General features: G+C 41.3%; 2 protein-coding genes and 2 pseudogenes across 2 annotated transcripts; 2 read left to right on the forward strand and 2 right to left on the reverse strand.

Moving 5' to 3' along the window:
* Positions 1-27,647: 27,647 nt before the first annotated feature.
* On the reverse strand, positions 27,648-91,290 carry Rala (v-ral simian leukemia viral oncogene A (ras related)). Its single transcript, NM_019491.5, has 5 exons — positions 91,090-91,290; positions 44,026-44,175; positions 40,195-40,403; positions 35,580-35,754; positions 27,648-29,574 (listed from the first exon to the last, which is right to left on the reverse strand). Exons 2-5 carry the CDS (start codon positions 44,137-44,139, stop codon positions 29,452-29,454), a joined length of 621 nt encoding a protein of 206 aa, NP_062364.3. The 5' UTR covers positions 44,140-44,175; positions 91,090-91,290; the 3' UTR covers positions 27,648-29,451.
* On the forward strand, positions 41,941-42,444 carry Gm18362 (predicted gene, 18362; annotated as a pseudogene).
* On the forward strand, positions 96,974-98,179 carry Gm5628 (predicted gene 5628; annotated as a pseudogene).
* Positions 133,713-140,424, reverse strand: Yae1d1 (Yae1 domain containing 1). The gene is made up of 3 exons (NM_025904.3): positions 140,254-140,424; positions 138,701-138,822; positions 133,713-136,855 (listed from the first exon to the last, which is right to left on the reverse strand). Exons 1-3 carry the CDS (start codon positions 140,377-140,379, stop codon positions 136,453-136,455), a joined length of 651 nt encoding a protein of 216 aa, NP_080180.1. The 5' UTR covers positions 140,380-140,424; the 3' UTR covers positions 133,713-136,452.
* Between the last annotated feature and the right edge of the window lie 3,755 nt (positions 140,425-144,179).

Genomic DNA, 144,179 nt, shown 5'->3' on the forward strand with positions numbered 1-144,179 from the left:
TTTAATAAGGAATGGGGGAAAAGACATCCTGAGGCCGCTAAATCTGCAATCAGAGCAAATCACCCACCGTGAAACTGTGAAGGGAAAGGAAGTCAGTGCTGCCTTGCGGATCACAGCTCAAACTGTGAAAGCTGTGGTACCCTGTGACAGACAGCTAAGATGGCGACTGCTGAATAGTCTTCTATAGAGAAGAGAGAATACAGGGTCTGCTGGAGTTGATTGAAGTGGAAACTTTTGGTTGTGTCATGTGACACAGACTCATGGTGTTTTGTGGAAGCACACTCACACGATGTTTTGCTGAGGCAATACTGCAAGAGGACACGGGATGTTTGGTGAGGGTCTAAGTAGGACTCAACGGACAATGACGGGGTCCTTGCATAGCTAGCGTTGCAACTTTTCATCGTTCTCAAGTCTTCACAGACCTTCACTTTGTTGAGAGACACATGGCAGAAAACTCCTGGCATTCCCACTGTTTCTGGTCACTCCTGCTGACTCCTGATGATTTGGCGAGGGCCTGGATGTTTCTGCTGGATTGTGCTGCCATTGCTGATTCATGTTTGGTGACGAACTTTTGAACTAGACTGTTGTTATCCTGACATTACTGAACTATACTGCTGACAAGCTGAGATTAAAATTGCCTTCCCAAAACTACTTCTAAACAGGTCCACAGCCCCTTGTTCCATTTACCATCTTTTGTCTCCTACCTTTCAATGGTGGGCTAGAAGGAAGGGTCGAGGCATTTGAAAACCCTTATTCAAGTAGCTTTTAAAAAAATCTAAGCCTACATTTGGTTGCGTTCTGTTTATACATGCACACACACACACACACACACACACACACACACACACAAAGAGAGGGGGGAGGGAGAGGTAGGCTGTGGCAGGCAGGGTTGTGCCAAACCCAGAGGCTGTCCTTGAACTCCTGCCCCTTCTACCTCCTCCTCCCAACAGTGGGGTTGTAAGTGTGAGCCCTGCCATGCTGGTCTTTGCAGCGTGGTACTACCCACATTCCAGGCATCAACTGGGTGTTAGGAGCAACTTCTTCTGTAGATATAATTTTAGGAAATGGGTAAATTTTCTAGGCTTGTGTGCAATAACTGACAGCGATTTGTCCTGTTGTTTTAGAAAGGGCTTCCATGTTCACATAAATCTTATTCAGAGATATTCCTCTATACAGAGAGAAACTGGTTTTCGAGCCCATTCATAGACAGAGTCTTTGGCTATGTGATCTTGTTGCCCATCTGGCCCAGGTAAAAGGGACACCTGGCAAAAATTGGACCAGAATCATCTGGGAACTTGTTAGACAGTAATGTGAGGGTCATTGAGCAGGAGAGTCAGCTCTGTGAACTGGTTTCCTGGTGTGCCCATAATGGCAAGAACACAGGAGGCGGCTTGGAAAGGCTGGGGTTTTCTCTGTCAGGCCTCAGAACCTCAGCTAGCTCCTATGTCAGCACTTCTCATCCTGTTAGTCGAATAACCCATTCACAGGGTTTGCCTAAAACCACCAGAAAACACACGACAATTAAAAATAGTAGTAAAATTACAGTTACGAAATAGCAATGAAAATTTATGCTTGGCAGTCACCGCGGCACGAGGAACTGTATTCAAGGGTCACGTGCAGCATTAGGAAGGTTGAGAACCACTGCTGTGTCTAGATCCCCCACTCCCACTGTTGAACCAAGGGAATCCACTGGAGAAAGCACAGAGAGTGGAGGTTACGGAGGGTGGGGTAGCACTGGCCTGTTACTACATCAGTGTCCTGGCGGTCTTCCGTGTGAATGTCCTGAACTGTCAAACTGCCCATTTCCATCCTTCATCTGGGAGGTCTGTCTGACGTCACATAAACTGAAGCTGACTTTCCCTTTCTCTGCCATAAGCCATCTGGATGCCTCCGACCTTCACCCCAGCCCAGCTCCTGATACAAGCTGGCTCTAAGAGGGAAGGCTAGAAGATACGCCAGCCCTATCCTCCTGGTCCCCGTTGCCTGCTGACATGTACTGTGAATGGGCTTTTAGACTCCTGAAAGCTGAGAAGTCCCTGCTTCCCACAGCAGATATCTGATAGCTTCTTTTCTACAGAACCAGGCTCAACTATCTCCTTTGAGAGATCTAACCCTCCCAACACTGCTTTTCCAGGAAAAGATTTCCAGCCCTTCCTCCGGTCTCCTGTGACCCTGAGAGCTGACCTCATAGCATCTACCTCACTGTTCTTTAATTCTCAATTTCGTCTTCTGAAACCTTTGGCTTCTCAGTATCTGTCTGTTCCTGGCTCAAAGCCGGATATCAGTAAGTGATCCTTAAAGACAATGAGTATTTCATTCTCTCCTAATCACAGGCTTGAGATCAGCATGCTACAATTTATGGATCTGGAGGCACTTAACAAGCAAGGGTGTCAATGAACATGGATGTGAGCCAGCACATCCGTGGTTGCCTTCTTGGTCTTTTTCCATGTGGACTTAAATAATTCAGACCACTCCCTGCATTCTCCGTCTCTTTTACTTCATAGGAAGCAGCCCAGTATCCCTGACTCCTGGTTTCCAAACCCAGACCGTCAAATCTTGCTAATAAGGAGACCACAGAATTTCCCACACAGATCTGTCCACAGAATAAAAGGGCAGCATTGATGAGGGCAGCCAATGGGCCTTATCTAGGGAGTGCCGCGGCCCAACGGGGAGACCTGGGCACTCTCTTAACGCCCTGCCTAGACTGGGTGCAGGGAAAAGCTGGATGAGGAGCACTGGAGGGGATTTCAGAGCAGTGGCTGACAGCATTTTTGTGTGAAAACAAAGCGTTTCTCCTCCTCTGCACCACATCCCAACATCAGGGAGTGCTTATCTCTTTGGAGAAAAGGAATTTCCCCAGTGTCTGTGGAGTTCCCCTGCCGGGAGAGTTCTTGTTCACACTGGATTGTCTGTTAAGCGTCTCTGCTGACCGGACTATCAACCCGGGATGTGTTTTTGAGGTCACCTGACTGGTCTGCCATTATCTTTAGCACGGAGCAGCACCTGGTAACTACCCAGGGTGTAACCCAGTTGGGTGGTCCTCCCTTCAGCCCGAGTAGAGCTCTGCACAGTGACTTCAGATCTGGGCAGGTAGACTTCTGACACCACTGTGCAACTCGGGATTTCTCAAAAGTTCCATGTTATCTTTCTATCAACCAGGAAATTAGAAGCTAATGGGACATGTTACTAGGCAACTGGCGTTTTGAACCATTGCTTACAAAAAAGAGGAGTAAGCAACATTTCCTTAAGATATTAGAAGTCTAAGTAGTGTTAGCTCCTTTCTTTGGCAAAATGTTACATGAAAATTCCATGGAAGAAAATCCTGTTCCCAAAAGTGGTCAAAGATACTGCCTGCCTGGCAATAAACACAAGTCAGTGCTTAGAAACAACAGAAATAAAATGAAAACACTATGCCAAGAGATACACAAAATTTTACAAGAGATGTAAACATAAATGAAACTTCTCAAAACCAACATGCTGAGTTAATCTATACATGCTTGAATAAATCAAAATGTTAGCATTGTTTTTCTGACATTTTTATTATATAAAGTACATTTATATAAAACAATGGCATACAAGGATGACCTAAAAATTCTGAAGAAAAAGTAATAATGAAGAGGAGACTCTTTCCCCCTAAATGTCAAAAACCATGGGCATAGTGAGAGTAGCCTCACTTATAGAAGCCATGAGTTAAGAAATGTCAGAGGTGGCTATGATTTTGATGTGTGTATACACATATATGCACATTGTAGCGACAAGCATGCAAACATGCTAACATACCATGGGTTGTAGCTTTCCCCCTCCACTTTCCATGTATATGGAATATGTGTGTACCTAAAATCTGTTACCTTGCCCAATTGCTGGTATACAGTATTCACTCCAATCCCTGTGTTGTAAATCAGGGCTCCAGCTTTATTATCCAATGTAACTGCAGCTTTGTGCCCTTTGATATATATGTTTTATTTATCCTAGTCCTCAGGGGCCCGCCACCTACAACTATTGGTCTATTTTTTTTTTTTTATGTATTCAATTTGCTTGTTTTGTTTTGGGTTGTTTTTTGTTTTGTTTGTTTGTTTTTTAGATCTTAAACATATGTGCATTCCTTTTGACCTTGCAAGCTTCCCCGTAGAAACGGTTCCTAAGGAAATATTAACAAAGGCCCCCAAAGTCATGTGTGGAAATAATGTTTATAATAAACAAAGGTAGGAAAAAAACCCTAAATGCCTGATGCTAGGGAAACCAGATGAATAATTTATGAGACATGCCTTCCTGAAACACTATCCAGCCAACTGCAGATCGCCCAGCCCTGTGTTCCTGGAGTAGACAAGACTCACATGGAAGCAAAGCAGGCATGGTGATGATGCTTCGAAATACAGTCAGCGCTCCCTCAGTGGCGTTGAGTGAAGACTACGAACGTTTTCCTTTAGCTTTATTGTTTTGATCTTTTTATTAAACTCTTATCTTTAAAAGGTTATGAAATACGTAACCTTTTATATAAAGACACCCCAGCTGTTGATAAACAGATAATTGCCTCCCCCAGAAACATGAATTCTGTAGGCAGACCCAGAGCTGTTTTCCAGCTGCCCATTAGTCATGCTTCTCAGTGGGCATCGCAGCAAGGTAAGAGCTCCACCAGCCCAGTGTGCAACAAAATGAAAGAGCTCATTCTGATGTGCGTGGGGCTCTGGGGTACTCCAAGCCTGGTCTTTGTTTGGCTGGTTTACAGGCTGTGGTCTGGGTAATCCAACACTGGCTGTCTTACCATGGAAAGACCCCAAATCCAGCAGTTCATAAGACTGGATGTCTCTCAGCAGTCCTGATCTGATGTTGGGGTCCTGGAGGAGTCCTGGAGAGCTGCTAGTCTTTAGCTGATGTTGGAATCTGAAGAAATAGACTCTACCACCAAGAAAGGACTGCCTCAGTGACAAGGTAAATGGACTTAACCAGCGAATGTGACAGCAAGCAGGAGAAAAGCAACACTTCTTTATTTGCATGTCCTTTACAGGGCCCAGCTTCAGGGTGGCTCTTTCTACCTCAAAAGAGCCAATCAAGACAGTCCATCACTGGCGGGAGGGGGGGGGCCACATGCTCCAGTTCTAGTTGGTTTCAGATGTAGTCAAGCTTATAATCATAAAGATTAGCCATCACAAACAGAGGTACAAATGTGTAAGTGGGATAGATTAAAATTTCTTATCACAGGGTACCAAGAAGAAAAGAAGCAGCTTTCTGAAGTCAACACAATGCATGCCAATGCAATTGGAGCTAGGAAGGACCCTGCTGCAGGAAGCTGCCAGTCGCTAAGTCATTACCAGGAAGGACACTACACTGACCTATCTTTTTCTTATTTTCTCTTTCTCTCCTTTCCCTTTTCTCTTCCCTCCCCACCTCCCCCCCCCCCCCGCCTTCTCCTCCTCTTTCTCTTTTCTTCATTTCACATTTGACTACTGAAAGGCTTCAAGTAGTTGAGAGACCCCAGGCTCAGAACCACAGTCTATTTTAGCAGACAGATAACTGAGGCCAGAGCAAAGTGAAGCCCAGACGATGGGCTCTGAGGCTGTGGCTGCTTGTCATCTTAGATGGTCCCTTTTCCCCTCTATGAGGAAAAGTGGATGCCTAGGGCAGCAAAGATTCCTGTTCTGAGCCCCTGTTACCTGTGTGGGGAGGGCTGGCCCTGCCTCCCTCTGCTAATTAGTGCAGTCGGTTCCTATGGCCGGCTTCAGGAGCAACCTGCTTTCCGTCATCAGGGAACCCTCCTCCCAGGTTTCCAAGAACCACACCTTTTCCTTCTCTTTTTCTTTTCTTCCCCTTCACAGGAAATCAGGACTCAGCACCAGAGGGAGGAGGCCGTGACTCCTGTGCTGTCAAGAGTAGGTAAGGCAGGCAGCTTTCCAGCAGTGAGCAGACAGGTTAATCGGACGGACGCTTGAAGCCTTTACTCTGGCTGGGGGTTAGGAAGTACAGAGCCAGATAAAGGAGTCCCAAAGACACTCCACTCTGTTCCCAGAAGATCTAATGGTAGGGCACTTCATAGTATATAAGAGTACATTTATACTCATTCTGTAGGGAGAAATCTCTCTCTCTCTCTCTCTCTCTCTCTCTCTCTCTCTCTCTCAGCTAATATTTGTTCTGAATTAACCTTCAACCTACTTATTCTTCATCCTAGGGGCTCAGGAGGAATTTATGATCCAGTGGCCTTAATATATCCAAACGCTTCACTACTATACAGAGATAATAATGAGGGAAAAAGTGAAATCCACACCAGTTGCACGGAAAGAGGAGACCATAAGGAGAGAATGAAAAGCTCCATGGACCACAGGAGCAAGACTGACAGGACCCTGTCTACCAAGACCAGACTATGAAACTGCCTTAGTTTCTCTTCTTACTTATATAACTGCTGGCTAGGGACCATAGATCTTCAGGGTGAGCATCCTGTCGTCTCAGATTGCTGGCTGAAGAACAAAAACAGTTCCAAGACAGATCCCATGACACCGAGGCACCTATCATGCTCATGTGTCCCCCCAAACACTTCCCCCACCGCAGCCAGTTTCCATGCCGACGTCAAGTTCTGTTACTTTAGAACAGAGGCTGTCGGGTGAGGCAGCTTAGAAGGGAGCAGGCTGCACTCAGCAATCTGGTCCTCACTTGATTCTGCCAGAAAAAGACTGGGTGGGGTTCAGTCAGGGATGACTGGGTGGGAGTTTTCCTATCCTTGGAAAAAGAAGTCTAGCCAGCTGCCTGCAGTGGCGCTAGGAGGAGGCGCGTGGATAGTGTCAACTGCAGAGAGCGTAATTCCAACCTGTGAGCCTCCCTGATTGCTTAGAGATGGCCATCAGTGAGAAATGTGTGTCTGCAGCCCCAGAGCCCCAGCAGAACATTCCTAAAACAGTGAGTCACGGGTCCTACTTTCCTTTCTATTTCTGTGAGAAGGACCTTGATCGCAAGCAACTCTCGGAGGAAAGGGTTTACTGACTTACAAATTCTGGGCCACAGTCCACCAAGAGAAGTCAAACAGGAACTTGAGGCAGGAACCTGGAGGCAGGAACTGAAACAGGCCATAGAGGAATGTTGTTTATTGGCTTGCTCCGCATACCCAAGAACCAGCTACCCAGGGGTGGCACCACCCACAGTGAGCTGGGCTTGCCCACATCAATCATTCTCATGGGACTCCTGCATCCACCATTATCATCTGGCTATCTCAATCCACAAGCTTCCGAATAATGACACAAACTTATATTTACGGCCACATAGCTTAGGCTTGTTCCCAGCTAACGTATAACATAATAACCCATTTATACTAGTCCATGTTTTACCACATGTCCCGGATACGTCCCATTCTGTCCCCGTAAGTCCAACTTCCTCCACGACAAACTGGCCAACCCCGTGCCTGATTCTACCCACAGTTCCTATCTCTTCCTGGATGTTCTGTCTTTCCTGCCCTGCCCTGTTCTAGAACATCAGCTCTTTATTAAACCAATCAAAACACAGACAGGTGATGCTTCATAAAAATAACAATACCAAAGTCTGGACAGTACTCGGTTCTATGCTGGCACTGAAATCAACATTTGAATGAAAAACGACACCCTTTATACAGTGCATAAGAAGATGATCCCAATAAGGCATACATCAAGAAAATGCCTGGTAGATTAGCCTCAAGCAATCTGATGAAGGCGTTTTCCCAATTGAGGTTCCTCTTGACAGAAAAGGAAGTCTTTGCTGAAGACTCTTTGAAGCCAGGAAAGTAGAATGACATTTCACTTGGAGCCTGGCTTAGCTGTGTTTAGGAAAGGTGCCAGCCTGTATTAGGGGCCATCTACCAACCTGGCCCTGCTCCAAAAGCTGGCACTATGGTAATAAGCGAGGCAATGAAGCTGCTGACCCTAAGGAATGCACTTTTAGAAGGAGTTATAACCTGAATCCTAGTCTTACACCGGTTTATGCTCAGCAAGTACGCATTTTTGCTGATTGAGGCCAGTACGTTCTGACACTGCCTTACGAAGTGTCCTTTCCTCTCTCTTTTTCTCCTTCCCTTCCTCTTGCCATCCTTATCTTTTCCTACTTGGCCTTAAACTCCTGAACTCAAGTGACTGCCCTGCCTCAGCACAGCTGAGGTATTCTTTGTAGATGTCACTCTGACAATCTCCCCGAACCCACTCCTCTTCTGGTTAAAGACCAAGGCATTTGGACTTCAAGGTCCTCCCCTAGTTAATGGCCAAGGCATTTGTTGTTATATTTTCTTGATTTTAGCCCTAGGTGTGTTGTTAAGTTGCTAGTATGAGATCTCTCCAATTTTTTTTTTTTTGTTTTTGTTTTGTTTGTTTTGTTTTTCGAGACAGGGTTTCTCTGAATAGCCCTGGCTGTCCTGGAACTCACTCTGTAGACCAGGCTGGCCTCGAACTCAGAAATCTGCCTACCTCTGCCTCCCGAGTGCTGGGATTAAAGGCATGTGCCACCACGCCCAGCTTTCTCCAATATTTTTATGTAAGCACTTAGTGCTTTAAACTTGTTTCTTAGAACTGCCTCCATTGTGTCCCACAAATTTGAATATGGTGTGTATTCATTTTCATTCAGTTATAGAAAGACTTTAACTTATCTCTTTCTGTCTTAATCCATTTTGTACTCAGTAGAGAGCTGTTCAGTTTTCATGACTTCGTAAGCTTTCTGCTGTTTCTGTTGTTGCTATCTAGCTTTAATCCTTGGTGGTCTGGTAGAATGCAGAGAGTTCCTGAGTATGTGGTCACTTTTCTAGAAGGTTCCATGAAGTGCCGAGAAAAGGTATATTTTTTCGTGTTTGGATGAAGTGTTCTGTACTTGTCTGTTAGGCTCATGTGGCTTATAACTTCCATTAGTTCCAGCATTTCTGTTTAGTTTTTTTCTGGATGACCTCTGTATAAGCAAGATTGGACTATTGAAGTTTCCCACTATCAGTGTGTGACGTTCAATACATATTTAAGCTGTAGAAGTGTTGTTTCTTTTCCAAACTTGGTGTCCTTGTCTTTGGGGCATAGAAGTTAAGAATTCTAATGTCACCCAGAGGCGTAGCTTAGTGGTATGATACTTACCTCATTCACACAAGGCCCTGTATTTGATCCCCAGCACTATAAACTAGGTAGGAAGAAGCACAACAAAAATTAAAATGACTTGATTTAAATAAAACCACAAACTTAAAAACAGGAAAGAAAGAATTCCAATGTCCTCTTGGATTTTTTCTTTAGTGAATATCTCTTTTGATTAATTTTAGTTTGAAGTCAATTTTGTCAGATATAAAAAATGGCTATGCCAGCTTGCTTCTTAGGTCCATTTGCTTGGAATATCATTTTCAAACCCTTTCCCCTGGGGTGATGTTAAGGTGTGTTCTTGGATGCAGCAGAAGGATGGGTCCTGGCTTGCATCTATTCTGTTAGTCTGTGTCTTTTTATTGGGATACTGAGGCTGTGAATGTTGAGAAACACCAGTAACCAATGAGTGCTAATTTTTGTTATTCTGTTGTTGTTGTTGGTGGTGGTGGTGGTGGTGGTGGGGTGTGTGTGTGTGTGTGTGTGTGTGTGTGTGTGTGTGTGTGTGTGTGTTTCATTTCTTTTGGCATTGCTGATCTGGAATTATTTATTCTCTGTGTTTTCTTTAGGTTGGAGTTTTCCTTCTCTTATCTTCGTTGGGCTTCTGTAGATTTGTAGACAGATATTACTTAAATTTGGTTTTATCATGTATTGTAGTATTTTATCCATCTATTGTAATTGGATATTTTATCGAGAATAGTAAATTTGGACTGGCATCTGTGGTTCCTTAGAGTCTGCAGAATATCTGTCTGGGCTCCTTCTGGTTTTTGGGTCTTCACTAAGAAGGCACATGTTATTCTAATAGGTCTACTTTTATATGTTTCTCAGTTTTCTTCCCTTGCTGCTTTAATAATCTTTCCTTGTTCTGTGTGTTTAATGTTTTGATTATGTGCTGAGGGGACTTTCTTTTTCAGTCCAGCCTATTTTGTGTCATGTTTCTTGAATTTTGATTAGGCATTTCCTCTCCTTCCTCCATTCCTATTATTCTTAGATTTGGTCTTTTCATAATGTTCCAGATTTCCTGGATGTTTTATGCTAGGAGTGTTTTAGAATTAACATTTTTTGTTGACTCAGGTATCCACTTAAAAAAAAATGGTTAATTTTATTTATTTACATTTCAAATGTTATCTCCCTTCCCAGTTTCCCCTCCACAAGGCTCCTATCCCCTCCTCCTTCTCCCCTGCCTCTATGAGGGCTCTCCCCCACCCTCCCACCCACTCCTACCTCAGCGGCCTAGCGTTCCCCTATCCTGGGTCATCAAGCCTCCACAGGACCAAGGGGACTCCCTTCCCAGTGATGCCAGATAAGGCAATCCTCTGCTACATATCCAGCTGGAACCATGGGTACCCCTTGTATACTCTTTGACTGGTGGTTTAGTCCCTGAGATCTTTGAGGGGTCTGGTTGGTTGATCTTGTTCTTCCTATGAGGTTGCAAACCCCTTCAGTTCTCATAGTCCTTGGCCTAATTTCCCTGAACTTAGTCCAATGTTTGGCTGTGTATATCTGCATCTGTATTGGTCCAGCTCTGGCAGAGCCTCTCAGGGGACAGCAATACCAGGCTCCTATCAGCAAGCACTTCTTGGCATCAGCAATAGTGTCTGGGTTTGGTGTCAGCAGATGGGATGGATCCCTAGGTGGGGCAGTCTCTGGATGGATTTTCCTTCAGGTTCTGCTCCACTCTTTGTCCCTGCATTTCCTTTTGACAGGAGGAATTCTGGATTAATATTTTTGAAGTGGGTGGGTGGCCCCATCCCTAACTGGAGGCTGTGCCTATCCACTGGATATGGTCTCTGCAGGTTCCATCTCCCCTTTGTTTGGTATTTCAGCTAAAGTCTTCCCTGTTGGGTCCTGGGAACCTCTTGGGACTTTCTAGTGGCTACCCCTAGTTCCCTCTCCCCCACTGCTACACACCTACATTCAAATTCTTGACCCTCTATACTCCTCCCATATCTGAACTGTTCCCCATTTTCCTGCTCCCTCTTCTCTCCCTCTATTTCCCAGAGATTATTCTCTTCCCACAACTGAGTAGTACTGTAGCATCCACACCTTGATGTCTTCTTCTTCTTCTTCTTCTTCTTCTTCTTCTTCTTCTTCTTCTTCTTCTTCTTCTTCTTCTTCTTCTTCTTCTTCTTCTTCTTCCTCTTCTTTTTTTTTCCCCGAGACAGGGTTTCTCTGTGTAGCCCTGGCTGTCCTGGAACTCACTTTGTAGACCAGGCTGGCCTCGAACTCAGAAATCCGCCTGCCTCTGCCTCCTGAGTGCTGGGATTAAAGGTGTGTGCCACTACCGCCCAGCTTAATGTGATCTTCTTTCTTCTTGGGTTTCATATGGTCTGTGAGTTGTATAGTGGGTATTCCAAGCTTCTTTTGGGCTAATATCCACTTATCAGTGAGTGCATACCATGTGTGTTCTTTTGTGAATGGGTTACCTCACTCAGGATGATATTTTCAAATTCCATCCATTTGTCTAAGAATTTCATGAAATCCCCGTTTTTAATAGCTGAGTAGTACTCCATTGTATAAATGTACCACATTTTCTGTATCCATTCCTCTGTTAAGGGACATCTGGGCTGTTTTCAGCTTCTGGCTACTATAAATAAGGCTGCTATGAACATAGTGGGACATGTGTCCTTGTTATATGTTGTAGCATCTTTTGGGTATGTCTTCAATGCCTGAGATTCTCTCTTCCATTGCTTTTATTCTGTTGGTAAGATTTGCACCTGTGGTTCTTGTTTGACTTCCTAAAATTTTCATTTCCAGATTTCCTTCAGTTTGGGTTTTTGTTATTGATTCTATTTCCACTTTCAGGTCTTGAATAGGTTTATTCATTTCCTTCCACTGTGTTTTTTTCATAGATTTCTTTAAAGATTTTATTCATTACCTCTTTATGGACCTCTATCATATGCATAAAGGCAGTTTAAGGGTTTTTGTGTTTGCTTCAATTATGTTGGGATATTCCTGACCTGTTGTGGTAGGGCCACTGAGCACTAATAAATACATATTGTCGTGGATGTTAGTGATTGTGATTTTTGCACTGGTCTCTCAGCATCTCAGATTGGGAAGATTGTAATTCTAGGTGCTGACATCAGGTCTTATCTTTGTTGTTTTATTCTTTTGTCTTTCTTTCCTCTCTGGTCTTAGAAAAGTGGCTGTGTGTTGCCTCTAGGCCCTGGTAGGTGTGGCACTGGGGCTTCCAGGTAAAATGTGTTTCTGGGTATTGGGACTTAGGAATGGGGACGGGCAGTGGAGGAGCTTCACACGAGGGAGACAATAGGGTGTTCTGTCAGCATCTGCTTAGTTATTTCCCTGTGAAAAAGAGTGTGAGAGGCCACAGCAGAAGGTTTTCTTGGCATGAGCCTAAGGGGTTGGACTTGGTTGGATGGAGGGAAAGGTGAAGATTTGCAGTTATCTTACTTGCTTTCCTGAAAGGAATGACCTGTGCATTCCCAGGAAGTGCCTGCTGGAGTTGGAGGGCTGAGATAAAGCGGGGGGGGGGGGGGGAGAGAAGTTTGGGGAGTAGATTTGTGTGATTCACTGGAAAGTGAGGGACCAGGGCATATACCCAAAATATGCTCCAACATATAACAAGGACACATGCTCCACTATGTTCATAGCAGCCTTACTTATAATAGCCAGAAGCTGGAAACAACCCAGATGTCCCTCAACAGAGGGATGGATACAGAAAATATGGTGCATTTACACAATGGAGTATTACTCAACTATTAAAAACAATGAATTTATGAAATTCTTAGACAAATGGATGGAATTTTGAAACTTCATCCTGAGTGAGAGAACCCATTCACAAAAGAACACACATGGTATGCACTCACTGATAAGTGGATTATTAGCTCAAAAGCTTAGAATAGCCAAGATACAATTCACAGACCACATGAAGCTCAAGAAGGAAGACCAAAGTGTGGGTGCTTTGGTCCTTCTTAGAAGGGGTAACAAAATACTCACGAGAGCAAATAAGGAGACAAAATGTGGAGCAGAACCTGAAGGAAAGGCCATTCAGACACTGCCCCCACCTGAGGATTCATCCCATATACAGTCACCAAACGCAGACACTGTGTGGATGCCAAGAAGTGCTTGCTGACAGGAGCCTGATATAGCTGTCTCCTGAGAGGCTCTGCCAGAGTCTGACAAATACAGAAGCAGAAGCTTGCAGCCAACCATTGGACTGATCAAGGGGTCCCCAATGGAGGAGTTAGAGAAAGGACTGAAGGGGCTGAAGGTGTTTGCAACCCCATAGGAAGAACAACAATATCAACCAACCAGAGTTCCCAGGGTCTAAACCACCAACGAAGGAATACACATGAAGGGACCCATGGCTCCAGCTGTATATGTAGCAGAGGATGGCCTTGTTGGGCATCAGTGGGAGAACCTACTTATTTCCCTGGCAGGAATGGCCTGTGTGTGTGTGTGTGTGTGTGTGTGTGTGTGTGTGTGTGTGTGTATGTGTGTGTGTGTGTGTGTGTGTGTGTGTGTGTGTATAGGATCAGGACCAGCAGCCCAAGAATGGCCCCATCCCTATGGGCTGGGCCCTCTCCAATCAATCACTAAGAACATGTCTTACAGCTGGATCTTATGGGAGGCATTTTCTCAGTTGAGCTTTTCACCTTTCAGTTAACTTTAGCTGTGTCAAGTTGACATAAAATTAGCCAGCACAGCCTAGAACCTCTGAGACTGTGGACAGCTTAATTTTAGCTCTTGTCTTCTGAGAATCATCATAGACTCAGGGAAGACACAGGAGCCAAGGTGTCTGTTATCAAGGTCAATCTATTAATTGAAACATGTGTCTCCTGTTTCACGTCGCTAGCTGGGGAGGTCAGGAGAAGCATATATATGCTCCTTATAATCTGAACATTTTCTGTCAATCAAAAATTATTACAAAACAAAAACTTAGGAGAGACTTCAACATGTAATTAACTATGCTTGGGAATGGCATTTAGATTCTGATTCAAGCAAACCAGCTGGAAAGAGAGTTGTGGGGGCAGGAAGGAGAGAGCAGCATATGTTTTAAGATAGACTGGGTAATGTTAAGGAATCATAATAAGGATGGTTTTCTTTCATTTTTTTCCTTTTCATTCATTCATTCATTCATTTGTTCCTTCTTTCCCTTTGTGTGTGTGTGTGTGTGTGTGTGTGTGTGTATGTGTATGTGTGGTGTTGGCTAGTTTTTTAATGCCATATGGGGAGAAGGAATCTTTTTTTAAAGAGGATTTTATTTATTTGTTTTTAGATATATGGTGAGTACACGATAGCTGTCTTCAGACACACCAGAAGTGGACATCAGATTCCATTACAGATGGTTGTGAGCCACCATGTGGTTGACTGGGAATTGAACTCAGGACCTCTGAGAAAGCAGTCAGTACTCTTAACCACTGAGCCATCTCTCTAGCCCAGGAAGAAGGAGTCTTAATTGAGAAAATGTCTCCATCAGATTGGCCTATAGGCAAGCCTGTAGGGCATTTTCTTATTTATGATTGATGTGGGAGACTTTAGCCCTTTGTGGGTGGTGCCACTCACATACAGCTCATTCTGGCGTATAGAAGAGGCCAGGTTGAATAGAGCATGGAGAACAAGCTGATAAGGAGAGTTCCTCAATGGCCTCTGCTTCAGTTTTTGCCCAGACTTCCCTCATGAGATTCAACCCATTGCCTTCCATGTGAGAGGTTAGTGCTACATCACTGATTTAAACCACTATCCTATCCTGTTGTTCTAAGGCACCCAGAAAGAACAAAACAAATCATGTAAATTATAATTTCTTCAGGCTATCTTAAATGCTCCCCAAAAGTGTAGTTGGAGGAAAGGATGGGAAAGACGAACGGAGTGTTGGCACTTACTGACACTGGATCAAATGTGTATGGAGACCTTACATACTGCTCTGCAGTTCTACAGTGGTGATATAGCTCAGTGGTAGAGCTCCTATGCCATCTTCAAAGCCCTGGTTCTATCCCTAGCATCACCAACACACAAAGGAAACTTACTTTCTAAGTAGCAAAATCTGATTTGGTAAGGTAGGTGACTCTGCGACTCTGGACCCCTCACTCTTTTCTTCCTTGGGTGTTTCCTCATCTCAGGGGACTTTCTATGATTTCCATTGTTCATGAAGTTTCTCTTTCCCCATATTGTCAGAAAGCACATCCTGTTTACTGTTTTATCTCTGAACCAACCCTGGTCACTCTGACATGTGCATGTAGACCATCCCTTTGCACTCAGCTTTGGGCAGTGCCATGACATAAGGGGTAAAAGACATAGGGTGGGTGTGACCTATAATCCCCAGGAGCTGAGGCAAGAGGAGTTCAAAGCTGGTCTGTGACACACAGAAAATACTTGATTCAGGAAAACAACACAAAAATAAAGCTCTGGAGTCTTCTGAGGAAGCGGTGATCAGCTATTGGAAGCTTTGATCTGAAAGATTACAGGAAATGGCCACCATTCATCAGTTAAGATGCTTTTGGTTCAAGTATCAAAAACTCTAAATCAATTAGTTAAAAAGGAGGCAAATGTTTCACCCCTAGAGGGTGCTTACAATGACAGAATCTTCCACACTGATACAAAGGCTTAACAATGTCTGTCCAGTTCAGGGCTGAGGATGCAGGCTGGGGAAGCATGATTGTCTAGCCTGTACAAGATTTCAACCTCTAGCACCACAGAACAAAGCAGCACTCTCACCTCAATCAAAACTAATATTAGCCAGGTGTTGGTGGCATACACCTTTAATCCCAGCACTTAGGAGGCAGAGGCAGGTAGATTTCTGAGTTTGAGGCCAGACTGGTCTATAGAGGGAGCTCCGGAAGAGCTAGGGCTACACAGAGAGAAATCTTGTGTCTGGGGTTGAAAATTAGCAACAAAAAAGATCAAGTTCTCCTCCCTTTGCTGTGGTCTATATGAGCTCACATTCCAAGTGACATTCAAAGGTCCAGATGTCTCCCCAGGGCAATCATTGCTAACAAGTTTGGGGCAACTATCCTGCAGGTCTATTTTTACTGTAAACATCTCCTTGAAGTTGGGAAACAGGTGTTGCCTCAAATCCACTGGCTGGAAACACTGGGCATCTGACCCAACTAATAGCCAGGGCAATGTGCTTTCCTGTTTGCTTACACAATAAGACATGTTGCACCCTAGACTCAGCTGGATGTAGGCAGGGCCTTGGGGCTCTTCCTTAGACTCTACTCTCTAGCAAAATTGGGTTTGCCTGGAAGGAAGAGAGAGTGGTAGAGGAATAAACTCAGGTAGGAAACAAATGGTATTTGCCAAAGAGAAAGGAAAATGACCTTTCTTGTCACTGAGGATAGATCAGGAAATGATACCGAACTAGGAAAGGCTCCAAAGACCCAATGTGGTGGAAATAGAGTTCAGAGAAGGAATCCAACAGAGAGAGTAAGCAGTCTCAGCTCTGTGCGACCCAGGTAACCTCTATCACTGGCTTCCTGTTGCTGCTGTAAATTTGTATTGTATTTGGTAGCTTCTAACAATGAGGACTCTTGTGTCTACCTTGGATCCATTAGGATAATCTAACTAGCTCTAGATACCTCATACAAACACTTCTTCAATGTTCCTTTTGCCAGATAAAAGGATAACATTTTCAGGATGCTGCATATTTCTGAAGTCGTGTGTTTATTCTAAGAAGGGAAAATTGTTAAAGAGCTTATGCGAAAGAAGCCATGATCTGTTCTGCAGTTCAGTGTCACTGGGAATCCATCATGGATGGGGCTGGGAGAGGGACAGATGAGCAAGAGTGGGAATGGGATGAATGGGGACTGTGGCAATCATTGAGGTGAATTCTTCAGTGCAGTGAGAATCTTGTTTTCCTTAAAAAATGTTATGTGAATATGTCTTGTTTTAATCCCAGGTGTGGGATGAGGTGCTGCTAAATAGTAGGTGATGATGATTTGCCTCATGCACTAATAAAAGTGTGATTTTTGCCAGCTGTAGGTAGTTTAATTCTGGTGAGTCTGGAGAGGGCATAAATGGGAGAACCTCTGAGGAGGTCTGTGGTGGCTATTGCTGGTTCCTTCTGGCCCCTACTGGTCCCTGCTGGCCCCTGCTGGTCCCTGATAGTCCCTGCTACTGTGTTTCCTATTGTGTCTGCTGGATTACTAGATATTCTGACAATGATGACTGGACTAGTCCCTAGGAGCCCAATGTCCCTAATCAGCTGGAAGTAGTCTAAAGAGGTCTATGTCTCCTTTCCTCTCTAACTTTTTCTCTCCTACCTCGTGTAGTGGGGTTGGAAGGGATTAGAGGGGAATAAGTGTTGGAAGGGAGTTAGAGGTATTAGAACCCAATACAATAACTAAACAAATATACCAACACTTCAGCTTGGATTTGAAGGGTGTAGTAATTGGCTGGGATATGGTTTAGTTGGTAAAATATTATATAAAAGTGACAACATGAGTTCAGTTTTTAGATCACTTGGAAAAAGAAGCTGAACATGGAGGATCTATTGCCTGGAAGGTAGTGACAGGTGGACTCCTAGGGCTCATGGGTCAGCCTAGTCTACTGGGTGAGTTCCCAGGCCAGTAATGCACCATGTCTCAAAACACAAGAGAGATGCCACCTGAAACATCTGGGGCTCTCATCTGGCCTTCCTGTGCATGTGAATAAACATGTACACCTATCCAGACATGCACCTATACATAAGAACACACACACACACACACACACACACACACACATACACACACACAAAGAATAAGGGCAGTAAAGAGAAAATGTCTGTACTTTACTGACCTTCAAAAACTTCAGTTGTGGACTAGCTTTCATAGTACCAGAAGGTGCTGTGCAAACTGTCAAATTGGGGAAGCAATCTGTAGTCCTAACCAGCTGTGATACCGATGAATCACAACAATGACCAGTGTTTTAGTCATTGTTCTATTGCTGTGAAGAGACACTACGGCCATCGAAACTCTTATAAATGAAAGCATTTAGTTGGGGCTGGCTTACCATTTCAGTGGCTTAGTCCATTATCCTCATGGCAGCATCCAAGCACACATGGTGGCTGAGAGTTCTACATCCAGATCTGCAGCCAGCAGGCACAGAAAAACAATGTACCCGGCTTTAGCTTTTGAAACCTCAGGCCCTACCCCCAGTGACATATTTCCTCTAAGGCCATACCTACTCCAAAGGCTACATGTTCTAATCCTTTCAAATAGTGTCTCTCCCTAATGGCCAAGCATTCAAATATATGAGCCTATGGAGGCCATAGCTCTTTTAAAACCACCACAATCATGTGGAAAGTTATCTCTGAAGATGTAATAGTGGCACGAATGCCTTGGAAATAATCAGCAGTTGTCTAATTGGACTCAATGCCAATAGGAGGGAAATCACATCTGGTACTCGAAACTCACCAACTACCAAGGGCTAATGAAATCACCAATCTTATAGGAGGACCTACTAGCTCCACTTTAGTAGACCAGTATAATTCTTAACTGCATTCTAAACTTATCCTTATACCCTTAGAGACATGTAGGTCTCGCCACTCATCAAAGAAGCTTTTGTAGCAGATGGAGACCATCTCAGAGAACAATGGGTCAAAATACAGAGAACAGCAACTGCTGGGTGCCCAGCCCCAACAGATACATCTAAAATACAACTCCTGCTTCTAAGGCTCAGGGAACATTGTGAAAGAGGGTATGGAAAGAATAAGAGCCAGAAGAGCAGAAAGTCCGTTATGAGTTGTGTCTTTCAGAAATGACAGGCAAGTCACATGCATGAAGTCTCACCAACTAGAGAACATCTGATGAAGGATGACACCAATAGACAAGCCCCAACCGAGACAAAGAGCTACAGGAAACTAAGGACTTCTGAAAGAGGGAGAGTTAGTCTTCCTCAGGGATGAGGCCCCTAATCGATCATTCAATATCAAGTAGCCAGTCCTAAAATAATATGATTTCATATATCTGTGCATGGATGAACTAATATGTACAAAATAATATATATGCAACACTAAAGAGACTCAGCAGGTTGTATTTGTGTGTGTGTGTGTGTGTGTGTGTGTGTGTGTGTAAAACAATAATTATCACAAGAAGAGGCCTAAATTAAATTTGAGAGGGAGTTAGAGAGAGCATATGGAGAGACGGAAGGGGGTGGGATAGTGATGTATTTTAATTAAGTATTTTAATTAAGATTTGAAAATTATTTACAAAAATTTTAAATTGAAATTTGATGAGGTAGTGGATGAAAGTGAACAAGTGAGAAATCCAACATGGAGAAGTACCTTCCCTCAAATGTAGGAGTCTTTTCCACTCTAAAGCATCTGTGTGCTGCCAGATGTGAACATGTGTCCCTGCTGCTCGAAGGCTAGTTTTACAGTGCTCTCTTTCAGAAATGGCTACCTCGGCAACAAGACAATGACTTGCTGATGCTTCTTCCAGAGAGGAGCAGCCCCACAAAGCAGGTGCTCATTGTTTTAATGGGACATGTTGATCAGGCAGGTGTGCTGTGAGGCACACTCACACCAGGCAGGTGTGCCATGGGTTGGGATAACCTGGACATGGTAGTGACCGGCCTTCCCAAAAGAGGTTCTGTTTATGGAAGTAGTTTTCTTTCTTTTCTTTTTCTATGTTAAACAACATCCTGATTGAGACAAGCTCTTGATGCTACTCTGTATCTGGATAAATGAACGTATGGCTTAGGTCTCACAGGTTCTTTTGCTGAAGAGGAAAGGGCTGAAGTTCCATAGCCGCCTAGAAGGGCACTCCCCTGCAAACTAACTTCTTCCCACTAGGGCTCATGGCCTAAAAGTGCCTTTTAGCTCCCAATACCACTATGTCAGGTATCAGGGTTTCCATTGCTCTGAACAGACACTATGACCAAGGCAACTGTTATAAAAGACAACATTTAATTAGGGCTGGCTTACAGGTTCAGTCCATTATCACCAAGTGGGGGAAGCATGGCAGCATCCAGGCAGGCATGATGGAGATGGCACTGAGGTTTCTATATCTTGTTCCAAAGAGAACTCAGAGAAGACTGAATCTCTCAGGCAGTTAGGAGGAGTTGAAAAGGCCACCCCCACAGTGACACACTTCCTCTAACAAGGCCACACCCACTCCAACAAGGACACAACCTCCTGATAGTGCCACTCCCTGGGCCAAGCATATTCAAACCACCACACCTAGGATTGAACTTTTACCACAGAGACAACTAAGAACCAATTATAGCACTAGTCAGATTGTAAGAGCTTTGGGAGGTGGTACCTTTAGCTTCCCTGGAACAATTCAAGAGTTAAATTCTTCAGCAACACATAATTGTGTGCTTCCTGTGAACCAAGCAATAAAGTAATATAGGACTCTCTTGGCTCTTGTCTTCTTAAAGGAAATAATTTAGTCAAGAGCTCTAGACTGTTTAAAATAAAGTTTATTTGAGGAGAGCAATGCTATGCCAATAAAATATTCCAAATAGAGATTGGAGTAGGCTGCACTAAGGCAAGTGGCTTCTGAGTTGTGGGCTTTAAAGAAGTTTTTAACGAGTGTTATTTCATTAATGAGTTTTGATGAATGGCATATTCACAGAGAAGGTGACCCTTCTTTCTCTCCCAAGTCATAGGTGATTAGATCTCCTTTATCAGGTATTTCTTCTCATGGTCCTCTAAAACAGCACAATGCATGTGGTAGTATAATGATATCAGGACTTTTAAGGATGTGGAACCTTTGTTACTGGACAGTGTGAGAGAATATCCTGGTGTTTTACTTCCTGATACAGTGGGAGCAGCCTAACCAGAGCTTTGAGGATGCTTGACCACAAAGGGGAGTTTGACCTTCTGGAGATGCAGCTGCCAAAATGCAGCTGCAGTGGTGTTGGTTGCACCATCCTCTGCCTACTTGTTCTCAAAAACACTGAAAGGAGGGTTGGACAGTGGCTCAGGGAGTAAAGAGAGATTGTTACGTAAGCATGAGTTCAGATGGCCCTTCCCCAGTGCCCTCATTCAGAAATGGTTACCTCTGTAACAGGACAGACTCACTGCTGCTTCTTCCAAAGAGAAGCAGCCTCACAAAGCAGGTGCTCATTGTTTTAATGGGACATGTTCATCAGGCAGTTGTGCTGTGAGGGGACAGGCAATGTTGGGTATGGTGGCAAGCATCTGTAACACCCACAGTAGGATGCAGAGCTAGGATGGCTCTTAGACAGTCTAGCCCAACTAGGAAGCTCCAGGTTCAGTGAGAAAAATGACCTGAGAAAATAAGGTAGTAACTGAGAAAGACATCCGCTGCCAACCTCTGTTTTCCACATATGAATGCACACGTACATGCACACGCATCTAGAAGCACAAGTGTACATACACTTGAGCATGTGCACATACAACCTTACCACACAAACAAAACGAACGTCACGGAGGCTGAATCTCAGATGGAGGCAGCATCTCAGAACATGAATAGGGGCACACTGCAGGCTTTCACTAGGTCAAAAGGTTCACATCAAAGAGAATCTCTGTCTTAGGGTTTCCGTTGCTGTGAAAAGACACCATGACCATAGCAACTACTATAAAAGAAAATAATTAACTGGGGCTGGTTTATAGTTTCAGAGGTTTAGTCCATTATTGTCATGAAGGGAACATGGTCATATGCAAGCAGATGTGGTGCTGGAGAAAGAGCTGAGAGTTCTACATCTTGATCTGCAGGCAGCAGAAGGAGACTGTGTGCCACACTGGGCATAGCTTGAGCATTGAAGACCTCAAACCTCACCCCCACAGTGACATACTTTCTCCAACAAGGCCACACCTCCTACTAGTGCCACTTCCTATTCAAACCACCACATTCCACTTTCTGACCCCCATAGGTTTGTAGCCATAACATAATGCAAAATGCATTTAGTCCAATTTAAAAAGTACCCATAGTCTAGCACAGTCTCAGCAATGTTTAAAAGTTCAAAGTCTCTTCTGAGATTCATGCAATTGCTTAACTATAATCCCCTATAATATCAGAATAAAAACAGATCATATACTTCCAACATACAATGGTGTAGGACATACATTATCATTCCAAAATGTAGAGAAGGGAGCATAGTGAAGAAATACTGGCCCAAAGCAAGGCCAAATCCAGCTGTACAAACTCCAAACTCTATCTCCATTTCTGATGTCAAATTCAGATCCGCAACTCCTTTCAGCTTTGTTGACTGCAGCACACTGCTTTCTCTTGGGCTGTTTCCACTGTTAGCAGCTTTCTTTGGCAGGTATCACAGGACTCTGGAATCTCTAACCTCTTGGGATTTCAAAGGCAATACAGGCTTTGCCTTCACAGCTTTACAGAGTGGGCCTCCTTCCAGGGACACCCCTACCATACTCTTGGTCTCAGTCACTTTCCTTGGTCCTGGAAGGAGATCCCATAGGCCATTTCTATCTTTGACTCTAAAGCTAGAACCATGTGGCCGAGGTTGCCAAGTTCTGCTTTTTGCTGGGGCTGAAAAATGGCCTCCTTTTTCAATTCCATCTTCAGCAGCATTCTGTTTTCAGTGCTTACCTGTACTGCCTATGCTCAGCTGTCCTGGAACTCACTGTGTACACCAGGCTGGCCTTGAACTCAAAGACTCACCAGCTTCTGCCTTCTTAGTGCTAGGATTAAAGGTGTGCACCACCATACCTGGCTCTAAACTTTCCTTTAATTTCTTTTCACTTTTCTTTGATTACTTTACACAAGTTAGAAGCTTAGCTTGGTGGGGTCTTCCCCTGAGGCCACCACTCCCTTCATTACATTTAGCATCAGATTTTCTTTAACCTTTTTATGACATTGAACACAGGTCTTAGCTCCATTCCACTTCTTGGTGACCCTTTTCTCCTCAAATTGCACACTTTATATTTTTCCTTGCTCAGCTTTCTCCTTTTCATTGTAGATCTGCATAATTTTGCCCACTAATAACCACATAAGACAGTTCACACTAGCCTGTTTTGAAATTTCCTCTGCCAATGGAATTAATCCAAAACTTCTCAACTTAGCCTCAAGTAAACATTTTGGACATGGCAAAAAGCAACCACCTTCTTCCCTAAAACATCACAAAAACAGTGTCTGGGCTGTATACTAGAATTCTTCACCTCTAAAATCTCTTGAGCCAGGCAAACACAATTCAAATCATTCTCAGCACCACTGTCTTCAGTGTTCCTACTAGGACGGCCCATTAAGCCCCAATTAGCAGTCCACTGATTTTCTAACCCAGAGTCTCAAAATTCACATTCCTCCAAACAAAAGCATAGTCAGACCTATCACAGTAATGCTGCAATCCCTGATACCAACTCCTGTCTTAGGGTTTCCATTGCTCTGAAGAGACACCATGACCATGGCAACTATTATAAAAGAAAACATTTAATTGGGGCTAACTTACAGTTTCAGAGCTTTTAGTCCATCATTGTCACAGTAGGAACATGGCAGCATGCAGGCAGACATGGTACTGGAGAAGCAGCTGAGAATTCTGCATCTTGATCCACAGGCAGCAGGAGACTGTGTGCCACATTGGGCATGGTTTGAGCATAAGGAGACCTCAAAGCCTGACCTCACAGTGACATACTTCCTTAAACAAGGCCATACCTGGTCTAAAAAGGCCATACCTCCTAATATTGCCACTTTCTATGGGCCAAGCAACCAAACACATGAGTCTGTGGGGGCCATACCTATTTGAACCACTATAATCTCCATTCAACTTAGTGACTCCCCACACGTTCCTCCAGGTCATTGATGAGGCTAGTTGCTCCATCCATCCATCCATCCATCCATCCATCCATCTCTGTCTCTTTCTTCTATCTATTGTAGTTGGTACAGTATAGTTATTTTTAAATGTTTTCTCAGTATTTAAATAATTATATGTTTTCCTGACCTTTTTAATATGCTAGGTTCTCACCAGTTCAGTAAGGAACTCCTGGGCTTGGGTGAGCATCTTAAGTAGCTGGTACTTTAGCTGTGTACCACTGTAAACCTGGCTAAAACTTAACACTGATGTGTGGTTAAAGTGGACACTTCCAGTTTCTTTGAAAAGTTAGTTATGCCAAATGACGGTTTGCTAAGGCACACAGGTAAAAGAATGTCTTGCTAAAGCAGACACATGAAAGAATGTTTTCCTGAAGCTGATACAGGCAAAAGGATGTTTTGATTTAGCAGACACGTGAAAGGATGCTTGATGAAGAGTATAAATATGATCCTACAGAAAGTGGGAGACAAGTACTGAGCATTGGTTTGGTTTTCGCTGCCTCACCATTCTTCACTAATAACATGCATGTATTGGTTCGTCTTACATAGCGTTGTTGAACTCAACTTGTGATAATACGGCCATTGAAAGAAACTCATCCAAGAACTGCTCATGGGGTTCCTGCAGCAGCTTACCACTTCTGTGGCCCTGCCTCAGGCAGGTTGGTGGGTCTGGCAGTTCCTTCAGGATTAAACTACAGCTGCTGGATCGTGATTGGTGTCTGCCTGCTGAGAGGACTGGACTGAAGCTGCTGGTTCGTGTGTGGTGCTTGCCTGCCTAGAGGACTGGTTTGCAGCAGAGTTGTATTTGGTGTTTGCTACAGGACTGAACTACAGCCAAATAACATCAAGCTCACCCCCAAAGAACTACTGCAGAACAGGTCTGCTTCCCCCATATCCTACTAACTTTTCTCTTCCACTACCTCTGCTGGGAGGCAGGCTAGAGGAGAGATTGAACCCTTACTAAAAGTAGGTTGCAGTCCAGATTTTATCCCCCTCCCAGTCCAAATTTTAAAAAAAATCAGAAAAAAACATAGACAATAGAATAATAATAAGCTGGCACTATTTTAAAATTAAAAAGTATGTTGCAAAAAAAATTATACCTAGATGTGGTAGTTATACATATTTAAAGGATATAGCATGACATTTCATTACCTGTAATCAGGTATAATTTCCATGTTAGGTGGCACATTTATCATCCATTTCTCACTAGGAACATTAAAAATCCTGGTTACTGCCTATTTACTTCAATGAATTGTTGCTGATTAAGGCTATCCTACTGTGCTGCTTTAGAACACGGTGGCTCCTCCTAACTACACCTCTGTACCTACTAACCATCCTCTCCACTCCTCCCCCATACTTCCTTGGCTTGGAAACCATTTTCTCAGTCTTAGAAACCAACTGGCTACAAGTGGTTGCATCTCTATCTATCCTTCCTTCCAGGGTCTTCATACACCACCATCCGGACATCAGTCATTGGAATGACCTTTCTGACCATGCTGAGGAGTGAACCTAGTGCTCTGAGAACTCTAGGCAAGTACAGTTCACTTCTGGTTGTTGTGAGTTACTAGAACTGGGTAGAAGGAAGATGAAGGGCCCAGTCTGGCCTCTCTAGCCAATGAAGGCCACCTGGTCTCTGCAGTTTATTTCTTTCTGAGAGGCCTCTCAGTGCTAAGCCCACTGAAGTGAGAAACTTGAGTCTCTGGATCCTTCAATGAGTTTTCTAGTTCCTTTACTTTTTTTTTTTTTTTAATCCGACATGCCAGATAAAATAGATTCCAGTTATTTCACGGTTTAACCAATGTTAACTGGTGTCACACAGAAACTCTTACTAAAGGGGGAATTAATTTAGCAGGTACAAGGGCACTGCAGAAATTAGTGTATGGCAGCTCTGTTTGCTTTCAGTTCAACTTTCACTCTTATTGGCTGGTTCAAACACTTTGTCCTGAGGGGTGAAGCAAGTACTTTAGATGTTGTTTTGCCTTGGGGCTTCTGAAAAAGCAGTATTGTCCTTCTAACACATTATGTATGTAGATTACGATGGATTGAGGCTTCTCTTAAATTTTGGGGATACAGCTCAGTAGGTAAGGTGCTTGCTTTGCATGCATGAAGAGGTCCTGAGTCTGATTCCCAGCACCACAAACAAAACAAAACATCCAGCTGGTTAAAGGTGATGCATACCTTTAATCCCAGTACTCAAGAGGCAGAGGCAGGTGGATCTCTGAGTTCAAGCCTAGCCTGGTGAGTTCCAGGACAGCCAGGACTGTAATACAGAGAAACCCCATTTTGTTAAAAAACTAACACCCCCAAAAAAACAAATCAAAAACAACAAAACCCCCTTACTTCCTTTCTTATGCCTAGAAAGATGCCCCCTTACCTATTTCTCCACTCTGCCAACATTACCTGCAACAGCTGCCTGCTGAGCTACTGGTGTTTAGGACTAGGGAATATTTTGCAGTTAAATTACTGTGGGATGAAGGCTCTGTGAAGCTTCCTTACTGAAATGGGCATGGGAGGAAACACAAGGTCTGACTCTAGGCAGGGGGTTTCCCTGACTGGGGAAACAGGATGCAAGCAGGAGCTTTTCTGTTTACACAGCAACATCTGCTAGCCTTCTAAAGACACCCCTTGAATGCTGGGAAATCTCAGATGATTCCCACTTTAACAGACTTTAAATGAGTTATTTTATATATATTCTCAGCTCTACTCTGTGTCTTTCCTAATGAAGTAGTAAAGAGTTATGTACTAGGAGCCTGGGGGCTCAGTTGACAAGAATGCTTGAGTTCTTAGATTTGATCCCCAACAGCAAATAAACTTGGCACATGCTTACAATCCCAGCACTTGTGAGGCGGGAGAATCAAATGTTTAAGACCATCACTTTCTATGCCCCAGCTTTCTCATGTGCAAAATAAAGACTAACAAAGACATCTATTTCAGCAGGTTAAGTTAAATCTATAAGGTTAGTATTTTACCTGAAGGGTGTGTCATGTTTGCTACTATTAAATGGATTAGAAATAAGACTAATGAGAACTATGTTTAATCTCAGCTCTTCTAGCTTCACATCCTCTCCTTGTACATGCTGGGTAGGCATTTTCCTTAGTAGCAATCACCGGTAACCTGTTTTTCCCTTCACTGGCATGTTCCTAGCAACAGACAGAATTGGCAGACCAAAAAATACTATGGCAAACTGAAGACATGCACTGAAGAGGTCTACTGACATGTTCTTGACTCCTGAAGGAATCTGCAAAAAGAGCCTTGCAATTGAATTCCCATGGGAATTTCAGAGACTGATCTGATGGTTCACCGTTCAGGTTCACCAAGGCAACTGAAGTTATAATGACTGTGACAAGACATTCTGATTTAGCCTAGAATTCACCCTAACCAGCAGGTTCATAGCACTCAGCACGGTTTCCTGGTGTTTAGTTGAATTTTTCTGGCTCAAATATAGATGTACTCCTTCCATCAACTGCTCGTGAGTTAAGGTATTTAGATGAACTTCATTTGGAACAATGTGCTCTTTGACTCAATGTCTGTTCCACAGTTAATGACCACGGCTTACCAGAAGATATCCAACGTGAAAGGTAACAGGTGGCCACTCCTATCCACCTTCAGAGCAAACTTGCCTTTGGAATGTCCTGACTAGGAAACAAATACAAACTCTGCCATCTGTTCAAAGCATCCGAAGGTGAAGATGACAGAACTCTATGACAGCACAGAGCCCATCTGCCAGCAGCTGTCACAGCAGCCTCCCATGCCCAGCAGTGACTTAAACTTGAACACCAACACCACCCTGAAATCTGCCCTAACACCAAGGTCTCCAAACATATGGCTCAAGATTCAGCTGTTTGTAAACCTCTGCTCAAGATACTCAGGTGGTAAAGTAAGACTATCACGCTGTAAACATCAATGAACACCACAGACATTTATAGAAAAGGAATTTTATTGGTCTTTAAATGGCTCAAATTGCAAATAAATGAACCGGGTAGCGGCATCAGCCCAAGACATGTGATGCTTCTGTCAGCTGGCTTCATAGCACCTAGTACCCAGGACAGGGAAGGTCTCAAAGCAAATTGCAATGTTAGTGGTTAGGACCCTGGTTCAACAAGACTGCAATGAGTGCACGCAGCCATGCTGGGCCTGCTGGCTGGGGTTACACAGGGAACTCTAATTTTGCACATGGCCTAGTCTGTGAAAATATTAAATCAAACCCTTCAAGGACAAATATTTATGGTAAGCTGAATGTAGTATCTAGACAGTAGAGTTCCTGAATGCCTGTTTCTGGTAACATCATGTACACATTTGTTTCCTGGAATGCCTGAGTGTCTCCTTGACCTTATGAAATTAGGACTGTGCAACAAGAAAAACTGTTTAATCAAGTGTCTTAGCCCCACAGAGGAAAAGAAAAAAAACCTAATAGTGGTTTACTTCCCATTGAAATTACATTCCTAACAGCATGCTTGAATTCTTGCAGCGGAAACATCACAGACTGACGTCTGGTCAGTATGTGCCATACATGTTTGACTGCTTCATGTTAGGAAATATTGATACAGTATTCATTATGAACATAAAGAGACTACAAAGACTTCTCCTAACACCCAAACTGTAACCTCAGGAGTACACATTTAGAACTTACAGGTAGCAAACATACTTCCTCCAGTGTCCTTGTACAGACCACATTAGCTCTCCTCATAGTCTTCCCTGTGCCCTGCTCCCAGGAGATTAAACACTTAAATGCGCATCACTTGCAGACAGCAATGACTGGGGACCAGCACTCTACATAAAAGGGGCATTCATTCAAACTTAATTGGTACTCACGCTCATAATCTAAACTTATCATATAAATATATGCTGGCCCTTCATCTTTAACTACCTTAGAGTTTATTAAAACCAATGAAGGAGCTCTGGAACTCTAAGAACCAGAGTATGGCACACATCTGTAATTTGGTCAGACTCCTAGCAGTTGGACATTTCTCAGGAATCTTTCTTGTAGCTCTCCACGGCCTGGCAAGATAAGATCTTCTGTTATTCGTCACATGGGCAGCAAGTGGCCCCGCGAGCTAGTGAGAACACACCCAGAATGATGTCACTGGATTATTTTTCAGTTTCTAAATTAAGGCATATTCAAAAATGTCCATGTATAATAAGTTCCCATCTCTTTTCTAAGTTAATCATCAGGTAATTAATATGCAGATTCACAGGTGAATTACTCTCAGTTTTACTATATGCAACAACCATGCCAGTAACTTCTTCAAGATTTGCATAACAACAGCTTAAAAAGTAGTACAGTTAACTATCGTGTTCACAATTGTCATTTTTCAAGGCAGTAGAAGACCAAGACATTTTAAAATAATATAAAATTTAAGCTTTATAATAAACACCAGAGGAAATGGTCATTTCTTCCCCGCCCCCATCTTACCTCTTGATTAACAGTTTGAGAAAGACTGCCCCCCCCCCAAAAAAAAACCAAGCTTACACGCTACATTCAGGACTGTGATAAATGTAGGCAATTATGAAATAAGTTGAACTCTGCTTCTTGGTGAAGCCACACAATTTCTTTTTTAAGTGAATTTGACTTCCAGTGCAGTTCCAATTCATGCTTTTAGTGATACATAACAATTTCCAAAATGTTAAAGTAATTTCAGTCAATTGAGCCTCCAATGGCAATGCTTATAAATTATATTTATTAGTATGGTCAGGTCAGGATAAGAAAGGAGTTTGGGCTTTGATTATAAAATGCAGCATCTTTCTCTGATTCTCTTGGCTAAACTTTTCCTCTTCTTTTTTCCATTTTTTTCTTTGCTGTCTTCCATCTTTCTGGCTCGTATTTCCCTCATTAAATCAAAAAATACCTAGAAATAAGAAAGTAGAGTAAATAAAACCAGCAACGGCATGAATTCATGATTGTATCTCAGCAGCAAACCCTGGGGATCAAAGAATCCTGTCTAAGAATCCGCTCTTCCCCAGGTGGGAGCCTGGGCCCAGCACAGGATGGCAAACGCTCAGTCACAGAGCTGCTGTCCCTCGGTGGGCTTGCTGCTGAATGCAGGCAGAGGACAGCACACAAGGAAGTTGAGACTTGAGAAAATAGCAGCTTTTCTGAATGACATACACCTCATGGTAAATTGTACAACGAACCCCACCTATTTATTGTAATTTTCAAGATTCAAATGAAAATAGTGCTATATAGTAATGGCAGAGCCCAAGATAAGACTCAAAGGATTACATAAAATACTTTTGAAAGGCTACTTATTTTTATTTTATGTGTATGAGTGTTTTGCCTAAATACATGTATGTATGTGTGCCAGTGTACCCCATGTTTGTGTACCAATGGTGTGCCCTGTGCCTGATGTGGCCAGAGGCACTGGATCCCCTGGAACTGATGTTGTAGACAGTTGTGAGCTGTCATGAGTGCTGGGCGCTGTACCTGGGTCCTCTGCAAGAGCAGCCAGTGGTTTTCACAGCTGAGCCATCTCTCCAGACCATGTAATGAGCATTCTGTGATCAATAAATCTATTTTGCTAACTTATATTTGGTGATGATTATGTTTATAATGAAAAAATTAACATGGAAACTAAAAATTGCTAGTGAAATAACTGAGGTATTAAATTTCAACTACAAATCTGTTCTCTAACAAAGAAAGACCTAGAAAAATATAATAAGGTAAGTGTGAGAGGGAGGGTAGCTCTCACAGTCCACAGTTCTACATAATAAGCTAAGTGTAAGAGGGAGGGTAGCTCTCACAGTCCACAGTTCTACATTCTGTTTGGTCCTTAGAGTCTTGCTGCCTACCCTGAACTCACCAACCACCTGGCCAAGCTTCTCAAGAAACTCAATTACTACTTATGGAATTAAAAACTAAACTATAAAACCTTCTACCTTCAATAAGACTAGAAACAAACAAGAAATATGTGTGCTCATATATACAGCACAAGTGACAAAGACTATAGTGTCTGACATGCTTTTCTTATTATGCCTTTAGCTCTCAATGGAAACTAACTGGAGAACTGCCAGGTGCAGATGTATGGAGAAGGTACTTGTATGGAGGGAGTGCGTGTGCATCTGCTTGGACTTGTAAAGATAAAGCTATCAAAGGATGAACCAGACACTAACTAGACTAGCAGGAACACTATTTTCAAGAGCAACGGAGGACATCAGAACTGTCGAGCACCTCTGAATGACATTTCCACCTGGGAAAATTACAATTTTGTCCACTAAAACCATAAATAAAACACAAAAATTCATTAAAATTTGAAACTGGAAACAATGACTAAATTCCTAGTTGATGATATGATCATGTAGAGAAAAAAATTATTTCAGGGGTCTTTAGAACACAGTATATGGAAAATTCACCTTAGGTGTTAAAGATAAAAATAAAACTCAAACAAGTAGGACCATCATGCCTAGCATGCAAGAAACTCTACCTGTGATTCTGAGTCACACACACACACACACACACACACACACACACACACACACCTATATCTACATACACATACAAAAACATACCACACACTCATACCAACATGTACGTACACACACACACACACACACACACACACACACACACGCACACACATACACACACACACACGCACACACATACACACACACACACACACGTGTGTGTGCGTGCACAGGAACTCACATACACATACAGAACCTCAGCAACAACAAAAACAAAGCCAAACAAGTCTCAAGAATCACGCTGTGAAAGTGACTCACACACTGGAGGACAATACAAATGTCTGCTGGAAGCCAGGCTTTCCAGGATGAGTGTTACCTCAAAGAGGTAAGGATCTGTGATAGAAAATCTGAATGGGTAATAACAGCGTGAATTCATGAGCTTTTCTTCTATTTTTAGAAACGATTTCCTGGCACTGTTCAATGAAAAGCCACAAAGAGGTAATAACCAGAAGGTAATGAGCAAATATTCTCAGGTTGAGGCTGCCGACTAACAATCCATCAAATGGGATTCTTGGGTAATAGCTGATTTTTTGAGCTGGAGCAATAAATGTAACAGTTAGGTGAGAAAGTGAGGAAGCTATAAAATGCTAGTGCCTCAATAGACAAGGGAATGGATGTTTAAAAGGTAAATTCTGGACTGGAGAGCATACAAGGCTGAAATACCACAATGCCATAGACCACAATGTTGGGATTCAAATTCTCCCAGGGATTTTGGAAGCCCCTGCTTCCAATTCAGATGGGACTAGCTCTAGCAGGAAGCCCCCTTTCTGGCCAGTGAGAGTCTTCCAGTACTGGTCTCTGTATCAGCACTGTATCAGACATATATAGTACACTAGGAAAAGGACATAGAAGGCTTAACTTTCCAACAAGTCAATGACTTTCAGAAGTCACCCAAACTAGAAAACATGGCAGGAAACATTTCAAGTTGGCATCAGCTAACTTGATGAATTAAGTCCTGTTTCAAGCGCCAACTGAAACAAACATTAACCAAGGAAGAGGAAGACAGACACCCCCCTCCCCACCCCCCACCCCCGGAGACGGTAAACACTCCCCCTATAGCAGAACCACCTCCCAGGCTATCTATCTTGTTCTCCTGGCTCCACCCTCTTTTCTCATTTTAGGGCAACCCAATGCCTATGAAATTTGGCTTTCTAATTCCACACTAATGACCAGAGAAAATACCTTTTCACATAAATAAAAATAAAGACAGACAAAACAAACTCACAGGTTTACGCTTGACTTAAAATATCTGTGGCTAAAAAATAAAAACTGCCCTCACCAGTATTTCTAGTTTTAAGTATTTAGTGGCCCTGAGTTCACACTTGAGACTATTAAATTGTCAAGAGAACCAAGAAACTATTATAAAAAATAATACACAAAGAAAGTAATTTGTGTGTATATGTGTGTATACATGTAGCTTAGAATGGTTGTAAGCTCTAAGAAAGCTACACAATTCAGAAATCACAAAATAGAATAATCAAAATCTGACAGTATAATCTATTTTTCCCATGGTGAAAGATAAAGTATGCCACATGAAGACATGTAACAGACTAGGAGACAATAATGACAGCAAATGAAGTGGACAGAAGATTAATGTTATTATTCTAAAGTAGACACAAATCAAAAGGTATGTAAGCCATTAGGCAGATGGGCAGAAAGACTTCAGATGGGCAGATGACTGGGTCAATCAATCAGTCAATCAAAGCACATGCAGTCTCATCGGTAATCAGGGTTCACCATGTTCTGGCAATTTTAAAAAAAATTTATTATTATTATTATTATTATTATTATTATATCTGGTGTGTAGCTAACTTCACACATACTAGAAGAGGTCGTCAGATCTCATTACGGATGGTTGTGAGCCACCATGTGGTTACTGGGATTTGAACTCAGTTCCTTCGGAAGAGTAACACTGAGCCATCTCACCAGCCCTCTTGCAAGTTTTTAGGGCTGTCTTAGTTGGGCTGGTAAAGACTAAGAAAACTGTCTTATAAAGCACACTGCTGTGGTGGGTACTTTGTCACCTCAGATAAAGAAGAATCTTTTTCTAATAACCTCAGAAAGTTTGGTGAAGTACTGTTTGTAGTAGGAAACCTGTGGGTGCCAGGGGAGAGATGGCTCAGTGGTTAAATGCAATTTTTCCTTTCAGTAGTGGGGTTCAGTATAAGGACTCATTGTGACTTAAAACAAGTCTGTCATTGGACACACGTAGCTTTGGTCTTTCGCATCTATAAATTCTGTTTCAATTACTACCGTTGTAAATATATTTATATGTGTATTATAATTTTCCAGAAAATACATTTTAATTTTTATTTTAATACTTTTGAATTAATGGACTTTAATTTTTTTCACATAATATTCTGATCATAATCTTTTTCTCCTGAAACTCCTCCCAGTCTTTCCCACCTCCCTGCCAACCCAACTTTATTCTTTCTCTCTGAAAAAAAAAATCAAACAAACAAACCACCCCCAAAGACAAAATAGTATGAAAAGCACAAAAACAAAACAGAGAGCACAGAGAAACCTACTGAGCCGCTCTTGTGCTGGCCAACTGCTCCTGAGCCCAGGACCTGACCTGGGTGTAGGTTAGCACAGCAGTGATGGCACACTGGGGAAAACTGCATTTTTCTTTCCTAGCCACTCAATTACAAATAGCTTTTTGGTTAGGAATGGGATTTGTGCTACTTTCCCTGTCCACACTAGGACAACATACACTTTTAGAATCTGAAGTGCTGGGTCACACTTTTGAGAGATAATGACCACATTGCCCTTCTATAAATATGAGGCTTTTTGTACATTTCTTGCCAATAATATACTTTCATTTTTTTCCTAACGAGACAGGCTAAAAAATATGACATTATATTTTTTAAACAGTACATTTGTTTTTATAAGTAAGACAAAGTCCTTTTTAAGTTTAAGGCCATGTCCCCTTTTTTCTGGTAATGCATTTGGGCTGCACTCTTGCTGGACTGCTGGCTGTCTTCTCGCTATCCTGTGAGTGCTCTGATCCCAACTGGCTTCTTCTGAGGTCAGCTGACTAGACACGGCTGTGACAGCATGGCTCATCTCTGTGCACTGCCTCTGTTTGCCTCTCTGCCCCTCTCCCCTTCTTCTCAGTCACTTTTAGTGTGTTCACAAGTGTCTTAGGACAATTAGGAAGACAGATAAGCCTATGCTTTGAAAACTCCCTCATATTGAATATTAAAATACATTTTATAAGAACTTTACAAATATTTAATATAATCTTACAGAAAACCAGCACAGTATACGGAAGAGAAAAACTGTAGGACTCGCTGTGTCCAAGTACTAAGTCTGACCACCTTACTAAAAACCTTAATCATGACAACACAGCCATAATATCTGTTATAAATGAACAGAAAGAACCTCTGATTTTTTTTCTTTATCTCATGATGCTTTCTGCCTCAAATTTTTTCTTTTCTTGTGTGCATGTGTTTCTTCTTAAGACATATTCTCATTGCGACTATGTAGTCTAGGCTGGCTTTGACCTCACAGACAGCTGCCTGCCTCTACTATGGCTGACCAACCTCATGCTTCCTGACTCAGTATTATGGACCTCTAAGTATAAGCAGACTGAACTACAAAAGCTCACTGCCACCCAGAGCAATGTAAGCTTTCTAGAAATGCATATTCCGATTCTAGAACAAATGAAGCAAAATCCTTAGTGGTGAGCCTTAAGGCTGTGTGCCTGTTAGGATTCAGGACAACTGGGTGCACACTGGGTTTAAGGGGCGCCTCTAGAGAGAACCCCACTGGGAGTCTCCAAGCACCAGAGCCATCTCAGCCCTGAAGATAATCTCCCCTAATCCTGGAAAGGGTTCCATCCAGAAGGCACCCTCCCTTCAGAGGCCTTACATAACACTAGGCAGGCATCAGTCAGAGCACACACAGTGCTGGCACGGTAGGATCTAGAGCTGCTTTTACACTATACAATGCCATGAAAAATGAAGGCAGTGAGTGGGATGAGGACTTCTGATGACTTAAAAAAGTACGCTTGTCTGTAGTTCTTATATCTGAGAAGGCCCAAGACAAGGTGAATTTCTACTGTCTTACTTAAACATTTACAGATGATACACTCAGTCTGTCAGAGCTGGTGAAATGGCTCTGTGGGTAAAGGTGCTTGCCACAAGCCCAAGGACTTGAGTTTAATCCATGGTGGGAGGAGAAAAGAGACTGTCCTCTGACTTCTACAAGTGTGCTACGGCTCCCTCCCACCCTCAATAAATAAAAGCAAACTAAAAACAACAAACAAACAAACAAACAAACAAATGAAATCACTGTACTAAATTATAGTTTGGATCCTGGAGTCTAGATTAAAGTAGGGTAACAGGGCCTTTAGATACATGGCACAGTAACAATGAGAACAATTTACCTTGTCAACGTTGGCGCGCGTTTTAGCAGACGTCTCCACATAGTTAACGTTCCACTGGTCAGCTCTGTTTTTTGCCTCTTCTACAGAAACCTGCCTTTTATCTTCTAGATCTGACTTGTTACCAACCAGGAGAAATGGAACATTCTCATCTTCTTTTACTCTTAAAATCTGCTCCCTAGATAAGTAAAAGCAAGCAAGAAAGTATTAACACAATGTCTGTACATTAAACATCACATAATAGGGACTGGAGCAATGGCTCAGCAGTCAAGAGCATGTGTCACTCTTGCCTCCGGAGGATCCAGGTTCAGTTTCCAGTGCTCACATGATGGTTCACAAGCATTCCTAATACCAGCTCCAAGGGATCTGATGCCCTCTTCTGATTCCTGTGGGGACTAGGCACACTTACGGTGCACATAGTTACATGCAGGCCAAAAAGACTCATACATATAAAATAAATCTAAAACCAAAACAAGTAAACAAACAAACCCCTCAGAATAACAACTAGCCATCTGCAATCAGAATTTATTTACAAGCATGTTTCTAGATAGTACCAAGTTCATCTGTTACCTGCCAACAATTAATTTAGATATATATTCCCTTAACTAAGGATAGAAAACTACAGCAAAGTAGGAAACGCCAGCATGGCAGTAGCAGAAAAGCCGTGAGGACGGGCTCCAGGGCAGGAGCCATGGCTTTCCCTGGTTGCTGCTGTAAGTGTGAGCACATTTTGTGCATCAGCAACTCACCTACCCTCACCTACCACTTACAATCCAGATCCAAACTCATATCCTGCTATTTGTATTTATTTTAGTGTTTTCTTTTCGGTGTGGGACACTAGGCAAATGTCCTGACACAAGCATTCGTGCACAGCATCTTTTTTTTTTTTCTGCTCCAAGCGCTCCTTCAGCACTTAGCTTCCCGACATTCCAACAGGCTGTGTGGACTCTCAGACTATCCTGATGTGATGAGGAGCTTGAAAGATTAGAGGAACATGACTGAGTCTCTCAGTTTTTCTCTTAATTAAACTGATATTGTGGAAGAAGCTTTCAGAGATAGATAGCACTACTCTAATTACACTCCAAAGGTCCCACACAGACAGAGATTTCCATAGATAGCTCTTGAATACAAAGATGTCATGTGTTACAAGGTATCACGGATTGTAAAGTACTATGACTCTGCTCTTCCTAGCCATGTGATTCTGAGCAAGGTGCTTCTTTGCCTCAGCTTCCTCATATGTAAGGTGGACTGACAATGCGATCGATACTCACACTGTTGCTGTGCTTATAACTGCGTGTGGTACACAGTCAAGTATAGAATGAGTCACAGGCGCCTTATTACTGGAGCAAGATGCCTAGCTAGCTTGTGTATTTATTTTAAGGTCATAAGATTGAATCCCAGGCTTTGCGCACACTATGAAAGCGCTATATAATGTGTTTTAAATACTCTCACACTATGTCATGTGGTATCATATAAGGATTTTGAATATATTTCTTAATGATTCATTTTTAATATTTTATGCTCTTTTACTTTGCTTAATTCCCAAAGAATATTTTGTATGTTTTGAAACAATTTAGTATTCAACATTAGATATATGATCCTCAGTTATAGACAGGATTAAATATTCAGTAGTGATATTTTTAGGGTGTGAAAGGATATAAATATAAAAGTTGAAAATAATTTTTATATATTATTTGATTCTCAAAATACTCAATATTATTAATATGTTTGATGTATAAATGCATTTAAATAATAAAAAAATTAAGAAAAAAAGAAAAAATTAACACTAATAAAATCTAATTTATTAAAAAAAAGAGTGACTCTACTGAGCTATGTCCTCAATTCCTTTCATTCTTTTTTTTTTTAAAGATTTATCATTATATATAAGTACACTGTAGTTGTCTTCAGACATCCCAGAAGAGGGTGTTAGATCTCATTACAGATGGTTGTGAGCCACCATGTGGTTGCTGGGATTTGAACTCAGGACCTTTGGGAGAACGGTCAGTGCTCTTAACCACTGGCCATCTTTCCAGCCCCAATTCCTTTCATTCTTGAGAGAAGTCTCAGTAAGTTGCCAGTGTGGCCTGGCTTTGAACTTGTGACCCTTCTGCCTCAGTATCACAGAGAACTTGAGTTACAGGTATCTGAAAACACGTTTGGCCTTTTCACTTTCGAAATGATGACACATGGGCTGGCTGAATGGCTCAGCTGGCAGAGGCGTCTGTGGCCAAGGCAGACCACCTGAGCTCATTCTCTGGGACCCATATGCTAGAAGAGCATGGATTCCCACAATGTGTCCTGCAGCGTATGTCCATACGCTAAATAAATAAATAGACAAAGAGATAGAATTAAACATTTAAAATAAGAAACAAAATAAATACCTTAGAGTACCTAGCTATCATAGACATGCTATACCTTTGAAATTGTTAAGAGATGCTGAGTTATAGCAACACAAACATGTGCAGAATTTTGGCCCATCACAGTTTGTTACCAGGGCTGGTAAAAACAAAATCTCTTTTGAGAGGCAGAGTCTCATGGTTTCAGGCCGCACATTTACTCTGCAGCACAGATGCCCATGTGCTACCCTACTGCCAGGCTTACTGTTACATGTTAGTCCAGTTCAAGTTCAGACATTACTATAGAAATTTTAAAATATGACAATCCCTTTAAAACTTGGCCCAATTTTATTTCTGAAGTAAGGAAAGGTAGGTCCAAACAGTTCCCAGTTCTCAAATCCAGTGTCGATCAGCCACGTGTTACACTGTTATATGATTATAAACCATGCATGGGAGAAAGAAATGGGTAAAAAGTTCACAGTTCTCAAATCCAGTGTCAATCAGCCACATGTTACACTGTTATATGATTATAAACGGTACGTGTGAGAAAGAAAGAAATGGGTTCTTGAGAAAGACTTTTTCCTGGTAAGAAAAAAAAATGTGTAAGTTCAGTAAAAAGGCTGGATAAGTGTGGAGCTGGAGAGATGGCTCAGAGGGTCAGAGCACTTGCTGTTATTCCAGAGGGGCAGGCTTCTATTCCCATACACTTGGTAGCTAAAAACTGGAACTTCCGCTTTAGGGAATCTACTACCCTCTTCTGGCTCCCGCAGTGCATAGACATACAAGCAGGCAAAACTCCCACACACATTTAAAAAAGTGTGGTATGGTAAGTGTGATACTAGTGTCGCAAGCACATTTAAGGAGATGGGAAGCAATGGCCTGCCTTGGTGACAGATGAGCAGGAAGGGTGAAGGCTGGACGTATTTAGGGACAGCTCTGGTGCTAACTTTCAGGTTGAATCATGGAGAGTGGCGTCTGTTACCAGTCAGACTGTTTCAAACTGACTTTCTTGGTGCTGATGAGTCACTGGGGCTGCTCTTCTTTATGGGAAGGAAACTGCACTGGAAGTACACAGAGAAGCAACGAATTACCCTGACTTCCCAGTCAACCATAGCTATGGAAAAAAAAAAATCCTATTCCATTATCAACAGCAATGCCTGCTTCATAATAAACTCTTTGGTATCTTCTGGAAGAATGAAAGAGCATGTATTAGCACTTATATAATTTTCCACGTCTCACTGATTCCAAGTGGATCCGTCATCCACTATGCAGTATCACATATGAAATTCTTCTACAGAAACCAACAGATTTGATCTTATAGATCAGTTTATCTTGTGCATTTTCTCAACCACATGCCTTTGTTTGGGGTGCGTGGGGGAAGACTGCTCTCTAAGATTCTTTAAGAGCTCTCGAGTTTCAAGTATATAAGTGTTCCAACACTTAAATATCGTCTTTTCTCCCAGGGTCATCTTTTTTATAATGTTCTCTGAATGCCTTCCTTCCCTTTCTGGATCTTCTATCATGATCTCTTCCTACTTTACCCTCCATGTAAAGGGGTTTTGTATCATGCCTTATATATACAACTAGGCTGCAAACCCTGATTAGAGGATGTATTCAGGATTCTGTAGAGTATAACACATGCTTCTCCTGTGCCTTGCATGATAGAACTCCAATCACAGATACAAAACTCTGTAAGTAAAGAGCAACTTGTATGATGAACTGAGTACTTTCAAGATTGCTTCAGAGACGGTTCACGCCGATAGCTCTCAGACAGACAGTGATGTCATCTCCTCTAAACCAAACCTATGTCAAACTCCAATTAGGTACACAGTGTATACTGTAGAACAAAGTCAAATATGCTAATCTACAGTGATTCACTTTATAAATTTAGTTGATAAGATTATTGTATTTTAAAAACTCTAGGCACCTATATAATAAAGAGGATGACACAAGTGCTGAGAAACTGACCATTGCAGAGAAGATGTGGAGCATCACTGTGGTCCCTATCCCACCACACCAGTAGACATGTTACTTTGAAACACTTTAGTAAGGCATAAAGGTTCTCTGGGCACTTGAAACTACAACGTAGCCAGCACCTGGACAACTGTAAGCCCTGAATGAATATATATGTGTATATCTACAGCGGCCAGAATCACACACTGATATTGAAGTGGAAAGACACTATTCAAGACAGTAACGATTAACGAGCAAGAAACTTCAGTTATCCACCTGTTTCTGGGAAGAACTGTTGTGTGTTTACATGAGATTAGGCTCAGCCATACCTGAAGTCCGCGGTAGCTGCGAAGGACTCCATCTCTGTGATAGAGAAGACACAGAGGAATCCCTCCCCACTTCGGAAGTAGTTGTCTCTAATTGCAGCATAGTCCTCCTGCCCCGCTGTATCTAAGATGTCGATCTGCACTTCTTCCCCGTCCAGGACTACCTTCTTCCTGTAGCTGTCCGCTTTGGTAGGTTCATAGTCCTCTACAAACTACAAAACACACACACACAAACACATCCGTTTTTAAAATTATTTTTACTTTTAACAAAATCTTATTTAGAAGTCACTACTCTTTACATGTTTTCGCCAAATAGTAAAAGCTGTACCAATTTTCATTTTAGATTACTGGTCAGCTGTTTTATCTGCAAAAAGACTGGGTTGAAGTCTTACTTCTAGGCTGTTTACACCTTGAAATTAGTGCATTTTCAATCTAGAAATACCATACATACGAAACACATTACACATATATACTTTTTATCAAATTTAGAATCCCACTCTAGATGACTTTAAATAAAACAAGATTTTGGTTCCAAAGCTGTGGAAATAACTTATAAGCCAAATTTTAGATAAATACCACTATGCCTTTCTCTAAAAGGTGACAAGTTTTAGTACCAGGGGAGACCACTCTCTAGAAACCTTAGCCTTTCAGAACAAGATGGTCTGACTTTACAACATCGTCATCCTCACTCCATTATTATGTACACACACACACACACACACACACACACACACACACACACACACACACACATATTGTAGGCTTTTAATCAACATTTTCATTATTTGCTTAATGTTTATGTAAGTTACTAGTTATCTACCTTTGACAGCAGGGGCCCAAAACTACTACATACTCAGTTCTATACATGCTAAGTCTAGAACAGCAAATAGTACACGGTAGAGCAGCAGTTCTAAATCTTCCTAAGGCTATGACCCTTTAACACAGTTTCTCATGTTGTGGTGATGCCCAACCATACCATTATTTTTGTTGCCATTTCATAACTGTAATTTTGCTACTGTTATGAACTGTAATATCTGTGCTTTCTGATGGTCTTAGGTAACCCACAGGTTGAGAATCACTGTGGTAGACAGTCAACAATTATTTACAACATAATGTTTTAGTAACTGTATTATCCAACATTCTACCATTACTTTTTCTAACACTGTGCTTAGTCATCCATTGAAAGCTAAAAAGCTGATGGAGGCTGGAGAGATGGTTCAGCAGTAAGAGCATGTGCTGCCCTTTCAGAGGACCCAAGTTCGATTCCCAGCACCCACATGGCACCTCATAACTGTCTACAGCTCTAATTCCAGGAGATCTGATACCTTTATACAGACATACTCGTATTCAAAGCACCAACCAATGAACATGAAATAAAAATAAATAAATCAACACAACACTAAGAACCCCACCATTCTGTGAGTGTGAAACCAATGCCCAGTCTGAGCAGCCTCTGCTGAAGTCTGTGACCAGTATCACTTCTCTCTGTATAACAGCATGGGAAATATCTTTGTAAACTTCTTCAAGGACCTCTCTTGAAAAAAAAGAAAGAAAGAAAGAAAGAAAGAAAGAAAGAAAGAAAGAAAGAAAGAAAGAAAGAAAGAAAGAGAGAGAGAGAGAGAGAGAGAGGGAGAGGGAGGGAGGGAGGGAGAGGGGGAGAGGGGGAGAGGGGGAGAGGGAGAGAGAGAGAGAGAGAGAGAGAGAGAGAGAGAGAGAGAGAGAGAGAGAGGAAGAAAGGAACAAACAAACCTTCTCAGGATGGGCCTGGATGTTGCAGGAATGTCAAGAATTCTATATAAACTGCAGCATGGTGAAACCCTGATGACCATTCCCACCATACAACTGAAGTGTGGTGAAGCAATAATCACCATTCTCTCACCACTAGTTTCAGGGTGTTGACTGCTGAGTACAAGAACATCAGTTTCACCATCTGGGGTATGGGCAGCCAGAAAAACATCCCACTATTTACAGAATGCCCGAGGTTTGATCTCTACAGTAGACAGCAATGACAGAGGGTGTGCGAATGAGGCTTCCGAGGAGCTCATAAGGATCCTGGCTGAGGCTTAGCTGGGATGCTATTCTGGTGTTTGCCTACAGGCAGATACCAACTGGACCTCCCCAGTGCCACAGTGTAGCTGAAATCACACTCAGGCTGGGGCTGCACTCTCTATGCCACAGGAACTGGTACATTCAGGTCACCTGCCCTACCAGTGGGGCTGGTTCTATAGAGGACCAGACTGGCTGTCTAATCAATCTGGAAGCAGAAGTGAACCAGACCCTTCCCCAGTCAGTTCCTTTTCTCTGCCCTCAGCTATCTTCTCATGCTGCAAGTCTGACTCCACCGTCCTAGGTGTAGGAGCTGTCTCCATGGATGGGTCACATGTACATACAGTCTACAGCCAAGCTTTTATTTAATGTAAATGGTTTCTGTTTCTACCTAGACCGTTTCTGGTGCCCCCATGCAATGTTACTTAGCCTTTTGATTATGAAAAGAGAACCAACTCTCTGTTAGTACTAAGGAAGGATCTAGCTAGGTGTCAGGGCACCTGATTCCCAGAGCCATAGGGCTGGACATCAGTGTCAGGATCCATTTTGGTGGTTGGTTTTCAACACAAAGTCAGTGCATTAAAATAAAAAAAAAAGCAAGATGAGAAACTTCATCACACAGAAGGGTGCATGTGTCTGGGGTAAGTTTTGCTTTAGCAACCTCAACACTAACCCACTTGATTGGCTGTTACCCTGTGGGAACAAACTACTCTCGGCTGCATGACCACAGCTGAGACCCTGTGACATGACTGCCTTTGGGTCACCTGTATACCACAGCTTGCTTATACTTGTGATCACATAGTCACCTAGGGATGAGCTGATGGTCAAAGGGTCCAGGGCCTGGCCTTGTCTTTGGCTGGTGAAAGCCTGGGCCAGAGACAACCCACATTCCCAGCTGGTTTTGGGCTCATTTGGACATGCTGGCAGAAATCAGGAGGAGCTGGTGCAGGTTGGGTGGGTAGGTCTACTCCAGCCCCACATTCATGAGCATGCTTACCTCCATGTTTGAAGCTGTTGTCTTCCTCAGCCTGCAAGGGTCTGACCTGCTGCCCAAAGATGACCTCTATTTTTTTCTTTTGTGTTTTGATAAACACTGAAGAAGCTAGAACTGTTCCACTTCTCTTGGGGAAACCTCAGGACTGGTTTATTTGATGTTGTGGAGCATTTTACTGTTTTTAGTACATAATTAGTAATCAACTGTTTTGTATACTTGTTTTCAGTTGTCACTTTGACAAAGCACTGTAATTACAGCTATTAGAGTAAAATCTCTTACCTATTTTAGGAAAGTTAAAACATGAATGTTCTTAGTTTGGCTTCCTTATTGGCAGGAAAGGGACTAGTAGTGGGCATGGTGGCTCAGGCCTGCAATCTCACATGTGGGAAGCTGGGGCACACAAACTGCCCTGAGCTTTTCAAGCCAATATAGACTTGTGAGTGAGACCCTGTCTCAAATCCCAACCTAAGAAAAGGAGGGAAGGGCTAATACAAAGGTGAGTTTGAGAGAAGACTAGATAAGAAATAAACAGTATAGAATATGCAAATGAACGAACAGTTTTAGTACTGCTTCTGCCTCCCCCCCCCCTTTTTTTTAAGCCTGGGGTCTAGAGACTGGCTCATGAGTTTTTGACTTGTAAAATTAAGTAGTTACTGATGTTGGCTCTCAACTTAAAATGGAAAAAGTATTAGGAGCTCCAAGGAGTTAAGGAATCCTACCAAATACCACTACAGCTAGGGTGGAGGCTCCTCAGTGGAAGCTTAAGCTTTATTCAGGAGAGGTTGGGCACTTACCTCGTCGTACATGAACTGCAGAGTCAGGGCAGACTTGCCCACACCACCACTGCCCACCATGATGACTTTGTGTAAGGCCAAAGAATTCTGACCCTTGGGCTTGTTTGCAGCCATCCTGTTTTCCAGAGTCCTCAGAGGATTAAGAAAAATCTAAGACAAATGAAACAGTATACTCTTTAGAATTCTGATGGAGGGAAGAAATCATGTCCTTAGGGCTCAAGACACTAGCTCTCATTCTGCAGTGACTGTAAATAGATAGAAACCAGAGTGCACACTCTTAGAGGGAGGATCATCCATCAAAGATGCCATAGCAACGAGACAAGCCAATGATTCAAGGGCATTTCACTTCTAATAGATCTATAATGAGTTCTGACCAAATGTAAAAATTCCCAGGGCAACCACAAGCTGATAATAGGGGGAATTAGTTACACTGGAGTATTGAGAACAGGCAAAATTAAATCATCATTTGTTTTCATGTCAATTCATAGGCTCAATGCTTAAAGAAACGTTCCTCCTAAGTTCATTAGGAAACAAAGACGGTCATTTGCATTAAGGGCATCCTTAGAAATATGTGCTTGGAAGAAACCTCATGCAACAACTGTTAACAGACTTACAAATAGGATCCCAGCAGTGCATAATTCAACAACCATGCAATTGGGACATCTGTGGTTTTTGGAATAATCAATATAACTTGACTGCTTCAATGTAGCATTCCTTAGAACATTTTTTGATTTAATATATTACAGCTCTCAATGTGGAGTCTAGACTCTTATAGACGTTGTAGTGGTGATGTGGGTACACAGTTGCCTTTGGCCAGGGTACCAGGCTTTCAGAGGAAATCATGCTGCAAAGTCACAGCAAACTCATCCATGGGGAGGCTCGGGCAAGGACTTTGTGGTTAGGCAACCAAGGGGTTTTGACTCCATCCCCAGTATCTCCTCCACATTTTGTAACAGCTTTGCTTAGTAGCAGTTCACAGACCTATCTCTGTCTGTCTACCTCCCTGTGCTGTGTCTCATCTCAGTCAGAACTTCACTGTATATGTTTCCTTCTGTATATGGTCTTCTCTGACTTCCACCTTTGCCATCAGGTTTCCTGGTTACCCAGATCTCTCTTCTCAGTTTTGGGGTCCCAGTCTCACTTGAAGCACTCAATATAAATTGAGCTTTCTTTTTCTGTGTTCCCAAGTAGCAGCTGATACTTTCCTTTTAAAACCCTCGTCACGTTTTGAAATAACTGAGTGTGTAGTTATTCAAAATAGGTTTTTTTCACGTACGATATGCCAGAAGTCACTTGATTACAGGGCCACTATGTCTCTTCAGTTATGAATTTTTCACCTCATTATTATAGCATAAGAACGAGTGTGTTGTGTGTACATATGCTTGTGCATACACAATGTCAGAATGTAGGCATACACATGCCTCATTAGACATGTAAAGGATCTAAATTGGGTTACCAGGTTGCTTTGGCCTAGTAGGGAAACAAAGCAGAGAATGTGCAGTAAACCAAAGATTTGTGCTTCGGTAGCTGTCAGGTAGTGAAGACAGAAAGAACAGGGATGGGGGCTTCAACATTCCTGGCAAGGGCATGCCCCAGATGACCTAACCTCCTTCTACTCGGTCACACCTCCTAAACATTCTGCCTCGGCCCAACAGTACCACAAGTTAGCAATCAAGACTAACTAAATAAATAAAAACTACCCAATGCGACGTCTCTATCAAAGCCCCCCACCCTGATCTTTATGGCTCAGGGAACCACCCAGAAGGAGGCAGAAAGAATAAGAATCAAGGGGAATGGGGGACAAGAAAAGAAGGCCCTCTATATAAACACAAGCAAAGCTCGACAAATGGTGCTGGCACAACTGGCACTTATCATGTAGAAGAATACAAATTGATCCATTCTTATCTCCTTGTACAAAGCTCAAGTCTAAGTGGATCAAGGACCTCCACATAAAACCAGAGACTGAAATTTATAGAGGAGAAAGTGGGGAAAAGCCTCGAAGATATGGGCACAGGGGAAAAATTCCTGAACAGCAATGGCTTGTGCTGTAAGATCAAGAATTGACAAATGGAACCTCATAAAATTGGGAAAGGATTTTTTACCAATCCTAAATCTGATAGGGGACTAATATCCAATATATACAAAGAGCTGAAGAAGCTGGACTCCAGAAATTCCAATAACCCCATTAAAAATGGGGTAGAGAGCTAAACAAAGAATTCTTAACTGAGGAATACCGAATGGCAGAGAAGCACCTGAAAAAATGTTCAACAACCTTAATCATCAGGGAAATGCAAATCAAAACAACCCTGAGATTCCACCTCACACCAGTCAGAATGGCTAAGATCAAAAATTCAGGTGACAGCAGATGCTGGCGTGGATGTGGAGAAAGAGGAACACTCCTCCATTGTTGGTGGGATTGCAGGCTTGTACAACCACTCTGGAAATCAGTCTGGCGGTTCCTCAGAAAATTGGACATAGTACTACCGGAGGATCCAGCAATACCTCTCCTGGGCATATATCCAGAAGATGCCCCAACTGGTAAGAAGGACACATGCTCCACTATGTTCATAGCAGCCTTATTTATAATAGCCAGAAGCTGGAAAGAACCCAGATGCCCCTCAACAGAGGAATGGATACAGAAAATGTGGTACATTTACACAAAGGAATATTACTCAGCTTTTAAAAACAATGAATTTATGAAATTCTTGGGCAAATGGATGGATCTGGAGGATATCATCCTTAGTGAGGTAACCCAATCACACAAGAACTCAAATGATTTGTACTCACTGATAAGTGGATATTAGCCCAGAAACTTAGAATATCCAAGATACACAAGAAAATCAAGAAGAAGGAAGACAACACGTGGATACTTCAGTCCTCCTTATAATAGGGAACAAAATACCCATGGAAGGAGTTACAGAGACAAAGTTTGGAGCTGAGAAGAAAGGATGGGCCACACCCGGGGATCCATGCCATAATCAGCCACAAAATGCAGACACTATTGCATATGCCAGCAAGATTTTGCTGAAAGGACCCTGATATAACTGTCTCTTGTGAGGCTATGCCATGCCTGGCAAATACAGAAGTGGATGCTCACAGTTATCTATAGGATGGAACACAGGGCCCCCAATGGAGGAGCTAGAGAAAGCACCCAAGGAGCTGAAGGGGTTTGCAACCCTAACCAGTACCTCCAGAACTCGTGTCTCTAGCTGCATATGTAATAGAAGATGGCCTAGTCGGTCATCATTGGGAAGAGAGGCCCCTTGGTCTTGCAAACTTTATATTCCCTACTTAGGGGAACGCCAGCGCCAAGAAGTGGGAGTGGGTGGATAGGGGAGCAGGGTGGAGGGAGAGTATAGGGGACTTTCGGGATAGCATTTGAAATGTAAATGAAGAAAATATCTAATAAAACAATACATACAGTAACCCTGAAGCCCCACAAAAGGTAGCAGCACACAAGGCAAGCCTTCAGTTTTCATGTGAGGGACCAGGCACCAGAAGACTGAGGTCACCTGCAAGTGGTCCCAGGGAGCTGTGGTTCTCACATTTCCTTACGTTGTGCTGATGTCCAAGCAGAAAAGTACTTCACTGCTACTTCATAACTAATTTTCCTACTGTTGTGGATCATAATAGAAATACTTGATTGAGAACTACTGTGGCAGAATTAAATTCCGAACTAATGCAGGGTCAAGGCAGGATGACCTAGCTGGCTTTCTACACTACGGGACCTAGCTGACTCTGAAGCAGGACTGGCTAGAATGTGACCTAACAGTTTCTTCCTGAGAGGGATTTGGAACACACCATGGCAGCCGTGGAGCTTTAAGAAGACGAGAAGGCTTTAAGAAGGCTTGTTTCAGCAGGTGCTTTAACAGCCACATTCCATTCCAGGGAATCTGCATGCAGCTCTTGCAGCACCCTTCTCTTCCCCAGTTCTCCTGATCATGAATCAGTGCCTGCTCATAACTAACCCCAAGTGAGTCAGGCTTGACTCGAAGGGCTTGAAAAGAAGATACTAAAAGATTAAAGCTCTTTCCATGTTATTTTACAAGTGTTCAACCCGAGAAACTACAAGCAAGAACAGATGAAGCCTGGGTTTGTTTAATTCAAGTATAATAAATTCTTAAGCCTAAATATAGCTGTTACTCTCATAAACTGAAGGAATATTCAGAAGTAAGAAAGATTAAGTAATGTGGAACATTGGTTTGCTAGTTACATTTCAGTCAACAGGACACACGTATAAGGAAGTATGAGGCTAAATAAATAAGACAGGAGAATAAGGGTTTTGCCTTTGACCCTCAAAAATGTCTACAGACTAAGGACAATGTCATAAAGACTACAGAGCTTCTCCGATGAATTCTGCCTGCATTGTAACGAAAAGGAAAGGCATCTTGTAAAACAGGGAATCTTAACCACAGGCTAAGGTAATGATTCCTTAGTGCCATCTTTCCCTACTCTTTTCTCTATTCTTCTTTAAAATGAGGTTTGTTAATCTTTAATTGGATATTTTGTTAATATTTCAAATGTTATCCCCTTTCCTGGTTTCCTGTCTGCAAACCCCCTATCCCATCCCGCCTTATCCTGCTTGTATGAGGGTGCTCCTCCACCCACCTACCCATTCCTGCCTCACCGCCCTAGCATTCCTCTACACTGGGCATGGAGCCTTTACACGACCAAGGGCCTCCCCTCCCACTGATGCCAGATAAGACCACTTCAGCTCCTTCAGTCTTTCCCCTAACTCCTCCATTGCGGTCCCTGTGCTAAGTACTATGGTTGGCTGCAAGCCTCCAAATCTGTATTGGTCATGCTGTGGCAGAGCCTCTCAGGAGAAAGCTGTATCAGGCTCCTGTCAGCAAGCACTTCATGACATCTGCAATATTATCTGGGTTTGATGTTTGCATGTGGGATGAATCCTCAGGTGGAGAAGTCTCTGGAAGGCCTTTCCTTCAGCATCTGCTCCACTCTTTGTCCCTGCATTTCCTTAGGACAGGAGTAATTCTGGGTTAAAATTTTGGAGGGGTGGGGGAGGGCATGCCTAACCTCTGGATATCGTCTCAACAGGTTCTCCCTCCCCTTTGTGGTGTATTTCAGCTAATGTGATTCCCATGGTCCTGGGAGGCTCTTGCTTTCCTGGCATCTGGAACTTTCTGGTGGCTACCCCCAGTTCCCCATTCCCATTGCTACACACCTCTGTTCAATTTCCTGACCCTCTGTATAGCTCCTCCATCTTCTTCCATACCTGATTCTGCTCCTCTTCCCCCCCCTCTCTTCTTCCCAAGTCCCTCCCACCCTCTACTTCCCTTGATTATATTGTTCTCCCTTCTAAGTACGATTGAACCATCCATTCTTTGGTCTTGAGCTTCATGAGGTCCATGAGTTGTATCATGGGTATTCCATACTCTTGCCTAATATCCACTTATCAGTGAGTACATACTATGTGTGTTCTTTTGTGACTGAGTTACCTCACACAGGATATTTGCTAGATACAATCATTTGCCTGTGAATCTCATGAAGTCATTGTTTTTAATAGCTGAGTAGTACTCCATTGTGTAAATGTACAACATTTTCTGTATCCATTCCTCTGTTGAGGGACATCTGGATTGCTTCCAGCTCCTGGCTATTATAAATATGGCTGCTATGAACATAGTGGAGCATGTGTTTTGTCCTTATTACATGTTGGGGCATCTTCTGGGTATATGCCCTGGAGTGGTCATACCTGGGTCCTCAGGTAGTACCACCAAACTGATTAAGAGATATTAAGGAATAGTGATTGTTGCTTCCTGTTTTGTTGTTGTTGTTAGAAGAGGAATTATGTTTGTGTGGTTATCTTCTTTTGTGTTTTTTTGAAAGAATATTATGTTCTTGCTTTTTCTAGGGTGCAGTCTCCCTCCCTGTGTTGGAGTTTTCCATCTACTATCCTTTGTAGGACTGGATTTGTGGAGAAATATTGTGTAAATTTGGTTTTGTCATAGAATATCTTGGTTTCTCCATCTATGGTAACTGCGATTTTTGCTGGGGATAGTAGCCTGGACTGGCATTTGTGCTCTCTTAGGGTCTGTATGACATCTGCCCAGGATCTTCTAGCTTTCATAGTCTCTGGTGAGAAGTCTGATGTAATTCTGATAGGTCTGCCTTTATATGTCACTTGACCTTTTTCCCTTACTGCTTTTAATATTCTTTGTTTTGTGCACTTGGTGTTTTGATTATTGTGTGACAGGAGGAATTTCTTTTCTGGTCCAATCTATTTGGAGTTCTGTAGGCTTCTTGTATATTTATGGGCATCTCTTTCTTTAGGTTAGCAAAGTTTTATTCTATAAATTTGTTGAAGATATTTACTGGCCCTCTAAGTGGGGAAATCTACCCTCTCTTCTATACCTATTATCCTTAGGTTTGGTCTTCTCATTGTGTCCTGGATTTCCTGGATGTTTTGGGTTAGGAGCTTTTTGTTTTTTTATGCTTTCTTTCATTGTTGTGACAATGTTTTCTATGGTATCTTCTGCACCTGAAATTCTCTCTTCTATCTTTTGTATTCTGTTGGTGATGCTTACGTCTATGACTCTTGATCTCTTTCCTAGGTTTTCAATCTCCAGGGTTGTCTCCCTTTGTGATTTCTTTATTGTTTCTATTTCCATTTTTATATCCCGGATGGTTTTGTTCAAATCCTTCACCTGTTCAGCTGTGTTTTCCTGTAATTCTTTAAGGGATTTTGTGTTTCTTCTTTAGGGGCTTCTAACTGTGTTACCTGTGTTAAGGGAGTTATTATGTCCTTCTTAACATCCTCTACCAACATCATGAGATGTGATTTTAAATTAGTCTTGCTCTTTCAGTGTGCTGGGGTATCCAGGGCTTGCTGTGGTGGGAGAATTGGGTTCTGATGATGCCAAGTAGCCGTGGTTTCTGTTGCTTATTTTCTTTCTTGCACTTGCCTCTTGCCATCTGGTTATCTGTGGTGTTAGCTGGTCATGCTGTTTCTGACTGTGGCTTGTCCCTCCTATAAGCCTGTGTGTCAGCACTCCTGGAAGACCAGCTCTCTCTTGGTGGGATTTGGGTAGGGAGAGCTGTGGCACAGGATCAGCTCCGGGCACAGATGGAAACTGGAAGGCCTCTTTTCTCATTTCATTCCCCACCTCTTAAATGCTGTATATTAACCCTGATGATTATGCAATTACTGCTAATGAAATATTTGGGGACAATTTGGGGAAATTTGAGTCAACTATCAAAATGGATTTGTAGACAGCTGAATACTGATATCAAAAATAAGCTCTGTTAGGACTGACATGACTCGGAATACTCTAATTTACAATTCAATATTTTCTAAATATTAGATCTCGATGGGAAAAGAAAGCCTTATCAAAACTTGATCTACCTACTGTGACTCTATGTATATTTTAGAAGTTCTTTGCACAGGTTTACTGAAATACACTATATAGAAAGTAAACTGCACACATTCACACATTTGGACATTATAATCTCTTCATTCCCCTACACTTCTCTTCTCCATAGACCTGATTTTCTGTAACAGATTAGTGAAGGATTTTCCAGACTTACATAAAAAGGAAATTATGTAATATATGCTTTCTTTTAAATTGACTTCTTAAAATTTAAAGAAGCTAATGAAAATTAATTGCTTGCCTGGCAAGCATGAGTATGCAGAAACCACAAACAAAACATAAAAACTCCATATATTCATGGGACAATACACATTGTTGTTGGCTTCTTTCATCCAGCATAATTTTGACAGCCATGCTGTTGCTTATATCAATAGTTCATTTCCTTTTATTGCTAAGTAGTACTGTGCAGTGTAGACATACTGCAATTCCTTAACCATCACTTTCTGATGGGCATCTCTATTGTTTACAGCTTTCAATATTTGATGATAAAGGGACAAAGGGCAGTGAAGCAAAGATAAGCTTTTCAAAAGTGATGCTGAAATTCATTTGTAAAAATTAACATATCACCATATCTCATACCAGATAAACAAGTAACCCTAAGTGGGCCATTCTAAATATAAAAACTAGACCACAAGTCTGAAAGAGAGCATAGGAGGAGGCATGTGACTCTGACTTAGGTAATAACTTATTAACACCAAAAGCAAAACCCATAAAGATCAAATGGATGAAGTCACAAAACTGTGCTCCTGAAAGTACAATTAAAAAATTAATAAAGATAAGCTGTGGAATGGGAAATGATTTTTACAATTAGGAAATTTTACTGAGGAAAAGACAAGAAATGTACAGATTTTGTCTCACTAGCAAAATCTTTCTAGTTTATTACTGTAAAAACTAGAATGAACTGCCTGTAAGCATCATCAAAGAATTAATCAGCAAAAATGGGGCAAAAGACAGAACTGACTGAATTTCTTATTCTATATCCACATTTCCAAGATGACCACTTTAATGAACATTTGCTATTCAGTCAGTGATAAACATAGCAATTATTTTGTGGTCCATACAACTCAATCAAAATCTTTTTAGTTAAAATATTTGGGATGCTGTAGATGTGGCTCAGTGAGTAAATGTTTGCTGTTTAAGCCTGGGGACCTGAGTTTGAATCCCCATCAACCATATAAAAGGCAGGCAGGGCTGTCACTGTACAAGCCTGTAACCCTAGCATTTGTAGAAGGATAGGTGGATGTTGAGTGAGATGTGTTTTTTTCTACTTGGGTAAAGTGAATGTGCCCATAATGGCAGGAAAGGCTATTTAAAGAGTTGATCTGCACAGCTTTCCCCTCCTCCTGCCTGTTTCCAGGTGGTAAGTTCCTCAGTGGTTTCCCAGCATTCTAGAGTGGATTTCCACAGTGCTTCTCATCACGAAACCAGGATTTCCTGGTGCAGAGCTGTCTGTTTTAGTTCATCTAGTACACTTTCTGTAAAGGATACTACACACACACACACATACACGTGCGCAAAACAACTCTAAGAAACCACCTTGAAGAATAATTTATTAACAGTAATAAAACTGAGTTGTATCCCAGGAACCCTTCTGAGAATTCTTCATTAAGAGTCCAGCATGTAGCTCAGCACTAAATGATTGGCTAGCATGTGGAAGGCTCTGGGTAAGGCTGCAATGTCATTTTCCTAATTCTCCACTCTGGCCCCTGACAAACCCTAACTGGAGGGCTAGGCAGAGGAGGTAGGACCAGCAAATTAAGGCTCATGAGCCAGACTGCTCCCAGGCTATACCTGTGTATGGAGGACATATGAGGCGGTCTGTGCTAGCTTTCATAAGGCTGGTCCCCAAAATGCCCCCCCAATAAGTCAGAATTGTTAGAGGTAATACTCCTAAGTTAAGCCAATTTTCATATTTCCTTAATGAGTACAAGTTTATCGATTTTATAAAATTTTATAGAAGGCCTGATTACAATGGAATTCTATTTTCTGATATGGCAATCTCTACAAAGTCTTTCTCCTTATATAGGTAACTGGAAACTTAGAAGTTTAAGGAAACTTAGAAGTTTAACGTGGTCTGAAAGGACCTCACAAGCTCCTATATGAATATTTGGTCCCCATTTGGTGGACTGTTTAGGAAGGATTAGAAGGTGTGGCTTTGATGAATGTATGACCCTGGGGTCAGGCTTTGAAATTTCAACCCCTGCCATTCCCAAAGCACCTTTGTGCCTCCTGCTTGCAGACCCAGATCTGAGCTCTCAGCTATCACTGCCAATGTGCTTTTGCTCAGCCATCGTGGACTCTAGCCCTCTGAAATTTCAAGCCATTAAACATGCTTTCTCTTCTAAGTTGTCTTCATTATGGTGTTTTGTGACAGCGATAGAAAAGAAAACAGAAATTGGTACCAAGAAGTGGGTACTGCTGTGATGGACTTGAACATGTGCTTTCCCTAGACATATGCTAAGACTTTGGGACTTTGGACTAGAAAAGTGGTTAAATGCTATAAACAGAGCTTAATGGGCCATAAGAGTAGAAGCTTGGATGACAGTAGTGCCAAGGGCAAAATGGACTGTGGAGGCCCAGCTTAGGTCTCAGAGGGGAATAATATTAACTGGACTAGAAACCATTTTTGAGGCAGTCTGACAACTATATGATATCCCTCTGCCCCTATCTTAGGAATCTGCCTGAGGCTAAATTGAAAAGTGATGGACTAATTTCTTTGGCAGAAGAGATTTCAAGACAACCTAATGCTGTCACACGGTCATTGGTCATTACTCTTAAGCAGGTCTATAACAAAAAAGAGCAAGTGGGGCTAGAGGAAATACAAAACATAATTTTAAGAGAAAATTAATGTTGGAGCCAACCAAGGCTTGTGCTACAAGAGATAATAAGGACTGAAGTGAGGCCTGATGTGCACTGGAATGAAAGGAGGGTGCCATCCGGGCAAGAAGCCCTCCCCAAGCTAAGCTTCCAAGCTGTAAAAAGGCCAACTAAGCAATTTTCTGCTTCTAAAAGGCAACAAACAAAAGCTGCAGCAAATGTGATTCAGGGGCCCAGGCTCCATTCCAATCAGACAGCAGAGCTTAAGCGTTGTCCATGTTACTCTGGCTTTAGTCATGAAGACACAAGAGAAAGAAAGAGGGATGCAGGATCTCCCTTGGTGGCTAAGGAGAGCAGCTGAGGCTGCATGTGTGGCAGGGAGCCACTGCTTGTAGGCCCTCAAAAACCATTATGTGAGCTAAGAAAGTGAAGCCCAGATTATGTCAGAGGTGTCAGAACTGTGGTACATCTGCCAAGGAGAGCTGCACACAGGGAGTGGAACCAGTCTGGGAGATGTATATTGCAGGCAGCAAAGCCAGAAGGACCAAGCCACCTAAGCTCTTGACATCAGACAAGGAATAAAAGGATTTAGAATTTGCTCTCCTGAATTTTGGTTTTACTTTCTTCCAGTATTTCTTCACTGCACTCCACCCCCACCCCCATTTAGGAACACTAATGTATGTTCTGTGCCATTGTATGTTAGAAGTATGTCATTGCCTTTTTTTATTTTCATAAGCAGTTACAGTTAAGAATTGCCTTGCGCCTCAGAAGAGACTTTGGACTTGTGAAGTAGAACTGAATGCATTTTGCATTATAATATGGCCAGAAGCCGATGGGGCCCAGGGAATAGAATGTGGTTTGAATGAGAATGTTGCCCATAGGCTCATAAGATTGAATACTTGCTCCCAAGTTGGTAGACTGTTTAGAAAGGATTAGGAGGGGTGCCCTTGATAGACTTTCTATTATAAGTTGTCGTCTTGGTCACAGTGTTTGTCATAGCAACAGAAAAGTAATACAGAAGTTTGAAAATAGCATTTATGTAGGAACTTTATTTTTAACATATAAATACAAACAAAAATATCAGCAAAATAAAATTTTAGTAATAACTTGACTAGTTATTCATTTAAAATGTTTCATTTTCAGGACATAGTGGTTACCTGGATACCAGTTTTCTACCATGAAGTTTTATTCATAAAATCAGAGGAAAAAGAAAAAAAAAACTTGGTGAAAATTTAAAAAAGTGTACAAGTGTTTATGACTATGATATAACCAAACTGTCACAAATAACTACTCTGGGCAGCTACAGAAGCACTGGTCGCATGCAATGCTGAGAACACAACCTGAAGCATGTTAATAGCATTCAATCAGACCAGTGTGGGCAACAGCCCTAAGAGGCTCTGGACCAATACAATACACTTGAGAGGAAGGCATATCATAAAGGAAAAGGTTTCTGTTCTCTCAGTTTTATTTAGGGGAAACCATGTTGTGAGTAGTTTTATGGAGCGTCCCAGTCTCCTGTGAACAGCAATATAAACTAGAAAGCAGAATCTCGAGACCTAGCCAAGTCTCAGTTGATTGCTGCCTGATGGGAGTTAGAACCATATAGCTAAGCAGGTTTTAGATTCCTGATTCACAGAAGGAGTGAGAGAAATAAACGTACACTGTTCCAAGCAGCAAAGGTTAGGTGGTTTGTAATACAGCAAGATATGACTATATAGCTTACAATTTTGGAGGCTGTTATGATTTAGATTAAAATGTCCTTTAAAACCTCATGTCCTGAAGTCTTGACCTCTAAAGCTATAGAGTCAGAGGTGGAGCCTCTAGAAGGTAACTGGACTGGAGCTCCAATCTCATTGATACATCATGCACCATAGAGTCATAGCTAAATAGACTATTGGGAGGAAGTGATGGGAACTTGAGACCCCGCCTTTGCTTGTCCCCATGAGTCTAGTGGCTCTACTTTGCGATGTACTCTATGTCATGATACAGGCCTTATAAGGGCCTGGAAACAATTTTCTTCCTTTTATAGTGATTTGATTTTTTTCAGTATTTTATCACAAAGATGAAAAGCTAAGAGACTTTTCAGGAACCCACCTTAGGAAAAGTGCCAGGCTGCAAGTCAATATTTGTTCTAAATTCAAGGTTCTGATTTCTTTTTTTTTTTTTTTTTTTTTTTTGGTTTTTCGAGACAGGGTTTCTCTGTGTAGCCCTGGCTGTCCTGGAGCTCACTTTATAGACCAGGCTGGCCTTGAACTCAGAAATCCGCCTGCCTCTGCCTCCCAAGTGCTGGGATTAAAGGCATGTGCCACCACTGCCCGGCCAAGGTTCTGATTTCTTATGTTTTGACCAAAACAAAACAAATACTTGAATACATTCCTGAAAAAAATTCAGTTTTCTTATTTGGCTTCTGCTTTTTTGACTCCCTACCAGTATATCAACCTTTCTTCAACTACTATATATCTAGAGTCAGTAAGCTTTCTAGCAAATACTTAAAAGCTTTGTAGCATCTACTCAACTCTGCCACTGGGACTGACAATACCTAAGCAGAAAAAGATGGCTATAGTCCAATAAAACTTTTAATCTAAAATCTGGCAGTGGGGTGGATGTGGCTCTTTGCCCCTTTTGTAAACGATCTTGGTAATCCTAACGCTTCCCCTTATATAGCAGACCCCATTAACTGCAGCTAACTAAAGACATCACCCCACAAGACTGTCTTCTTGCCATTCATCAATTAGTTCTTCTGAGATGGATCCATCCCTTCATCTTATTTTCTTTTTTTGTTTTTGTGTTCTGAGACAGGGTTTCTTCTATGTAGCTCTTGACATCTTGAAACTCACTCTGTAGATAAGGCTGGCCTTGAATTCAGATCTACCTCTGCCTCCCTAGTGCTGGGATTGAAGGCGTGTGCCACCACTGCCTAGCTCCCTCACTTCAGCTGCACTTCCATTTTTACAATCATTTATGTGTCTCTCTCATTGTCTCACAAGCCTGTTCTTACTGGCTCTTAAGAGCATCAATGATCTCTACACTGCTAACACTAACAGCCAATTTCCAATCTTCATGATTTTTCATGTGCTAGCAGTTGACCGAAATAGTCATTCCTTTTCATAAACAACTTCCTTGAAAAAAATTATTTATTTTTATTCATGTGTATGTGTGTATGTAAGCCGTGTGAGTGAGAGAGAGAGAGAGAGAGAGAGAGAGAGAGAGAGAGTGTGTGTGTGTGTGTGTGTGTGTGTGTGTGTGTGTGTGTAGGTGCTCCTGGAGGTCAGAGGAGGATATCAGATCCTCAGGATCTGGAGTTACAGGTAGTTGTGAGCTCGCTGGCATGGCTGCTAGGAGCTGTACTCTGGTTCTCTGGAAGAGCAGCAAACTCTTTTAGTCACCAAATCACCTTGCCAGCCTCTCATAAAAGATTAAAAATACATATATTTTTTTTGATTTCCAGAGAATTATAACCCATTGTTTCCCCCACAGGTTTCTACTTATCCTTTTTACTTACTTACCTCACTGTAAATGTTAAGTTGAATCTCCTTTTTCTATCTAAATTTAAATGAGAAGGACCTTACTCATTCTTGTGCTATTTGCATAACAACAAAACATCTACGACTGGGGAGTTATAAAGCAGAGGAATGTACTTTTTGTAGATTTGAGGCTGTAAGTCTAATATCAAGATGCCACAGGCTTGTTGCTTAGAGTAGCCTGTTCTTTGCTTTAAGATGGTACCTGCAAGATGACAAATCCTGTCCTCATACAGTGGAAGTGCAGTTTCCTCTAGTCCTTTTATAAACACATATATCCCACTTGTTCTGGGCTCTGTCCTCATAGCCTAATCTCCCAAAGCTCCACTTGGTGCCACTTTGCCTTGTAGACTGAACTTTGGAGATGACAAACATTCAAACTACCGGGCTCAATAGACATACACAAGGAAGCTCATTTATACGTCAGATTCATTTCTTCCCTAATGTCAGATTCACATTCATTTTTCCTACTCAATACTTGAGCCAGCTGTCTAATAACCTTTAACATAACTCCATTCCAAGCTACTAGAACTGAACTCTTAATCCAACTCCACAAGTCTCTCTTCACTTTTCCTTCATCAGTCAAGGGCAACCTCATACTCAAGTTGATCAGGCTACCCTTGGATTCACTATCACAGTTCAGATCTTACCAGCTGACAAATCTCTCAACCTGTACCTACTCCAAGGCTCCACATCATCAGAATAAAGCCCCATAGTGGTCTCTATCTATTCCATATGTTTTTGTTATACCATATATGGAAGAAGGTAAAGCATGGCTCATTCTTACATCCTTTAAGATGCTATCTTGTAGAACATAATATCCATGTGTGCAGGGATTCTCCTCAGTTTGTTTATTGTCACAGCTCTATCACCTTGCATAATTCCTGCCCTATGGTAGTCAATTCATGTTTCTTGAATGAATGAATGAATGAATGAATGAAGTGTAAAACACAATGTATGTGTGTTTCCTAAAATAGATGGACATTGTCATTACATATATATGTAATAATATACACACATATATAATGTATGTGTGTGTGTGTATATATATATTCATTTTTATTTTTCCAGAATACAATCAAAGCTCTGATTATATACTAAATCAGAAAGGCGGCTAGAATATGGGCCTAGGGTTCTGCTGCTAACCCTCTAAAAAGTGTGGTTTACTGATACTCAATACAGATCATGTTTTTCAGGTCTATAGGATGAAAATCTTGAATATAAAGCGCTCAAACCTTTAAAATCAACAAAACTCTAAACTTTGGATATAACTAAATTTAAAAAATTATCATAAGTGTGTTTGCACATGTGAAGTCAGAAGACAACTGTGTGAAGTTGGTTTGCTCCTCTCTTTACATGCATCCCAGGAATCAAACTTGGGTAGTGAGGCTTGTGTAGCAAGTGCCTTTAACCCTCTAAGCCATCTCACCCTCCCAGCTGTGACTTTAAAGACAGCATCGGTAAAGATATACTCATAGGAAACTTTAAGTGTGACTTCCTGGGAATATGTCCTGATATACTTAAGTATCACACCAGCAGGTAAGATGGCAAAACAAAGCCTATTTAAGGGTTTAGAAACTTACCCCTCAGTCTTCACTTATAACACAGGTAAGAAGGGAGGAGTTTTGGCTATTTATTTATTTATTTATTTATTTTTGTAATAAGTCACATAATAGGACCCCGAAGTCATTTAGAATGCTAGAACAAAACACCATACAGAATGGCTTATAAACAGCAAGCATTTGCTTCTCTTAATTCTTAAGACTTTGAAAGCCAAGACCAAGGTGCCAGAATATTTGGAATCTGGTTTACAGACAGCTCTATGCTCAACATACTTTCACGTAGCATAAGAGGAAGTATTTCTCTGGGGCCACACAAATCACATTCTTGAGGATTCTACCTTCATGACCTAACACCTTCCCAAAGCTCCACCTTTTAAACCTATCATCTTGGAATATAAAAGATCAATCTATGAACACTGGGAACACATAAATATGCAATCCATTGCACACATGCCAAGGTCACACAGCTAACAAATGTCTAAATTGGAATTAAAATATGTAGCTAGAAATATACCCAAACTACACTAATGCAAGTTTTCCTTCTAGGAAATAATAAATTGGAATGGCCACAGACACCTAAGGAACTCTTTAATCAACGATAACCAAGTACATTCTAACAAACTTACAAAAATCATCTTGTGTCATCACAAAGAATTCACAGGTCAAGACTCATAAGGGCAGAGACAATATAAATTTCCTCCTAGGAAGAATGGCCTCATTAACAGAAATGCTTGAGTTCTCAATCCATACTGATACCCTGAGTGTTTTTGAAAGGAAACGGCACTAAAATATGAGGAAATATGCCCACTGTCTTCTAATATTTTATTTTACAGTATTCATCAAAATATTTGTAAAGCAAGAACCAGACAGATATAAACAAGACTCATAAGACTGTGCAAGGAATTATGTATCTTGCATCAAAATTCAATATTAACAGTTAAAGACTTGAGGTGATAGAGCCCATCTGTTTCCATCTTCTGCTGTGAGGTAGTCATATGCTTGAATTGACTAAAACAACCCATTCTTTCTCCTAGATTCCACGTTTCAGTGGATGGCATGACCATTGAGTCATGCTAAGGTGGCCATAACACAAACATGACGTTGTTCTTCTTGTTCCTTACTAACTTCTCATGTGGAACTCATCTCACGCCTCAAATCCAGCCACCCCACTGTTCTCAGCTGGGGTTACTCTTAGGATGTTGTTATCCAAGGACAATCTGTTTTAAAGATGTTTTACTCAATGTAGTTGTTGACAGGAGACCTCAGTTCCTTACCACTTGGCTCTCTCCACTGGGTTACTTCAAGGTGATCATGGTGTGACAGCTGGCTCTCTCTAGACTGGGTTATCTAAGAAGGCAAATCAGAAGCTTCTCTGTTTTTAAGCCTTTGAAGTTACACTGTAATATTATTTCTCAATAGTCTTTTGGCTCCACAGGTTTGCCATTATTTGTTGTGAAAGGGAACACAAAGGATTTGAATATCAAGAAGCAAAGATATTTGGTGGACATCTTGGAGATAGCTATCACAAACAACTTTCCTTGAAAACTAGGAAACATTGCTGAGAAACCTAAATAATAATTCCAGATTTTTAATGATTAGAGCATAATGATGGGTAACATTGCCAATTTAACCATCTCCAGGCATACTAGTAAGAGATTATGCACACTAGGTTGCCTTTGGGAAAGCCTGTGAGGGACTACCTAGATTTGGTTGATTAAGGTGGAAAGGCCCCTTAACTGAGGGTGGTAAATGATACAATTCTCTTGTATTTAAAAGGAGGATTTGAGTTGCGCACCAGCACTCTTCTCCCTCTGCTTCCTGGCTGTAGATACAATATGACCAGCTGCTGTGCACTCCTGCTTCCTAAGATGAACTGCTCCCTTGAAGGGTGAGCCCAAATAAACCCTCCTTACTTCTGTCTGCTTTGTCAAAGTACTTTATCACAGAAATGACACAAGTAACCAAGACAAATGCTCATACTGTAGACATGTCATTCCTCCCCAGTTCATCTAAAGAATCAGAATGCAACTTGTCAATCGGTTGTAAGTCTGAAAACACTAAAGCTCTAAGCACCCAAGACAATACTGAAGAAGAGAAGCAAAGAGTGCAGGGTTGAGAGACTAACCCGGTTCTGTTTTGTTCACTCATCATGATCTGCAGGGAGTTTCCTCCACAACAAGGCTGCTTTGAGATTTTTACACTCTCTGCATAACAGATGCATACCCATTAGCTTCAAATATTACAGAAAGAACAACCGATGGAGTCTTAAAAAAAAATCAAAGCCTGAAAAAGAAACAAAAACCAAACCAAACCAAACAAACAAACAAAACAAAACAAAACAAAAAGCAAAACAAACAAAAAACCTCAGTTGCTGCCATTTTTCTCTTTCTCATTTCATCTTGAAGCCATAACTGCTAATTTATCCCAGTCTGGGTATGAAGAAAATCATTAGTAACAACTTTCATCTCAACACATGTTCACATGACTAGCTTAAAAAGGGAAATGTCTTTTCTGAACCCTTGTGCCTTCACTTCCTTGACAAAGTCATAAAATGAGTTTTACTGACTAATAGAACAACAACAAAAAAAAGGCCACAAAAAGAAACCTGTTGTTTACTCATGGCCTAGTAACTGTAATATAAGCAACAGTATTTTCCATGTGTATGTGTGTGTTCTAAGTCCTAATGAAGTTAAAGTTACAATTATGATTGCAATATTTCTCACCATTTAAGGTTCAGATCTCATCAAAAGTTTGGTTATATTACATTAATTTATCAATATAATGAAACAGCAGCAAGTAGTTTATGAGAAGAATATGGGTCTCTTACATTTTGCACAATTTGCTCATGGGATGCCATGTATTCTAATAATGCATAATAAAGAAAATTTTAATAAGAAGTAATTAAAGTTTCACTAAAAGCAGGAATACCTTCACTATTTTATAATCTCAATAGAAGTAATGTTGTGACAAAGATTAATTCTGGAGTTTTAAACAATAAAAATTTTGGTTAAAAACAAATTGTTATTATTTGTATAAAAATATGCAACAAAATTAGACAGGGCTCAAAGCCATAAGGTGCAGTGTTCTGACAATTCACAACAAAGTAGTAGCCAATCCAATAGGAAACAGGAGGATGGAATACTGTTCTTCTGAAGTAATACAAAGTTATCCTTTTAACTCGGAGACTAAAGGTAAGCAGACAGTGCTCTTACATCCTTATCAATAGTAGAAGAGGAGTGGACCGGTGTGTGCTACAAGGATAAACTTTAGAGATGAGAAACTACCTCTCAAAACGATCATCAAAGAGCTAATGCCTACAATCTACTGTTTTCTTACCACACATACTGAAATCCAAGAGTCATGAGCCTTTCTCAACAACAAACTTATGCCAGAAGCAGTACTCAGGTAAGAAACAAAGTTTTGGTTTGCATTTAAACACCATTTAAGCTGATACACAGAAAACATAAAAAACTATCTATATATAAGTAGGGTATCATGTCATATTTTAGTACTTCTATATATTGTATAATGTTTATATCAGATAGTTCATAAATTAATCACATTTAAAATATTTTTATGATGAAAATGTTCAAAGTCCTTTCTTCCACTGTTGGGTTTGGTGTGGAAGTGGAGAAAACTCACTTCAGATATGGAAGTTTTAAAATGAAAGCTTTGTTTTCTGAGAGTTCTGAGAAGTGGCCAGTTCATGATCTGAACCGAGTCCCTGAAAGGAGACTGTATAATGTTTTTAAAGATGGGCACACTTGCTTTAAATGTACGATGCCTACAGCAATGCCACTATGTAACAGCACACTGATAACAGACAAGCAATAGAGATCGTGTACTCAGAATTTCATGTCTCACACATTCCTCTTTTTCGGGGAGGGGGATGGTATTCAAGGCAGGGTTTCTCTGTGTAGCCTTAACTGTCTTAGAACTCGCTCCATAATCCAGGCTGATCTTGAACTCATAGAGATCTCCCTGCCTCTGCCTCCCAAGTGCTAGTACTACAGGCATGTGTCACCACCACCCAGCCAAACAATTCCGCAATATAGGAGCAATTCGATGTATTATCATCTAATGGTTTTCCCTGAGCATCAAATGAGTAACAATCTGTTCCACTGAGGCCTTGGGATTTATACTTTGGATGCTGAAAAAAAAAAAAAAAAAACTTTTGGATTAAAAAAAAAGTGAGAGAGAAAAAAAGACAGACAGAAGACAGACACACAGACAAACAGACTTTATATCTTAATGATACGTCTTAAACTTCAGCGATTTTCTACCATTTGGTGTGCGTTTGATAAGTGGAAACACTGACTCTAAAATTGTCTGATCAGGGCCCAACTACAGATTCTAGAAATTTATATTTGGGCTCTAAAACTTAAGCTTTGAAAAGGCAAATGTTAGTTATAATATTCTCAAAAACTAGGATGGTTACAGACTAAAGAGATGAACTAGTGGATCACTAGTTTCATATATAAAAAACAATCTACCAGGTTCCAGTAGTTAAACAGCGTTACTTTCAAGTCTGTTACCAGATTACGGGTAACAAGTCCTCAAATGCGTAATCCAGAAAGCCAAACAAAGAACAAAGAAACCCCCAAGATAATGTTTCGGTGCAAAACAAGGACCTAGTCCGAAATGCCAACATCCCTATAGGAAGCATATTCCACAGCATCATTGTAAGTGTTTAACAATGGCTAGTGGCAAGACTCGAGCCCCGGGCTACCTTGCCAGCAGAGTCTTGCCCAACACCCGCAAGGGCCCACACGGGACTCCCCACGGGATCCTAAGACCTCTGGTGAGTGGAACACAGCGCCTGCCCCAATCCAATCGCGCGGAACTTGAGACTGCGGTACATAGGGAAGCAGGCTACCCGGGCCTGATCTGGGGCACAAGTCCCTTCCGCTCGACTCGAGACTCGAGCCCCGGGCTACCTTGCCAGCAGAGTCTTGCCCAACACCCGCAAGGGCCCACACGGGACTCCCCACGGGACCCTAAGACCTCTGGTGAGTGGAACACAGCGCCTGCCCCAATCCAATCGCACGGAACTTGAGACTGCGGTACATAGGGAAGCAGGCTACCCGGGCCTGATCTGGGGCACAAGTCCCTTCCGCTAGACTCGAGCCCCAGGCTACCTTGCCAGCAGAGTCTTGCCCAACACCCGCAAGGGCCCACACGGGACTCCCCACGGGATCCTAAGACCTCTGGTGAGTGGAACACAGCGCCTGCCCCAATCCAATCGCGCGGAACTTGAGACTGCGGTACATAGGGAAGCAAGCTACCCGGGCCTGATCTGGGGCACAAGTCCCTTCCGCTCGACTCGAGACTCGAGCCCCGGGCTACCTTGCCAGCAGAGTCTTGCCCAACACCCGCAAGGGCCCACACGAGACTCCCCACGGGATCCTAAGACCTCTGGTGAGTGGAACACAGCGCCTGCCCCAATCCAATCGCGCGGAACCTGAGACTGCAGTACATAGGGAAGCAGGCTACCCGGGCTTGATCTGGGGCACAAACCCCTTCCACTCCACTCGAGCCCCGGGCTACCTTGCCAGCTGAGTCGCCTGACACCCGCAAGGGCCCACACAGGATTCCACACGTGATCCTAAGACCTCTAGTGAGTGGAACACAACTTCTGCCAGGAGTCTGGTTCGAGCACCAGATATCTGGATACCTGCCTTGCAAGAAGAGAGCTTGCCTGCAGAGAATACTCTGCCCACTGAAACTAAGGAGAGTGCTACCCTCCAGGTCTGCTTATAGAGGCTAACAGAGTCACCTGAAGAACAAGCTCTTAACAGTGACAACTAAAACAGCTAGCTTCAGAGATTACCAGATGGCGAAAGGCAAAAGTAAGAATCCTACTAACAGAAATCAAGACCACTCACCATCATCAGAACGCAGCACTCCCACCCCACCTAGTCCTGGGCACCCCAACACAACCGAAAATCTAGACCCAGATTTAAAAACATTTCTCATGATGATGATAGAGGACATCAAGAAGGACTTTCATAAGTCACTTAAAGAATTACAGGAGAGCACTGCTAAAGAGTTACAGGCCCTTAAAGAAAAGCAGGAAAACACAGCCAAACAGGTAGAAATCATTAAAGAAAAACAAGAAAACACATCCAAACAGGTGATGGAAATGAACAAAACCATACTAGAACTAAAAGGGGAAGTAGACACAATAAAGAAAACCCAAAGCGAGGCAACGCTGGAGATAGAAACCCTAGGAAAGAGATCTGGAACCATAGATGCGAGCATCAGCAACAGAATACAAGAAATGGAAGAGAGAATCTCAGGTGCAGAAGATTCCATAGAGAACATCGACACAACAGTCAAAGAAAATACAAAATGCAAAAGGATCCTAACTCAAAACATCCAGGTAATCCAGGACACAATGAGAAGACCAAACCTACGGATAATAGGAATTGATGAGAATGAAGATTTTCAACTTAAAGGGCCAGCTAATATCTTCAACAAAATAATAGAAGAAAACTTCCCAAACATAAAAAAAGAGATGCCCATGATCATACAAGAAGCCTACAGAACTCCAAATAGACTGGACCAGAAAAGAAATTCCTCCCGACACATAATAATCAGAACAACAAATGCACTAAATAAAGATAGAATATTAAAAGCAGTAAGGGAGAAAGGTCAAGTAACATATAAAGGAAGGCCTATCAGAATTACACCAGACTTTTCACCAGAGACTATGAAAGCCAGAAGAGCCTGGACAGATGTTATACAGACACTAAGAGAACACAAATGCCAGCCCAGGCTACTATACCCGGCCAAACTCTCAATTACCATAGATGGAGAAACCAAAGTATTCCATGACAAAACCAAATTCACACAATATCTTTCCACGAATCCAGCCCTTCAAAGGATAATAACAGAAAAGAAGCAATACAAGGACGGAAATCACGCCCTAGAACAACCAAGAAAGTAATCATTCAACAAACCAAAAAGAAGACAGCCACAAGAACAGAATGCCAACTCTAACAACAAAAATAAAAGGGAGCAACAATTACTTTTCCTTAATATCTCTTAATATCAATGGACTCAATTCCCCAATAAAAAGACATAGACTAACAGACTGGCTACACAAACAGGACCCAACATTCTGCTGCTTACAGGAAACCCATCTCAGGGAAAAAGACAGACACTACCTCAGAGTGAAAGGCTGGAAAACAATTTTCCAAGCAAATGGACTGAAGAAACAAGCTGGAGTAGCCATTTTAATATCGGATAAAATCGACTTCCAACCCAAAGTTATCAAAAAAGACAAGGAGGGACACTTCATACTCATCAAAGGTAAAATCCTCCAAGAGGAACTCTCAATTCTGAATATCTACGCACCAAATGCAAGGGCAGCCACATTCATTAGAGACACTTTAGTAAAGCTCAAAGCATACATTGCACCTCACACAATAATAGTGGGAGACTTCAACACACCACTTTCTTCAAAGGACAGATCGTGGAAACAGAAACTAAACAGGGACACAGTGAAACTAACAGAAGTTATGAAACAAATGGACCTGACAGATATCTACAGAACATTTTATCCTAAAACAAAAGGATATACCTTCTTCTCAGCACCTCACGGGACCTTCTCCAAAATTGACCATATAATTGGTCACAAAACAGGCCTCAATAGATACAAAAATATTGAAATTGTCCCATGTATCCTATCAGACCACCATGGCCTAAGACTGATCTTCAATAACAACATAAATAATGGAAAGCCAACATTCACGTGGAAACTGAATAACACTCTTCTCAATGATACCTTGGTCAAGGAAGGAATAAAGAAAGAAATTAAAGACTTTTTAGAGTTTAATGAAAATGAAGCCACAATGTACCCAAACCTATGGGACACAATGAAAGCATTTCTAAGAGGGAAACTCATAGCTCTGAGTGCCTCCAAGAAGAAACGGGAGACAGCACATACTAGCAGCTTGACAACACATCTAAAAGCCCTAGAAAAAAAGGAAGCAAATTCACCCAAGAGGAGTAGACGGCAGGAAATAATCAAACTCAGGGGTGAAATCAACCAAGTGGAAACAAGAAGAACTATTCAAAGAATTAACCAAACGAGGAGTTGGTTCTTTGAGAAAATCAACAAGATAGATAAACCCTTAGCTAGACTCACTAAAGGGCACAGGGACAAAATCCTAATTAACAAAATCAGATATGAAAAGGGAGACATAACAACAGATCCTGAAGAAATCCAAAACACCATCAGATTCTTCTACAAAAGGCTATACTCAACAAAACTGGAAAACCTGGACGAAATGGACAAATTTCTGGACAGATAACAGGTACCAAAGTTGAATCAGGATCAAGTTGACCATCTAAACAGTCCCATATCACCTAAAGAAATAGAAGCAGTTATTAATAGTCTCCCAACCAAAAAAAGCCCAGGACCAGATGGGTTTAGTGCAGAGTTCTATCAGACCTTCAAAGAAGATCTAATTCCAATTCTGCACAAACTATTTCACAAAATAGAAGTAGAAGGTACTCTACCCAACTCATTTTATGAAGCCACTATTACTCTGATACCTAAACCACAGAAAGATCCAACAAAGATAGAGAACTTCAGACCAATTTCTCTTATGAATATCGATGCAAAAATCCTCAATAAAATTCTTGCTAACCGAATCCAAGAACACATTAAAGCAATCATCCATCCTGACCAAGTAGGTTTTATTCCAGGGATGCAGGGATGGTTTAATATACGACAATCCATCAATGTAATCCATTATATAAACAAACTCAAAGACAAAAACCACATGATCATCTCGTTAGATGCAGAAAAAGCATTTGACAAGATCCAACACCCATTCATGATAAAAGTTTTGGAAAGATCAGGAATTCAAGGCCCATACCTAAACATGATAAAAGCAATCTACAGCAAACCAGTAGCCAACATCAAAGTAAATGGTGAGAAGCTGGAAGCAATCCCACTAAAATCAGGGACTAGACAAGGCTGCCCACTTTCTCCCTACCTTTTCAACATAGTACTTGAAGTATTAGCCAGAGCAATCTGACAACAAAAGGAGATCAAGGGGATACAAATTGGGAAAGAGGAAGTCAAAATATCACTTTTTGCAGATGATATGATAGTATATATAAGTGACCCTAAAAATTCTACCAGAGAACTCCTAAACCTGATAAACAGCTTCGGTGAAGTAGCTGGATATAAAATAAACTCAAACAAGTCAATGGCCTTTCTCTATACAAAGAATAAACAGGCTGAGAAAGAAATTAGGGAAACAACACCCTTCTCAATAGTCACAAATAATATAAAATATCTTGGCGTGACTCTAACTAAGGAAGTGAAAGATCTGTATGATAAAAACTTCAAATCTCTGAAGAAAGAAATTAAAGAAGATCTCAGAAGATGGAAAGATCTCCCATGCTCATGGATTGGCATGATCAACATTGTAAAAATGGCTATCTTGCCAAAAGCAATCTACAGATTCAATGCAATCCCCATCAAAATTCCAACTCAATTCTTCAACGAATTGGAAGGAGCAATTTGCAAATTTGTCTGGAATAACAAAAAACCTAGGATAGCAAAAAGTCTTCTCAAGGATAAAAGAACTTCTGGCGGAATCACCATGCCAGACCTAAAGCTTTACTACAGAGCAATTGTGATAAAAACTGCATGGTACTGGTATAGAGACAGACAAGTAGACCAATGGAATAGAATTGAAGACCCAGAAATGAACCCACACACCTATGGTCACTTGATCTTCGACAAGGGAGCTAAAACCATCCAGTGGAAGAAAGACAGCATTTTCAACAATTGGTGCTGGCACAACTGGTTGTTATCGTGTAGAAGAATGCGAATTGATCCATACTTATCTCCTTGTACTAAGGTCAAATCTAAGTGGATCAAGGAACTTCACATAAAACCAGAGACACTGAAACTTATAGAGGAGAAAGTGGGGAAAAGCCTTGAAGATTTGGGCACAGGGGAAAAATTCCTGAACAGAACAGCAATGGCTTGTGCTGTAAGATCGAGAATTGACAAATGGGACCTAATGAAACTCCAAAGTTTCTGCAAGGCAAAAGACACCGTCAATAAGACAAAAAGACCACCAACAGATTGGGAAAGGATCTTTACCTATCCTAAATCAGATAGGGGACTAATATCCAACATATATAAAGAACTCAAGAAGGTGGACTTCAGAAAATCAAATAACCCCATTAAAAAATGGGGCTCAGAACTGAACAAAGAATTCTCACCTGAGGAATACCGAATGGCAGAGAAGCACTTGAAAAAATGTTCAACATCCTTAATCATCAGGGAAATGCAAATCAAAACAACCCTGAGATTCCACCTCACACCAGTCAGAATGGCTAAGATCAAAAATTCAGGTGACAGCAGATGCTGGCGTGGATGTGGAGAAAGAGGAACACTCCTCCATTGTTGGTGGGAGTGCAGGCTTGTACAACCACTCTGGAAATCAGTCTGGCGGTTCCTCAGAAAACTGGACATAGTACTACCGGAGGATCCAGCAATACCTCTCCTGGGCATATATCCAGAAGATGCCCCAACAGGTAATAAGGACACATGCTCCACTATGTTCATAGCAGCCTTATTTATAATAGCCAGAAGCTGGAAAGAACCTAGATGCCCCTCAACAGAGGAATGGATACAGAAAATGTGGTACATCTACACAATGGAGTACTACTCAGCTATTAAAAAGAATGAATTTATGAAATTCCTAGCCAAATGGATGGACCTGAAGGGCATCATCCTGAGTGAGGTAACACATTCACAAAGAAACTCACACAATATGTATTCATTGATAAGTGGATATTAGCCCCAAACCTAGGCTACCCAAGATATAAGATATAATTTGCTAAACACATGAAACTCAAGAAGAATGAAGACTGAAGTGTGGACACTATGCCCCTCCTTAGATTGGGGAACAAAACACCCATGGAAGGAGTTACAGAGACAAAGTTTGGAGCTGAGATGAAAGGATGGACCATGTAGAGACTGCCATATCCAAGGATCCACCCCATAATCAGCATCCAAACGCTGACACCATTGCATACACTAGCAAGATTTTATTGAAAGGACCCAGATGTAGCTGTCTCTTATGAGACTATGCCGGGGCCTAGCAAACACAGAAGTGGATGCTCACAGTCAGCTAATGGATGGATCATAGGGCTCCCAATGGAGGAGCTAGAGAAAGTAGCCAAGGAGCTAAAGGGATCTGCAACCCTATAGGTGGAACAACATTATGAACTAACCAGTACCCCGGAGCTCTTGACTCTAGCTGCATATATATCAAAAGATGGCCTAGTCGGCCATCACTGGAAAGAGAGGCCCATTGGACTTGCAAACTTTATATGCCCCAGTACAGGGGAACACCAGGGCCAAAAAGGGGGAGTGGGCGGGCAGGGGAGTGGGGGTCGGTGGATATGGGGGACTTTTGGTATAGCATTGGAAATGTAAATGAGTTAAATACCTAATAAAAAATGGAAAAAAAAAACAATGGCTAGTGGCTGGATGTGTGTGTGTGTGTGTGTGTGTGAGAGAGAGAGAGAGAGAGAGAGAGAGAGAGAGAGAGAGAGAGAGAGAGAACGAACAGGTATGAAAAAAAAACCCAGGAAATATTCCTCTGAGCTAAGTTCTGTTTTGTTTTTCCGAAGCAATCATGAGATAGAAACTAAGGGCCAGCTCTCCATCTACCTTTTCTCTACCAAGAGACAGAATAAAGCTCACTGAGTGAATTCTAGACCGCAGCAAAGATAGCCACACATAAGTCTTACTCCATTAGTTTCCTCCCAGTTTCTTGTCCCGGAAAGCCTGAAGCCTGCTTTTGTTTTCTGTGGGAAGGGGAGGGTTCTGGTCTCCATTCTCCGCTGTGGAGCGGAGCTTTCCTCTTCTTGGGTCTTTGTTTATAACTGTCCTTTGCTAGAGCACAGGACAGTGACGCACTAAGTTGTTTCTCTTGCAGGTGGAGAAATATACTAGATGACCTGTTGAGTCGTTCCTTTTACATGCTAAAATATACATCTTGAAAGGGAGTATATGTAAGAAATGCAAAATCCACACCCTACCCACAGTCTCCTGCACAACTACACACACAATTAGTTGTAATTCTGATTCAGGACTTAGATAAGTAACACTTCAAGTGAGGAACAAAATCTGATTTTGAGCAGGAATATGAACTACAGCAGCAGCCCTCATTGCTGTTGTCACACCTATCACATACCCAGCCATGAAAATAACCTGGGAACACCTTACTTTTTTTTTTGTTTTGTTTTGTTTTTTGTTTTTTCGAGACAGGGTTTCTCTGTGTAGCCCTGGCTGTCCTGGAACTCACTCTGTAGACCAGGCTGGCCTTGAACTCAGAGATCCACCTGCCTCTGGCTCCCAAGTGCTGGGATTAAAGGCGTGTGCCACCACTGCCTGGCGAACACCTTACTTTTTAAAAAACTCATTTCAGAGATGACTCATGAAGCATATGACACAGAGTGAGAACCCCTTTAGTGGATGTGGAAGGGTAGCAAACTAATTATAAAAGATTGATTTTAGCAATCTATAGGACTCAAGACAACAGGATATAAGCCCCATTCAGAGACCTAAAGAAAGCAGATAAAAGAATGGCTAGGAGACACAGGTCTGAACCATTACCACCACATTGTTTCACTGTTAATATGGTTACCTTCACCTCCTCGAGAGGTGCGAAATGGTGGGATGTTTTATCTTAAACCACGCGTTAGACATGTTTTAAAAAAATGCTACACATGAAGTCTGATCATAGCCAAAATTAATCAGGTAACAAACAAATTTTTACTTTTAACACTTCATAATTAAGCAAGCTTCTATTCACTACAGAATGATATAATATTATAAGAGAATACACATATGATTTGTCTGTACATTATCTCTTCCTCTTTGAGAAAAATTAACTTCCTACTCAATATAACTCAACAAAACTAAATCAAGAGCTAGGTATGTGGCTCAGTAATATACATGCAGAGGAATTAAGAAAAGTTCATTTTTGTTCCAACCCTCTAAAAACAGCTTCATAGCAAATGAGAAAACATTATGCATCACTCATGGTTAATATTACAGAATGCCAGCACCCTTCAACTAAAATGTTTACTAATGACACATATCTAATGAAAGGCTAGTGTGTGTATGTGTGTGTGTAAAAATCTAATATATAGAATATACACACAAAACTTAACATTAAGATATCAACCCAATTTAAAAAGAAATAAGGAAAAAGACTGGATTAGTCATTTCACTGAAGAAGTTATATGAATGGCCTCTATGTGCATACAGAGATGCTCAACACGATCATCATTAGAGACATGCAAACGAAATCAAAAGGAGGGCTGGGGCTATAGCTCAGTTTGAAGAGGGCTTGTCTAGCAAGCACACAGTCCTGGGTTCAATCTTCAGTACCACATAAGTGGTCATGAATATAAGTAATCCCAGCACCCGGGAGGTGAAGATACAATGCAACACACAAACAGAATTCACCACCATGGGGCATCATTTTATATCCATTAGAATAGACAAAATGACAACAAAAACAAACTCTAACAATGGCTGGTAAATGTGCTCTTATGGCTGAGCCCTCAATCTGGAGCCCTCAAAAGTTGGTGGTTGGAATGAAAAAAATAGTATGCTTCCAATTTAGAAGACTTAGTAGTTTCTTAAAAAGCTAAGAATAAATGTACCACACAAGCAATTATACTCCCGAGTATATACCAAGAGAAATGAAAACATGTTCTAATAATGATAGTTATATGAACATTCACAGCAGGATTATTTAGTAATTAACAAAAAATTCATAGAAATAATCCAGATAGCCATCAACCAGTGAATGAATGAGCAAAATGTAATATATCTATAAGATGAAATATGACTCATCAATAAAAATGGAAAAACTATTAGTACATGCTATAAAATAAACAAGTCATTAAATGTGTAAAGTTAAAAAAAACAGCACAAAAGACCACATATTATATGACTCAGTATTTATGTTCTATTCAGGAAGAGCAAAGGGAAAATTCCTAGAAAAGAATATAAAACAGTTGCCTATCCTGGGGAGTGGGACTAGGGACTAACTTGCACATATAGAATCTTATCAAGATTCAGGCTGAGGTGGGAGCCTCTGTTGGTAAAGCACTTGCCTCCCAAGTATGAGGACCAGAGTCCGATCCCAAGAAATGTACAAATGCTAAGCATTATGGTGAGCACCTGTAATTCTAGAGCAGGGAGGTGGGACTCCCAGGCCAATTAGACACTGTTATCAAAGGAGTTCCTTAGGCTAACACTTGAGGGTCTCATGAACATGGACTCATGCTCATGCATGTATGCATACAAAGCACACACACAACACATAAAGAAGAATCTTACTGAAGTTTGAAAACACGGTTTCAAAAAGTTTTAATATTATGTTATGGCAATGGTTTCGGGAGTTACAAACGTTATGCCATGTAAGTTATATCTCATACTAGTTGATGGATCAGGAATACACTTCATTGAAAAACATGAAGGACTAAAGACATAACTGAGAGAGAAAACATGAACCCTGACTGGATCCTAAGATAAGGGAAAAACAGCTATTAAAAACATTAAGAGACACTGAGAAATATTAATTTGGACTAGACATTAGGCAGTATTGTGGAGGTATTTCTTGCTTAGGCTTTAGAATATGGTAGTGATGTAGAAAACTACCTTTATGCTCAAAAGATGCAAGCAAAAGAGCATAGAAATTAATTTCTCCATTTATTTTTAAACAGCTAATCAATGAATTACTCAACAAATAAACAAGAAACCCTTAACTTCAGAAAGAAAGGTAAATGTAACAAAATAGAAATCAGGGCTGGCAGGCAGTCTACCTCCCAGCAGGCATGAGGCCCTGGCTTCAATTCCCTGCACCACACTGAATAGATAGATGAATGAATAAATTTTAAAAATGATAATCAGTAGATGATAAATACAGGTGTGGGTTTGTATGTATCCAATGTACTACTACTTCTAACATTTCTGTAGGAGTAAAAACTTCAAAATAAAACATTCCAAACGGAATTCTCACTTGTTCAATTTATTTTAATTTTACTTTTTAGTTTTTGGAGACAGGGGCACACTAAGTAGCTCAGGCTGGCTGCCAATTAGCCATCAGTTCTCTTGTCTCTTGAGTGATGAGGTTACAAACATGTGACCATATCTGGCTTCTCATTTCATCTCTATTAAATTTGTTTATCCACCCACCCATCTATCTATTCATCCCTTTACCTATCTACCTATCATCTATCTACCTATCATCTATCTACCTATCTATCACCTACCTACCTACCTACCTACCCACCTACGTGTGTGCGTGTGAGATGTGTCTGAATGCAAGTATGCCATTGTGAGTGGAGGCCAGAGGACAACTTGTGGAAACTGATTCTCTCCTTCCGTATGTGGGTTCTGAGGATGAAACTAGGATTATAAAACTTGACAACAAGCATCTTTACTCACTGATCCATCTCATTAGCCACCACTGGGTCTTTATATGAAACAAATAGAAGATACAGATAGGACAGACATGGGAGTGTGGTTACACTTATAATCCTAGTACTGTCTCAAAAGGAAAAAAAAAGACAAATAACATGGATACAAATTTAGTTAAGTTTCATGGTGGTTTGAATAGTTATAACCCCCATAGTATTTGAATGCTTCACAACAGGAACTGCACATTAGGAGGTGTGGCCTTGTTGGAGGAAGTATGTCACTATGGAGTATTATATGCTCAAACCATGCCCAGTGCTACACAAGTCTCCTGCTGCTGCCTGTGAATCAAGAAGTACAACTCTCAGCTACCTCTCTAGTATCATAGCAGCATGGAGGCAGACATATTTCCTGCCGATGACAATGGACTAAATCTCTGAAATGTAAACTAGCCCCAATGAAATGTTTTCCTTTATAAGAGTTGCTGTGCGTGGCTGGAGAGATGGATCAACGGTTAAGATCACTGACTGTTCTTCCAGAGGTCCTGAGTTCAATTCCCAGCAACCACATGGTGGCTCACAACCATTTGTAATGGGATCCGATACCCTCTTCTGATACATAAAATAAATAAATAAATCATAAAAACAAAAAAGAGTTGCTGTGGTCATGATGTCTCTTCACAGCAATCAAATCCAAACCAAGCCAGGGTTCATGTTTAAACATTTAGTCATATTACATACTAAGATGTATGCAACATGAAACAGTACCATTTTTGGTTACTCTAGTCATAATTTGGGCTCTGCAGTTTTGTAATCAATACTACACTATTGACTTAAGAGATACAGCCAGGATTTCTTAGGAATATTTTAACCCCTCCATCTTTGACATTTTGTCTCACTACTTGATATTCCACAAATTCTAAAAATGTATTTTAACAATTTAAAGTTTAAATTGTGGCACCAGAGAAATGACTTAGTAGTTAAGATGGCTGGTTGCTTTTCCAAAGGATACAAGTTCAGTTCCCAACATTTGTGGCAAGCAGCTCAGAACCATCTGTAACTCAAGTCCCAGGAGATCCAATACCCTCTTTGGCCTACTTGGACACTCGCACATACATGGCAGATAAGTACACATGTAGGGCATGTGGGACCACACTACCAGATGGGCATAAGAACTGGTGGAGTGGAGTATGCTCAACTCCCAGAATCTCAGAGATCTGAGACAGTAGGAGTGGAGCTGTCCCCTCCCAGCCTCTAATGTCTACTCTGAGACCACCAACTGAGAGAACCACAGTCACTCAGTTACATAGCATAAACCCTGGAGTTCTTCTCCATGCTAAAAAAGTATCTAGATAGCCTTAGCCTTCAGCCAATGACCTTCCCTTCCTGCATATTCCTACTCCCTTCCCTCCCAAAAGTATCTAATTCCTGGCATACTCCATAAAGTGTATGTGTCCACATCCGCCCCCAATAAAGCAGTATGAACAAGCAAGGATCGTCTTGAAGAGCTGCTTCATTAAAGATTGCTTTGAAGAGAGGAAAAACCTGGGACCTAAAATGAACTGGGTACCACATATACAGACACATACATATATTAATATATATTAAAGTTTCAACAGTATGAAACTCATCAAAAAGCTAATGTAAAACATAAATCTTGTTAGTGAACTAAAAAAATTTACTCAGAAGTTCAAAAGCAAGATTTATAATTCTTATAAGGCATTCTCAGCATCTGGCCTTATGCTAAGACAAATAATACACAATATGTTAAAATATAGATTATTTTATATATACAGAACTGCTTAGACAAAGTACCCTAGCATATGACAGAATATAGAAATTATACCTATCACAAAGGCTATGAGCAAACAGTTGGATGATAAAGTGTTTATACAGGTGGAAGAAAATTGGAAAGACACAGTGCTAGTTCTTTCATATCTTCAACAAAAGAAACAGGTACCTCAGAGACAACTTTGGCCATTCTTCAATATGTTAACATTAGGTCAGCAGATACATTTCAGTGTTAAGACCACATAAGCCCCCAAGCACAAGCACTCCAATATCAATCAAATACTGAATAGATAAAGCATGGTATAGTTACACAATGGATTATTCAGCCATACAAAAATGAAATATTCATATACGCTGCAATGCAGTGTACCCTGAAAATCAAAGATACAATGACCATCTATGGAATCTTAGAAGATTCAGAATAGCCAAATCTGTACAGACATGAAATACAGCAGTCAAGGGCTACAAGGCAGGATGAATCTGCAAAGATAGCTAGCAAATCGGAACTGCTTTCTTCTTAAGGGTCCATGATCTAGAATCAGTGAGTGGTAAAGGTAACATAGCTCTTTGACTATACTAGTATGAAATTTTAAAAAGAATGAGTTCATGGTAGTTGTACTACGTTTCAATATATTTTATTTTGTTTTGTTTTGTTTTTTTTGAGACAGGGTTTCTCTGTATAGTCCTGGCTGTCCTGGAACTCACTCTGTAGACTAGGCTGGCCTCGAACTCAGAAATCCTCCTGCCTCTACCTCCCAAGTGCTGGGATTAAAGGCATGCGCCACCACCACCCAGCTTCAATATGTTTTTAAAAAAAGAACTAGCCCTTTCATAACAGAAAAAGGAAAAAAGAAAGTAAAAGGACAAGTCACAGAAAAGCAAAGCAATAAATAAATAAAGCAATAAATAAATATACAAATTTCAAGCAACTTTAACATGACAAATATAACCTTTAAAAAAACAAATACAGGACTGAATTTTCTGAACTGAAAAAAAAAGCAAGAATAAGAACAGATCAGTTTTTCATTTATTTGGGAATAAGCAAAGAACAAATAATAAAAATAGCAAATAATAGTATATAAGGTAAGGGATAGAGCGAATTATCCTAATTGTAGCACGTTGAGATTCAGGGAGACCCGAGAGACTAGTAGGGTCCTGGAAAGGCAACAATTATCTAAGCAGTAAGCGATCAGAGCTAACGTCCCAGGAACCTAAAGCCTCAGAAGACAGAGATTTTCTTTCACAGACTGAATGCCTTAGGTAAAAAAGATGAGTGGAGCCAAGAGAGGTGATGCATGCCTGAAATTCTAGCATAGCAGAGGCAGGGACCACAATTCCAGGCCAGATGTTCTTGAAAACAAAAGGGCCATCTACTTCAAAAAAGAAAAAAAAAAAGAAAGAAAGAAAGAAAGAAAGAAAGAAAGAAAGGGAATAAGAAAGAAAATGAGAAGGAAAAGATTTCTTGGGAAGAGACAGATTTCTCTGGCCAGAAAACAGTGGAGAGGAAGATAAAAAAAGAAAAAGAGAAAAAAATTTTACTCCAAACTCTGTCCTAGGACAGCAACATGTGTCAAAGAGTGAGATCTGAGGTTCTCCAACCCCATCCAAGTCAAATCCAGGCCACTGAGGCAGTTGGATGCAGAAGACAATGGCCACAGAGGTCACAGGAACAGGCACAGCAGGGCATGGACCAAGATGTTGCCAAGATGCTTTCAACATAGAACACTAAGAGATTATTAACAACCGGACAGCATTCCCAGGACAGTAAAGATATACAGGCCACTGCAGGTATATCTAGGGATAAGCTCTGCAGACTAAGGTCCAAGAAAATAACTGCCTACCACCCAGCACCCCTGGGAGAGGAAAGATTTAAACTAAAACGGGATATGGACTGAACACTCACACATGGACTTTACATAATCTTGAAATTGTGAGAATCTATGTACCTCAGTGATAGAACACCTGCCCAGTATACACAAGATCCTAGAGTCACCCCCAATTAACAAACAAACAGTTATTCTGGTGCGACAGAGTTGTGTGCACCTATAATCCCAGTATTTGTGAGGTGGTGGCAGGATCAGAAGGTCAGGGTCATCCTTAACTACAGAGCAATACCAGGAGCATGTTTTCTGTATGAAATATACAGCGCTGAAATAACTCTGTTCAGGTCTTGGGAGACTGAGCATTGGTGTGTATTGCCTATTGCTATATCTATACATCATTGCAGGCAGAGAACTGGGCCTGCATAAATCAACTGAAGAAAGGTTAACCTCAAAGTCAGATGATGCAGGTCCTTGGACAATCCTGTCTAGAACCACCCCAGAGTTGTTACTCTAGGTTATCCCTGGATACACTCATCGGATTACACACCAGCTTTGCCATATGCCCTAGAGAACCAATGATGCAAGCCAGAACCACAGCAGGATAAAGGGAGCTTCAGCTTAGGAGGCCGAGAGAAGTTAACATCAAATCTAGAAGAATGCCAGAGAGAAGCTAGAAGAAAACAGTATCCATTTGTAACTGGGAAACCACCAAGAATCCTAGCCTTGCTCGCCATTGTATTCTGTTGCCCCCTGTAGTGGCTATTCCTGGTTGTCAACTTGACAATATTTGGAATGAACTACAATCCGGAATTGGAAGGCTCACCAGTGACCCTTATCTGGAGGCTTGGAGATCCTTATCTGGATCTTGGTTTGAAGATCTTGAGCCATAGTGGCTATGGATTCCAGAAGATTGAATCTCCGAGTTTAAGGAACACACCCTTAATCTGGGCTACGCCTTTCATCTGGGATTAAAGGTGTGGTGGAACACACCTTTAATCTGGGCTCCACCTTCTGCTGGAGACAATATAAGGACATTGGAAGAAGGGAGTCTAGCTCGAGCTCTTGCTCCTTCGCCTGCTTGCTGCGTGAGACTGAGTAACTGCTAGATCCTTGGACTTCCATTCACAGCTGCGACTGAACAATTGTTGGGAATTGGGCTGCCGACTGTAAGTCATCAATAAATTCCTTTACTATTTAGAGACTATTCATAACTTCTGTGACTCTAGAGAACCCTGACTAATACAGAAGTTGGTACCAGGAGTGGTTCTAGAGTAACAGAAGTACAAGGATGAATCTTTTAAAATACTGGAATTGGCTTGTTGATCCACCAGCACTTTCAAATATTGAAATCTCTCCAGATTCTCTCCCTCCTGGGAGCTCAGAGAATTTTGAAGACCCATGGTTGAAACTATATTCCGAACTTAAAGAAGCTAATGCCCTTGATTTTCTTAATGAATTAGGTGATTCAGTGCACAAAGCTTTCTACAAGATGGGGAAAAAATCGAAAAATGATTTTACTGGCTGGCTGCTCTTAGTATCTGTGGAAAAAATGATGAATGAAAGGAAGGAGTTGTGTGATAAAATCGAAAGGCTCCAGACACAAGTAAACGATCTAAAAGTTGCTAAGTGTGTCCTTGAGGAGAATCTTCTCTCTTGTAGCAATAGAGCTCAAGTTGCAGAAAATCAAACAGAAACTCTCATTGTAAGGTTGGCTGAACTACAGAGAAAATTCAAGTCTCAGCCTCAGAGTGTGTCGACAGTTAAAGTAAGGGCTCTAATTGGCAAAGAATGGGATCCTACAACATGGGACGGGGATGTGTGGGAAGACCATGTTGAAGCTGAGAATTTTGAATCCTCAGATTCTCAAGGGTTTGCCCCACCTGAGGAAGTAGTACCCTCAGCCCCACCTCTTGAAATAATGCCTTCCCCACATGAGGAAATTAATTTTGCAGAGTCTGCTCACGGCCCACCAATAGTTTCTTCTAGACCTGTAACCAGACTCAAAGCAAAACAGGCTCCTAGAGGGGAGGTAGAAAGTATAGTCCATGAGGAAATTCGCTACACTACTAAGGAGCTTAATGAGTTTGCTAATTCATTCAAGCAGAAACCTGGTGAATATGTGTGGGAATGGATTTTAAGGGTGTGGGATAAGGGTGGAAGGAACATAAAACTAGAGCAGGCTGAGTTTATTGACATGGGTCCTCTGAGTAGAGATTCTAGGTTTAATACGGAAGCTCGCATAGTTAAAAAAGGTGTCAAAAGTTTGTTTGAATGGTTGGCTGAGGTGTTTATCAAAAGATGGCCTACTGGAAATGACTTGGAGATGCCTGATATTCCGTGGCTTAGTGTTGATGAAGGGATTTTAAGACTTAGGGAAATTGCAATGCTAGAGTGGATATATTGTGTAAAGCATAATTGTCCACAATGGGAAGGTCCAGAAGATATGCCTTTCACCAGCTCTATAAGACGCAAATTGGTGAGAGGGGCACCAGCACATTTGAAGGGTTTTGTTCTTTCCCTTTTCCTTGTGCCAGATCTTAGCATTGGAGATGCTTCTGCTCAATTAGATGAATTAAATTCACTGGGTTTAGTTGGATCCCGAGGTAACAAGGGCCAGGTGGCAGCATTGAATCGCCGGAGACAAGGTGATCCTAGTTATTATAATGGACAGCGTAGACAAAAGAATGTTTATAATAACATACCCAGTAATGGTCAGCACAGGAGAGGTGAAATTTATAATGGCATGACTCGCTTGGACCTTTGGTACTGGCTAATCAATCATGGTGTTTCCAGGAATGAAATACATAGGAAGCCTACTGCATATTTGTTTGATCTGTATAAGCAGAAAAATTCTCAAACAAATGAAAGAAAGGCTACATTAGATCGTGGTAAACAGCAATCTCGGCCAGTGAATCAATTTCCAGACTTGAGACAGTTTGCAGATCCGGAACCCCTTGAATGAAGGGGTGGCCAGGTTCCTCTGAGGAAGGATCTTGATAAGACACTCAAAGGTTTTGCTGTTACCCTTTCTCCAGTTCTTCCCCAGAGGGACCTACGGCCTTTTACAAGGGTAACTGTACACTGGGGAAAAGGAAATAATCAGACTTTTCGGGGTCTGCTGGATACTGGTTCTGAGTTGACACTGATCCCAGGGGATCCCAAGAAACATTGTGGCCCTCCAGTTAAAGTAGGGGCTTATGGAGGGCAGGTGATTAATGGAGTTTTGACTGATGTCCGACTCACAGTAGGTCCAGTAGGTCCCCGGACACATCCTGTGGTGATTTCCCCAGTTCCAGAATGTATAATTGGGATAGATATACTCAGAAATTGGCAGAATTCTCATATTGGTTCCCTGAACTGTAGAGTGAGGGCTATTATGGTTGGAAAGGCCAAATGGAAGCCTTTAGAGTTGCCTCTGCCAAAGAAAATAGTGAATCAAAAACAGTATCGTATTCCTGGAGGAATTGCAGAAATTACTGCCACTATCAAGGACTTGAAAGATGCAGGGGTGGTGGTTCCCACCACATCTCCATTTAACTCTTCTATCTGGCCAGTGCAGAAAACAGATGGATCATGGAGAATGACAGTTGATTACCGAAAACTAAATCAGGTAGTAACTCCAATTGCAGCTGCTGTACCAGATGTAGTTTCCTTACTTGAGCAAATTAACACATCTCCTGGCACCTGGTATGCGGCTATTGATCTGGCAAATGCCTTCTTCTCAGTACCTGTCCATAAGGACCACCAGAAGCAATTTGCTTTCAGTTGGCAAGGCCAACAGTATACCTTCACAGTTTTGCCTCAAGGATATATTAACTCTCCTGCCCTGTGTCATAATTTAGTTAGAAGGGATCTTGATCGTTTGGATCTTCCACAAAATATCACATTGGTGCACTATATTGATGACATTATGCTGATTGGACCAAGTGAGCAGGAAGTAGCAACCACTTTGGACTCATTGGTAACACATATGCGTATCAGAGGATGGGAAATAAATCCAACCAAAATTCAAGGACCATCTACCTCAGTGAAATTCTTAGGAGTCCAGTGGTGTGGGGCATGCAGAGATATTCCTTCTAAGGTGAAAGATAAGTTATTGCACCTGGCCCCTCCTACAACCAAGAAAGAAGCACAACGTTTAGTGGGTCTATTTGGATTCTGGAGACAACACATCCCTCACTTGGGTGTGTTACTTAGGCCTATTTACCAAGTGACTCGGAAAGCTGCTAGCTTTGTGTGGGGCCTGGAACAGGAGAAGGCCCTTCAACAGATCCAGGCTGCTGTGCAGGCTGCTCTACCACTTGGACCATATGACCCAGCAGATCCGATGGTACTTGAGGTGTCTGTGGCTGATAGAGATGCTGTTTGGAGCCTCTGGCAGGCCCCTGTAGGTGAATCACAGAAAAGACCTTTGGGATTTTGGAGCAAAGCTCTGCCATCATCTGCAGACAACTATTCTCCCTTTGAAAAACAGCTCTTGGCCTGCTATTGGGCCTTAGTGGAAACTGAACGTCTGACAATAGGACACCAAGTCACTATGCGACCTGAACTACCCATCATGAGCTGGGTACTATCAGACCCTGCAAGTCATAAAGTGGGACGTGCACAGCAGCAGTCTATTATCAAATGGAAGTGGTATATACGTGATCGGGCCAGAGCAGGTCCTGAAGGCACAAGCAAGTTACATGAAGAAGTTGCTCAAATGCCTATGGTTTCTACTCCTGTTACAATGCCATCTGCTGCCAAGCATGCACCTATAGCCTCATGGGGTGTTCCCTATGATCAACTGACCGAAGAGGAGAAGACTAGAGCCTGGTTTACTGATGGCTCTGCACGTAATGCAGGCACCACCCAGAAGTGGACAGCTGCAGCATTACAACCCCTTTCTGGGACAACCTTGAAAGACACAGGTGAAGGGAAATCTTCACAGTGGGCAGAACTTCGGGCAGTACACATGGTATTACAGTTTGTTTGCAAGAAGAAATGGCCAGATGTACGATTATACACTGACTCATGGGCTGTAGCCAATGGATTGGCTGGATGGTCAGGGACTTGGAAAGATCACAATTGGAAAATTGGTGAGAAAGACATCTGGGGAAGAAGTATGTGGATAGATCTCTCCAAATGGGCAAAGGATGTGAAGATATTTGTGTCCCATGTAAATGCTCACCAAAAGGTGACTTCAGCTGAGGAGGAGTTCAATAATCAAGTGGATAAGATGACCCGTTCTGTGGACAATCAGCCTCTCTCCCCAGCCATCCCTGTCATTGCTCAATGGGCACATGAACAAAGTGGCCATGGTGGTCGAGATGGAGGTTATGCTTGGGCTCAGCAACATGGGCTTCCACTCACCAAGGCTGACCTGGCTACAGCTGCTGCTGATTGCCAGATCTGCCAACAGCAGAAACCAACACTGAGCCCCAGATATGGCACCATTCCTCGAGGTGACCAGCCAGCAACCTGGTGGCAGGTTGACTACATTGGACCACTTCCTTCGTGGAAAGGACAGCGTTTTGTTCTTACTGGAGTAGATACTTATTCTGGTTATGGATTTGCCTTTCCTGCACGTAATGCCTCTGCTAAAACCACCATTCACGGACTGACAGAATGCCTCATCTATCGTCATGGTATTCCACACAGTATTGCTTCTGACCAAGGAACTCATTTCACAGCCAGAGAAGTACGACAGTGGGCCCACGATCATGGAATACACTGGTCTTACCATGTTCCCCATCATCCTGAAGCAGCTGGTCTGATAGAAAGATGGAATGGCCTTTTGAAGACACAGTTACAGCACCAATTAGGTGGTAACAGCTTGGAAGGCTGGGGCAGAGTTCTTCAGAAGGCAGTATATGCTTTGAATCAGCGCTCGATATATGGTACAGTTTCACCCATAGCCAGGATTCATGGGTCCAGGAATCAAGGGGTGGAAAACGGAATAGTTCCACTTACTATCACTCCTAGTGACCCTCTAGGAAAATTTTTGCTTCCTGTCCCCATAACTCTAGGTTCTGCTGGCCTAGAAGTTTTGGCTCCAGAGAAGGGAGTGCTCCTACCAGGAGCTACAACAAACATTCCATTGAACTGGAAGCTCAGACTTCCCCCTGGTCATTTTGGGCTTCTAATGCCCTTAAACCAACAGGCTAAAAAAGGAATAACAGTGTTAGGAGGGGTGATAGATCCAGATTACCATGGGGAAATTGGATTACCTCTTCACAATGGTGGTAAGCAAGATTATGTCTGGAGTGTAGGAGATCCCTTAGGGCGTCTCTTAGTACTACCATGTCCTGTGATTAAAGTCAATGGGAAACTACAACAGCCTAATCCAAGCAGGATGACAAAGGACGCAGACCCATCAGGAATGAAGGTATGGGTCAATCCTCCAGGAAAAGAGCCAAGACCTGCTGAGGTGCTGGCTGAAGGTGAAGGAAATACAGAATGGGTAGTAGAGGAAGGTAGTTATAAATACCAATTAAGGCCACGTAACCAGTTGCAGAAACGAGGATTATAAAGTAATATGAATGCCCATTGTAAATTTACTAATGCGTTTGCGATTGTACGAGGGATAGTTATATCATGTTAGGCGTATTTACAACCTTGTTATTGTTTCATGTGAACATGAGATATTATTTGTGTCAAGTTGACAAGGGGTGGATTGTAGTGGCTATTCCTGGTTGTCAACTTGACAATATTTGGAATGAACTACAATCCGGAATTGGAAGGCTCACCAGTGACCCTTATCTGGAGGCTTGGAGATCCTTATCTGGATCTTGGTTTGAAGATCTTGAGCCATAGTGGCTATGGATTCCAGAAGATTGAATCTCCGAGTTAAGGAACACACCTTTAATCTGGGCTATGCCTTTCATCTGGGATTAAAGGTGTGGTGGAACACACCTTTAATCTGGGCTCCACCTTCTGCTGGAGACAATATAAGGACATTGGAAGAAGGGAGTCTAGCTCGAGCTCTTGCTCCTTCGCCTGCTTGCTGCGTGAGACTGAGTAACTGCTAGATCCTTGGACTTCCATTCACAGCTGCGACTGAACAATTGTTGGGAATTGGGCTGCCGACTGTAAGTCATCAATAAATTCCTTTACTATTTAGAGACTATTCATAACTTCTGTGACTCTAGAGAACCCTGACTAATACACCCCCCAAAGCCCAACCTTGAGGACATCTCAACATATGTCTCTAGTTAAGTTTCTCTTAAAGAGAGTAGAGAACTGCAATCTTTAAAAGGCATATCCATAACTAAATTAATATCCAGTTACAATATAAGCATCTGCATACTAACTTAATATTGTTCTAGAGAGACTAGCTAAAGTAACCAAACCAGCTAACACACATAAACACAGAGAAGAAGGAAGGAACTGTATTTACATGTGATGTGACAGTATCTGGAAAGTGTAAGAGAAAACAGTGTAAAGTAACTTAGAATTCAGCAAGGTAGCAGGAAAACAAGCAGAAATCAGCAGTATTTCTTTCCATAAATAATAACCAGATAGAAGATATATCTAAAAAAGATAAAATATGACTAAACTTAATAAGAACCATATAAAAGTTGTATTAAAAAGTTAGTTCTCAAGACATAAAAAAATAAAGAAGAAAATAAAGACATTGCTTGCTCTTCATTAATGTTAAAATGTCTCAATACCATGATGATGTCAACTACTCCTAAGCAAACCCATAAATGTAATGCAATTCCAATAAGAAAACCAACAGAGTCAGACAAACTGATGCTAAAATTCACAAGGGAAAAAAAAATACAGCAGAACAAGAGAAACAGGAGGAGAAGCTGCAATAGGGGCTACCCAGTCAGACAGCACACCACACCCCAGTGCAATATAGATCTCTATGACTAGGGCGTTGGTACTGGCACAGCACTGGCCAGAAAAGCCAACAGAATAGAATACACCCATTTCCATAGTGTGTCAAATGAGCAAATATTGGTTTTCGTAAGTGGCACTGGATAACTATTTCAATAGTTGAAGGTGGTGAATTAGATTCATTTATCATACCATATACAGAAACATGCTCCACGTGGAACTAAACATGAGAAATAAAACTGTACAATATATACAAATTTCTCTACAATCTAAGGGCATAGAAAAGCTTGGTATGGTTAGAACTCCAGATGAAATAAGTTTAAGATGACTATATTAAATTAAGCAAGAGAAGACTTCATGGCAAAAACAACATGAGCAACACCAAAGGATGACTAACTATTTTAACATATGCCAACATTAAAAGGTAATGTTCTTAAATAAAAAATAAGTTGAAAAGATGAAGGAAAAATACCAAAAAATCATGTAGAAAACCAGGCTAATAACAATAATAAAATGCTTCTTAAGCATATTTGAAAATGTTCAACTCACCCAAAAGAAAACTACAATCATGGTGGCCTACACCTGAACTCAGTCCACAGGAGAGTACAAGAAAGCACTCTCCACGGTGTAGTAAGTACTGGGAGAGCGGTCACAGAGACACAGAAGTCTCCTCTCAACCCCAACCTAAGGCAGAGCCTCTCTATTTATTCCAACTTATAGTTGTCCTGCCTTAGCTATTATAATTATCAGAACTATAGGTATGCCCACCTTACTATTTTGTCTAGTCTTGAAGATTTTTCTTTCTTTCTTTTAAGATACAGGTCTAGAAAAAAACAAAACAAAACAAAAAGCCAAAAAAAAAAAAAAAAAAAAAAACCAACCCAAAACAAACAAACAACCCCCCAGCTACACATAGACATAATTCTTGGAAACAGTGTAACCCAATGGGGAAGCCTGAAAGACAGCAGTTTACCAGACTGGGGAGAAGAGTGGTCAGAACTCCAGAAGGGGGGATGGGATCACCCAGTGAACACCAGGATTCTGTGTCACGGCACTGCTGGAACTGCGCTTGCAGGAAGGGGTGGGCCAGGGAGTGAGTTTAAGTAAGTAGTCCTTCTGGAAGGTTCTATGTACCAGATTGAGGGTCACGTTCAACATGAGCCACAGAGGATTTCAACCAGTGGAGTAGGATGGATGTTTTAAATATGAGGAACACTATAGGCTAAGCGGGGTCTCAGTGATCAGAATAAACCTAGACAGCACTCGCAAGTCACTAAGTAGCCTCCATATTCAATGGGTACTACCATAGCTATTTGGTTGTATTAAAAAGTGACAGAGATCTTATGGCTTAGATGACCATCATCAGAGGCTTTGCGGGATTTCATCCATTTTACATAGCATCTGAAATCAAGTCATTTCATAATCTTTGGCTGGACTGTCCATAATCATACTGTGAAACCCTGACACTTAGTTTCAAATCTGAATCAAACAATAGAATTGGAACTCAGAGTTAAGTAAATTATATATGTCAAGAATTTTGTCCCTTGTATCTAACACAAGACACTGTGCAGGGCTTTCAGGAAAGCATCATATTATTTAATTTCTACATGACATTTCCTTCAGCTTTTCAATTTTTTATATTTAAGCGGGGCAGTGGTAGTGTCAGCACTCAGGAGACAGCGGCAGGCAGAGCTCAGAGTTTGAGGCCATCCTGTCTACAGAATGAGTTCCGGGACAGCCAGGGTTACACAGAGAAACACCTGTCTCAAAATCCCCACCCCTCAAAATAAATAAATAAAATTAATGGCTTATATAGGCTACTCTCATGATGTTGAGGAAATAAACCTTTACTTACATGTATGATTAAATCAATGATGAAAATTCCCTTGTAAAATGTACTCAGCTTTAAAAACTAAACAAGAAATCCTGTTCCTTGTTGGGGGCTGGAGACGGAACTCTGGTATTTGGAATGACAGCATCTCATTCCCATCTTTTAAACCAAGGGATGGGCATGCCCTCCCTCCATTACTTTCTTAAACTCCACACTTGCAGGGGAAAAGGCAACCAGACCTATAAGAATAGAGTTCTACAACTCTTTTTGTTTTTTAAAATATTCTTCCTACTGTCCTACATTGATCCCATCTACATTAGTGGAAGAAAGAAGGAAACAAATATAATTACAAACAGGGCCGGCTCCAACAGGTGCTGCAGAAGTACAAAGCCATCAGAGATCCTGTTCTGAGTTCCTTCTCTACCAGGACACCTACAAGCACAATGTTTGACCAGTTGTCATCTTGGTACACAACAGACTGTATGTAGGAGTACAGTTACATTGTGTTCGTAAGCACCTTGGAAATAAAGATGCCTGCAGCTCCCACTTGGCTAGTCACTGGTGACTCCAGGCCATCCTTCGGGACTAAGAGTGAGAAGCATAGTATCTTTTCTGGAAGCTCGGGTCAGTCAGAATCACTTTCCCCTTGACTTTTAGGATTAGCTGCAATTTTCAGTGCTCTTGGAAATTGTTACTGTACTTTTAAATCCTAGCTCTATTACACGCTAGCTTGTGAAATAACTTGACTTAGTGTTGGGGAAGACCATCCATCTGGAAGAGCTATGATGGAGATAAGAAATAATATAAGTATATTGGTATCATTACAATCCTCAGCAAAGTGCTTGATGGGCAATCAATATATAAGAACTATTATTACCAAGATAGGTGCTGAATTAAAGAAGGGAAATCTAACCTCTGGATAGTAATGTTATGAAACCAAAGGCTTCTCTCTCCTTAATCCAAGAATTATAGTATCTTATAAAACAATGGAAACTGTCTCCTACCTCTTCAAGATCAGTCTCTTCCCTAGTTAACACTCACAGCTTCCAGTATTTGTAAAATGATTGCTCTTTTTACTCATTTATAAAAGAATACAAGAACCTATTAGTTTGGTGGACCCATATACAAGAAGTGATATTGGTACATTTATTTGTACTCTGTTTATTTAAAACGCTACTTAGAAGACAGTGCAGGACCACCATATACTAGAAGACAAAGATACGTGCAGCTTAACCTGAGAATAATGCAACCATCTATAGGCCAAAACATTCCCTTAAAAATGGTGAGGAAAAAATTGGTGAACATTCTTTCCTATAATTCTTTCCTATGATTAGTTTCCCCCACACGGAGTGCCCTGGGGAAAAATAGTTGTAATGAAATACTACTTCAAAATAAACGTGCATTTGCACACCCAGCAGAGAGAGAAGCATGTGGATCTCCGAACATCAAAGTGCTGCTGATCAAAGATGCCAAGGTCACGTCGGGGTGTCAGAAGATTTCATGTATCCTTGACAAAAAATGAGCCACTCTGAGAAACCGTGCTTTTCACCTTATTTCTAAGCAGCATCAACTCCTAACTTCCTCTTTTTAAAGGCTGGGTACAGTTATCACAACCCCAAGAATATACTTGCAATCTTTTGCCAGTAAATCTCTTCCTTCTAACTCTGGATATACTCTAGAAATAAACATGAAACAATAAAATATAAATGAGTATTCGTCTAATCACAGTCCCTAAATATTTTTAACCTTTTCCAGGTCAGAATAGTGAAAATGAAATTCTTCCTGAATTTTTCCTTGATCTCCTGGAGAACAAAAAAGACAATGCAAAATTTTCATGTTCCAAGAATCCCAAAGTAACAAAACTGTGCTCTTAACAAAATTGTTTGGAGGCCTTGCTAGAGATGGAATCTAGTACCTTTTGCTTGGTATGCAAGTACCAGCCACAGTCAATCGCTTCTGGAAAGTGACTTTTCCATCAACTGTACACATTCACATCCATTCAGTGAAGAAATGTGGGGAGTTCTGAGCACTTTACGTGGTAACAGAGAAGATGAAAAGGCTCCTCCTCTGAAAACAACTGAGCCGTAGAAACATCTTAAGGGTCACAGGAGTCATTTATAAGAATATTGTATCAACAGATACAAACAGCATAGGTAATAGTACATATTAACAAGCATAAGCCAAAGGGAATGCCTTCTACACTGTGAGTAATAAATCTGTTAGTCAATTTTGGGAACGTGATTAAAGCTGTAATTTATTTACAGGAAAAGAATTTACAGAAATAAAGGTTCTCCCGGCACACGTACCCAAACTGTTTGTAAATTGTGTGCTTCCTGGCTTGACAGGTAGGGCGTGGCACCAGAGTTCTCACAGTAGCTCAAAGACACTCAGATGAGCTCTCACAAGTCTGGACGTTCTGGTTTCCATGCAAAGGCCAGTAAATTCTTTAATTCCTCCTAAGTCTCCCGACAACACAACCACCTCAGCGCCACCACGCCCGCCCACTCCAACACACGAATGCCCAAGTAAAGCACACAAATCGTATCTTCTACTCCTTGACATCTTTCAGGCACCGAACGCGGAAGATACCCCCATCACACAATGCCTACATTCCCTTCCTCTTCTAAAGGCTAAACCTGTACTAGAAGAGCCTTCGAGCATTCAGCTGGACGCGTCTAAAGACTTTAGTCTGAAAACGCCATTCCTTCCAAACACTGGCAGAGAAGCTCGAAAAGCAGCCGCTCTGTACCGGCAGAGTGGCTTGAAAGCGAGGGAGGTCGGGGTGGAGTGCGGCGCAGGGACTGCGGCGGCGGCGGCGGCGGCCCCAGGTCGCGGGCACCGCCCGGGCACAGCCCTGGGAGCCACCGGCGCTATACAGGTGACCTTCCGGAGACGCCGCCCGCTGTCGGGGCGCAGTCGGGTCCCAGCCCAGGCGGCAGGCGGGACGTGCAATCTCGGCGGCCGCGGGCCCGGCCCGTCGGACACACCCCCGCCGCGGCCCGGCCTCCCCGGCCGGCGAGCTCTCACCTGCACCGCGAGCCGCTCGACCCGCGGGCTCTTGGGCCTCGGCTGCGCCGATCGGACCGCGCTCGGAGTTCCGCGCGGGGCGCGGCAAGAGGAGTCCGGAGGGCGGCGGCAGCGGCGGCGGCCTGGGCGGCGGCGGAGGAGGAGGACTCCGGCGCTCCGCTCTAGGGAGACCCACCCTCCTCCCGGCCGCTCTGCAGCAGCCGCCGCAGATCACTTCCGGGGCGCGGGCCAGCGGGGCGGGGCGCCAGGCCGCACTTCCTGGCCGTGGGGCCGAGTACTCCATGGCGACTGCGAACAAAGGCTCTACGGGCGCGGGGGAGGCGCAGTGGTACAGCCTCCCGGTGGACCCACGGCGAGTCCCCGGGTTCGCGAGGCGTAGCCCGCCCCCCCCCCCCAAGGCCGTGCCGGGATTCCCGTGTCGCGGTGTTTTCGTCTTCCCCGGACATGGAGGGGTTCCTGGAGAAAGAAGGGGAGGGGGAGGCCGCCATCTTGCTTCTGGGGGCTGCTAGGTTCTCTTGCAAGAGTTTTCCAGTGTGTAGCCTGCAACGTGGTTTGTCGCAGATCAAGTCCGAGTTGGTGGATTGGTCGCTTGTCCTGGTTGGAGGGTCTCGGTAGCTGACCGAGTGGAGAACTGGCCTCAGCATATGGGCTTCGGGTTCCTTTTGGAGTAGACCCTTCGACACTAGATTTGGCACTGAGATAAGGCGACGGCTCCGTAACACACTAATGTCTTAAATTAGTAGTTAAACTGAATCGGTTGTTTTCTTTAAAACTGCCCACAAGTTCGAGATAGTTTGCCTAGTGTCTGTTAGCGGCCACACGTTCTTCCCTGGACTTTAAAATTCTCATTTCCTTTGGCCCCAAATGAAGAACCAACGGCTTGGTTGGTTGGCATGACTACTTAAAGGAATGAATGTACACTCAATCAAGTTTGCAGTCTAGAAACCTAGTACTTGGCGTTTGGAAGTATGAATGGAGGGAAGACTTGATAACTTTACTAACAATAGGTTAGAGTTTTAAACTTAAGTATGATCTTTTTTCCAGTACAAAAAGACGATGGTAAATGTGGATCCAAATAAAGGGAGTCCCCGCAGAACAGGGATCAGTGGTTCATGGAGAAGGCTGAGTGCCACTTATCTGTCTTAAAAGTTCTACAAGAGCTGATGAGAAAGATGAGGCTACAGAAGGAGACAGGAGTCAAGTCATGGCTGGCTTTTGTGTCTATTAAATTCTGGAAGTAGAATGGCTGGATACATCAAATTTTAAGCAGTTTATAAATGGAGGACCGATTAATGGGGGAGTTGGGCAGTATAGCAAACATAGAGTAGACAGTGAACTATTGCAGAAGAGGAAAGAGAAAGGTATTTTTAATAGTGCCAGTAACCAACCAAAAGATGATTCCCAGATGATGAAGCCATATAAGCATCATAAGCCAAATAAGAATTGTTTGCTGGGCAGCTGGAGGGTAAGAGAATTGGAAGTCAATGTTTTGTTTTTGGAAAGATGCAGGATAAAAGTGTACTTTGTGTATGTGGTTTTGTCCTGGCCATGTAACTGGGGGGTGACCTTGAACTTCAGACTCACCTAACTCCATCTCCCAAGTGCTGGTAATAGAGACTTGCACCATCAAGTCTGGTTTTGCTGGGGCTAGAACCCTGAGTTTCATACCTAGCCACCAAACACTCTTGCTCCTAGAGCTATAGCTCGATTGCGGAAAGGTGTACTTTACTGAAGAGGCGAAGAAGGATGGACATAGGTTACAGGAAAAGGGTTTCTTTAGTCTGAAGTGAAATGGTGTTATCTAGTGGTAGTTGCTGTGTGCTGGGTTCCAAGTTCTGGAGTGGGCAGGACGAGCTGAAGTTAGATATGCCATAGGTTTATATTGCCACTTTCAAGCAGATGCAGTCTCACTTCATTGAGCACAATTTCAAAACTTTTTCTCCTTTCTGCTTTACTTAAGAGAAAATTTTAAAATACTGTATTAATCTCACTGTCCATAGCCATTCTAATATTATTCTAGTACCTAGTGGTCTACATGAAGATATGAACAAATAACTGATGTGTGGAGGTCTCAAGAGGCAGGGGGAACTGAAATCCAAAACACAGATTGAAAAATGGCCTCTTACTGTAAAAAAGAAAAAAAGGCCTAAACAATGAATATGGTCAATAAGTTAGCTTCATTATATTCAGAAACTTGTATCCTTAATTTTTGAGTGAATTCTTACAATAAACTATGTAATATGTTACAAAGAAGAAAGCAACACATTTTATTCAAGTGTCCTACTTATTAATATTATCTTTCTTGATTCCCAAGACTCAAACTGCCTACATATTAGGGATATTTTGAGACTTCCCTTCTTTTGTAAAAGAAAAGGGTCTGAAATACATTAATTATGATGTGACCTTATCCCCCTTCCTTGACTCTGAGCTTAAACAGCTGCTTCCTCTCTAACAGCATTTGGTTCTTCTGGCTTCTCTGATCTGGTTTAATTCACTGATTGTTCCATCCAGATTGTATAAATACTTTCTCTTCTGCTCTGTCCTTATTTCTGCACTTATCTGGGAAAAACCAATCTGCTTATTAAATAGCTCTTTTTAACAAGGGTCATTTAAATTAAATTAGAACTCTGCATGAAGATGTGAAAGTATTCTGTTGACATATATATCCATACCCACACAAGAACAACTAGGAACTGATGCTAAGATGTGATAATAACCCTGAAATATAATATAAAATTGAACAAAGTTAAAGTGGATCTCAATTTTGATATTCACAGATGCTGTTCAAAGGTCATTTTCACACTATGTCAAAATGTATCAAAGAGCACTTTAATACATTAATTTGAGTTATTTCCAGTGATAAAATGCATAATCTTATTTATAACTAACAAGCATAAAACCTGTTTAGTACTAAAAGATTGAAAAATTATGCAGGGAATTAAACAGAATCAAGTGTATCTATTGTCTCATTTAAGAGAAATATTTCATTACAATCAGATTTTGGTTTCTAAATCATACAATGATAAAAGGATAACGTAAAATACCTTATGTACTCTAACTATATACTAAAAGTACAAAATACTACTCAATTATAGATCCAAAATTTTATATTATTAACATTTCTCATAATAGATCAAAAATAGGGCCTATTTTTGATCTATTATGAGAAATAGGTATAGCAGTGAATGCCTATAATTACATCACTGGGGAATTGGAAACATCAAGACTTCAAGGCCATCCTTGGCTACACAGTGAGTTCAAGGCCATTCTGGACTACGTGAGAATCTGTACAGTACACTCATAATCATATCAAAAATTCAAATTGGCATATTAAACAATACAAAAACTTCATTTATGTAAATCAAAGATTCCATAACATGAAGGAATATTACCATCTTTATATAATTTTTCTACACAGAAAGTGTTAATGACTGATGAAATTTTACCTGATTTAACCCAGAGCAGAGTAACTTCTAGAACAGGACAATGAACATTTGTATTTGTGTTTTTCTTATCCTTACTGCAGTCCAGTTATGGTTCTAAGGATTCTACAGATTTTATTGCATTAAATCTTAAAATTATACAAAAGAACTTGCTAAAAAAAATTGCAAGAAAAAATTTTCTTTTTGTCTCACCTCTCCATTCTGCATTTGCATACAATCACTAAGAAGGCAGCCAAGCCTGGTAAGAGTAATTTATCAGTGACTCATGAGGCTTGGGGCAGTTATTGGCTCTATTTAGCGTTCTGTACAATCTCAGATTTTACTGGAACCAGAGCTTCCCAAACCTACTCGTTCCCCAGAATCTGAGGGAGCAAATGCCTTCAGTTTATCCAACATATTTTAATTGGTGGAAATCGAGAAGTCTGAATTTCAATAACTCTAATGTACATTGGAAATCACTGAATAGTCTTTCCCTCTAACTGTATAGAAAGTCTGGAAATCTGTGGTCCAAGAGGGCCTCAAGTTGTCAGAACTCTGTTCTTTCTGTTCCCACTAGTGGAGCGACATCGACGAGGCCAACTACAACACCTGAGCCTAGATATACAAGCGATATAAATCCTTAGCCTCTACTTAACTTTACCTATCTATCTCCATGGCAAGACACCAACTAACTTAAAGTATAAAACTTCGGTTTTTGTTAACTTGACAGAAGTTAGTCATCCAGGAAGAGGAACCCTCAGTTGAGAAGATGCCCCACCAAATTGTCCTGTGGGCAAGCCTGAGGGGTGTTTTCTTGAACAGTGACTCATGTGGGTGGGACTAACTCACTGAGGTTGGTGTCACCCCCCAGGCAGGTCATCTAGAGTTTTATAAGAAAGCTGAGCAATTCATGGGAAACAAGCCATTAAGCATCATTATCCCAAGGCCTTTGGTTGAGTTCCTGCCTTCAGTTCCTACCCAGACTTTCTATATAATGGACTGAGGAAAGTATATGATGAAATAAACACTTTCCTCTTATGGTGGTTTGAATGAGAATGCTTCCTGTAGGCTTATATATTTGCATGCTTAGTCCCCAGTTGATGATCTGCTTGCAAGGATTAGAATTCAAGTTCTTGTTGGAGGAGGTGTGACACTAAGAAAGGTTTCAAAAAAAAGTCCACACTAGGCTTGTTGTGTCTTTAACTACCCTGTCTAAGCTCTGGGAACTGTCCATGCTACCAGCCCCAACCCAGCTTCCCTTGAATCCATGGATAAAACACACACACACACACACACACACACACACACACACACACACGGTTGTTCTTTTTCAACTTGCCTTTGGACACAATTGCTGGGCACTACTATCTCCCTCCTGGAAAAGCATGCCCTTAATAATATTCTTATCTCTACACCTCCCACCTGCCCTGAACTTTACTTGCTAAGATACATGTAGTCCCTGCTAAACATCCCTGTACCCTCCTGTAGGGGTGGCCATAGGCCCCCATCCTTTCAAGACCTCGTATGGATGCTTCATTTTTCTCTCTCCAAAGCATGGTGAACCTTTCTCCTCCCTCGAATCTGTCTCCTGTCCTCCAGGGATCCAGAAATCCCGACTATTCCTTCCACTCAGTAATTGGCCTATGGTTTCTTTACTGACAGATCAAAAACCAACTGGAGAACAGGACCTTATAGCATCAGCGCTGCCCCTACAAGTCTCTGTCTTTGCATGCTGTCAGCAGATCAGGATGTAAAAGTCTCAGCTACTTCTGCAACATCATGCCTCCCTGCCTCTTGCCATTTTAGTGGTGGACTGATCCTCTGAAAGTATAAACAATTTCCCCTACCTCACCGAATGTTTTCTTTTATAAGTGTTGCCTTGGACATGGTGTCTCTTCACATCAACAGAATAATAACTGAGATTGATCATGGCATTTTATAACAGCAATACAAATCTTTACCTCAGTATGCAGAAAATCTGCACACAGATATGCCCTTCAAAGTTTTAAAAGCAAAATTAGGGTTTCCTTTTCCATTCAACTAAATACAATATGCTTTTTATTTATTATTAAAGATATTTCTGAGCACTTATGAAGTATACCATGAGTAGCATGAAGAATACAAAGATAAGTAAAACAGGAACTGAGGCGCCACCGGAAGCGGAAGCCGAGCAGGGGGTCTTCCCGACCAGGAAGCCTGGGAAATATAGTCTTGTTAGGCTCACTAAACTGCCGGATTACAAGAGCGACATTTTGTGGTACGGAAGTGACAATGCAGCTTCCCCGGAAACCTCCCGGAGTAATGTCACGCCTGTTTTTAATCTGGGAAAAGGAGACCCCTAGATAAGATCGAGCAAGATTTAAAAGGTCGACCTGTGCTGGCCAGTGGTGGCGCATGGCTTTAATCCCAACACTTGGGAGGCAGAAGCTGGCGGATTTCTGAGATCGAGGCCAGTCTGGTCTACAGAGCATGTCTAGGCCATCCTTCATCGCATTTACCCCAGTGGCCGACTCCAGTGACCTCTGGAAGGATGGGCAGCAGCAACCACAGCAGGAGAAAGCAGAGCCTGTCCTGGACGGGGCTGCTGCCCGGGCTTTCTATGAGGCTCTAATCGCAGATGACAGTAGTTCCTCTAAGCCCCAGAGAGCTGAACCTATGAGGGAGAGGAAGAAGAAGAGAAGAGTGACTAGGGAGCCTGCAGCAGCAGGAGTCCCCAGACAAGGAAGAGCACTTGAGGATGAAGACAGGATAGCCCAGCGGATCCTGCTGGCAGCCCAGAATGGGGATCTGACAGAACTCCGGAGGCTGCTAGAACCCCAAGAGGCAGTGGGAGCTGGAGGGAATATCAATGCTCGTGATGCCTTCTGGTGGACTCCCTTGATGTGTGCTGCCCGAGCAGGCCAGGGCGCCGCTGTGCGCTATCTCCTGGGCGGAGGAGCTGCCTGGGTCAGAGTCTGTGACCTGGGAGGCAGAGATGCTGCCCAGCTGGCTGAAGAAGCAGGCTTCCCTGAGGTAGCCCGTATGGTCAGAGAGAGTCATGGAGAGACAAGGAGCCCTGAGAACCAGAACCGATCTACCCCCTCCTCGTCCCAGTTCTGTGAGGACTGTGGTGCCCACTTTGAAGACTCCAACCACTGCACATCTACTGCTCACCTGCTGTCACTGTCCAGGAGACCCCAGCCCTCCAACCTTCCCCTTGGGGTGCCCACTTCCAGTCCTGGCTTCAGGCTACTGCTGAGAGGTGGCTGGGAACCCGGAATGGGGCTAGGACCCCGGGGTGAAGGCCTTGCCAACCCTATCCCCACTATCCTCAAGAGGGACCAGGAAGGATTGGGTTATAGATCCCCACCCCAACCCTGAGTCACACACTTTGCAGCGCGGGATACCCGGGCTGTGTCTGGAAGAGACAGAGTCCCTCGAGTTGCCACTCTGAGTCAGAGGGAGAACAGAAATCGAGAAGAAAAGGGCAGAGCCTGGGAGCGAGATCTAAGACTGTACATGAACCTCAAGTTCTGACTGATACAGACTGGCCCTGGTCTGTCACTCGCTGGGCTTGGGCCTCTGACTTGGACACTTGGACTTCCGAACCCTTAGGCCTTGGCTGTTGGGCTCTGATTTTAGAGAGAAGGGCGGAGAGTTGGGAGATAAAAAAAACTTCCTTCCTTGTGAAAAAAAAAAAAAAATAAGTAAAACAGATAAAGCCAAAAGCCAAAACAGTACAAGTGTAGTAAGTTTAAAAATGTAAGTTTTGCTGAACTTTAGAGATTCTACAAGCATTCAGTAATAAGATAGAAATGCTCAAATGAGAAAATCTCATGTAACTGTCATATCTAACTGAACATGGTAGGAAGTATTAGAAGGAATAATGCAATTGATAGTCTCAGAGTCATTAGTTGGATTTTCTAGGCATTGGTAGCTTGGAAGGTTTCTGGAAACCCCTGGTCCTTAGTTAATGGTAAAGGTTTGGAAATGTGTGGTTGTGGCTTCTTTATGTCTTAAGTTGTCCGTATTTTGGGGGATTTAATATGTTTAATCTGCAATAAAATATATAGCACTTTCTCCACCTCCAACTCCTTTCATATCCTCAACCTGTCTTCTCCAACTTTCATGTCTCTCTTTTAATAAATTAGTAAGCTTCATTAGTGCTGTTTCTATGTACACAGGTGTGGGGTTGCCTACTAAAACATAGGAATCCTATCAGTTGGCCATATTTTCAAAACAGAAAGATTCTCTACGTCCCAGAAACTATTGGCCATCAATAGCTCCTCGGTAATAGAGGGAGCTTAGAGATCATCTAACAAAGAATTTTGCCTGACTTGATCTCATGCTGGTCTTGTGAATGTAACTTCAGCTTCTGTGACTTGCTAAGTGGATATCATGTTATGTCCAGAAGCTGTTATGAGTGTAATATAAAGGTCCCAATTAGAGCCAAGCAATTAGATTCATCCTCAGGACTTTGAATATACATCTCCCCATAGACTAGTGTCCACTGCAAAACAAAGTTTTTCTGACCAAGTTTGGGAGAAGCCCAGGTCTATGTGTAGTGTATAAACATAAATATTTAGGTGGCGATTTGACAGCATGATTATTTAGTAAACTAACAATAGCATGTTCTATGCTAAGGCCTATGACCTCCTTAAACATGGGCATTTGACCAGAATTACAATACTAGGCATGAAGTTTCTCATATGGAGCAGGCCTTACATCCGATCAGAAACCAATTAGTTCATAACAGTCATGTATTGCAACAGTGAGCACATCTTTCCTGGCAGATTAGTATTGCAGCGTGCAGAGTCTAGCACCAGATAAGTCCATTAATGTCTTCTCTCCCACCAGCCGGAATAGCACCTTCTGACAGCAGGAAAGCTAGCCACCAGAGAGAAAGTTTCCTGGTCAGTTTGGCATTGATCTATGTCCTGCATCCAAACTATGTAGTGTCTTCAGCAGTAGGTCATCATTTAGCCATGGTGGTTAACCAAGAGCAATGGCAACAGCTGGTGTTTTGGAGGCTTCTGAGACCTTCTTACTAGTAACTCATTGGGAGTTAGCCCATGCTTTGCGCTTAATAACCCATGTATTCTGGGGATGACTTTGTCTAACCATGCTAGGTACTTCTTTTGAAACTTTTTAAATTGTATTTTGAAGTTAGCTTATTAACTGATGGAATTTTATAAGGTTATGTCATATATCCTTTGTTTGATGAATGCACCCATTGTCCTACCTGTCCCTGTCCCATCCCTTCTTTACCCCGCAGTATTCTTCACCTATTTTTCATTTCATATGTATTCTATTCCCTCCTCCAGCTACTTTTTAAAACTGTGGCATGAGGCTTCTATAGGGCACTGGTAAGCTTGATGCGTACATATGCATTACCTACCTAATGTCTCTTGGTTGTTTTAAGGGAAATGAGCTCAAACCCAGCATGTTCAAACTGAATCACAACTCATAGATGTGAATCATTCCTTTGAATTTTTATTTTTTATATATCTACTCAAACTCCAGATCTTCCCCACTGCTATATCTTGAAGCCATTCATTTCACGGTTTCTGTAGTCATTTTCCTAACTCAACTGTAATCACTTCCCTATTATTGCTGCTGTATAAAATCCAATCTTAGGCATGCAATCATTGAAGTCTGAGGAAAAACGTGATCTTACAATCCCTCTTCTTAAATTTCTTGAATACTTACATTAATCTCAGATAGTTGGAGGTTTCTTTCTTCCTAGGGAGGACAAGAACTGCATGTTTTGTGTACTGCTATTAATACCATCTTGGTCCAGTACTGATTTTTTTTTGTCTAAGATGAATAAACCATAGGAAATATTTAAAAGTTAAGTTTCCTCTATATTGAAATAAGCTTGAGATATACTGCAGTGAGGGGAAAACGTCAAAATATCAGTGGTTTTAACCTCATGCTTGTACATGATACATGTATAGTTTGCTCCGTTTGTTCTCCACAATTAGAAACTCAATTAGAGGCACCACAATGCCCACAGACCAAGGATCTTTCAAATATTTCTCTGACTTGGAAGAGGCATACTTCCACTCATGTACTATTTTTGTTCAAAGTATGTAAGCAAACCACATGTCCATAGGGAGAGGGAAACAAATGTTTGTATGTAGCCCAGTAATAAAGTCTTCTCAGGGTATCTTAATACAGTCACTTCTAGTTGCACATGACATGAATTCAGCTCAGTCCTACTTAAAGGGTGATGAGGAAAATATCCCTTGATTTAAAAAGGAAACAACGTGAGTAGCTCGTAAAATTGAAGTAATGATTATCAATGAGAATGCAGGAATGCATCTAGACCTCACTGATTGGGAACCAAGACTGCCCAAGTCTTGTCTCTTTCTGTAGGTTTGCTTCACCCTCTGTCACAGAATGCCTGGTTGTCCTTCGTGCCCCTGATCCTTCCAAGCCTCATACTCATTGATGCTTACCTTGCCAGGAAAGGCTAAATTTTTGTGTCATTCGTTTTCCAGCTTTCTTAATAATGCTTGGTCATAGGAGTTACATATACATTTCCAGACCGTCAGTTTATGAACCAGGGAATACAGTCAAGAGAACAAATTCGATAACCACCCTTCAAAGATGGAGACTATGATGGCTAATTTTATGTGTCAGTGTGGCTAGACAAGCTCTAATCTACATGTTTCTATGAAGGCAATTTATATGTAGTTGCTGTTTACAATTGGCAGTTCAAGTAGACGAGACTACCTTCAATAGTATGGACAGATGTTAGCGATAGGCAATTTTATGTAAATCATTCCACAAAGTGTATCCTCAGTTCTATAAAGATGACAAAAGGATGATATCCCACATTATGCAAAAATGTTGGATTTTTTTATTATTTTAGTGCTATTTTTGTATTTTGTGTGTGATGTAATGAGTTTTTGTTTTGTTTTGTTTTTTGTTTTTTTTTGTGTGTGTGTGTGTATGTTTGTTTGCTTGTTTTGTTTTGTTTGTCCCTAAAGCTAGATAGAAAATCTTGGGCACACCCTCATGTGTATGCATGAGTCTTAACAGCTAAGATGTAGTCTGTATCCCACCATCTGTTGGGTTCTATCTCAGCAAAATTACCAGGGTGGAGTTGGTTTAAACAGCATTGAAAAACCCATTTAATTTTTCCCTTTTGTTTTTCAAAGAGCCACGGACTAATCACTGTCAAAGAGAAGGAGCTTAGGTTCTATGCTTCCTTTGTGTTTGTATGAGGCTTCCATTGATGAAGGGAATTTTAGCTATAAGTGGGTGTTTAATGTACTAGTCCTCTTCTGCTTGCTAAACGTTTGTAAAGTGGGAGTTAAAATCTAAATCCAAATGTCTCTGTGGTTTTGAAATGCATATTTAAAAATATAATTTATATCTCCCACCCTTCTACTTCTGACTGGTGATAAAACTTTCTCTTTGGGGGCTTATGATGGATAAGGGGATAGAGGAACTCATAAAGGAAAAAATAAAGCAATAAGTTGATATTATAATAAAGTTTTAAAATTCTAGATTTATGAAATTGTATAGATAAGAAAAGTTTTCAAAGAATTTTGCCATGACCTCTAGTATTCTATCAGTCTTCCACTAAAAACAGCATGGTCATTATGAATGAATCAACAAAAATGAAGTGAAACTAAATTCCAGCCATCCCTTTTTTCCTGCCACCACCAAGTAGAGCAACAGAGCCTCTCTACCTGTGCCGTGTCCAATCTATTCTAAAAAAAAAAAAAAAACCCAACCAAAATAATGAATTATATTAATTTCTAAATGCAAAAAGAAAAATATAGAAGGCATGTCTCACTCACCTGTAAGAACTCAAGACATGGCTTACTTTCAGAGAAATTATTAGTCTATGTGTTAGGTCTCTCCCAAGAAACGGGACCAGTTATATTTATAAGTTTGTACATGTTGGGGAGGAGGGGGAAGAGAGAGAGAGATTTGTATGGTAATAACTGAGACCTTCAGGGAGCTAACTGAAGTCACTAGTCTGATATGTCTCAGTGTAAGTATGGAACAAGTTCATAATTGGGGTTTGATGTTTTGACAAAGGGTCTCATGTAGCAGGGACTGTCCTTGAAATGCTTCTCTTACTTCTACTCCCATGTTCTAGTGGTAGCTTTTTTAAGTTTTTGAACCAGTAGTCTTTGTACCAGTAAGAGCCAATATTTTAATAAGAAGACCAAAGTCAAGAAGAGGGAAAAATTGTGGAAAAGATGGGCCACAGCAGGAGGTGTCTTTCTATGCCTACCCCAGTTCTCAAATAATGAACAGAGACTATATTTATTTATAAGCTTTTGGCCTTATAGCCAGGTATTGTTCCCTACTAACCCATAACTCAATCATCCCATTTAAACTAATCTAAGTGCTGCCATATGACTGCTTAATTACCTCTCCTTCCTTCCCAGACTGCATCTTCCTCCATGTCCAGCTGGCTGAATCTCCTGCCACTCTTTCTTTCCCAAAGTTCCCCTCTCTCTCCAGAAGTCCCACCTTACTACTCTGGCTTTTGCTATAGGCCACCGGCTTTTTATTTTAACCAATCAGAAGGTGCCTCAGACAGGCATGGAAGCCAGAGACACATCTTGACACAGTGTACGAAAACATCCAACAAGAAGGGTGAGAGGTTAACTGGAGATGAAAACAATATTCATTATATACATATATTGAATTATCAAAGAGTTGTTGAACTTTAAAGAGAAGGGGAGGGGGAGGGGAGGGGAGGGAGAGAGACAGGGGACAGGGAGGGAGGGAGGGAGGGAGGGAGGGAGAGAGAGAGAGAGAGAGAGAGAGAGAGAGAGAGAGAGAGAGAGAGAGAGATTGAGATTGATTCAGCTTTCAGCTCCAGGTCTAGAAAGAGATGTTTCCCCTTCCTTGAGGAAGGTCAGCCCCCTTTTTTTATTTTGTTAATTGGAAGAGAGTCACATCTCATGATAGAAGTCAGTCTGCTTCACTCCTTTTTTTTTTCTTATTTATTTATTTTTCCTTCTTTTTTTAAATTTAATTTTATTTTTTTATTAGGTACTTTCTTCATTCACATTTGCTATCTCCAAAGTCCCCCACACACCCCCCCACTCCCCCACCCACCTGCTCCCACTTCCCGGCCTGCACTGAGGCATATAAAGTCTGCACGACCAATGGGCCTCTCTTTCCACTGATGGCCGACCAGGCCATCCCCTGATCCATATGCAGCTAGAGACATGAGCTCCTGGGGGGGCACTGGTTAGTTCATATTGTTGTTCCACCCATAGGGTTGCAGATCCCCTCAGCTCCTTGGGTACTCTGTATAGCTCCTCCATTGGGGGCCCTGTGATCCATCCAATAGCTGACTGTGAGCATCCACTTCTGTGTTTGCCAGGCCCCAGCATAGTTTCACAAGAGACAGCTATATCAGGGGCCTTTCAGCAAAATCCCGCTAGTGTATGCAATGGTGTCAGTGTTTGGAGGCTGATTACGGGCTGGATCCCCAGATATAGCAGTCTCTAGACGGCCCACCCCTTCGTCTCAGCTCCAAACTTCGTCTCTGCAACTTCCTCCATGGGCGTTCTGCTCCCAATTCTAAGAAGGGGCAACCCAAATGTTAATCTTATGCATAAACAACCCCAAACATATATACATGCAATATCTATATATGACACACATATTAATACAACAATCCTGAAACAGTGTTTTCTTTGAGATTCAATGTCAGTGGTGGCTGCACTGCACATACAGTAATCCCAAGTTTCTTAGGAATGAATTCCCCTTGTGATTCAGATAGCGGTGGTAGATCTGAATACTCCATGGTTTATGCCAAGGAGTTTCAGAATGAGGACATATTTTCCAGGCATGAGATTGGTTTAATGGTAAGGGTGTGGTAAAAGATCTATCCCATTAGACAAGAAAATCTGCTGGAGTTGTGTTTTGGGAAGACTTCCTTATCAAACGAGATACCAATAAAGGGCCTCTAGATGTCCTGTGGATGTGTTGTGAGGCACTTTTATAGCCATTTTTATATCAGCTGAAAATGTTAAGTGAACATATGAGAAAACTGAAGTCCTTCGTGTCAACTGTCCTTTCATATCTCCTGCCCTTTTCCTATAATCCCTGTGACATGAGATAATGACACCTTTGTTTTTTCAGACAGTGATCACAAGGTTTTTATTACCGACCAAGGCATAATATAAAAACATAAGTTCTGTCCTTATATATTTCAAAGTTAAGTTAATCCTTATCTCACAACTGGTAGGAAATCCAGCATTTCTTTTCATTCTTTCTGGCTGAATTTTCCAAAGCTGTTTTCCTGATACTGAACTCTTGAGCCCTAGGCTGTTCTAGTCATGGAAGAGTTCTTTTGTTCAGTTAAAAACCCACTCATGTTAAACATACAAAGTCTTTTTGTGTGTGTGAGTAAAACTTTACTGGAGATAACAGGTATATTTGCATAATAACAGTAAGTTCCCCACTGAAGCCTATGAACTCTGTAGTCATCACTGTGGCACCAGTGTACCCTGTCGTGCCTGACAGGTTGGTATTGTAGCACATAGGGTTCTCAGCTGGGTAATACTGCTGATTTTTCTCCTTTAGTAGCCTGCATTTTTATAGCACTCACTATGAAAATTAGCCAATAGGAAAGATGCTTCTAGCTCAGTTCCAGATCCATTTGTTTATGCCCTAATCCCAAAATATGTTGTGTCATCATAAGGTCTTACCATCTAACTATGGTAAAGTTATGGTAAAGACAATAAAGAGTAATAGCAATAGCCTACATTATTTTTGTGGCCTCAGAACCTTCCTAACTAAAGAGTCATGGAAGTTATCCCATCAAGTACTGGGATTTTAATTTAATAACATGGCTTCTGGGGGCAGCATTATCCACTCATGCAGGATATTTCCATTAAAACTCTTGTTTTAATTACAATTTAAATTTTATTATACACTAGTTGGCCCACATGACTTCACACATCTTTATTTTTGGTTGTCCCTCCTCAATCTCTTCCTCTGCTCCATCACTGTACCTCTCTGCTTAAGCCTTCCCACCCTCCTTGTTCTCCTTCTCTACCTTCTTGTCACAAATGTTCTACTATTCCCCAGTAGAACAACTGCAGGCAGCTCAGCCTATAGCATGGTAATTACTCACTGGATTTTTTAAAGTTTATAATGAGAAGCTGAAGCAGGAAAAATGGAAACTGTTTGGTTTGGTAATAAAAAGAGAATGAGAGAGTTTGAAGTTACAGAAAAGCAGTCAGGGAAAAGCAGCTGAAATGCAAAAGAAAAACTTTCAGCTTTGCACTGGGCTAATAAGAAGACTACTCTGGGGTCAAGACCTCACTCAAAAAAGGGTTCCAGCTTATAAAAATACAAATCTGTTTGAAATGGAAGAAACTGAATAGAGAATGCCACTGAAGGTATTTTCTGCTATAAAAACCAACCAACAAGCAAGAAACCCCAACCAGTTAGGGAGGTGTTTTCTTAGGTGTGGTTGCCAAGGCCCATGGAAGCTGTGGGGGAAGACCAGACTATATCTGCAGCTGATAATAGAATTGAAGAGTGCCATCTATGCAGTTTTACAGACATGCCAAATAGAAGAGTTACAAGATCATGAAGGTTTCTGCTGAGGTCTGGATTGCATGCCAGGGCCTGATTTCCTATAAGGAGGCCACTATGTAAGGCTGTGTTGCTTCATAGTTAAGGAAAACACAAAGTCTATTATGGCAGGAAACACAAGGTGGTGAAAGGTAGAGACATCTCTTCATTGAATCTGCAGTCAAGAAGCAGAGGGAGATGGATGCTGGTGCTCAGCATATATATATATATATTCTTTCCTCTATGCCATTGTATAAAACAGTATAAACTTTGTGGATTGATGGTTTGTTTTCCAGGGACTCACAGTTAAGAGCTTACCTAGAATCTAAGAAGAGACTGTGGACTTTGCACTTTGAGATTTATTAGAACTATTAACACTTGGGGAACTTTGGAGGTTAACTAAATGTGTTTTGCTTTATGAAACAGCCTTAAATGTTTTGGTGGTACTGGGTGGGATATTATATATTAAAGTGATGTGTTTCTGTGTCAAGGATGAAGGAGTGAACTCAGCACCATTCATCTTCATTGTCAGCTTGACTGGGTATAGCACCAACAATGTGACTCCCCTCTGGGGGTGTCTTGATGGTGTCTCTGGGATATATGAGAGAGAGAGAGAGAGAGAGAGAGAGAGAGAGAGAGAGAGAGGCAAGCTGAGCACCAGCATCTATCTCCCTCTGCCTTGTCTTCCCTGCCATAACAGACTGACTTTATGTATTCCTTAACTGTGAATCAAAATAAATCTTTTCTTCTTTTCAGTCACTTTTTTCATAGCTAAGATTTTATTCTAATAGCTATAATTACAGTGCTTGTCGAAATGAAAATTGAAAACAAGTATTTAAAACAGTTGATTACTAATTGTGCATTGAAAGCAGTGAGAGGTTCCATGACACCAAATAAACCAGTTCTGAGATTTCCCCAAGATAAATTTAGCAGCTCCAACTTCTTCAGTTTTTATCAAAATACAAAAAAAAAAAAAAAAAAAAAAAAAGTAGAGGTTGTCTTTTGGGCAAATAGGATCCTTGCAGGCTGAGGGATGAAGCAACTTTATGATGGGGATGCTCCAGGATGTGGGTCTGTAATGGACTGACTCTCCCACCTTGCACGCATTCCACTGGTGAGACCCAAGCCTCCTGCCAGAGTGAGTAAATTGGTTATGCAGGCTGCCATCTGGCCAGGCCACACACCAAGTACAAGGTGGGACCTGCATACCACAATGGCTCCCAGCCCACTTCTAAGTGACCATGTGAACACAAGTTCAAGCACAATGCCATGGAAGGCAGGTAGGTGACCCAAAGACCGGAACCTCTACTGTGACAATGTAGCACCTGGTGGTTTGTTCATCACCTTTCCTCTTGTTCCCATAGGAAAACAGTTGATCTGATAGACTAGCGTTCAGGCCATTAACTGCAAAACCTACACTAGGCATAGTCACCATTCTGTGTGTTCTTCAAGTGTTCTTGTCCTGTATTTTTAACTATTTTAAAAAATGCACCGAGTTTGGGTTAAAAACCAACCACTAAATGGATACAGACACTAGTCTACAGCCCAATGGCTTCCTGAAGCCAGGTGCCCTACACCCAAATTCCTTCTCAGTACTGACAGTGAGTTGATTCTTTTTTATAATAAAAAAAGCTAAGAAATATTTCATAGGAGCACCAGGAACTGCCTCAGTAGAAACAGAAACTATTTACATTAAATAAAAACCTGGCTGCCGACTGTTTCTACACATACATAGCATGGTGCAATGCACACTGACCAACCCATGAAGACAGCTTCTGGCATTCAGGACCACAGAGTCGCACATTTGCTGCATGAGAGGGAAGTGGAGGCCAGATAAGAGGAAGCGAGGGGGAGGGAGAGGTCTGGTTCACTTCTGGTTCCAGCGCTGATTGGATGGCCAGTCTAGTCCTTTATAGAGCTCATCCCTGCTAGTGGCAAAGGTGGCCTGAATGTACGAGTTCCTGTGGCGTAGAGAGTGCATCCCCAACGCATCTGTGATTTTGTCTGGGTTCATGGCATTGGGGAGGTCCGGCTTGTTAGCAAACACCAAGAGAAACGCATCTCGGAAGTCATCTTCAGCTAGCATCCTCATGAGCTCTTCACCGGCCTCATTCTCATGCTCTATAACGATTCTCATGCTCTGGTAACGATTACACAACGAACAAGGCTTGGGTGCTCCAGAAGTAGTGGTGCTCCAGGGGCTGGATCTTGTCCTGGCTGCCCACATCCCAAACTTTGAAGCTGATATCCTCGTTTATATTCAACTGTCTCCATGCTGAAACCAATTGTGAGAATGGTGGTCACAATTTCATCCAGTTTGTATAGAATTGTCCTCCCTGCAGCATCCAGACCCATCATGAGCATATCTTCTTCTTTTTTTTTTTTTAACTAAAAAGGCCCTTGAAGAGATTTGCAAAGATATTCCCCATGCTTGCGGACAGGTGGAAGTGATGCTGGCCAGAGACCTACGCACAGGCTGCTCCTAGCCAGGTGTAGGTTTCGCTCCCCCAAGATGGCGGCCCTTTAAGTCACTCTTGTCTGGTATATTTTCACAGCTATGAGAAACCTAATTAACTCACACACATAGTCAGAAGTTTGGCTTATTAGTCTTGTAAACATGTTAAAAGGGATTACAGCAATAAATGGAACTGTCTGTTACTGTCTCTGCCTGTTTACTGTATCCATTTAGCAATCACTACTCTTGGTGGGAGGAGCAGTTCTTCCCATGTCTGGGTAAATGCAAGAGACCTGGGCTCTGAAATTGGCCATGTTCCTGATTTCCTCTTGCCTTGGGGACAGGCACCTGACCTGTTCCTATCCTTAACTGCAGAATGTGATGATGATACATGTTTATAACCCAACCATCTTAGGAGAAGAGGCAGGAGGACCACAATTCAAGGCCAGCCTAGATTACATAGCAAGACCTTGTCTCAACAAAACAAAATGAAGTTAAACACTGAGAAGAGTTGCACCCAAGAAACGATTTTGTTTGTTCATTTCCTTTGTTTTACCATTCACCCTTGTGCTTGTATAAAATAATATCATCTAGAGGTTCTCTTCAGAGCACATTCACTCTATTGTAGAATTATAGCACTTGGAGATAATGTACTAGTTTGCCTTATCAGACTGCTAGGCTGTAATAATAAAATACCACAAACTGAATGGCTTAAACAACAGAAATTCATCATTTCATAGTTCTAGAAGCTACAAATACGAGCTCACTGTGTCATTGAGGGTTTTATTTTACTTCATTTTTTTTTATATTTATGTGTGTGTGTGTGTGTGTGTGTGTGTGTGTGTGTGTGTGTGTGTGTATTATTGTGAGTACACATATGCCATGGCATAAGGTGGAGGTCCGAGGCAAATTTGTGAAAATTGTTTCTCTCCTTCCACAATATGGGTTTGAGGAATTAAACTCGGATCATCAGGCTTTGTGGCAAGTGTTTGTTCTTATCCACTGAGTTACTGAGTTTTGTTCTTCTGACACCGAACAAAACCTCTGTTCTAGAATCTGGGTTTATGGAAATCTATGGTGTTCCTTGGACTGCAGAGGAAGTATCTCAGTATCAGTCATCATGCTCCCATGGTGGTCATGTCTGTTGTATTGGAGTAGGGGCCCATTCTGTTTCAGTATGACTTTATTTTAATTCTATCAACAGTATTACCTCATAGGATCACATTATGAGGTATCAGAGGTGAATAATTCAGCATATGAATTTGGGGATGATAAAATTCAATGCATGCCACTTGCAGTTAAAATCATGTTTTATGCTAGTGTTTTTTTTTTTATTCTACTAACAAATGCTTGCATATGCACCAAACATTATGGTAGTCTTTGGAAATACAGCAATAGATGAAATACAGTTCTTGATCTAAGGAAAACTCATTTTATGGGTTTGTACCTCTTCATTTACAGCTTGTAACTTCTCAGGAAGAAAAAAAAATAGGAGGAGCTTAAATGACTGTGGATTACACGGCAGAATAACTAAAAACAATAACCATGTTTGATATTTGTTGAACGTCATTTGAGTATCATCATTTTGTGATACATTTTATTTTCTAAACAACACTGCAAAGTCATCCCATCTACAGATGAAGAAACCAAGATTCTGAGAAGCCTAGCAAGGGGCAGAGTGAGACTCTAAATGCAGCATGCTCTGCCTCTGAGCAAGCTTCTTCATGCTACACAGTCACACAATATATTCCTGCTAGTGGTAGCAAGACTTGAAAAAACATCTTTCTTTTCTGTCTGATGCATTTAAGGTAACCAGTCAGCTAATTTCTTCTTCCCACCTTCCCTTGCTGTTTTACTTGACAGCGTTTACAAATTCATTTATTTTTTCTACCAATATTTAGCCCTAAGAAAAACTTTTAATGTTTTTTTTTTCTCCATTTCTACCTACACACTGGATTTCCTCCACAGAGCATGCTGGTTCTGGGGCTGAATCTTGGTGACAGAGCAGTTGCCCAGCCAACAAAAGGCCTTCGGTTCAATCCCAAGTAAATGCGTTGATAGGCCACAGTCTCTTTACTGGGAGTGTGACTGGAAACAGGTTGTTTTACTGTATAGGACGGAAACATTCAGGTCTTTAGAGGAAACCTTTTCGAAGTGTGGAGGGATGCAGTGAAGTACCCTTCAGAAGGAACAGGATTGGATTTAGGCCCTATCCATGGGCCCCACCCTGACACAGGATCGTTTTCCTTCCTGAGAAGCACTTCATTCCATCTCTCCATACTTCAAAAAGTTGTTCTTACTTGAAGCTTTAAACAAAAACATTACTCATCTATTTTTGCTTTGGATTCCACTGGGTAAAAAGAGCTCTGAGCAGCCAGTAAGCTGCTACATCCATGGAAACATGTCAGTATTGACAAGAGCTCAGTAAGTGCACCACCTCAAGGAAACATGGCATGTGAGGAGCTTAGGTGAGCTACTTCTTAGAGTTTCTTCTCCAGAAGCAACCTTGGAATCAATTAAACAAGCTCCCAGACACACATTCTGTCTGTCTTTTAAATAAGTGACAGGGTTCTGAGAGGAAACTTATCACGTTTGATTATTCAGTACACCATGAATTAGTACAGAAAGAGTATTTAAACTAAATATTCTGTTTTACTTCTTTGAGGATCCTTTTCACTTCAAAGACACCACATATCAAAAATGGTTCCATTAAAGGAGATAACACATTTCCATTCTGTCTAATGATAATGAATGGCTTCTAGTTTAGTGATTCAAATATATTTATGTATTTTTGTTTTATTAAACAGATTTTTTTCATAAAATATATGGATTACTATTTACTCTTTCCCTATTCCTCTCAATTCCTCCCCACCTTTCCTCCTATCTGGTTCCATACCCATTCTGTCTCGTTAGAAAACAAACAGGCATTTCATAAATTCTTTTTTTTAATAGCTGAGTAGTATTCCATTGTGTAAATGTACCACATTTTCTGTATCCATTCCTCTGTTGAGGGGCATCTGGGTTCTTTCCAGCTTCTGGCTATTATAAATAAGGCTGCTATGAACATAGTGGAGCATGTGTCCTTCTTACCGGTTGGGACATCTTCTGGCTATATGCCCAGGAGAGGTATTGCAGGATCCTCCAGTAGTACTATGTCCAATTTTCTGAGGAACCGCCAGACTGATTTCCAGAGTGGTTGTACAAGCTTGCAATCCCACCAACAATGGAGGAGTGTTCCCCTTTCTCCACATCCTCGCCAGCATCTGCTGTCACCTGAGTTTTTGATCTTAGCCATTCTGACTGGAGTGAAGTGGAATCTCAGGGTTGTTTTGATTTGCATTTCCCTGATGATTAAGGATGTTGAACATTTTTTTCAGGTGTTTCTCTGCCATTCAGTATTCCTCAGGTGAGAATTCTTTGTTCAGCTCTGAGCCCCATTTTTTAATGGGGTTATTTGATTTTCTGGAGTCCACCTTCTTGAGTTCTTTATATATATTGGATATTAGTCCCCTATCCGATTTGGGATAGGTAAAGATCCTTTCCCAATCTGTTGGTGGTCTTTTTGTCTTATTGACGGTGTCTTTTGCTTTGCAGAAGCTTTGCAATTTTATGAGGTCCCATTTATTGATTCTTGATCTTATAGCACAAGCCATTGCTGTTCTATTCAGGAATTTTTCCCCTGTACCCATATCTTCGAGGCTTTTCCCTACTTTCTCCTCTATAAGTTTCAGTGTCTCTGGTTTTATGTGGAGTTCCTTAATCCACTTAGATTTGACCTTAGTACAAGGGGATAGAAATGGATCAATTCGCATTCTTCTACATGATAACCGCCAGTTGTGCCAGCACCATTTGTTGAAAATGCTGTCTTTTTTCCACTGGATGGTTTTAGCTCCCTTGTCAAAGATTAGGTGACCATAGGTGTGTGGATTCATCTCTGGGTCTTCAATTCTGTTCCATAAAAAAATAAATTTATGAAATTCCTAGGCAAATGGATGGACCTGGAGGGTATCATCCTGAGTGAGGTAACCCAATCACAAAGGAACTCGCACAATATGTACTCACTGATAAGTGGATATTAGCCCAGAAACTTAGGATACCCAAGATATAAGATACAACTTGCCAAACGCATGAAATTCAAGAAGAACGAAGACCAAAGTGTGGACACTTTACCCTTTCTTAGAAATGAGAACAAACACCCATGGAAGGAGTTACAGAGACAAAATTTGGAGCCGTGACAAAAGGATGGACCATCTAGTGATTGCCATATGCAGGGATCCATCCCATAATCAGCTTCCAAATGCTGACACCAGTGCATACACTAGCAAGATTTTGCTGAAAGGACCCAGATATAGCTCTCTCTTGTGAGACTATGCGGGGGCCTAGCAAACACAGAAGTGGATGCTCACAGTCAGCTATTGGATGGGTCACACGGCCCCCAATGGAGGAGCTAGAGAAATTACCCAAGGAGCTAATGGGAACTGCAACCCTATAGGTGGAACAACAATATGAACTAAGCAGTACCCCGGAGCTCTTGTCTCTAGCTGCATATGTATCAAAAGATGGCCTAGTCGGCCATCACTGCAAAGAGAGGCCCATTGGACTTGCAAACTTTATATGCCCCAGTACAGGGGAACGCCAGGGCCAAAAAGGGGGAGTGGGTGGGTAGGGGATTGGGCGGGTGGGTATGGGGGACCTTTGGGATAGCATTGAAAATGTAAACGAGGAAAATACCTAATTAAAAAAAGAAAACAAACAGGCATCTAAGGAATAATAATAAAATAAGATAAAACAAACAAACAAATTAGAGTAAATCAAAAAAAAAAAAAAAAAAAAAAACCAAAGAAGAAAATGAGCTAAAGAAACAGAGCAAAAAACACATAGACACAGAGACATAATTTTATATACACAGAAACACAATAAAAGCACAAAACCAGAAACTGTAATATATTCACAAAGGATCTGTAAGGGAACAAAACAAAACAAAACAAAACAAAAACCTTGACAAAGAATCTTCAAACCCCCAAAGATGCCATTGAGTTGGGTTTTGGCTTTCTGTTGACCATTTACTGCTGGGAATGGGCCTACTCTTAAGAGTGCTTTGGTTCCTCATTGAGACTCCCTTGGAGAAAACTAATTTGTCATTTGCAAGTGACCATCAATTAGAGATAGCTTCTGGATTAGGGATGGGATAATGTGCTCACTCCGTTTCAGCTCTAGGATTCCATTTGGTGCTCACCTGTGCAGGCCCCAAGCATGCTGCCTCAGTCTCTCTTGTTTCTAAGGGGCCTTGATTCTTTGGTTTTCTGCATCCTCTCTAAGTCTTACACTCTTTATGCCTCCTCTTCCACAGAGCTTCCTGATCCCTGAGAGGAGGGATTTGATTGAGACATCCCTTCTAAGGCTGAGTGTTCCAAGAGCTCTTACTCATTGCATATTGTCTGACTGTAGGTCACTATATTTGTCTTTCTTTCTGTAGCAAGAGGAGCCTTCTCTGAAGATGGCTGAGCAAGGCACTGACATATGAGTGTAGCAGAATGTCATAAGGCATCATTTAATTGTGACTTCCCTTTATCAGAACAATAGTATTTGTTTTTTCCCTATGTCTCTGACCTATCTAGTTTCAGGTTCTTAGCCACCAAAGAAGCATAGTACAGGTTCCATCTCATGGAGTGGGCCTTAACTCAAATCAGATATTGATTGGTTACTCTAATGAATTTGATGCCACTATTGTACCAACTTATCTGAAGCGGAAAGTCCTGGCTTCTTTGGAAACTCAGTTTTGTCACGTGATGCTTTTCTGGAAGTTATCTTGTGATGTTTTGCTGAAGCAGATGCTTCAGGGGGTGTGTGATATTTGGAAAGAGTATAAATGAAACCCCGTAAACAGTGAAAGGGTGTTCTTGCACTGTAATACCTTGCTATGCTTTGCTGGTCTTCACTTCATAGAGAGAAATGCACCAAAGAATCTGTCGTGGTATTCCAGCTCATTCTGGTGGTATCCATTGACTCGTGCTGATACAGCAGAGCTGCGTGATTTCTGCTGGATCGTGCCACTGCTGCTGATTCATGCTTGGTGTTTGCCATTGAACTGGACTGTTGGTATCCTGACGACGAAGAGTGGAGTCTCCCCAAAGAACTACTACAAAATAGGTCCACAACCCCCTTTTCCTATTAACCTTCTTTCCCTTCTACCTCTCGTCAGTGGGCTAGAAGGGAGGGAGGTTGAAGCATTTAAGAACCCTAAATAAAGTAAGTTTAGAGAAAAATATAAACCTATACTTATCTTTCAGGCAGGTCACCATTGTAGAAGGAAGGGTTTGTAGCTGTATTGGTGTCATCCTTTGATAGCACATTGAGTCGCTTCTAGTACCATGGATGTTAAGACTCTAGGTAGGAACCTACTTGGCTTTTCTGTGTTCAATGATGCATGTATGTGTATGTACCTTCAGCAATAGGGTCCTTCCATCAATTTGTGGAGAACAAACAACAGCCCTAGCAATATCCTGGGTTGTTTGAAGGTGTCTAGTGGCCAAGAACTCCATTAGAAAATGACTTATTACAGAGATATCTTTTGAAAGTCTGGAAAGCAATTGCCATTGGAAGGTCAAATTAAAAAAGAAAGTCAGTTTTAATAACATAGACCCCTATATGCTTCCCAAACCTTTCCCTTTATGTTTTTGTAGGCATAACTTGTTTATTTATTCTGGTGGCATTACTCCTCCAGCGCAGCCATTCGTTTATTCAATATGCATTTGTTGAGTATCTATTGTATTCCAGGTAGTGACCTAAGAGCCCAGACACAAAGTGAAGAGCATATCTTCAGGAAGGAGGCCAGTGTGGGCAGATGGTTGTTAGGTCAACAGCAGTGTCAATACAGTGTTATAAACACTATCTGACATAAATATACATGGGAGATGCACAAGACAACCAGGAGGAAGAAGGAAAACCTGGTGCAATAGTTAACATTGTGAGACTTACAGATTGCTTCAGTTAATAGGACTTAGTTTGTTCTCAAATTTTCCATGATAAGTATTGCCCTTTGCAAACTCAAAAAGAAATTTTATTCTGATGATGACAAAGTCAGTGGCATGTGATTGTCTATGCCTTGTACACATGGTCAGAGGTCATTTGACACTGTGTTTTTCATGTGCCTGGTCTTTAAGGGAAACTTGTCATGAGGTCAAGTACAGTTTTCATCTATGATGTACCTCAGTTCTCAAAAAAAAAAATGTAATTGTAGCACTTAAGATTTCAGGTTCTGACTAGGGACACTGGGCCTGTATATCTTAATAATGCTGGTATCTTCCTTTCTTTTTCCTTACTGAGGCGGAGGCTCGAATATACCAGGATGGACTTGCTGAAGATGAGCTTGGAATTTCTGATCCTCCTGCCTTTACTTCTGAGGTGCTAGAATTATAGATATGCAGTACCACACCTGGTTTATGTGATTCTAAGGATGGAACCCAGGATTCATGAAGGCTGGTCAGGCCCTCTACAAACTGAGTTACATCCCCAGACCCAATAAAGCTGTTTTTTTTTTTTTTTGTTTTGTTTTGTTTTTTTTTAAAGCTATGAACTGTCAATTCCAAAGGATTTTTTCTCAGGCAAGCATGGCTTGTCACATAAGCAATTGTTGAACTGAGTTGACTCAATGGCTCTTCTGTTTCCTGTGCAGTGGTCTCATTGTCTCTAAGACATGTCTCACTGTGACAATTCTTTCTCTTTTCAAATAATAGCACTATATGTGAATTCAATATCCTTTGATTCAGAAACTTACTGTGCAAACTTCCAAAAGGACTGTATAAAATCTTCATTAATAAGAAGAGAATAATTGAATGGGATACCTGGACATGTTCCCAGAAATGTCTGCAGCCTTGAAAAAAATAGCTTATATTTCTACTCACTCCGCCACAGGAATAGAACTGAAGGGTAATTCAGGACAAGTAAAAACTATGATATCATGTCATCTGCAAATAGGGATACTTTGGCTCATCCTTTTCCTATTCACGTTATTTTGAGTCCTTGGGGCTCTGGCTACTGCTTTGAGCACAGTATTGGAAAGGAGTGGGAATAGTGAATATCTCGTTTCACTCCTGAGTTCAGGGGAATGCTTCAAGTTTTCCTCCATTTAGTATGCTGTTATCTGTGGGCTTCTCACGTATAGCATTTATTAAGATGAACTATGTAGTCCTACTTACTCTGTTGTTGCGGCCGCCAGCAGCTCGCAACATGAACGGTTCAACTGAGAAGGCTACTTGAGCTGTAAGAGAGGAATCTAGACGGGGCGAAAGAAGAAACGGAGCTAAGACAAATTCATTCTGATCAAAGCTCAAATTTTATTGTTGGGACACTAGTTATGAAGGAAGGGGGAGGGGACCCGATTCCCGCCGAATAATCTCTGGTCCAGTAGAAAGGTGCACGTGTGTGGCTCCTCAGGTTCCAGCAGTGGGCGTGGCAGAACGAATGAGCAGGAAGCTCCACCCTGAGCAAGCAGGTTTCAGGCTGGGGGAGGGGAGACTACACTCTGTGTCTTTTATCAAAGGCATTTTGGATTTTTGCCAAAGTTTTTTTTTTCCTGTATCTATTAAGATGCAATTTTTGTATTTAAGTCCATTTATGTTGTCCACCTTTATTAGTGACTTGCATGTCTGTATTCATTTGAGCATTTTTGAGTCTACATTTACCAGGGGTATTGGCCTGTAGTTTTCTTTCTTTCTTTACCTATTTTCAGTATTAGAATGATACTGGCTTCATGGAAGGAATTTGGGAGTGTTCTCCTGTTTCTATTTTGTAATAGGTTGAAATTGACACAAATCTTTGAATATCTAGTGGAATTCTGTTGTGATTCCATGTGGACCCATCTTTTTGTTGTTGCTGTTTATGTTGGAGACTTTTTACTACTATTTCAACCTCCTTATTTGTTATGGACCTGTTAGGTTGTTGACTTCTTGATTTAATTTTGGTTGTTTGGCTGAATCTAGAAATCCATTATTTCTTTTAGATTTCCCAGCTTAATGGAATACAGGTTTTTAAAATATTCCCTTATGAATAGTTTGAATTTCTTTGGAGTTTGCTGTAATGTTTCCCTGTTCACTTCTGGTTCTATGAGTTTGGAACCTATCTTGGTTAGCTGGGCAAGAGTCTGTCAGTCTTGCTTTTCTTCTCAAAGAACCAGCTCTTAGATTCATTGATCCTTTGTAGTGCTGTCTTTCTATTTTATTAATTTCTGCCATGATTTTAATTTTTTGCGGTCTACTGGATTTGTTTTGTTCTTGTTTTTCAAAATTCTGGAGTTGCATCATTACCTCATTTATTTGTTTTCTTCCTGTCTTTTCAGTATGGGCACATAGAGCTATAAATTTCCCTCAGAGTGCTGCTTTCGTGAACCAGAGCTTCTGTTGAGCTGTCTTCATTTTCATTTAGCTCCATGAATGCATCTCTCCCTCTCCCTTTCTCCCTCCTCCTCCCCTTCCCTCCTTCTCTTCCTCTCCCTTTCTCCTTCTCTTCCTCTCCCTCCCCCTTTCTCCCTCTCTCCCTCTCCCTCCCTCTTTTGATTTTTCTTTGACTCATTCATCACTCAGTGAGGAGTTATTTAATATCCATGAGTCTGTATTTAAAGGAGATTTATTTGCTTTCCATTTTAGGTTTTATTGTATGTGGTTAGATAAGATATAGGAAACTATTTCAATCTTTTTGAATTTGCTTATCTACTTAGATACATTTTCTTTTCTTTTTTGGTTCTTCAAGACAGGGTTTCTCTGTATAGCCTTGGCTGTCCTGGAACTCACTCTGTAGATCAGGCTGGTCTTGAACTCAAAGATCTGCCAGCCTCTGCTTCCCAAGTGCTGGGATTAAAGGCGTGTGCCACCACTGCCCAGCTTAGATACATTTTCATTTACAGCTGTGTGAATTTTTGTCTACATGTTTAATTGTGTACTACATGCATGCCTGATACCTACAGAGGTCATAAGAAGACATAGGATCCATGGAAAATAGAGTTACAGACAGTTGTGAGCTGTTAGGTGGATGCTGGAAATCTAACCCAAGCTCTCTGCAAGAGCCTTTAACTTCTAAGCCATCTCTCCAGCCTCTTATTTTATTTTTTAATATAATGTTTTCTGAATTATTATATAATTTCATACATGTTTTATTACATAAATCCCCAACTTCTACTCCATCTGTTTTCATTATTTTAGTTTGAGTTGCATGTGTGTGTGTGTGTGTGTGTGTGTGTGTGTGTGTGTAGGAATATGTACACATGAGTGAAGGTGCCCTCAGGGTATAAGAGGATATTAGATTCCTTGAAACTGGTCCTGCATATTGAAAGCTACAGGATCTCCAAAACACAGGGCAATAATAGGATATCTGAGAGGAGTCCCTGTGAAGAATTAGTATTGATAGTGTAGCAGAAACCAGAGGCCTCAAAAAGGCCAGTGACTTATTGTAATGAACATTTGGAAGTAAAGAAGTTTGGACAAAAGGGTATATTGAGGGACAGACACACTGACATGCTGTAGTTTCCATGATGAGATTTCTATTCTTTTTCTTTTCTTAAAACTCTATTTTATGTTCTTTTCTTTTGAGGGGCAGAAGGCAGATACAAAGGGAAGGGGAAATGAGTGGAAGTGGAGTGCATGATGTGAAATCCACAAAGAAGCAACAAAAAGGTGCTGGAGAGATGGCTCAGTGGTTAAGAGCACTGACTGCTCTTCCAGAGATCCTGAGTTCAATTCCCAGCAACCACATGGTGTCTCACAACCATCTGTAATGGGATCCAATGCCCTCTTCTGGTGTGTCTGAAGACAGTTACACTGCACTCATACACATAAAATAAATACATAATTCTTCTAAAAAATAAAAAGTTTTAAAAATGAATTTAATTTAAATAAATGATGAAGTATGATAGCAGTGAAGAGGTATTAGATCAACCATTTCGGAAGGAGCACATAACACTCAGACAAAATGTAAAAAAGAACTATACAAAGGCATTGAAAACAAGCAAACTGAGCAGGAAATGGACAGGAGTCAACCACAAAAGAAAGCAAAAGTGATGTTAGCTTTTCATTTTTTGTTGACTGAGCATAGTGTTCAACTTGCAAAGGGAATACAAAATTCAGAAACTGTATTCTTATGGGTTAACTGTTAGGGATCATTTGGAGACAACCGCAACTGGACTATGAAGGAGCATATTTCAGAAAGGAGGTGGGGAGCAGGAAGAATTCTGTTTTGAAAATCTCAGCTCTACATAATACAGGCAAGACAGAGTAAGCAACCCACATAAGCTAAAACCTGATTAGAGAGAAGATGGAGTTTGGGTGTTCAGTTCCACCATGCCCATGCATTTACCACTAAAACAGAGTTCATATTCTTGAGGACACATAACAAAAGTTGGAATTTCTACAACATAGTGTTATTCACTATATCCAGAATATAACCCAAATTAGTAGACATAGGTGGCAGTAAAGGTCCAACATATGTATAATTAGTTCTTGAAAGGAAAGGAAGGAGAAGATGGGACATTTGAAGCAATAATGGCCAAGATTTTTTCAAATTAGTTGAAATGTACAAGATATTGGCAAGTTCATAATGAAATAGGTACATCATGAGTAAGCTATTTAAAACCAAGATTAAAGGAAGACCTTTAAAGAGAGCAAGCAGGTAGCAAGAAAGGTAACAATGGTCACTGGCTTACTTGAAGGCATTACATGAAGCCCAAGGGCAGGGGGAGTGAGCTTTGCATGGATTTTCAATCTAGGAAAGGTATGCAGAATCTTACATCTAGGAAAATACCCTCACCCACATATAAGTTAAAGTGAGATCCCACATTCACAGTTAGGATGGCCCACGTGCCGGAGGGCATGGAACCATCGGGAAAGGCTCATCCCTGCTGGTGGGGCTGCAAGAGTGTGACTGACTTGGGGAAACAGTTGGCAATTTCTTACACAACAAAATACCTGATCTAGCAGTTGTACTTCTTGGAAATTACCTAAAGGTGGTAAAAACAAAAAACAAAACAAGACATGCATGTAAGCATTTATATTATGCATAATTGTCAAAACATGAGGACATCAAGGTGCTCTTCAGTAGATGCACATGGAAAACGCCTGTGATGCATCCACAACAGGACACTGTCAGGGTTAAATAGACAGGAACACAGCCAGGAAACAATGGGGGAGGGCACTTGATAAAAGGCTGCATACCCCATGGTTCCAAACATATGACACCCCAGAAAAGGTAAAAATGTGAAGACAGCAAATAGGTTTGATTGCCAGGTGAGGGGGAAGGGATAAATAGGATTATTTAGGGCTCTGAAAGTATTCTGGATAATGTAATAGGGGATTACATTCCCTTACATATTTGTTCAAACCCACAGAATGTACAGGACCACGTGTGAGCCCTAATGTAATGAAGTGTCTATGTAGGTTAAAAAATGTACGTAAATGCTCACTTGAGGCTATTGACAAATGGGGAGTCTCTGCATACAGAATGAATGTGAGAAGAGAATATTTTGGTCAATTTTGCTGCAAACCTAATGTCTGCTTTATAAAAGGACACCAGTCTAACCCTGGCATTCGGGAGGTTGGAGTGGGGAGGTCCAGCCTCTGGTGCACAGGGTTCAGGTCCAGCCTCTGGTGCACAGGGAGTTAGAGGCCAGCCTGGACTATATGAGATGCTATCTAAACACTAAAAACTAACAAATGAACAACCTGGAGGGCTGGGATGATGGTTCTGTGGTTAAGAATGCTTGCTGTGCAATCACAAGGGCTGGAATTGAGATCCCAGCCCCTGGATAAGAAATGTAGCATCCTGCAGACATCTGTAACTCTAGTCTCAGGAATCCCTTATCCTATACCCTATTCTGGCCTCCACCAGTGTACAGGCAGGCACACCTATGCACAAATATGCAAACACTCTCTCTCTCTCTCTCTCTCTCTCTCTCACACACACACACACACACACACACACACACACACACATACACAAATAAAAATAAAACTAAAAGCTAAAAAGCACAACAGAAAGGCCATTAAAACTCTTTTTAAAAATTAAGATAATTTAATGTCAGCAGACCTTTTTTTTTTTTATATAAATAGCACATTTTGTACAATGTGTTAGATAATATCCTACTTTCCTTTCTGTTTTGTGCCATGATTTATGTCTCCTAAAGCTAACCCAGAAATAAAATTTCAAGCAATGTGATGTATTAAATTGGTCTGAATTTTGTCCCTAAATTTATATTAACTTCATCTCACTAAATGTATTTGTTGAAGTTCTAATGCCAGCCCAAAATGCAATCACATTGGAGCAGAGGTGCTTTTCCTGGTTCAAATGAGGTATGGAGGGTGACTCTTAATCAGATACTAATGGTATCATTATGAAAAGAAAAAATATTTATTTTGTTAAAAGAGAACTCAGTTTTACATTTTAGGGGTGTGTGTGTGTGTGTGTGTGTGTGTGTGCGCGCGCGCGCGCGCGCACCATGGTGCTCTGGTGGAGATCAAAGGACAACTTGTGAGTTGGTTCTCACTTTCTATCATGTGGGTCTAAAGGCACTTGCCACCACGCCTGATGACCAGACACTGCATACTGACAACAGAGTATCTTCAGGTTGGGGCAGAGGCTTCTGCAGCAGCCAGACAACATCTTGATCTTGGACTCCTAGCCCCTCCAGCTATGGGAAAATGTATACCTATTGTTTATACCACACAAACAAGTGTGTGTGTTTGGGAAGTCACAGCAAAACAACGGAATGACTGCAAAAGTAAGAAAGGGGAGGGAAGAGAGCTGACAACAGAGTGCATCATCCTCTATGGGGTCACAGCACCCCACCCCCACCCCCACCCCCACCCCCATGGATAGCTTTGAGAGACTGCAGGGTTTAAGACAGCCATTTTGGAGTGGGGTAGATAGAGATTCATTCTGACCATTGTCTGTAAACGAGAGCTAATTTCCTATGGTCCTATGAGAAGAATAGAGTCCTTGTTCATGCCTATGCTTGATGTATTTTCAAATGTTCAAAACATACCTTTTTTTTTCCTTTTTACATTTTACTTTATTTCAGAAAATCTCTAAAATTAGTGTTAATAATGATTATTTGCTTAAAAGTATCTCCAGAGCTAAGAAGATGGTTAATTCATGTACTGCTTTGGCTAAGAACCTGAGATCATTCCAGCCTCTGAGTCAGGCAGTTCACAACTGCCTGTAAGTAGCTCCAGAGGCCTTTGGCCTCTGAGGGCCCCTGTTCTCACATGCACATCCCTTCACACTCCCTCATCCCCCAAATTAAAGTTTATAAAATTCTTTAAAAGTATCTCTAGTAATCAAAAATGATTAACGTTTGAGTTAAGTTGGCTCTCTTAACTATGTTAGCCTGGTGTTAATGCAGAGGCTTAGTAAATATTTAATATACAAAATACTTAAATCTTTAATCAATAATCACACCGATCTATGTAAATATATGACTTCCTTGCTTATGGGACTGTAGAGAAACCACATTGGGTTTTACTCTGAACTTCTGCTTTTAACAACCACAAACCACAAATCAGAACACATCCATCTTTCACTCAGTGTTTTCTCTGTCTGAGTCATAAGGGTTGGTGAGGGACTTTTAGTGAGTCACAGTGAGTCTGTGGTGGTGAGCGACTTTGTCCTTGGTCTTGCCTCTAAGTGTTGCTTCCTGAAATACTGCTTCCCTTCCAGCTCAGCTGACTGGTCACAGTTGCTTGGGTGCTGTGCTTTCCCGGGAGGTTCCTTTGATAGGCCTCCTGGGCAACAGGAACCTATTTGGTAATGGAGATATCAGGCACTTAAGTGAATTGCCTTTAATTATGGAAAACATAAAGGCTTGAAACAGAGTAAGTGATCAAAACAAATTGCCCTCCCTTAGCAGTAGCCAAGAGGAATGTACATTTAAACGCTGAAGCCCTGTTTTCACAATAATGTGAAAGAAGTCATAGATCGCATATTAAGTCTGAAAGAACCAATGCTTTACCTGTCTAAGAATGCTCTTCCAAAACAAATAATGAGTAGCTTTGATTTTAGATTTAGGATTCTAAAATACATGTACTCATATTACCACTGAAATAGTCGCATAGAAAGTTACATAGCAGGAATTTTTATCTACTGCCATCAGTTTTCAAAAGTCATCAATTTGTAAGTTAATTGTCCCACCTAAAATGACAGTGTAAAGTATTTTATAACAAAAGCCATTTGTGCTACTGAACATGTTAGAGTATTTTGGATTTTTTTTTGTTGTTGTTGTTGGTTTTTTTTTTTTTTTTTGCATTTCTACACATTTAAGTTTCTACACAAAGTTCTGCACATTGTTTCACTTTCATTTTATGCTTTTCGTCTTTCATTAGTTCCCTCAAAAATGTATTTTTTTAAAACAGAAATTCAGTTAAACGATGTCTAAATTTTAAAAGTAAATGTTTGAGTCTCCCCCCCCCAAAAAAAAATTAGAAGGAGGCAAGGGAAAAATGGGAAGTCTTGGCTTAATTTGTACATAAGACTAAGTTAGTGATGCGATCAGCAAGGAAGCACTAAGTAGATAGCCATAACGACTATCAAGGGGGAAGTCTCCCATGAGACGGGACTCTCAGATTAGAAAAAGCACGTGTGGGAGTCTCACATACCACAGCTTTCACTGTCCGGGTTTTGAAGATGTTCCCCAGCTTTCCATACTAATTTCCAATGTTGCAAATTCATAGTTAAATCATTTTGGGCCATCATAGGCCCTTAGTAGCCATTTATCTCCCTCTGTTGAATGTGAGCTGACATCTTTGTGAATATTAGGTAAAAATTATGTAATGTACAAATAGACCACCCTGATTTTTACCAACCACAAGACTAAAAATGTTGACAGAAAGCACCCAAGGCCTATCTGGTAACCCGACCGGAATCTGAGTTCTCAGACCATGAGAACACCTTACCTTATTCTCAAAGTGAGAGCTGTGTTTTCTCACTGACAGTTATGCCCCCAACATAAAGCCTCAAGAATAATTCACTTTTCACTAGAGTTATCACCTGTCTCTACACCAGACACCAGGAGAATAGGTCCCTGTGTCCCAACCATTAAATGCTGTCTCCTCAGGGGTTTCAGCATCTGGAGTTCAGACATACTGAGTTTTGGTCACAGATCCATTGTGGTCATTCAGAGCTTATTGTTTAAAATCCTATTTGTTGGATACTTTGTCTTCTGTTTTACTCCCTTTGGTTTGTTTTCAAATTATTTGGTGTAAGGTATCTGTTTTGTTTGCTTTCAAGACTTTTTTCGATTCAGCTTTTGACTTGTTTTGGCTTCTGGCTGTTTGGTTTGTTAATTGGCTGGCAGTTTTTTCTTTGGACACTCCTCCCATATCTAATCTAAGAAAAGGGGAAATGTTTAGAGAAAAGCAGATCTAGTATTTAGCCAGTGGCCAGTTCTCTGTTTGATAAATGTGTTAATTCAACCTGCAAGTATTAAGAAAAAAGGGGGAGATGACCAAAGTAAAGACAACTTGGATTTTTGTTTCCCTCTGGGGAGCAGTTGTGATCTCTAAATTGGTTTATTTTTATTTTGCAATGTATAACTGGAAGTGCTAGGCAATAAACACCCCCCCACAACATACATAAATTGGCAGCCTGTTTTAATTGGAATTTAAAATTATCTTAAAAAAAAGAAAAGAAAAAAAGAAAATTGGTAAATTACAAAAGTTTGTATATCTATATATCTATATCTATATATATATATCACACACATACACACACACACACACACACACACACACACACACACACACACACATATACACATTCTATAAGTTCTGTCCCTCTAGAGGACCCTGAGTAATACAGAGGTGATTCTTCAGTGTCCTAAGCCATTCTCAGTGGGAGAGCTCTGTACCCCAAGGCATTGCCTTCCTCAATGACATACTTACTCCAACAAGGCCAGACTTCCTAATCCTTTTCAAATAGTGCCACTCTTGGATGACTAAACATTTAAATGTATGAGGCTATGGAGGAAATTCATATTCTAACCACCACGATATTAAGAATAATTTAATTGGTGTTACTCTGTGGAATAATACTCCAAGAAACCATAGGTTGCCAGATAAAAAGCCTAGTGCCTGGTGTGGGATAACTTCCCTGAAGTTACTTACTGGTCATGGATATCTTGGAGACTTCCAAAACAAACCATGCTCAATGGTGGTAGCCCCTGGCTACAGTAGCTTGCGTAGCACAATCTGGTACTATGAAAGCTTGCCAGCAAAAGAGAATACTCCATGATCATTACCACCGATGAGCACGATATCTCCAGAAATAGGACCTTACCATCAAGTTTTGATGGGCAATCAAGAGCAAAAGCGATAGCTTACCCAGCTGTGACTCTGAGTTACAGCAATAACCCAGATGACAAGAAATACACATGGATGCAGTAGTGGCACAAATGTAACAGGAGTAACCAATTGCTTATTGATTGGATTTAAGGGTCTGTTCCACATGAGGAAATATTTACCTGGCATATAAATTTTGCCAAGAACCCATAATTGGAGAGTCCATAGACTCCAGGAGTGAATTTACTACTATTATTTCTGGTAAGTAATCCAACCTACCTCCAAATTAGTATCTCTACACCTCTAGATTTCTGCAGTCTCAGACCCAATCATAGAAGTTTCACTGTGCATGAGGGCAATTAATGAAGAAACTCAGAACTGGCCATAGTACACTGATTAAGTGTCTGTGGAGTGCTCAACCACAAACAGGACATGTGTATCACATACTCTCCTCAAATTCAGGGACCAGCATTGAAGAGGAGGATGAAAGATTGCACGACTCAGAAGCCAGGGAGGGCCAGAGCAAAACTGTCTTCTGGACATGATAGAATCTCTACACTCATGTTTGTAGTGATCATACAGCAGCGCTTGGTGCCTATTTACATACTGAGAAAATATCAATGCAGTCAACATTCCAACATGGGCAGAGGAGAGATTTCCCTAGACAAGAAGCTATTGACACTGATGGCTTCTAAGGGAAGAAGAATCAGTTTTGTTTAAGGTTGTAGGCCCTGGTAGGTTACTTACTACACTTCAGTGTACATCCATAAGTATTTGGGCAGTACAAATTGTAATTTAGTCTTGTTATGAATAAAAAGAGTTAAAAAAATCTGGCTTAAAGTGGCATTAAGAAAAAACATTTTAATCCATAAGAGACATTGTCTCTTCAACTATTTAGCTCCTGGAAATAGAAAAAGGCGCTGCTTTAAGTCTGCATGGCCATTTTACCCTTTGATCATTTGTTACCAAGCCTTTCTGACATCTGGGGAGAGAATCTTTCTACCTTTTTCACTTGGCATACACAGATTAAATAGAATTGGGTCACATATGTTCACAATTGTGTCTATGTAAGTGTTTGAGTGTCACTCAATGCTGAGACCACATGGAACAAAACTCAGTCTTCCCTCAGGATGCCCACCCCCCCCCATACACAATAACTGAGTAACAAACTTGTGGCCATTTAAATTTTTTATTGATTTTTTTCTGTACCCCGAATTATGATGATGATGTCTTGAAATACTTAGCTTAAAAATGTGTGTGAATGTGAAAATGCAAGTATACTGGGGATATGGTAAAAGGCCTGGCAAATACATACTGCCCGTCTTAGGGTTTTATTGCTGCTAAAAGACCATGACCAAAAGCATCTTTGGGAGGAAAGGGTTAATTTGGCTTGCAGGCTAGAGTCCATCATTAGGGGAATTGGAGGCAGGAACTCAGAGCAGGAACCTAGATGTAGAAACTGGCACTCTTGCCCATGGCTTGCCCAACCTGCTTCTTAGGACCACCTGCCCAGGGTGTCAACACCCACAGTGGGCTGGATCCTCCCACATCAATAATTAGTCCAGGAAATACTCATCAGACTTGCCTTCAGGCCACTCTTACAAAGGCATTTTTAAGTTGAGAGTCCTTCTTCCTAAATGACTCTGCTTTTGTGTCAAGTAGACATAAAACTAAGGAACAGACTGACTCATACTTGGGGACTCTAAACTTCTTAAAGTTGAGGTCCAAATGTTTTTAACACTTGGGAGACATTTATGACCCAAACAATAACACCATTAAATTCTAAGATGTAAACTTAAGATTTTGATATAATTGAAAAAACCAAAACACTTCATGATTCCCAGTCGTATATTTCACTTCTACAAGAACATTTCCTGATGCAGTGTTTTGAAGTAAGTGTGTTTGCTTTTCTTCCAGATCATCCTAGGCTAGCCTTGAACTCAAGCCCTCTTGTCTCCTGTTCTTTAGTTTTGGTATACAGGCGTGAGCCATAGTACTGCCCTTTCTTTCCTTACTATAAACACAGTGCATTAAAATTCATTCTAATAAACCAAGCCCTATAATCTCACTACAACAATACAGAATTACTGTATTTGAGAATTATCTAGATTTATGCACAAAATACACATAAAGCAATGGGCATAAAGCATCTGTGTTCCTTTACAGCATTTTACAGTGACTTGTATTTAAATACATATCCCAAACTTTTTGTTTCTATTATTGATGTAATGATAACTTGTAATGTGAATTTGTACCTTTTAATCTTGTGTAGGTTATAACAATACTTTTTTTGAGACAGTTTTTTTTTTCATATCTGTCCTAAGTTGGCCCTAAACTTGTAATCCTACTGCTCCAGCCTAATAATTTTTAAACTGTTGATCTATTAGTGTGTTTCTCATGTTTCTCCATTATAGGGAACATGACAATGAATTACATTTGTACTAATATTTCAAATCTCTTACTCCCTTCAATCCAATTCCCAGAGTCAGGATTTCTCAGCAAATGTATTTATTAATACTTCTGGATCGATACATATCCTTTTATACCAAATTAAAAAAAACACATCGATTTCTAGAATGTTATTTGTTTTTATTTAAATTTTTTATTTTCTTCATTTACATTTTTTAAAAAATTTTTTATTAGATGTTTTCTTCATTTACATTTCAAATGCTATCCCAAAAGTCCTCTATACCCTCCCTGCCCCCCCCCTTCTCCCCTACCCACACACTCCCACTTCTTGGCCCTGGCATTCCCCTGTACTGGGGCATATAAAGTTTGCAAGACCAAGGGGCCTCTTTCCAATGATGGCCGACTAGGTCACCTTCTGCTACATATGCAGCTAGAGACACAAGCTCTGGGGGTACTGGTTAGTTCATATTGTTGTTCCACCTATAGGGTTGCAGACCCCTTCTCTAGTCATTCTTGCCACAAATGCACACTGTTGCAGGATATTTGAACTGTGAACCCCAAGATTGTGCTATTTATTGGAAAAACCTGTTTCTGGTTGTGGTATGGCTCAGTTCTCCAAGAGCTTTCTGCTTACTGTAAATAGGATAGATCAAGAGTAGATCAAGTAACCAATTGACAGGGAAAACTATGGGAGAAAACCATAGGAAGAGGGAGTCAGGACTTAGGATAGAGAGACATACAGGAAGTAGCGGGTGGGGCATTCAGCTTGAGGGTTTTTGGAGAAGGTATAGAGAACTTTTCTTTCTTTTTGGGCTGTTGGCTGAGGAGGAAGGTCAGCTGGGTGCGTTCTGTGCCTCTCTGATCTAGCAGCTTTGACCCCAGCATCTGGCTCCTGAGTCTTTATTGGTAAAATCAAATGTTTGAGATTTTGTTAAAAACAACAAACAGTACACTCTATCATTAGCAACGTTTTTTGCCCAACTTTGAGTTTTTCCTTGGTTGCACACTTGAGACAAAGCGGCCTGTGACATGGCCAAAAGTATCATGTTCCCCTTGGAGAGACAGAGGCCTCAGAGCCTCTAAAGAACACACACACCCTACCCTGCTGTCGCTAACTTTATGAAGGGTCCCTCTGGTTCCATAATAGAGAAATGCTCTTCTAGTTGACAAAGGTGTGACTTGTGATGGACTTGGTGCCAACTTCCAGACATCAAATGAGCCTGATATAGGCACGCCAATAATACATCATTTAGCATCTTGATGTGCGATAAATATCTTGCAGTATTTCTGAATAACAAAAACTGTATTTTTCAATATCGTATCAGTATAGTTTTGCTTTAAAGGCAAGAGGTATCAATACTGTTGTCAAACCAGTCTCTCACTTTATTGTAAAATTTTGATAAAATTTGTTTAAAAATGTATACAGAATCATATGCTTAAAACTAAAGAGTACTGGGGTCTAGAAAGATGGCTCAGCTGGTAAAGACACATGCCACTAAGATTGAGAACCTGTTCCAAGACACATATGCTGAGAGAAGAAAGCTGACTCCAGCAAGTTGTCCTCTGACCTTCACATTCAGGCCATGGCACCCCACACCCCCAGTAAATGTAAGAGACTGCTGAGAACAATGTGATTAAAAATAAACATCAGGGAACATACGTCCATAATGCTGACCGGGCAATTCCTAAGTGAGTAGCTTAGTTACTTGAATGACGTGTCCTTTATGTGAGGAGCATTGCATCTGGTTGTGGATTTGTTGAGAAATACTAGAGTGGGTGGAAACGTTGTCTACTACTACCTTTACGTTATAAAAAGTTGTTTGTGTGGGTGAGAGAGAAGCAGGATCCAGAGCTAGAGAAGAGATGGCTTCGATGTGTTTGAAAACTTTGATCTTGCCGAGCATGTAGACTCTTCATGCACATGAAATCATAACTTCACATAGTCTCCTTCTGAAGGCTCTAGATGCTCTTTTAGGTCTCAGTTTGGGAGAATAAAAGGTACTTTTTTGGAAAGTGTCTTGACATAGGCTGGCTATGGGATAAATTGGATACCAGGCCCATGCTAATTCTCAGGTTAGAAGTAGGCAGACATCCTAGTTTTTGTTTGTAAATACAGTCCTCCTAATCCTTCGCTATATGCCTAATCTTATAATGAGTCAACTGTACAGCCCAACGTCGGGGATAATCACTAGCTCCTTGTGAGAGAGGGCACAGGCAAAGGAAAGGGATACAGCAGGGTGAAGCAGCGCCACCCAGTGGCTGTGAACTCACTCAACAGCCTTTTGAAAACAATCCAAAGGCCTTACTCTTTGATAGTGAATTGTATACAAATACACATCAAAGGACAAGAAAATGGAGTATTCCAGAGTTTGAAAGTCTTGGTTATTTTTGGAAAAAGCTGTAGCAGTATGGCATGGTGCATAAACATCCTCTTTTAGAAACAATTGTTTCTTATGTATGTGTGTAGTCTGCTTTCCTCTACAGGTGCCATCTCTGGCGTTTCCAGATGCCAGAAAAGGGTACTGGATCCCTTAGAGCCAGAGTTATAGGGAGTTGTGAGCCAACCCATGTGGATTCTAAAAATTGAACGTAAATGCTTTTAACCATGGAGCTACAGCTTCAGCCCCTAACAGCCCCATTTTGAACTGAGTCAGAATATATAAAAGCAAGACTCATTATCAAAAAATTGGTGACATCAACCGGACCTTGAGAATTTAGTTCTTACATATGCCAAGCACGATTTGCTGCATCACTTCAGAGGTGGTCAAGATTTTCTCCTTCAAGTGGGGAATGGTATTTTTTTTTTCTTCTTTTAAATGTGTAGCACATTTCTGAGGTGCTTTCATTCCTTTTAATTTCTGGTTGTCATTCACATTATCAGAACAATATTTTTATTGTAGTAGTGTTTAATTAGTGTGATGGTTAATTCTGTCAGCTTCACTGGATCTAGAGTCAAGTAAGAGATGTGCCTCTGGGCAGGTCTTTGAGGGCATTCTCAAGAATTAGATGGGGGGAAGAAGACTCCCCAAGAGTAGGGGACACCCTCTTGTGGCACCCCAGATATAATAAGTCTGAAGAAAAACCAGCATTGCTTGCTTGCCTGCCTTCACTTCTTGTTGGTCAATGTGCTTTCTGTTGCTGCCGTTACCACTCACACCCTGGCCTAGCATCAGACCCTAGCTTCCAATGTGAGTTAAAGGCCAGCAGCTCTCTGGAAATCTTCCAGGTCTTCAGTGCTGGACCTGGCCTGCTGAGGCACCCTTTTTAAGGGTGAGCAGCTACCAGTTTCTCAGCCTCTCCAACATGTAGAAGTGATCGCTGGCCTGTATAATCGGATACAATGAATCCTTTAATGACAAATTTATCATATCAGGGCCGTTCCCCTTGAGAACCCAGTACAACTGCTCTCTGGGAAGACTTAGGAAATGTAGACAGAAGAAAACAAGGGGAACAGAGAGAGCTCCTAGCTCCACTATTAAACACTGACACTGCTACCATGTAATTAGTGAGCATCTATCAAGAGCACAAACTCTGGGGCCAGACTTCTTTCACATTTCAGAGCTATGAGTTTGGGTTAAATTGCTCAGCCTGTCCCTTAGCTTAGTTTCCTTGTCTCTAGCATTGGCTAATGTATCTCTCTCTGACAGAGTTTTAAGATGGACTAAATAAATTAATCTAAAAAAAAAAAGCTTTCAGAATAAGGCCTGTGCATACTGACACTGTATTCACTATGACTTTTACTGACAACTGCTGCTAGTAAAACCATATACAAGGAACCCTGCTGAAGGCTAAGCATTTATTAACCTGTTTCTATCTAGTTCTGTGTAGTTTCTTTCTGTATTTTAATACCTGAAACTATTAAATACATTTTTATGTTTTAAATTTACATTATAGTATGATAATATTATTTATTAGTACAACTTTTGGGTGTTACAGTGAATTAAACCTCGGGCCTTACATATGCTAGGCAAACGCTCAACTACTGAGCTACAGTCTGAGCTCAGTATAATTTTTAAGGATTTTACCAATGCTTAAATGCTGTTGCTTGATGTTACTACTTATCCTGGTATAGATGGTGAAAATTTTCAGATATGTGGATTTTTATCATTAACATGGAAAAAGAAAATTAGTTTTAAAAAGTTATGGATGTGTCTGTGTAGCAGGTGCATGCATTGCCTATGGAGTCCAGATGTGGGCATCAAAGTCTCTGTAAGTGGAGTTACAGATTGTTGTGAACTGTCATGAGAATACTTGGAACTGACACTGGGCCCTGGGAAGAGCAAGCAGTACTCTTCACTGCTGAGCCATTTCTCCAGACGCAGCAACATCCTAAACAGGTATTCTGGAATCCCACACCCCTAGTCATATTTTCAGTTAGGCTAAAAGATTCACTCATACTTTCTCCTCTTATGCAGGAATCTGTGTATCTCTGTACAGAATAGGATGCTAAGTGCTGGGCATTTAACCCTGAATAAAAACGGAACCAGATAAGGTTCTGTCTATAAACATCTCAGGAAGGCAAAGACAAGTCCAACAAAAGACAGAAGTAGGGCTAGGCTAGCGTGAAGTGTACTCACTAGCTGATGAAGCCAGGTGTAAGGCCTGAATCCTGGCATTTGGAAGTTAGAGACTGAATGATCATGAGTTCAAGGCTAGCCTAGGCCACAGAGGCCATCCAGGAACATATCCAGGAACAGGGAGACAAAACAAAACAAAGAACAAGAATGCAGAAAACAAAAAACAACCAAATTAAAAAAAAAGTCTATTTGAATGAAAGGACAAGTTCAAAACATTTTGAAGATATAAAAATACTCAATTGGATCTAGAGTACAAACAAACAAACAATCCAGTGAAGATTTAACGATTTCTAGTTTTGGATGAGTCCAGATGCCATTAAGAGTCAAAACACAAACTGCAAAGAGTCAGGAAAGAGTAGAAAGAATAGGCTGTCTGCTTAGACATGCTGTGTTAAACCACTGAAATAGACTTGAGAAATTGGCAGGTGTAAGTTTAGCTCTAGAGCCTGGGATAAAGATGGAAGCTGAACTGCTAGCTTAGTACAGTGGTTACTATGGGAGGGGAGATCATCTGATTAGAGTCAAAACACCAAAAGGGTCCAAGAATGAAACCTCCAGAAATTTAAGAAACGGGCAAAAAGCGGAGCATTGGCAGAATGATAAAGAACAGTAGTAACTAGGACAAAAATAAAGGCAAGCAAGCGTAGGGGTGGGAAGGGGTGGCTAACTTTGTGAACAGGCAAGTGGCCAGTCTGACAACATTTCGGCGATGGGGCAGCTGTGACCTTGCCTAACAGTGACCTTAGGAAGAGGCAGTGTGAAGAGGGTGAGTGGACAGCAAGCACTTGAGGCAAGATCATCCAACTCTGTAAGTCTGGTAGTCACAAAAGACATCTATGAGGGTGTGGCATCTTCACAATGGGGATTTGAGATTTCTAGACAGCAAAGTCTTGACTGGTAGTTTATGAACAGCATATGTTTATTTCATCTACTGGCCAAACTTGGGAATAATTTAAAAAAATTAAGTTAAAGACACACACACACATGTAACTATTTCCCCTAGGTCTTAGACTAGAGCACAAAGCAATAAAAACCTTACTGTGAATAGGGTGAGAATCACAATTTGGTCTTTATCTGGGTTTACCATGAAAGCAGTTAGCAAGCACTTTGGCAGATAGTCATTGTGCCACCTAGTTATGTTTTGGCCAAAAATGAGATATAATATGGTCCCATAAGGCCCCATCTCTTTGTGACATCATAAACACTTTATATATTTTTATATTTGTTTAATGGAACTCCCCGGGGTTACATTTCTCAAAATCTATCCCCAGCAAGTGGTGCATGGCTGCAAATAAAGATGCTTGTAGATTAATTCAGCTGGCTACTTACTCTGCAAATCATAATTTGGTGGCCTTAGTAGTTCTAATGACTTAAGTGTCAGGAAAGCCCCCCTTCCATATTTGCTTAAAAAGATCTAGATGTGTCAGTGCCATAAGTAACTTACTTCAGATGCAATCTCAGGCCATGACACTCTGGTCACAGCTGCAGGGCACCCTTGCCTTCCCATCTACATTCACCTAGGGCCTCTTCATGAGACCTGGCTGCCTCCCAGCATAGAAAGCAAAGCAAAAGGCAACAGTCAAGTAGATTCTCCTTTACTGTTTCTGGTTGAACTACTCTAGAACTTTTTGAAAAAGCAAGAGAGTTTCTCCCCCTAAGCCAACAGCCTTTTGTGTGTGGTGTATGGGTATATGTCTTTGCTTGCACACACAGAAGATAGAGGGCATCAGAGGTCCCCCTAGCAACCTCTGTGTTGTAGAAACTATGTCTCCAGGAATTTATCTTGCCTTAGACCATTTATTTTTTAGATATTTATAAGACTTAAACAGTATAAAAGCTGAGCAGTTGTCTATCCTCTATGTTGTTAAAATTTATTTATTGATAACCCTGAGTTATTATGTATGAGGTTTTATTTGGGCTATTTTAAACTTCAATTGGCTAGCTCTAAGGACCACACTTTTTGTACTCTTCTTCCCCTCATGGTTCTCCTCTGACACCAAGTCCATGAAACCTAAACCCCACTTATGTCTCTTCCACTCAGCAGGCCTCTTTATTTACCAATCAGAAATAACTCGGGGGCAGGGTCACTCAGCATCTTACAAACTCTCCCTGGGGCAAGCCAGCAAGTGCCTGCAATCTTCCAGGTCCCCCAAGCCCCTGGGGTTAATGTATGCTTGGGACCACATTTAATTTTGAAGTGGATAGTAGGTGTGCAGCAGATGCTTTTAGCTACTGAGCCACCCCTCTAGCTCTCACAGCTAATACCCAACTTCATCTTCTGTGACTTTTAGTGTAATGATACTTTACGCAAGTAATGATGGCAAGGGATTTTCCATTTAGAGAATCTTATCAGGTTATATCTAGACAAAAATCTCAAGATTACATTCAAATCTTAAGAGTGGCTATCACTGTTAGAGATGGTTATGTCTATAGAAAATACAATGTAGAGCAACACTGACACTTGAAAGACTTTAATATTCTGTGGGTTTGACATTTCAATATGGGAATTGTTCAAAAGGTCCTAGGTTCAATCCCTAGTACCACGAGGTTTTAAAATAAAAACCCAGCCATCAAATGTTACTTTGATACTTGAAGCATGAATTAGTATATCTACAACACTATTTCAAATTCTGCTGACACAATCTCTTAATGTTCTGTGCGTTTTAAGCAGGGACTGAAACCAGGGGCCTTTACAAGGTCCTCCAGCCAGTCTCTCAGGAATGCATCTTTCAGCACAGCTAAATACTGGTTAGACAGCAACCGAAGCTGTCAGTAAGGGGTAATTACCTGGATGGCTCTCAGTCAGGCGTTGTATATTAACTTCAGGTGGGGAAAAGTGATGAAAAACTCCTTTCCCGATCCTGGGTCATGGAACAAAAATCTGACTGTGAGTCTGTCTATGCTAGATTATGCATTTCGTTCCTGTCAAAGCAGTACTGTTTTTTGCCCTTTTTAAAAATCCCAATGTAAATAACAAGTAAAATTGCAGTTCAGACAGAAATAGTTTGTTACAGTTTGAGAAAATGTGGCCAAGTCCTCATTACCTAGAATGCTAAGTAGTTTCATTTCTTTACAGTTTAGCACAAACTGTTTTTTTTTTTCAATTTTTTTCATGAAATTGAACATCTTTAATCATAAATACATAAATAGGTCAGTTTTAGTACTTTGCTTTTTATTATTCATTCAATAATATAAATATTGTGTCAGTTTCTACAGTCTCTTGACTTTAATGTATAGCTATCTATAGATCTGCTTCTCCTTATTTATGCTAGCTTTCAGGTTACTTCTGGCAACTCTGGCTTGCTTGCTGGTGAAGAGGCCCTGATTCCAACAAAAGCAGAAAGCAGCATTAGATTTTATTTTCCTTGTTCTAAAATGCTTGGCTTTTGCTAGTCTAAAAATGATTGATTTTGATTAGAAATTTGAAAATGACAAGGATTTCTGAGTGTATCTAAAACTAAACAATTTACCAATGTCATTCCATTTACTAGTGTTAATACTGAAGACCCTTAACAATTCCGTCCACAAAGGGTAACTACAGGGGAAGTGTTCGTTCAATCAGCGTTACCTTATCCAGAACACAATGCTCTAAGTAATAACTGAGCATTACTTCCACTAGAAATGGGGAGGTAATTTTATAGTTGTCTCAGGTGCTGTAATATGTCTGCCGGTACTCCCAGCTGTTTCACTAAACTGGATGTCTGCTCCAGAATCCAAGAGAGGCTTGGTTTTTCCAAATGTGCATGCTCTTTTGGTCTACAATGTTCTGGATGTGAACAACCCATCCCATTTGGACTGTCAGAATCGGTGTTAATCTCAGCGTTACTGTCACCTTTCGCTTGGTCTGACGGAACTACGTGACAAAGGTCCATATCCTCAATGGCGTCCAATAAATCCGTAACTCGTGGCTGTGATGTAACCGATTTCAGACGTCTGAGCACACACTCTTCACACTGGTCAACTGTGTCCAGGAGGTTACTTATCTTACTGATCAGAGTCGAACTATTACCATGAAGGTGACACCAGGAAAGCAAAGCACTGAATGGAAATATGAACAAGAGTTAAACAGGAAACAAATTAGTGGCAGGCGTTTAGGATACTAAATACTACATGTCTTTCTTCTACACAACACCATGCAGAAATACTTCATCGATAATGCAAGTCAACATTAAGTAATGATGTAAATAACACTGAAGTTTAAACACAGTGTATTTTAATTAGGAAGACTTAATATTATATACTGTCCATAAATAATATCCCTTCATAGTACTGTATCTTTTTTTTTTTTAAAGATTTATTTATTTTATGTATGTTATCATGTGGTTGCTGGGAATTAGTTGAACTCAGGACCTCTGGAAGAGAAGTCAGTGCTTTTAACTGCTGAGCTATCTCTCCAGCCCCATCAATTTTTTATTTTTACATTTTTCTGGCCACGTAACTTCTGTACAGTAAGATATTACTTATAGAAAGACCAAAAAAAGTTTCTTATTTTTCTTTCCTTTTAAAATAGAACTCCTAGACTTGCTAAATTATTAAAGACAAAACATTATCAGAAGTATTTTAGAGACTTCATCCTCGGCTACTGAACATTTTATCAGTGTGACCTCAAGTCAATGTTTTTATTTCTCGGCACTACTTAATATTTAGCCTAAGGCATCAGGTAATCAGGCAAGCATCCTAACCCTGACCTATAGCACCAGCCCCACTTTCTTATGGATAGCAAATAGCTTCTAATCAGTCATTATAAACTTTGTCACAAATTACAATCACCAACAGAGCTTTAATATTCTTGAAAAGTGTTAAGAATTCGACTCCTAATATATTTATTTTTGTTTAATTATTTTCTAGTAGACCAACCTTCCTCCCTCATTTTTCATATAATAAAAAAATCATGGTTCTTTTTTCCTTTGGGTTGGTACTGAACCCAGGGCTGTGGGAATGCTGGGCACACTCTACCCTGAGCTACAACCCTCTGAAAATACTGTAGAAGTAAAGGGTCAATGGGTGGGAACACTGGGCTTCCTAAGGTCATAAACACGAATCGAAAATGAATGCTTGGCGAATTACCTCCTCTTCTCAATTATATAGTCTCCTTAATTTTCTAAAAGTCTCAACAAAATTTAAAACAATTTTTTTCTTTTTCTTTAAATGTGATTCTTTGCAGCAGTTTGTTTCTCTATAAGGACAGTCTAAAAACTATCCCCATCAAAGAGGCTGGCCCAACTCTTTGTCACCATTGGACCTGACTTTGTGGCTCTATTTTCTGCCATTATTGCTATGGTATCCTACAGGTATTTAAAGTTCAGGGCTCAAACAAGCAAGACCTCTTTCTCTCAGTAATTACGGTTTTCCCCCGTGGACTTCCAGCTGAAAGACCCACCATCTGTCCTCTATCACGTGTGCAGGTAAAACAGCGTTCTTTATTAGCAGAAAACCCCTCCTGAGTGATCAGTGCTCTGCCAAATGGCAACAAGAGAAAAGCAGCTGGGACACCTAGTGAAATGGAGGAATTAACCAACAACTCCTAGAAAACCTTCTGAAAGCAGTACTTTACATTCTGAAGAGCCATGCACCCAACAGCACGAAAAACACTTTTTTCTTTAAAAAAAGATTTATTTATTATATGTAAGTACACTGTAGCTGTCTTCAGACACTCCAGAAGAGGGAGTCAGATCTTGTTAGAGATGGTTGTGAGCCACTATGTGGTTGCTGGGATTTGAACTTCAGACCTTCGGAAGAGCAGTCGGGTGCTCTTACCCACTGAGCCATTTCACCAGCCCCCGAAAAACACTTTTAAACACTGAATTTTTACATATTACCTCTATTAAAGACCTTCATTAGAATTGTGGCTAAATGATTCATCATTTAAAATTTTAAAATTACCTCAGTGTTCCTCTAAGGAGTCCATAGTTTATAATGACGTCTGCACCCTCTTTGTACCCTTGATTGAAGCCCCGTTGAAGAGTAAGTGCTTTGCCGGCATCTAGCCCATCTCTGTAACCCTCCTAAAAAGAAGAAAAAACCCAGTTGTAACTGACACCAAGTGAGTCTTCTCAGGAAAAGCACTGAACCAATTTTGAAGACAAATTTAGGTTTGTACTATATTAACTGAATTATGATATGGCAGAGACATAAATCCAAAGCAGAATGTTTCTCCTAAAATCTTATTATTGGTTCATCTTTCCTTGTCAGATCTGTCTTATTTTTTTAAAATGTTTTCCAGGCTGGCCTGGAGCTCCTTATCCTACCTTCCTCACTCTCCTAATCGATGACAGGCAGATGCCTCGATGCCACACGGGGAAGTCACTTTGGAAATCTAGGGTTACTGTGCAAACATTAAATATCAGTTGTTATGTTTTTTTTAAAAACTGTGTTAGCAAGGTCTTCACAGAAATGGGAAACTACATGTCTGGTCTCTTGGTAACGGACTAGAATAGGATAGATAAGGAGGCTGGCAAGGCCTGGGAAGAGGGAACTATTTTAGGAACAGTGAAGAGGAAGTCTGATTTTAGAAATCTAATCTAAACTGTGGCATAGAGATTTGTCTTATTATTATTATTAGTTTAGCCCTGGATTCCTATGGTATTTTTGTAATGATATGATGGTTGCTGGGCTCAACAAATATGAACTTACTGGAACATTAAATTAGGGTTGACATAACTGCAGCTTTAAGAGGGTAATTTAATGGCTAGTATATTGGGTGGATGCAGTTCTTATCTTTTAAACAGTTAAGTAACATATATTTACTTATTTTTCTTGAGGGAGGCATTTATTTACTTCCTTGAGCGTGAAGGTCAGAAAATAACTTCCAGAAACCCATTCTGTCCTTCCACAAAGTACGTTCCAGGGATCGAACGCAGGTCTTTATACTCTGGAATCCACCCCCATGTGGAGACAGATCTTAGCAAGTAGTTCTCACCCAGAAAAAGCGCCGATTCTACCCAAATAGTACTAAGCAAGTTTCAATGAATGGCAAGACAGGTCCGGATTGAATAACGCATTTAAAGTAAAGCTGGAACAGTATTCCCTTCTCTACCTCCCCCTTACCTTCCCTTGACAACATTCTCAGTTCACCCTTCTCCAAGCCTTGATAACATCACGCCTAACTTTGGACTCTCTGTGACTGCGTTCTCTGCGGGCCATCAGCCTAGTGGGTGTGCATTTCTCCTCCTCTGCTCCCCCGACCCCAAACTGCACACTCTTGAGGGACTGAATAAAGTTCACGTTGTAGAGTAGGGTCAATGTCCCTGCTCCAAACCCGGTGGGGCTCCGAAAGAGCACCAAGAAACAACCAGGATTCTTAAGACCCGGCAACACTGGAGCGCGCTGGCTCGGAGACCCGCGCTCCTCCGCCCAGGCTTCTGCGTGCGTGCCCCTGCCAGGGAGCCCCCGGGTCCCGCCTGGGAGTCCCTTTCTCCCGCGTCCCGTCCATTTACTTGGACTCGTTTCCGCATGTGACCCTGCCATTCCCGCTGCGCTAACAGAGACTCGTCCGCTTCCTCGTCAAACACGTCCTGGTCTCCAGGGCTCGCGTTCTCCGGAGCCGCTCGAAACCAAGACATCGCCCGGAACACCACGAGTCCCGGAGCCGCCGGAAACCCGGGCAAGTGCTTCCGGTTCGGGGGGCGGGACGAAAGGACAAGGCGTGGGACGGAGGGGCGTGTGCGGCTCCCCTTGCGGCTTGGAGGCTAAGGGTTGGGTCTCTTCCTACGCCTCTGGGATGGGCAGCGTGGGGCTAGCTGGGTGCTGCAAGCTAAGTCCCACCATTCAAGGGCTGAGATTCAGTTTCTGCAAGTGCTGAAGGCATTGGACGCCCACGTGCAGCCAAGAACTTTAGAATGTGAAAGCTGATTCTAGGATCGGTTTGAGATTAAGTAATGGGAACACTTTTGTAAAACCAGCGTCCATTGGCAATTTCCCTCTTAGCCTTTGACTAGGAGAGTTAAGGAATGTGGCTCAAGCATTTAGCAACTTCTGGCTGGGAGTTCATGTTGAAGAACTGCACATCAGTAGCGTTCTTGTTTTGTCATGTGATAACTGAATTTTTCTGACAATTTGTTTTGAATACCTATTTCGCATCACTCATCATTTTGGGACAGCGCACTATAGGAATAAAAGTTCTCAGTCCCAATGGACTTCCTATTAGTGTAGAAACGGCCAGTTAGCCAACAATACTTATAAGTAACTCATAGTTTGAAGACTGTAAGTGATATGAAAAAAGTAATCATTGTGAGGGAAGAGGAAACAGGTTACTGTTTTAGTTTATTTTACATTTTTGTCCTGAAGGCAAAAGTTTTGCCAATAAGGAATATATGCTCTGTCAATAAGTTATCCCCTACACAAAGTTATTACTTTTTATCTTCAGAGAGAATTTTGTATCCTATAAATGTATGTATAAAACCAAATATAAAATGTGATAAGGTGTATGTATATAGAGATCTTAATTAGAAGCAAAATGGCAGTATAGGAAGCCATAGAAATAGTGATTGAAATGAGTAAGATAGAAAACTTCTGTGAGTTGGCTCAGTGGGTAAAGTCCCAGGAACGGTGTCAATCACCAGGACCCACGTGATGGAAGGAGAGATTAAACTCCTACAAATTGTCCTCTGACCTACACACACACACACACACACACACACACACCATATGAAAACAAATGCAATAAAAAAAATCCAACTCAACCCTTGCATGATAAACCCTAAAGGACAGGGTCTGAAGAGATGGCTCAGCAATTACAAACACTTGCTGCTCTTCTGGGGGATGTTAACTTGGTTCTGGGCATCTACATACAATTGGGTGATGGCTCACAACCACCTGTGACACCAGCTCCAGGGAGTCTCAAGCCCTCTTCTGGCCTCCAAAAGTGCTTGTGCACACATGGCATACATGCATACAAATACATACACATATAAGTAAAAATAAATATTAGAAAACAGATAATCTTGTCCTGCCTCTTATTAAAAAGAGCGAAAAAAATGTAGGAGGGTGTGAATAATTTTGAACTTCTGATTATTCTGTGTCTAACTCCTGAGTGCTAGGATTACAGATGTACATCAGCATGCCCAGTTTGTGTGGTGTTGGGGATTGGATACAGGATTCCAGCATTCATTGCACCAACTGAGAGACATCTCCACACCTTTCAATGAATATATACCCTTTAAAAGTTGAACTATCTGAGCTATAGCTTAGTCAGTAAAATAATTACATTGCAAGGAAGAAGAGAAGAATTAGAACCCCATACCGCACACTAAAAAAAGCCAGATGTAATAATGTGAGTTTGTAATTCCAGATCTTGGAAGGTGGACACAAGTGGATTCCTGGGACTTTCTGGTCAGCCAGAATAGTAAACTCAGGCTCAGCTAATCCAGCCCCCCTCACCAAAGGTGCATAGTACCTAAGAAATGATGCTGAAGTTGTCCTTTGTCATGCACCCTAACATTCCTGCGCCTGAATACTCACAAGAAAGCACATATGTATGTGTATACACACACACACACACACACACACACACACACACACACACAAATTGTCTTACTGCATTTTAAAACAGGTTTTCAACTTTCTCTGCTGTGGCCCTTCTGCTGTTGTAGTGCCAGGGAAGTTTAGACATTTCAAAACAAACAAACAAACCAAAACAAAACCAGTCAGGAGCCAATCTGATGTAACTTAGAGCAGGGTCTTTATTTTATTTGGGCTAGCTCAGGCCCCTCAGCTCACCACTGACATGAAGGATGGTTTTGGTGGAGAGAGGAGCCCCGGATAGCTATCAGGGCAAAGCCTAATACTAAGCAGCAAGTAGGGGTAAGCTTGTAAGCATCTAATTGGAAAGCTACTGTGGCCTTTAATATAACTGTTTGATGCTGGGAGTCACATCATAGATTTAATTTCTGCTCCCCTCTGCATTGTTGGTCCTTAGGTAAGGCTTGTAACCAGGGGGTGCAGGTTTGTTGGGGGAATAACCTGGTGACACTGGTCTTGTTGTGGATGTAACCTGGAAATGCTGGCCTTGTTGGGGGTGGGACTGGAGCTAGGCTTGGGTTTTGCTGGGGGAATAACTTTGAAACTAATGTTAGATACCAGCCTATTAGTTTACCTGAATTTAAACTTACGCCAAGTTCTCTAAAAAAATGGAGTGCGAATTTAAAAGATCTAGCCTCTCACTGTGGCCCCTTTCACTGAGAAATTTTCATACAACTGTTGAAGGATATTTGATCACATTGTGAACCCAGAGATTGTGAACTGTAAAACCTGTTCCTAGCTGTTGTATGGCTCAGCCTTTGATACTAGACCTTGTTTATGATAAACAAGTACCTGTGTTCCTCAGCCCTAGCACACTCCTTTAATCCAAGAGGTAAATAAAGTCAACCCTAGGTCAAGAGGTGGAGCAAGTGACCAGGGGAGTGAACATATGTAAACAGAAAGGAGGGTCTGAGTTGAAGGATATTTAAGACAGCATGGAGAAGGAGAAAGAGACTTTTCTTTCTGAGACAATCAGCTGGGAGCTTTCTCTGCCTTTCTGAGCTAGCAGGTTTTCACCCTAGCATCTGGCTCCTGAGTCTTCATTTGGTAAATCAAATGTTTGTTTTTAAAAGCAACATACGATCGTGAAATAAGTATGAAAATCAAGCATCATACTGATATATCATATACAAATTTATTCTTCGGTATTACATGTAATTTTATTATTTATTAAAGATAAAAAGCAAATTTGCATACTAATGTTTTGGGCATGATTACTTATTTTTTCATATACGATTAAATCTTAGCTGTATTACTTGACACTGCATCTACAGTGTTTTTCAAGTTGAGAACAATTTTCATGAAATGTATCTTGCTCAAACAGCTATTTTAAAATTAAGTATTCTAATACAATGCCATCTGAAGATACACTAATTGATACTGACACATGGAGAAATGACTGTAGGAACATTAAAGGTTGTTGTTTTCGTTGTATTTCTATAAAAGCAGAGAACAATGCTTAGAGTGAAAACACTTCGGCATGGAGCATGCAAATCTTGCTTGTGATCCTGGATGCTTGAGGTCAGGGTCGCTGGCACTGTGTGGTACAGTGGCGTGTGCAGTGCACAGGGTGCTTGGCCTGCTTGCTGTGTGCTTAGATCCAGGCTGCATGAAGTGAACAATACAGCGTGCATGAGCAAATGCTCCCAGATACACCCTTCATTCATTACACATTTGATTTTGTATATTTGATTGGTGTGTGTTCAGAGACCTTTTATTGTTGCTGAAGGTTTCACGACTCCTGTGTATTCAGTTAGGTGACCACCTGAATAAAGAAGATTTCTCTCTCTGTCTCTCTGTCTGTCTCTCTGTCTCTGTCTCTCTTTCTGTGTGAATGCACATG

The sequence above is a fragment of the Mus musculus genome, chromosome 13 (assembly GCF_000001635.26).
Source record: "Mus musculus strain C57BL/6J chromosome 13, GRCm38.p6 C57BL/6J".
NCBI classification, from domain to species: Eukaryota; Metazoa; Chordata; class Mammalia; order Rodentia; family Muridae; genus Mus; species Mus musculus.

Bases quoted from the DNA above. Each gene is read 5' to 3' on its own strand.
- Yae1d1 (NM_025904.3), bottom strand. From the start codon at position 140,379: ATGTCTTGGTTTCGAGCGGCTCCGGAGAACGCGAGCCCTGGAGACCAG. The intron at 138,823-140,253 runs GTAAATGGACGG...TCTTCTTTTTAG, and splicing joins ACATGCGGAAACGAGTCCAA to GAGGGTTACAGAGATGGGCT. The intron at 136,856-138,700 runs GTAATTTTAAAA...ATTTCCATTCAG, and splicing joins CTCCTTAGAGGAACACTGAG to TGCTTTGCTTTCCTGGTGTC.
- Rala (NM_019491.5), bottom strand. From the start codon at position 44,139: ATGGCTGCAAACAAGCCCAAGGGTCAGAATTCTTTGGCCTTACACAAA. The intron at 35,755-40,194 runs GTATGGCTGAGC...TTACTTATCTAG, and splicing joins GCAGCTACCGCGGACTTCAG to GGAGCAGATTTTAAGAGTAA. The intron at 29,575-35,579 runs GTAAATTGTTCT...TCTTATTTCTAG, and splicing joins CGCGCGCCAACGTTGACAAG to GTATTTTTTGATTTAATGAG.